The 112,023-nt window shown below is 45.8% G+C and overlaps 1 protein-coding gene across 3 annotated transcripts; it reads right to left on the bottom strand.

Annotated features, from left to right (window-relative positions):
* Window positions 1-12,358: 12,358 nt before the first annotated feature.
* LOC123285311 (cilia- and flagella-associated protein 221-like) lies at window positions 12,359-97,330 on the bottom strand. 3 transcript variants are annotated; one of them, XM_070507457.1, is made up of 24 exons: window positions 97,183-97,330; window positions 95,552-95,737; window positions 93,105-93,205; window positions 86,233-86,319; window positions 85,978-86,076; window positions 84,339-84,439; window positions 73,993-74,096; window positions 55,549-55,708; window positions 51,379-51,499; window positions 51,185-51,296; window positions 50,893-51,001; window positions 48,224-48,311; window positions 44,082-44,171; window positions 42,640-42,738; window positions 39,627-39,732; window positions 37,572-37,702; window positions 35,493-35,573; window positions 34,736-34,843; window positions 34,513-34,647; window positions 25,153-25,311; window positions 23,664-23,755; window positions 18,479-18,571; window positions 15,921-16,016; window positions 12,359-12,648 (listed from the first exon to the last, which is right to left on the bottom strand). In XM_070507457.1, exons 2-24 carry the CDS (start codon window positions 95,688-95,690, stop codon window positions 12,540-12,542), a joined length of 2,520 nt encoding a protein of 839 aa, XP_070363558.1. In that variant the 5' UTR covers window positions 95,691-95,737; window positions 97,183-97,330; the 3' UTR covers window positions 12,359-12,539. The 3 variants fall into 3 exon arrangements, with proteins under 3 accessions (XP_070363558.1, XP_070363559.1, XP_070363560.1); XM_070507458.1 differs by lacking the exon at window positions 18,479-18,571; XM_070507459.1 differs by lacking the exons at window positions 12,359-12,648; window positions 15,921-16,016; window positions 18,479-18,571 and adding an exon at window positions 21,756-21,915.
* Between the last annotated feature and the right edge of the window lie 14,693 nt (window positions 97,331-112,023).

The following is a 112,023-nucleotide window of genomic DNA, read 5'->3' as shown; positions in this document are numbered from 1 at the left end:
ATATTGTTTAGTCTCCACATCTTTGTCCCTTTCTCAGCTTTTTTCTTGTAATTAATTTCTAGCTTTATAGCATTATGATCAGAGAAGATGCTTGTTATTATTTCAATTTTTAAAAAATTTATAGAGGCTTGCCTTTTTTCCTGACATATGGTCTATCCTTGAGAATGTTCCCTGCACACTTGAGAAGAATGTGTATTCTTTTTGGATGGAGTGTTCTATATATGTCTATTAAGTCCAACTGTTTTAGCTTTTCATTTAATTCCACTGTTTCCTTGTTGATTTTCTGTCTGGATCATCTGTCCAATGATGTGAGTGGGGTGTTGAGGTCCCCTACTATTATTGTGTTAATTTTGATATTTTTTTAGGTTTGTTAATAGTTGCTTTATGAACTTCGGTGCTCCTGTGTTGGGTGCATAGATATTTATAAGTGTTATTTCTTCTTGATGTAGTGTCCCTTTGATCATTATATACTGACCATCTATGTCTTTCTTTACCTGCCTTATCTTGAAATCTACTTTGTCTGATAGAAGTATTGTGACACCTGCTTTCTTTTGTTTGCCATTAGCTTGGAGTATCGTCTTCCACTCCTTCACTCTTAGCCTGTATTTGTCATTGGAGCTGAGGTGTGTTTCCTGGAGGCAACAGATTGTTGGATCTTGTTCTTTAATCCATCTTGCCACTCTGTGTCTTTTTATTTGAGAGTTCAATCCGTTTTCATTGAGGGTGATTATTGATGCATGAGGGCTTAATGCTGTCATTCTGTCACTCCTTTTCCAGTTTTCCTGCCTTTCCATTGTTTTTCATCCTGTGTGTTTTGGCCTACCCATTGACTCCTGCAGTTTCTTATGCTGGGTTTCTTAGCTTTTTCCTTGTTTATTCTTTGTGTCTCTGTTCTGTTTTTTAGTTTAGTGGCTACCCTGAAGTTTGTATTCAGAATCTCATGCATAACATAGTCCATTTTTTGGTGGCCTCTTATTTCCTTAGCCTAAACTGATCCAGTCCCTTTCCTCCTCCCCTCCTAAGTTATTATTTTCATCTCTTATTCCAACTTGTGTTGTGAGTTTGTGGTTAAAGTGACAAGATTGTCTTTGTTTTTGGTGTTCTCCTTCCCTTTATCCTAATGCTATAGTTGAATGTTTGCTATCCTCTTCTGATTCTATCTATTTGTCTCCTTACTGTGTTTTGTGATCGCTTTCTCCCTTTTTTTTCTTTTTTCAGGTATGAGGGCCTTCTTGAGGATTTCTTGTGTGTGTGTGGAGGGGGGAGTCTTGTGGCTACGAAGTCCCTTAGCTTTTGTTTTTCTGGGAAAGATTTAATTTCTCCCTCATATCTGAAGGATGTTTTTGCTGGATAGAGTATTCTTGGCTGAAGACTTTTATCTTCTAAAGTTTTGAATATGTCATTCCAATCTCTCCTTGCTTGTAAGGTTTCTGCAGAGAAATCTGCTGAAAGTCTGATAGGGATTCCTTTGTAGGTTATTTTCTTCTGCCTTGCTGTCCTGAGTATTCTTTCTTTGTCATTCACTTTTTCCATTTTTACTACTATGTGCCTAGCAGTAGGTCTTTTTACATTGACATATCTAGGAGATCTGAAAGCTTCCTTCACACACATTTCTCTCTCATTCCCTAGATTTGGGAAGTTCTCTGCTATTATTTCTTTGAGCATGCTTTCTGCTCCATTCTCCTTTTCTTCGCCCTCGAGGATAGCTACAATTCTTATATTGCATTTCCTCATTGAGTCGGCTATTTCTCAGAGATTTTCTTCATTTATTTTTAGTCTTAGTTCTCTCTCTTCCTCTGTCAGGAGCCATTCAACCTGTCTATCTTTGATTATGCTGATTTGCTCCTCTATGGCATCCACATGGGTATTCAGGGAACCCATATTATGTTTTATTTCTTCCATTGTATTTTTCATCTCTAGTATTTCTGATTGATTCTTCTTTATAGTTTCAATCTTTTTGTGAAGTAACTCCAGAACTCCTTGACTTGTTTCTTTATATTTTCCTTTACCTCATTGAATTTTTTGACCATAGCTATTCTGAATTCATTGTCCTTTAGTTTACTTATTTCTGAGTCCTCAGGACATCATTCTGGGTGCTTGTTTTCCCTCTGGTCTGGAGCTTTTATGAATTGTTTGATGCTAGAACGGTTTTTCGGCATAGTGATATTATTCTGTTTCAGTTACAGCCTGTCGCCACTAGATGTGGGTTGAGAGCTGTGTATTCTGAGCCCTCCGCCTTCAGCCAAGATGGTGTGGCACAGCACAGGTTGGAGAGTTGGGGGGTGCTTTCTCTTTTGCGGAGATCCAGTTTCCCGGCCAGCTCTTGCTATCTGGTCTCCTGGGGTCTTGGCTTGATGAGGTCACCCCACACGAAAGCTTTCATCGCATTAGAGGGCATCTGTCTGGTCTGCAAGGACCCTAGGGAGTCCTGGGTGATCCTGCTGATGCGCGGCCCCTCCCCCACTCCTTCCCTCATGGACCTTCCCATGGCAGTGATCCCAGTCTTTAGGGGAGGGAGCGAAGTTCTCTCTTACCCCCTTCCTGCTCCTCTGAGGGGGGCTTCAGCCTCTCCGCCCTCTGTTCTTTGGCTGCTGTGTGTCTCTGAGGATTCCTGTGCTATTAGGCTATTTTTTGTTGGAATATGATTGCTCCTTTTTGTTGTATGTTGGAGGGGAGAGAGTCCCAGGCAAGGTCACTCTGCCATGATGCTGACATCACTTGTACATGCCTTTTTTTTCTTTTCTTTTTGGCATGACTCCTAGACTCTGCAGAGAACTACTGTCTTCTTTCTAATGCCAAGATTGTTACAGCTTGCTCAGTGGGAGCCCTTTTAAACCTGTTCCTTTATCTTTTAAAATTGCCCTCGATGGTTTGGAAGCATACTTTCATTCTGACAACAAATTGATGCTCCAGGCCCACCTTTATTATCCTTGCTCTGAGATGTAGAATCAGATACTTTCCAGGGCTTCCTGCTTCCTTTTGCTAGGGAATTGTATTTGAGACCAAAATCGAGGTGCTTTGGGAACACATTAGATCCATCTGTTTGATACTGGGGGAGGGCAACAGCACAGCAGCCACGCCAGAGGCAGACCCAGAAAAGACATATTTTTAAAATGTCATGGAATCATATCATTACTTTCAATATAACTCCAGCTTAACAAAATACTTACACAAATCTTGTTCTAATACAAAAGATTTTCTTTTTTCTTGTCTTTTCTGAGGTACCAGCTTCCATTACTGCCACAATATACAACATTCTCTTACTAACTTTAACATGCCACACTGTGTATTGTAATACTGACTGAGGGGACCAAATCAGATCCTGGGTCCCTCGCCTCAGCTGCACTGCACACCCCCCTTAACTTCCATGATCCTTGTTTTTCCACCAACTATCATTCTTTAATGTCTTTTTGACATCAGAAGCTGGGACTTCTGGTGATGACTATAGTGTGAATAGTTTGAGTAATATCAGCTCATAGAGGGAGAAATGAAATGACTTTCTTTTTCCAATGATTGCTACCAACTATATTTAAACTATCTGATTTCCTGCTTACTAGCAGGCTCCCTAATGATGCACAGTCCAAATCTATAATTTGTCAGTCAATATCCATTATGAGACATTATCATGTTGGTTAAGACTCAGTCTCATTGTCTGTTTTAAAACTTCAGTCCCTTAGTTCACACAGAGCTGCCTCTACCACGTCAGCACCCCACCCCCAGTGTAGACTAGACCTGTGGCTCCAACAGCTTCGAGTGGGGTATGTGGTCGCTGTCCCTCCCATAGCTCTTTCCTGGGGCTTATTCATTGGGTAGGAAGGATGGGAAAGAGAAAAAAGATGTTTCCTTACCTGACTGCTCATTGGTGGTCCTCCTACTTGTGGGTCATAACGTGAACAGCCGATGTGGGTAGTAACCAAGTTCCTGTCTCTTCTGTTAGCCTCTCTGCTAATCCAGCATGTTTTCTGGTGGTGGTGGAGGTAAACAGCACTCTGGGATGAGATGAGATTAGTCTTGGTAAGTACTCTAGACTTAGGATCTAGGGAAATGTGGGTAAATGGTTCAGTTAAAGGTCCAGAGTAATTAGCTGGAAGTTACAGGACAGGCCCCGCGCATCTGGTCAGCCTTGTAATTGGATGCGGATGCATCAGCCTGAAGCTGAAGCTAGAGCTTCTGGAAGACCATGGTGTCAGGGACAGTGGCAGAACCATTGGTGCCCCCAGGGTGGCCAGCTTGGAGCTCCAGGCAATGGGGATCTTTAGCGTAGCCTGTCCCAAGGTTCAGCCTTGACCCGGGTGAACTTCTGTCATCAGAGAGTAAGCACATAAAGAAGGGGCCCACCTTTTATGGGCCTCTAGCTGTTGAGATATTGACAGCTGGACCTGGGGCAGGGTGTGTGTGTGTGTGTGTGTGTGTGTGTGTGTGTGTGTGTGTAAGGGCTTGCACTGTTGGTTACTGGGGCAGTAAGCATCTTTTGATGACCTTCTATATACACCTCAAGGTCTTTCTTTTGCGTTGCTTCCTCTAAAGTCTTTTCACAATGGCTTTAACTAACTTCCTGCAAACAGAGGGTCTGTAAAGAAACACTTTTTGAAGACACGACTGTTGGAGAATGTGTCACCAGACGCCAGTGTCCGTGCCTGGGCTAAGTCCTGAGATCTGAGGAGGCTCTTTGGTGATAAGGAGCAGACTCCCTTCAACTTCTTCAGAAAAAAGAGGGTTGTGGTTAGCCAGGCCCTGGTACTGGGCTGGCTCGGAGTGGGCAGCTTGGGATAGGCACGCTTGGGTTCCATCCTGACCCACCTCTTGCTGTCTGTTGGTGCATCTGCTTTATCTCTTGTGTTTTCCAAATGCCACAAACCCATGTCCTCACTGCATCCTAACTTCAGTTGCTCTGGGCCCAGCGTGGCTGCCCCACTCAACCCCTCTACTTCATAACCGTCCAGCTTCTGTTCCTGTTGCTAACTTGCACAGTCTCTACTCCCTGGTCCAGCTTCCTGAGAGAGCGGCTCTGCCCATCTTTTAATGCCAGGCTTTGCCTCCTGGTCTGCCTGTTGCCCACAGCCTTTGGCTGAGGTGCTTGCTCTGACGGGCTGCACTGTGAGGAGGAAGGGGAGGGCGCTGTGGGTTCTCCATGTCCGAGGGAAGTGGCTGCCCCTTTCCTCAGTGCTCCTGGGTAAGGGAGCCTTCTGTGAGACGTCCTCAGGAGAAGCAGGGCTCCTTGCCTTTGTGACAAAACCCTCTCTGTGGTACCATTGAGTGAGAGAAGGGCAAATGGCCTGTGGTCTGACCACAAAGGGGAAGGCTGCAAGGTCTGGACAAGGAGTCCTGAGACCGAGTCCTCCACGTCTTTGGAAGGGATGTGAGAGAGCATTGAGCCTCTGCCTTCAGGGAGGCCCACACTCCAGCCATCCCTCTCTTTAAACATTCACCCTGACCCATCCCCCAAACCCTGCTCAAAGAGAGAGCCTCAGTGTTCCTAGTGCAATGTGTCATCCTCCTCACCGTCTGGAAAGCTCTCTCTCATGCCCAGAGTATTACCATCTCATTTAACCCCACAACAATCTCATAAAGTCAATACTGTTATTTCCCCCTATTAATAAAAGGCAAGGAAACTGCATGCACATGTGAAATTTGCAGGGACTACACACATATTTACCAGGACGGGGCCAGATGACATCCCATGTCCTTCCATCTCTGATGTTCTAGATTCTAAACTCATCCATTAGGTTCAGCTCCTAATTTTCCTGTAGCAAATACTCTATAAACACACACATCCATGAAAATTAAATGGGTATTAAACACATAGTCTTCACATTTCTTGCATATTCTTTGATGCAACAAACATTTACTGAGAGTCTACATTGTGCCAACACCTTGCCCTGTGCTGGGGGCACAGAATGAGAAGACGCAGCCACTGCCCCTGTGAGGCAAACGCGCCCCTGATTTCGTCACATCCAGACTGACTGCTTTAGAGCTAGGACATTTGCTAATTTATATTTTTTCCATATTATATATCTTAAGGGATAAATAAGTAAAATATAAACATTATGTAATATATTTACACTTAGAGACCCTAAATCTGAAAGCTTGAAAAAAAGTAAAGAAATATAAATTTTTATTATTTCCATTGATTACCATGTGTTAGAGAGAAGAGTGGGTTGGGAATCAGGAAACCTTGTTTCTGTCCAAACCTGGCTCTTGTGTTAATTGGGCAAGTCCATGGGCCTTAGTTTCCCCATATATATATGTGTATCTATATATCTATATATCTCATGATATTACATATATTATGTCATGATAACAACAGCTCCTCTGTGTGTCTCAGAATGCTGCGAGGATCATTGAGAAAATACATCCCAAATGGAAAGTCCTAGGAAAGGAAGCGATGATAATTACTTGTCAGATGAAGCAACTGCAGTGAATTATCCTGAGGTCCGTTGGTTTTACGTTTTTTTGGCTTTAGAGAGAGACTGATGTGATAATCTGAGTCAGTGCAAGAGAGTGGAGCTGGCAGCTCTTCAGAGACAGCCGTCTAACCCTGAGCTCCTCATTCACGCAGCCGGCCCTGGATTTCACCCAGGATCCCTAAGACCCCGGATATAATCTGGAGCCTGGCTAACTGATCCCACAGGAAACTCCTAAACTTCATGTGGTCTGTGATTTCACCGACGGAACTTTTTCATGGATTGATGACCGAAGACAATACATATATGGTTTCCTTGCCTTTTTTCTACTTAGAAGTGGTCTGAAAAGAGGAAGAAAACACGGCTGATATTCCGCATTTGAAAGTTGCTTTGGTTCCTGGCAGGAACCCAAGGCCACACCTTGGGAGGCAGAAGAGGCCTTTCTTGTGGCGTCCACCAGGTGGCACCAGGTCCCCAACACAGTCACACAACCTTTCCAAGGGGCCGCAGGTGTAAGACGGCGCTTGGAAGGCAGAGCGAGAAATAAAAGAAATCGGCTCTTGTTTATGGGTGGGGAAACCGAGGTGGACGTAAACACATGCAGTGACGTGAGAACAGGCTCAAAGCATGTAACAAGCCCTGAGCAAGAAGGTTCACACAATAACGCAAAGCTGGGAGCCCGGGAAGGAAGGCGGCGGGGCAGGTGGGGTCAGCCAGCGGCTCGGGGACTGCCGGCTGCACCTGCTCACGAAGCCAAGGGGACGAAGCGGTGTCGAGTCTGGATGCCGAGGGCAGCGGTCCCCTGACAAGCACCGACTGGGCCCCTCCCTCCTCCGCAGTGGCAGGGCCTAGGCTCCCAGAGATGAAGGACTTAGTCCCTCCTTCGGATGGAGCGCAGCCCCGAGGGCCCAGGCTGGGGAAGCTGAGCTGAGACGGCACGAAGGCCCGAAGGCGGCAGAGTCCGCGCAACAGCCGGCACGAAGGCGCAGGATGTGAACGGTGCGCCACGTCGAGGAAGCTGCTGAGACCAGCGAAGGTAGAGAAGGAATGAGAGGGGAGAGCGGGGTCTCGGCCTCTGGAGCTTTGAAAACATTACCAGTGGGAAGTACAAACTAGAAACTAAAGAGATCGGCTACCTACAGGGGACTAGTGTGAACGGGGTAATAAGATGAGGGAATAACGGGACGGGAGAGCGGGAAGGAGGCGGCAGTGACACGACTCTGGGCGTGTCCTCCTGTGCAGCTCTGGCTCTTAGACCCATAGGAACGCTCCACACACCTTCACAGAGCCCAGATCCAAACAAATAATGAAAACCAGCGAGGATGTGGGGGAGCCCAGGATGGAATGCAAACAGTAACAGTGAACTTAACTCTATCCCAAATCATTGATGTAACCACATTGATGGGAGTGGAGAAAAAAAATAAAACAACTAACCTAAGTAACTAGAACACAAATACTATAATCTAGTTAGTACATGTGTATCTCGCAGGGATGGAAGTTAGCAATTCCGACATTACTTTATGGATACACTAAGATTAACAAATCAGTAAACGTATCGTAGATACTGAGAGTGGAGTTCATCACTGTAGGAGGAAGAAGTCACAAATGAGGACGGGGAGGCTGAATGAACCTGGTGCTGAACTGCAATCAGAAGTATCATATCAATTCGTGTTTGGCTGTGTAGATAGACAGACACGGAGATACAGATGTACGTACATGTGTGGGTTAGTGTAAATACATATATTTCCGAGCTCTGTCCACTGAGAGAGCCCAGAAGCACTGAGAACCCAGCAGTGATGAGTGCCCAGGTCTTAGTTTCTAAGCATCATTCTCCAATAAAAGGAGCCAGGGCTTCTTGGAGAAATGGTTGACTCCAAGGCTGAGGCAGAGAAGATACAAGATGAACCTGGAATGTCTTATAATGCTAGAAAGTTAGGATGTGCTTTAAAAGGATGGGGGCAAGGCGAAAGGACACAGGAGCCAATCTGAAGGTGCTCCCAGTGTCCAAGTGGGAACAATTTGAGCGACAAAATAAATAACGATAGTGTTGGATTATAACCCATATAATAAAATAGATACGCATTATTCCGTCCTGATATCAATAAAAATGAATGAACGAATGAGGGAGGAAGGCAGCCCATGGAAATCATCATTAAGAAACCAGCATGGTGGTAACTGTTGTAGACAGGGTCCACTGATGGATGCTAAAATGAGTGGGAACAAAGCTGAGTACAAATAGGATGTTTGCATAATCTCAAATGATCTCCTCTAAGATATTTATTAATTACCAAGGGAAAAGTAGTAATTTTTCAGTGGAGAAACTCAGCAGACAGCACTTTAACCAAGTGATCAAGAGAAACATGACCAGTAATAAGACACATTGACATCTCGTCGTACCACTTGATAAGATGCACCAAGAATGACATGTCCTTTCTGTGGAATTCTTGCAAAAATGCATAACCTCATCCTAATCATGAGAAAACATTAGACAAACCCACACTGAAGGAGCAGCTGTAAGAAGCTGTCAGGGTCGTAGACAATAAGGAGAGACTGAAGAGGGACTGTCACAGACTAAGGAGAGTCGAGGACCAAATGCAACATGACATCCTGGAACAGTGAAGGGCATCAGTCAGCAGTGCTGTGCCGACGTTAATTTCCTGTTTATGAAAATTGCACCACAGTAGATGCTAACATTGGGGGAATCTGGTAAAATACATATGGGAGCGCTCTGTACTTGTTTTGCAAATTTTCCTTAAGTCTAAAATTATTTCAAAATAAAAAATTTTTAAAAATTATCGATGCCCAGGTCCTGCACTGTGAGTTAAGAGGAACTCATATTTTTGAGCTGCTTAATGCCAGGTATCCTTTCCATATTTTCTAATTTAATCCTCACAGCCGCCCACGAAGTAAGCACTGAAGCCAGTCTTTGAGCATTGGAAAATGGAAGCTCAGAGACGCTAAGGAAGCCACCCAGTAAGAGAAGGGCTGGGATCCAAGTGCCCCCAGTCAGGCTCCAAAGCCAGGCTCTTCCCTCTTCCCTCCAGAGACGGAAGAGGCTGCAGAAGAAAACCAGAGGCAAAGCATTGAGACGTGAGGGCCTGGGGTCCCTGGTAAGGAATTTGGACTTTATCCCAGAGGCCAGTGGTTCTCAGCCCTGGCTGCACAAAGGTCCCTGCGGGGAGCTTTAAAAGCCGTTATTCCCTGTGTCCTGCCCAGAGTCTGATTTGGCAGCTCTGAGCTGGGGCTCAGGCATCGTGTGAAGCTCTGCAAGTGATTCTGATGTGCAGCCAGGCTGAGGGCTCTCCCTCTCCGATGAGCAGCGGACTCATTCCCCAGAATGCAGCCTGGCCGCGTCCATGCCACGCCCGAGCCCTGGAGGATGACCCTGCCCTGCGGGAGCCTGGCTGGGGTGGTGGACCAGGCAGGTGCATCCCAGGGCTTCTTCTCCCCACCTGTCCCCACAGCTCCAGCCCGGGGCACCCACCTTTGGCAAAATAAAGTGTCTGACCCTGAGATGAGTCTGACTAGCCTGTCCTCAAAAATGGCCTTGGTGCCAGACAGCAGGAACTGTGACTGGAACATTCTGGCACCGATTGCTCTCACGGTCTCCTCACTAGTCTTCCTTTTTGCACCCCTGCTTCCTGTGGTTGGGTCTCCCCCAACACAGCCCATGAAGTCTGTTTAGAACAGAAGACGGCTCATGTCACTCCCCTGTTCAAAGCTCTCCAAGGACTCCCCACCTCTCTTAGCATGAAATCCCGGATCTAAAGTCCCTGTCCTGGCCACAGGACCCCACGTGACCTGACTCCTGGCCAGCCCCACGTTCATTCCCCGCCCTCCTCCCAGCTCTGTTTGGCTGCCCAGTCTGCGCACTGATCCTCCAGCGGGCCGGGCACACCGCCTTGGAGGGCCTCCACACGTGCTGGCTCCACCTGGAAAGCTCTGCCCCAAGTGACTGTCCGGCTTGCTCCATCCTTAAGCCAGGTCTCTGCTCAATGACACTCCTCTGAGGGGCCTGGGTGGCCACCCCCTCTGCCCTTGCCAAACTTTAGTCTTCCTTTCTAGCACTTCTTATGACCTCATGCCATACAACACATGTAAATTTGGTTTTTGTTGATGGTGTGTCCCCTTTGCCACGGGGCAGGCTTGGGCTGGTGTCCCTTCCTGGCCCAGGTCTGTGCCTGGCTCCTGGATGGCACTCAGCAACGCTTCTGAATTTTCTGTGTACATCGCGGTGTGCATATCTGTGTGCATCTGCACGTATGCACATGTGCCATCGCCCAGGCCTGCCTCAGCACGGAGAGGCCACCTCCCTTCTGCACTGCAGAACCACTGCCTGGCCAGCAACGGTCGTGTGAGGCTCTGTCCCCACAGCAGATGGGCACCCATCAGAGGCCAGCCTGCAGAGACACCCTGTGCTGGGGCAGCCAAAGGCCAGGGCTCCTTAGTGGTCATCAGGACCAGTCTCTCGGGCTGAGTAAGATCCCTTGGGATGCTTGGACTCATCCTAGGAAGGAAAAGGAAGCCCTGGAAGGCAAGTGTGCTTTTTGTGTTATTGGTGGGATGGGAGACATAAGTTGTGAACTTTGAGTAGAAAAAGTAACATGACCTCATTTTATCCCTTAAACTGATGAGGTGGGACCAGCTGGTAGCTTAAAAAGGGAAGAAGAGGAGGAGGAAAAAGAGAACAGGAGGAGGAGGCAGAGGCAGAGAAAGAAAACACAGTTTGTTGTGGGCAAGTCTGGCATGAAGGCTCTGGTGTCCTCAGGCAGCGGCAGGCAGTGTCCCTGTGTCCGATGGCCCCTCTTGCTAGCACAACTGATCGGCTCTGAGTTCTGGGCGCCCGAAGAATCCCTCCCTGATTCTGCCCAGGCCTGGAAGTCACCCAGGCCTCCTGGGTCTTCACCAGCTCGGGGAATCACCCGGCTCTGGGACCCTGGGGTTCCTCCCCTGGGGAGCAGGGGTAATGCGGCCTCTGCCTAGGGAGGGTGTGAGGATGGAAGGAGCCGCACCCCATTATGGGCCAGCAGAGGACCTGGAACATGGTGGACCCAGGGGACTCTGACTGTCCTTCTAGTTGGTTGGAAAGCCTGCCTCAAACCTCACACAAAACTCCCTGTTAACGACTGCCTCTGTCTCACTCAGTCATTCAATTATGCAGCATACGATGTCTCTCAAAGGACGGCTGGGGTTGAGTAGTGTTGCTAGATGCAGCAAATAAAAATATACAATGCCCAGTTAAATATGAGCTTCAGATAAACAATGAATTATTTTTTTGGCGTAATACGTTCTGAATAGGACATACACTATTGGGACAGGCAGACACTAAAACATTAATGGTTGTCTATCAGAACTCCAATTTTAACTGAGCATTGTTGTGTCTGGCAATCCTAGCTTTAAGGAGTGGCCACTGGGCTCTGCCTTCCGCTGTTGGTGTCCCCTCCCCAGGGCATTTCCCAGAGGAAGTTCGGTGCACAGCTGAGAGAGGAAAACTTCTGTTTTGTACACGGGCTGGGTTGGTTCAGAGGGACTCCTGGCCCTTGGCATTGACCTCTTGTCGCTGGCGGTTTTGAGAGTTCCCGGAGAGGTGTTTTCAGTTGCTCCCTGAACAGTCTGCAAGCTCCAGTCACCCACGATGTCCTCTCCATCTCCAGTCCCTCCTCGCTCGTGTCTGCTGTCAGCATGGTGACTTGGGAAGGCAGTGTCCTCACTGAGGTCACTTTTTCCAGGAGCGGCTGCTAAGCCCAAGTCGGCGACGCGCAGGGGGGCTGACTTCTGTGCAAAGCAGCCCCCTTGCCAACCCTTCCCACCTCTGGCCCAGGTACCGCACCTCTGAGACCCTCAGGAGCGGTGTCAGCACCCGGCTCTTAGTCTCTTCTCACCCGGTGCCCGCCCATCCCAGAAGTCCCCGGGCCAGCACTAAGTCTTCACCAGGAGGCTTCAAACATCACCATCATAGTAAGGACATTTTATTTTTAAAAACAAAAATTATCACTTAAAAATATATATATCGTCCATATTTCAATTTTCTTCTCTAGAAACTTTAATTCCAAAAATGGTGGGAACATAAACGGACACAGAGGACCGCAGTGACTTGCAGAAAGCGCAGGACAGGACCTGACCCTGTGGTGACTTTTACTCTAGAATCAGGTGTGGGTTGAGCGCCTTGGCCCGCAGACTGTTCATCTCCTCCAGCACCTTTTCTCCAGCCTTCTCCGTCGGAGGTGCTTGGTCTCTCACCTCTCTAAACACAAAACCCAACAGGGACACATCAGGGCGTGTCACGGGACACTCAGGTCACCCACCAACGCCCTGCTGCAGGGCCAGCACTGCCAGGGGCACCTCAGGGAAGGCTGGAGGAGTTGTTTACATAGATCTATATAAAGAAGGTTTTCACTGTATTTAGCGATAATTTAGTTACCAGTGGAAACACTTCGCTAGTAAGTGATTCAAACCGGCTTCCACACTCAGCCGCACCAGTGTTCTCAGTGCGGCCCAGTTACCCAGCTTTCAGTCTCCGTGTCCAGAGGTACGAATGGTGGCAATTCCCGTCTCCCAGGATTGTTGCGAAGATGAAACGAGAAGTTATTCATAGACCTCCTAGCATGATGTCCTCTCAATGCTCAGGCAGCATCAGCTGACTCTTCACATTTGTGAATAAAGCAGACACACAGTATCTCTGACTCTGACAACGGCTCCAGAAGGGTGGGAATCAAGAGGGAGGTTATGCACCTGGATCAAGCAGTGGTTGACATGGAGCCCAAACCTTTGCCTGGTGTGCAAGGGGTTGCTGGGTAGAACTTTCCAAAATTCTGGGAGGAAACAAGGAGAGCATTTGATGGAAAGGACAGATGTCTAAAGACGGGGAGCACAGCTACCTGATCTGCCTGCATGGGAGACACAATGTAAGATCCAAGGCTTCTGAACCATTCTCTGAAGAGGGTGAAATGGTAAGTTCCGGCAAGTGCCTGGCAGTTTTGAAAAAGCAGAAATATCTGAAAACAGAATTAAAATGTTCCCTAATGCATATAATTAAAAAATTAATTGGTACTAGTTTATGGAATTGATTTCAAAATATATATGGGATCATTTCTTCCTCTAAAGACATTAATGATTGAGTGATACTGTGACGTTCTGAGGAGTGAGGATGGTGTGTCAGCAGCTAACGTCGTTCTCAGTTTCTTGGACATTTGGCAGCAGGAGTCCCGAGTGGGTCTCCAGGGCGCTGAGGCCACCACCAGGGCAGCAGAGAATCTCAGGTTAATCATAGCCGAGAGAGAAGAGATAATTCTTTGTATCCATGGAAATAAATATTTTCCAAAAACCAGATGGACAGCAGCCTTCATGGGAGAAATTAAACACTGATGCATCCTTTTTGCCCTGTCCCTGTCTAGCCAAGCTCTGGTTGTGTGCGCCTCTGTGAGCGAGGACTCCGTCAGCTTCTGGCTGAGGCTGAAGGAGGTGAGGAGAAGGAACTCGTAAGGACAGAGGACAAAATCTAGCATCAGATAATGCTTGATATGAGCTGGAGAGTATTTCAGAACCAAATCACTTCTGAAAATCATCTGTGTTTGAAAATCATCAACTGGTTGGAATATTATTTAGCCAATAAAATGATAATTAGGTTGACCATTTTGACATATGAAAATGTACATAAAATAATTTAAACTGAAAAACAGGTGAATTCAACATGCCATAGATATGATTCCTGAAAATGTGTATTTTGAAACAATTGGAAACTAATTTGATGTGCAGAAAATGTTTAGAGTTCATTGTTAGTATTTTTGTAAAGTAGCTGAAATATATTAAAAAAGAAAAATGATAAACCACTTTGGGTGAAAATATGAAGTAATAACTTCTATTTCATTTAATAATAATGTGATAACCAAGTGCCATTCATTATTAGCTCTGTAGTATAAAGGGTGAAAAAGCACGTTAAAGGGCAAGGGAGCAGAGAAGTAGTGGATATTACCCCGCTCACATGCAAGCCCTTCTATGCCCAGGGGGCAGTTTTGAGATAGAAACAAAAGGCTTTTATTTAAAACTCTTAGGCAACTGTTTGAAATCTGAAATAAGATGCAAATTGCATCTGTTTGTGGAGGTGTCAGGTTCTACGTGCTGTGTCTTGTAACATGATATTTTATCAAAACAGATGCTCACTGAAATTCTGCTTAAAATTTTTATTTCCTAAATTTTCTTTCACCAGAAACTGCCAACCTATCATATTGGTAAAGAAGAAAAAACAATGATAGCATTCTGTGTTGTTCGGGGCATTTGAATGTGGGCAGCCCTGACCTCTGCTGGTGGGAGGTGTGTTGATGGACTTCCTGGATGGCAATGAAGCAGTATATTTTAAAACCTTAAAATGCACATTGATCTAGCATTTACGTTTCTAGGAATTTATTCTAAGGAAATGGTCTGATAAGTTTGCAACGAATTATGGCCCAAGGATGTTGGTTGCAGCACTTCTGGGACGAGCAAAATGCTGAAAAGGGTTTACGTGATCATCAGTAGAGGGTTGGTTAGGTAAATTACGGTCCATCTATCAGTGAATTATAATGATGTTTATCTGCATTTATAAATATATGTTTATGACGTATTGCTAAATAAAAGCGTAGAGGACAAAGCAATACATATAATATCATTGAATTTTGTTCAACTATATATAAATTGAAAAATACATATATATAAATACATACTTGGAAGACCATACATCAAAATGTACAAGTTATTGTTTCTGAGTGATAGGATTATTGTTTTTCTTTTATTCCTTATAGTTTTTCATATTTTCTGATTTTTTAATAATAAAAAAGCATTTTTTTTAAAAGAAAAGGAATTTTAAAAAGTATACTTGAATTTCAAACTTATAAACCATATGAACTATAGGTGGTTATTCACATTACAACAGTATTCTTTACAACCCGTTTTTTGAAGGAGGGGGAGGATGACGTCTGTTTAGCTGGTTGGCCCCTGATGGAGAGGCGGAGGGAAGAACGAACATTTGCTGAGCAGCTATTTCACATCAAGCAACTGGCTTGATGTCTTCACACTGGCATCTCGTTTCATCCTCACGACCACCCGTGAGAGAGATTTTATTTTCTGCCTGTTACAGTGAGAAACCGAGGCCCCGTTACCGAAGGTAAGTAACGTGGCTGGAGATCTCACGTGTAATAAATGATGGAGCTGGGATTCAGCCCCAGGTCTCATCTGGCTCCAGAGCCTGGGTTCCTGACACTGAATGAAACTCGTTCAGCTGTTAATAAGAAACAAACACATCTCCGAAATTAAATGACAAGTCGATGGGAAAATTGGATTCAGTTTTTAAATGTTTACTTGCCAACATTTGAGAGAGCATAACTGTGCGTAAAGTAAATACACATCTAAATATCTAAAGCATCAGAAATGTGTTTCTTTTGACACGTTTTTAGGTTCAGACAATACGACAGTTCTGTTTGTCACGTAGGACAGATTTTACCCAAGGTCACCTCTTACTGAGGCATAAAAGCATCCACTTACTTCTCCTTCTTGGTGTCCTTGGAGTCCAACAGGGGGAATTCTGCTTCGATCATTTCTGGAGTCAATGTAATTTCTATATTCTGTTCACAGAGCTCACTGAAAAGGAATAAGATGTTTAGCTGGAATGGTTTTTCCTTCCCAGAATAAAACAGAGAAATATTGTCACTGTTTAAGAGTTACGCAATTCTTGTGGCTTTCAAGGTCAGTTCCACCTACTCTGTTGAGTCTGTGTTAAGAGAAGCATGAGGCTGTATATTGTTTCCATCAACAAACAGTGGTAGGAATGGTTTTTTTTCTTTTCTTTTTTTTTTTCCAGGATGATTAGCCCTGAGCTAACATCTGCTGCCAATCCTCCTTTTTTCACTGAGGAAGACTGGCCCTGAGCCAACATCTGTGCCCATCTTCCTCTACTTTATATGTGGGATGCCTACCACAGCATGGCGTGCCAAGCTGTGCCACGTCCTCACCCGGGATCCGAACCAGCGAACCCCGGGCCTCCGAAGCCAGCGTGCCACCTAACCGCTGGGCCAAGGGCCCGCCCAGGAATAGTTATTTATAAGCAGAGAATAAAAAGCAATTTTTAAAATGGGGTTACAGAATTCATATTCTTTTCCAGTGCACACAGAAGATTTACCAATATTGGCTCTATCTTGGACCATAAAGAAAGCCCGAATGAATTCAAAAGACTGAAATCCTTCAGCGTATGTTCTACGGCCACAACGGAATTCAAACAAAAACCAGCAGTAAAGAAGATAACTAAAAGACCCACAACTGCTTTAAAAATTAAATGATCTATTTCTAGATAATCTATGGATGAAAGAAGAAATGAAAAGGACCCGGGCAATTTTCATCTTCCGGCGGCCTGCTGTCCCCAGAGCAGGGGCACACTTTTCCGTCAAGGGCGTGGCCGTCATCTGGTCTCTCACAACTGCTCAGCTTAGCTGTTGCAGCAGGAGAGGAGTCACAGAGGACACGTAAGCGAACAGCGACGATCGAACCCTGTTTAAGAACAGCCGGCAGGCCAGGTTCGGCCGTGGGCCGTGGTCGCCGGCCCCAGCTGCTCGGTGGCCGGGCTGCAGCGGAGCGGAGCAGGCAGGGAGGGTGCCAGGGCGCCTGCTCGCTGCATCCGGGTCCCGGCCTCAGGACGACGGCTCGGTCTGTCACCCCCTCTGACAAGGGCCTGGCCAAACGGGGACTTCACTGCAAGGGCGGCTGGGAGATCCGGCCTCCAGTCTCAACATCTGCGTCGCTTCCGAGGCGGCGGCGGCATTTCGACGGCAGCAGCTCCGCCCGCTCGCTTCAAGAGAAGCGCTTCCGAAGCAGAGGCGCCCAGCGTGGGTTCCAGCAGGAGCCCCGCACGCGGACACACAGCGAGGCGGGCGGGCGGCCTCCGGGCGGGGAAACGCCCGTGCAAACTGTGAAGAGCCGTCCCGGTGCCACACGGCGCGGCAGCCGCTGGACCATCACCGCCCGCTGCTCCGCGGACACTGTCTTCCCGCCGGCGCGTCCTCGCCCTGAGGGGGCGCGGGGTTCTTGTCCCAGAGGGGGCGCGGGGTCTTCCCCTGCGGTGGCGCGGGGGTCATGGCGCGGGCTGAGGGGAGACCGCCGAGGCCCCGCCGGTTTCCCGCGAGCGCTCCGTCCGCGTCGCCCCTCTGGTGACCGCCCGGCTCGCCGGTCCCCACGAGCTCCCCTGACTGACAGCCCCTGTGCCGGGGGCTACAGTTCCCGCCGCAGACACGAGGACCCGGAGTCACCGCGGTCCGCACCCGAGCGCCGAAGGGACGAGGGCAGCCGGGTTCCGGGCAGCCGAGCGGCTCCCCGGCGGCCCCAGCAGACAGGACTGTCCCTCGAGCCTCACGGAACCGGGCGCGTCCTCCCCCGGGGCGGCCTCGCGGGGAAGCGCCTCAGGCGGCGGCGAGAGCACAAACGCTCGGCCTCCCTCTCAGCCCGGGACTCCGAGCTCTGCCGCGCGAGGGTCACCAAGGACGGTGCCCGTGGGCGGGTCCCACAAACCCGGGTGTGCGCCTCAGATGGTGAGGATCTCACTCACGCACTGTGTGCGTGGAACGACGTGTAAGCGCGCAAGGCGACGGCAGGCCCAAGGACGCGCGTCCACCGGCTGTCCAACGTTCACCGCCAAATCAACGCAAGCGCTGCGGTCTGGGGCCGGATTCTCCACACCCCTCCAAGCCCCGCCCACCGCGCAAGCCCCGCCTCCGCCCCGACCTGGAGGCCCTTCGGCCCCTCCAGTGCCCCCTCCGCGCAGCCCCGCCCCGCCCCGCCCCTGAGACCCGGAGGCTCCTCGGCCCCTTCAGCGTCCCCTCCGCCTCGCCCCGTCCCTGAGACCAGAAGGCTCCTCGGCCCCTTCAGCGCCCCTTCCGCCCAGCCCTCGAGTTCCCGGAGCCGGCAGCCGGGTGCGCGCGAGCCCAGCGTCCCCTCGGTCGGGCGGCGGGCTCAGCGCACCGTCGGGCCGCGGGCTCAGGCGCCGGTTCTGCGAGGCCCTCAGCCCCGCGCGCTGCCGGGAAGCGGACCGCGTCCAGCCCGACGGTCGCAGGTACCGTTCGGCGGCTTCCAGTCTGTCCTCCTCGGGCAGGGCGTCCAGCGTGGCGGGCACGTGCGCGGGCAGCAGGGCCACCGCGAAGGGGTCGCAGCTGTGGGAGGACACAGGCGGCCCGGTGAGCGGCTCGTCCGCAGTCCCGGCCCTCACCCGGCCTCCCGACGCGCCGGCTCCGCCCGGGGAGGCCCAGCCCTGGCGCCCTCCGGAGCCGCTCGGCGCCCCGCGGGCGGAGGACGGGGAGCCGCTCAGCTCCGGGCCCGTCGCCGGCGAGGCCTCTCCCGGAGTCTGGGCGGGAGGTTGGGCGCGTGGTGTCTGAAGTTAGGTTACTTCCCGGGGGAGTCGTCAGATGGCCCACTTTCTGTGCCTAATCCGTTCCCCAGTGTCCTCCTCAGTTCTGTGTGACTTCAGCCTTCCTCCCTACCCCCTTATGTATTGTTTGGTGTTATAAACTCAGAGCTTTCTAGAAAAATTCCTGGCTGTTGAGGACAGTAAAAGAATTCAGATAGGGAGAAAAAATATATTGTCATTTTAACAGTTGGCGGCCGACGTCTGTTCCGAGATGGTGGAACAAGCACTCGCTCTTTGTTTTTTCTTTTGGTCTCGACTCCTTATAAACCTTTGCAATGATATTAAAGGAATAAAAACTGAACGCACAACAGCGAAGAACAGGAGAAAAGACATAAATGGATGCAAGTTTTCAACAGTCTCCTGGACGCCGGGGAGAGTCGTCTCCTGAAGAGGAAAGAAGGACGGAGCGCGGCCGCGCGGGAGGGACCGGCCTCCTCGGGCCGGCGGGGCGGCGGACGGGCGGGCGCGGCGGGAACGGACGCCGCGGGGCCCAGCGAAGCCGCCTGCGTGCGCACGTGTCTGCGGGACACGTTTCCTCTGGTTCTTTTCTTGTGCAAATATGCACCTGCTCGCCAGGTATGGAGACTGGCTGAATAAAACTCTGGCACGCGGCGTTTACAGCCGTAAAAGAGAGGGCGGGAGGAACCTATGCTCTGATATGGGGAGACTTTCAGGAGAGACTGTAAGTGGAAAAGCAGAGTGCACAAGAGCATACCTAGTGCGCCACTTTTTGTACAAGAAAAGGGAAAAGAAGAAAAATACACGTATTCTGCTTAGCATTACAAAGAGAAACACAGGGAGGATGTTAGAGGACCAAGCTGTGGCGGGACAAGGGGCGGGAGGGAGACGGGGCGGAGTGACACTTCGCTGAGCTGCCTTTCTGTGTAGCTTTGAGCTTGGAAAGCATGTTAATGTTCTACATATTCAAAAAATAAAATCAGTGAGAAAGTGAAGAAAAAATCCCAAACTGAAAGTAAACTGAAACAATATTTCACATGAATTCCATCATCACACCGGAGGGAAAGAGAGACAAAAAGAAAGAAGGAAGGAAGGATGGGTGGAAGGAAGGAAGGAAAGAAGGAAGAGAAGTAATGCAAGTAACTTATAAATACAGTATTTGACTCCATATTCAGTCTAGGACGGGATGGGGGTAGGGGAAAACTGCAAATAAATCTGAACTCTGTTTATTATGCTTGTTTATTAAAGTGGTTATAGGTGAAGGGATTCTGAAACCATTTTAGATGTACTGTAACATTCAGTAAATGTGTTAGGAGCCAGGGCCCTCCCCGTGGGAGAAGGGGCACAAATATGGAATGGGGGCGAGCAAGCAATAACTATGGACGTTGACTGGAATTATAAGCATTGATGTGAACTCATGGTTTATGAGATATGTACATGCATGTGTACATGTGTGGCCATGTGCACATGTATCTGCACATATGTGTACAGTCAGGTGTCGCTTAACGAGGGGATATGTTCTGAGAAATGCATCGTTACACGATTTCATCATTGTGCAAACGTCAGTGTGTACCTACACAAACCTGGATGGCATAGCCCACGACACACCTAGGCTATACGCTACTAATCTCATGGGACCAGTGTCATACACGCGGTCCATCGCCGACTGAAACGTTATTATGCAGCACGTGACTGTATTCATGTATGTGTGCATGTATTTTGGTATGCACACGTATATATGTGTGTGTGTGTGTGTATATTTATACATATTTCCCCACATACACCCCTGGCTTGTCTGCTGAGGAGGCCAAGGAACAAAACCCCCTGCTAGCTATGTGTACACCTGGCACCCAGATTTTGGTCTTTAACACCATTCCTCACTAAAAGGAGCCTGGGCTCCACCGCCCAGAGATTAGTCCCATTTACTGATGTCATGACGAAGAATGCAGGTTCTAACTGCCAATCCCTGAAACTTCAGAAGGCCTGCAGCTGGAGGAGAGGGGCTTCCTGCCGAGAAGAGAAGAGGGACTGAGAAGTTGAAAGGCTGGACTTCTCTCCAGAGACCAGGCTGGTCCGGGAAGACGGAATGGCAACAACCAAGAGCCTTTCAGGAGATAAAACATCCCATTTTTAAATTCTGAAACCCTATTCCTCTTGTTTTTTGTGTGTTCATATGTTCTTCTGAAATGGAAATGGTGGCGACAATAGATGGTGGTTGGGCATTCCTGGACATTTTACTAGTTGATAAAATCTGGAAGTCTGGGAACTACTGGGTTAGACAGTGTCTTCAGCTGCTGCTGCCTCTCAGATTTTATGGAAGTCCTGGAGACTCAATCGGGTCTCTGAATTTGTTAAACAGCAAAGAAACTAAGTGAGCTGTTTTGATTGTTATGAATACAAAAATGACTTGGAGTAAATAAATACTAAATAACCATATTGCATGGTTTAACGACAAACAGCTAAGTCTCAGGGACAAAAGACACGAGGGAAGTACCTCATAAGTAACAGGAAGTTTATTCAAGCAAAATGACTGCAAAGTTGAAGTATCATTGATGGACTTATAGGAACTTAGAAAAAGAATGCGATTATTATTTTGTAACTGCTTCTAGAAATAAAAACAGGATCTTGAATCTTACATCATGGAAATTCCTAAGGAAATATAGAACTCTCTCTTGATTTTATAATCTGCTATGCAATTATGGTTTATTTATAAACAAACTGGCCCACAGAGCACAGAGCACTCGGACACAGAAGCTGAAGGTAACAGCTCATGTTGGAGATTTTCTTTAGTTCATGCAGAATTTGCGGTTAATTTATGGTTAATTCAAGCCCAAGGTAACTGCATTCTGATTGCTTTTTGAAAGGACAGCCTTGGGAGATTTTTTCCAAGGACATTGCTTTGGAAAAAAGGTAATTTTTTTTTTCTTAATTCTTGAGACCTGTGTGTGCTGATGGTTGGGGAACTCAGGTAGTCTCTGCTTTTCACCATTTCTCATTTTGCTTAGTCACATGCCTGATGGTACCCTACAGCCAGCTATGTTTGATTCACCAATGATGTGAGTCAATTTTGAAGTGTCCTCAGCCCACAGCAAAATGAGGCAGTGTGTCAAGGTGGTGACGGACCATTGCCATCTGGTGGCAACAGAGAGATTGCAAGGTTTAGTGGGTGGGGGTAGAGGGTAGAGGAGCAGAAGAGTTATTAAAGATGGCGCTAGATGATTCACGTCATCATTTTACTTTAACCTCACAACAGCGGTGAGGATGCCATCACCACTCCCATTTCACAGACGAGCAAACTATTGCTCACAGGGCTTCAGTAAGAAGTAACTTGCCCAAGAACATGGAGCGGGTGGCACAGCTAGTGAGGAATGGAGGCAGGTCTCTGGACACCCAAGTGTTTGTTCTCTCTACAGAATCCCCTCCGACTCTGGAGATTTCAGATTTTAGAAATGTGCTAAAATGAAGAACAAAGATGCTCAGTTTATTTTGAGATGGCAGCGGGCTGGATGAGGTATGAATGAACTCATGGAAAAGGAACTAATATTTTTGAGCTGCCACCATATCCCCAATCCTGTGCCTGGTCTCATGTTAATCTCCAGGCAAAGGAGGTCATAGACAAGCACTAAGGAAATAATCCAACGGGCAAGCGTCTGGAAGTGAGACTGGAATTTGCTTAATTCAGGAAGAGCTTCTCTGCTGGCAATGAAGGAAGAAGTCAAATTAAGTGTTCTGGAGTCACACACTGGATTTCAACTGTCTCCTCAAATACTTGGGGAGAGGCGGGTGGATGGTAGTCTAAATGGAGTCGCTGCACATTGGGTGAGCTTTCCTGCTCCAACTAAAATTAAAATGTTAAGGCTGAGAAGGGTCTTCGCAACAAGTCCAATCCCCTTGTCTTCTGGACAAGAGGACTGGGCCCAGACAGGTGGCCGAGGAGTGTGGCCAACATCACACAGCTCGTGGAGGCCATGTGGCATTCTGGTGAGGGAGAGGAACTTGAGTTTCTGTGTCAGAGGATCCAGGACATGCTGGTGGGAATCGGGGGTATAAAGGTCACCTGCTGATCTTGGTTGGTGGTAGAGCTCAGGTTTCCTGACCATTCCTGGGGCCATGATAGGGCTCTGTCCTCTTGGGGTGGGCCTCATTCTGGATCAAAGGATTTGAACAACAGGTGACTGCTGATGATAATCATTTTGGGGTACTAGTCACATTTTCTCACCAGTAACCCATTTAACTATGTTTATAAGGACAACAGACTAAAGAAGCAGATTCAAGGGCTTAGCAATGGCTTATGGACCAGGCAGAGTCCTAAAGAAAAGGCAGCAGTCTCCTTGTTTGATATCATAGGGCTTTGAAGAGGTTTTAAGCAAATTAGCAAAAATGTGGTTACTCTAAATTTCTTCTTTCCTTCGCCCAACAATATTCTCATCTACCCACTCTGTTTCTGGAGCTGAGTTCTAATGTCTCTGTATGATGACAGCCATGGGACCCAACAGTGAATGCCAGGCTGTGGCATGAGAGAGAAGTGGATCCTCTGGAATTGGATATGGAGGGTGTAGAAGGTTGATCTTGGCAATTTATAAATGTTAAAAATTGACCATGAATATTTCAGCTGAATTGTATGGATTCATTGTCTATTTTTATTAAGTAAGGCCAACTAGTCACCTGTGACATTAATTTTTTAAAAAGTGTATCTCAAGATACATTCAAAATATGAAAATCAGTTATACATCATCATATTTCTCTGACTAGCAAACTTCCCTCATGCACTAAAAGTATAATTTGACCTATTGTTGGCATTTTAACTTGTTGGGATCACAGCCTCTTTAATCCGTGGGGCAAACGTACTCCTGGGAGATAAACAATGAGCAGTGGCTTACCTTTGTGTGGTCTCTACCTTAGAGGTTTCAGGCAGGGATGAGAAAACCAGGGGCTGGAACCTCTTCCAGTGCATTATTCCAGGAATTATGTCCTGTAATGAAAGCCGGCACAGGGTGCTACATGTAAAGGAGCCGTCTGGTGAGGTGAAGTCCAAGAAGGACTTCCATTTCATTCAGCTGTGACTGTTCTGTCCTAAAATTTTAGCTCCAAAATGTATCATTTCAGTAAGTTTGATTCAACTTTTCTGAAGCTAAAGACAACCGCACCAGCAAAGGGCACTAAACAATGCAACCTGGAGTTAAAGTGGGGACAAAGGAGAGTTTTTCTTCCCCCTGTTCATTAGGCACATAAGCGACATGTCCTGGGGATGGAGGGCAGGTTTGGCCGTACAGTCTGTTTTGATTATTGTGAATGGGATGCCAATGCAACATTCAAAGAGGATGGGACCTTCATCAAATGGCATTCCAGGCAGGGGAAGCACGTGCGAATGCATGGAGATGCAAGGAGGGTGCTATCATGAGATGCCACTCCCAAAGCTGAGTGCAGGGGGTGTAATGGGGGCTGACAGGAAATGAGGCTGGAGAGGCAGCTTCGTCACGAAAGGCCTTAGTGGCCAAGCTAATGAGCTTGCAGCTGCTCCTACGGAAAGCAGGGACCGCTGAGGGCTTTCAACCTAGAAAACAACACGATCAGATTTATGTTGAAGGAAGATTTCTAGGGAGGGCTGACTGCATGGTGGGGCGCCATGGAGTGGAGTAGAGGGAGCGTCACAGGCTGTTCGAGGCAGACTGGGGGAATCCAGTGATGGTCAAATATGGGAATGAGGGAGAGGAAGGGCTCAAGGATCACGTAGGTCATGGTCATTGCACAAGTCACAGAACAAAAAGGCAAGGAGGTAATACAGGAAGAGGAGGCAGTTTGAGGTGTGGTTGGCAGAAGTGGGTGGAGATAATGATCTGAGTTAGGGACTTATTGAATTTGAAGGGCCTGAGGGCAACTGCCAAGAAATGGCGCTGGCTATTCAGGTCAGTTTGGTGATGTAGGGGGAGAAGGAATTCTTTGGAGCCTCCTCCTTCCTGTGCATTTGTCATATCGCCACCTTGTCCATTCTGCTATGTCTATAAAAGTTGGGGCCAAAGAAAGAGGAAGTGAGACCATGGGGTTATGCCTGCCATGTGACTGTTTTTACATGGTTGAAATACAGATAAAATGAATATTAGGCGTAGCCTTCAAGGGAAAAAGAGTGAGAATGTTGAGGAAAGGGCAACGTGCAGCCTGGGAGGTGGGTATGGGCAGGACAAGAGTGATGCTGCGTCTCCCACCCGGACCCCTGTAGAGTGTACACAGCCGCCATAGTTACCATTCCTGTTCTGCAGCTGTGGCTGCAAACCGTCTTTCTCAATTCCAACTGTGACCCTCCATCCTTGTCCCCTGACCTTCCCTGCAGCCCAGGGCCAGCCCTGCCAGTGAGCCTGGTGATGGCATTACCGTGTGATGGAGAAACTGCTTTTGGGTGAGAGGAGTGCTGGACCCATCGTGGGACTCCTTGGTGACCTTGTACTTGGGGTGAGAACACAGGTGGTAATCTATCAAGGTTTCTGCGTAGGTCAGAGGCTGCTTCACAGCAAATACTCCTGGACTGGGATTCTGTAGAAGACAGAGAGGAAAAAAGATTCTCTTCTGTTGACCAGTTTCTAAGCCAGGCATAGGACAGGCGTCAGCTACAGCTCTCGGCACTAGCACCAACACTCTGATTCCATGTCGGCTCGTCTGGGAAAGAGAAGCAGGGGAGCAGAGGGGTCTTCAATTGGCAGCAGTCACAGCCATTCATAAATGTCCCTTTTCTGGTTTGAGCTTCATGACATACTACATGGGTTTACTAAACTCACGTGGAAACAAGGACAACTGAAATCACAGCTTAAAACGGCCTAAAGAATTTGTTTCTAAATATGATGAATTAAGGAGATTTATTAAATAAGCAAACTGGTTTTAAAAATCAAATAAGCTTCTGGTTTTGAAAACAAAAATAGCTTCTTAAAAACTAAATGGAGGACAAGAGGGTGACGTTGTATATCTCAGGAAACGTCAACATTTCACATTGTTTTGATCATGTTTTTCCTTCAGGAAGGCTCCATTTGGATGTCGGATCTGATGTTAAGGGAGAGCCTGTTTTTCACTAATTTTCCAGCAGAGGTGATGGAGGCACAGGGCAATTATATGAAAATACGAAAATATAGGACCTTTTAATGTTCCTTCCTGGGCTTGTCCGACAAAAACCCTATTCTTGTTCCAAACGACAACATAGCTTTTGCCCTCAGTTGTTTAATTTCAGATGCTTAAGAACCATTAAGTAGAAATTTTGTTCTTTTTGTTTGTATGTTTTTAAAAAACTTTTTTAAAAAACAATAAAACTCCACACGGCTTATGGAAACCCAGTCTCACTGCCAAGAAACAAATGTTCCCTGCAATTTAAAGGAAATGCAGCTTGACCAAGGAGCATTACAGCACCCAGGCGCAAGAGCTGGGAGAGCCCAGGTGTGGTGTAGGTATTCCGTGTGCTCCAGTCAGGAAGGCTGGGGAGACCGTGAGCTCTGAGAGCAGAGAGGCTGACTGAGTTAGGGCCTGGGAGAAAGACAGGGGAGGGCTCTTGCCTGAACTCATGGATATAGAGCAAGGAGAAGGGCAGAGAGGCAACGATGGCCACTGAGGGGGTCTGCAGTGCCCACAGTCATGCAGAAAGAAACAGACACCTTGATGAGCACCTGCAGGTGAGGGAAGGTAAGGGTACATATATGTGTGTATATATGTATATATATATATATATATATTTTTTTTTTTTACAACAGCAGATTCTTTGCTGCTCCTCAAGCGCTGCATGGGGTGGGAACAGAGACGGAGAGAATGTAAACATTGGGTTCCACCCCCTGAAGCTCGACAGAAGACCCTTTACCCAGACAGGGGCTAGAGGGTTGGAAGGGAGCAAGGTGAAAGGTGGGCCCCAGGTGAGCCAAAGCAGGGGAGGCCTGAGGATACCGAGGCAGGTGGGTGGAGAGGAAGGACAGCAAGGAGGGTGGTGGGGGGGAAGTGGGGACAGCTCCTGTTCCCGTGCGTGTCCCCTTAAGTAAGCTCTTATGGAAGGAGAACCAAAGGACAGAAGCAGAGCGAGCACCACCTCTGCCCCACCAGGCCCACCAGATCCTCTGTCGTAGTCACAACACATCCAGAAGTAGAGCGAGGAGAGCCTAGGCCCCCAGCCAGGAAGTGGGAAGACAGGCAGGACTGAAGAAGGGAAAAAGGAACCTGGCTCCACTTCCTGGGTAAAGGGAGCAACTGGAGTGTAGGAATCTGAAAACTGCTGACCGCCATCACCAAGAGTCATCCTTGTGGTGACAAAAGGCCAATCAGCACAGCATCTGGGAAGGGATCCCAGAGGGAACTGGGGCAGGAGTGACAGAGACCCCAGCTGGGCCTAGTCATGGTGTGACTGGGAGGCAGCGTGAGGGGAGGGGGCTGGCCATGCCCTATGGGGGTGGTGATGGGGCAAGGTGCACCACACCAAGGAAGGGAACGAGCCTGTGGCCTCCAGGAGTGCCTCCTACACTGCTTGATGGAGGCTGGGTGACATTGCTCTGTGGCCAACTGTCTTGATCTGCCTTGGGCCAAGTGTAATGAGTGACATCTTTTTGGAAATGGTAATATCAGTGTCTCAAAGAGTTGTCATACTTCAGAACCCCCTGGGTGGCCATCGCTACCAGAGTAAGTGGTCTGAGTGGTCACCCCATGATTATTTTTATTTGAATTTTCCTCAAACTAATGCATGCATACAGTAGCAACTCACCCGCTGGAAGGATTAGTGACGAAAAGCAACAAGGCTCCTGCAGGCCCTTCCTATCCCCAGGCCCACCCAGAGGCTGTTTTTTCCCATTATTTCTGGGTTTTGTGTCTGTGATGGTGACTATTCTAACTCTAAACATTATGCTTATTTTTCCATCTCTCAATTGTCAACCTCAGATAATGCCAGTTGACGCTTTACTAAGCAAGATAAGGATTTTGCTCCTGTAAACAACTGCTCCTTCCAAACGTCTTCCTCCCAATTTTGAAAATTACATCATAATTTTTAGTCCTGCTTTTGGTTATCTTTGTCCTGAAATGATGCATTTATACTCCTATTTCTTGTTTCCTCGTCTTTAGTTGAGTATTTCAACTCCTCCTCAGGTAAAATGAAAGCATTAGCATTCCTACACTTTCTAGTACCTTTCCTCCTCTCTTCTACAATTTACTTTTATATTATTGAGATGGTTAACACTTACATTCTGGAACCACACCAAGACCTTCATGCTTTGTTCATAAGCTGTCTCTAAAAGCTGAGAACTAGTAAATGGCATTTATTTTGTCTTAATGGTATAGATATGTTTCTCTGCCAGGCAAAGAAAAGGCTCGTACTGTAGTTTTTTTGTGAAGATTCAATATCATGGTCTGTGGGTCACTGAGAGAGGAGAGTTCTAGTATCAAGAACCCCAAAATGGGTTCTATATTTAAAAATTTTCCAACTCTTAAAAAGCATGCCAAATTTTAATTTGTTTTTCTATTTGGAACACAGACTGATTTTTAGTTGATTTTTCCTCGTGGAATTTATAATGGCCTTTTTTTGCTTGAATGGCGTGCCTTTATAAGATCCTCGGGTGTCTCCATCCTTCCCACTGCACTGTTCATGCGTGGAGCACACCCTTCCCTTGACACCTCTTTCCCAGAGCCCTTCACCCTCTCTCCTCTGAGCTTAATGTGCAGATATCATCCAAGACTTCACTATAACACTTTACCAGTTGTAACGGGGATATCTTTCCTTTTACTTTTGTTTCTTTTCTTAGGGTTTCAAATTCTTTCTTTTATAGCTATATTGAGATATAATTGATATACAATAAATTGGACATATTAAAAGTATATAATTTGGTATGTTTGACATATGTTACATCTGCAAAACCATTACTGCCATAAAAATAATGAACATCTTCATCACTCCCCAAAGTTTCCTCTTGCCCCTTGGTAATCCCGCCAGCTCTTCATACCATCCACCCACCCAAGCCCCAGGTGGACATAATCTGCTTTCCGTCTGTACAGGTTACTTTAGATGTTCTAGACTTTTAAATAAATGGAATCACATAGTATGTATATTTTTTGGTCTGATTTCTTTACCCAGCATAACTATTCTGAGAATCATCCATGTTATTATATGTATCAAGAGTTCACTCCTTTCTGTTACTGAAGAATATTCCATTGTATGGTAATACCACAGTTTGTCTGTCAACCTCTTGATGGACACTTCTTTCCAGTTTGGGGAACATATGAAGCTGCTGTGAATATTCCTGCACAAGTCTTACGCTTCCATTTATCTTGGGTAAATACCTAGGGGCAGAATGGCTGGATCATATGGTAGGTCTATGTTTACTACTAACTTTTTAGTTTGTAAGAAACTGTCAAACTTTTTTCTAAAGTAATTGTACCACTTTACATTCTCACCAGCAGTCTTTTTAATTTTAGATATTCTGACAGAGGTATCCTATTATGGTTTTAATTTACATTTTGCTACTGATGCATTATTTTGAGCATCTTTTCATGTTGTATTTGTCATCCTTTGATGAGATGTCTGTTCAAATCTTTTGCCCATTTTAAAATTGGGTTGTTTGTTTTCTTACTATTGAGTTTTGAGTGTTCTTTATACATTTTAGGTACAAGTCTTTTATCAGATACATGATTTTCAAATATTTTATCCAAGTCTGTGATTTATCTTTTCATTTTCTTAACAATGTCTTTAGAAAAGCAGAAATTCTTAATTTGGACAAAGTCCAATTAATCCATTTTTTTTCACTTATGGATTGTGGCTTTGATGTTGTATCTAAGAAATCTTTGTCTTACCCAACGTCACAAAGACATTCTCCTATGTGTTTTCCAGTTTAGGTTTTATATTTAGGTCTATGATCCATTTTGTGTTAATTTTTGTAAATGGCATGAGGTACAGATTGAAGTTCTTTTATTTCTAGTTATTTTTATTTTTGGTAAATGGATATCCAAATGTTCCAGCACTATTTGTTGAAAAGACTGTCTTTTCCCCAATGAATTGTCTTTGACCTTTGTCAAATATCAGTTGACCATATATGTATGAATGCATATATTTCTGGATTCCTTATTCTGTTTCACTGATCTGTTTGTCTCTTTTTATGCCAATACCATACTGTCTGGAGCACTATAGCTTTCAAATAAGCTTTGAAGTTAGGTAGTGTAAGTCCTTTGACTTTATTCTTCAAAGTTGTTTTGGATATATTTGCATTCCATATAACTTTTTGAATAAGTCTGTCCATTTCTACCAGAAAAGCCTGCTAGTGTTTGATTGGGATTGTGTTGAATTTTTAGATTAGTTTGGAGAGAACTGGCATCTTAACAATGTTAAATCTCCCGATCCACCCACATGGTATATTTCTCCATTTATTTAGGTCTTTGATTTCTCTCAGCAATGTTTTATAATTTTCTGTGTATCAGTCATATATTTTTGTCAGATTTATCCCTGTTTCATATTTTTTGATGCAATTGTTAAGTGAGATGGCTTTTTAAAATTTCAATTTTTGATTGTTGCTAGTATTTAGAAATATGACTGATTTTTGTATATTGATCCTGTTTCCTGCAATCTTGGTAAATTCACTTATTAGTTTTAGTAGATTTTTGGGTAGATTCATTGTATCTTCTACATAGATAACAATTTTGATTGTGAATAAAGACAGGTTTACTTTTTCCTTTCAAATGTGATGCCTTTTCTTTCTTTTTCTTGCCTTGTTGCAATGGCGATAGTTACAATCTTGAATAGAATTTGTAAGAGTAGACATCTTTGTTTTATTCCTGACCTTACAGGAGAAGCATTCAGTCATTTACCATTCAGTATGATGTCAGCTCCAGGTTTGTAACAGATGCCCTTTATCAGGTTGAGAAAGTTCCCTTCTGTCCCTTACTTGCTGAGAGTACTTATCAGGAATGCTGTCAGATAATTTTTCTGCATTTGTCGAGATGATCATATTGTTTTTTTTAAAGATTTACTTTTTTTTTTTTTTAATTTAAAGATTGGCACCTGAGCTAACAACGTGCCAATCTTTTTTTTTTCTTTTTTGCTTTTTCTCCCCAAATCCCCCCAGTAGATAGTTGTATAATTTTAGTTGTGGGTCCTTCTAGTTGTGGCATGTGGAACGCCGCCTCAACGTGGCCTGATGAGTGGTGCCATGTCTGCGCCCAGGATCCGAACTGGTGAAACCTTGGGCTGCCGAAGCAGAGCGCGCAAACTTAACCACTCAGCCAGGGGCCGGCCCCTGTTTTTCATTTTTAGTCTGTTAATATGGTGAATTACCTTGAGTTTGGAATGTTAAATCAATCTTGTATTCCTGGCATAAGCCCCTATTTGCTCATGATACATTACCCCTTTTATATTATGATGAATTTGATTTGTTAAAATTTTGATTTTTTTTTTTTTTTTTTTGCATCTATGTTCATGAAGGATATTGGTCTATCCTTTTCTTTTCCTGTAATGTCTCTGTCTGGCTTTGGTTTCGGAGTAAGACTGGCTTCTAGAATGAGTTGGAAAGTAATCCCTCCTCTTCCATTTTATGGAAGATTTCTTATGGATTTGATATTATTATTTTCATGGATTTTGTACTACATGTTTGAGAGAATTCTTCAGTGAAGGCATCTGGGTCTGGAGTTCTCTTTGTGGGAAGGTTTTTAACCACCAATTCAAATTCTTTAATAGAGATAGAACTAGTAGAGTTATCTATCTCTTTTTGACTAAGATTTAATAGTTTGTACCTTTTAAGGAATTTGGCCATTTAACTTAAGTTGTTGAACTTATTGGCATAAAATTTTTCATAGTACCAATTTATTACCTTTTTAATATCTGTAGAATATGTAAGGATGTCACCTCTCTCATTCCTGATATTGGTAATTTATGTCTTTCACCTTTTTTTCCTGATCATTTAGGTTTATCCCTTTTATCGATATTCAAAGAACCAGTTTTTCTCTATTGTTTTTCTGTTTTCAACTTTATTGATTTTCAGTATGATTGTTACTATTTCTCTTCTCTGCTTAATTTGGGTTTCATCTGCTCCTTTTTCTGAGTTTCTTAAAGGGTTAGTGAGGGCGCTAATGTGAGACCTATCCTCTAATGTCTTAATTCCCCCCAAAATTTTTGTGTTGTGCTTTCATTTTCGCTCAGTTAAAAATACCTTCTAATTTCTGTTTTGATTTCTTCTGTGGACTATGGGCTTTTTTTCACTTGAGGAAGATTAGCCCTGAGCTGACATTTGGGCCAGTCTTCCTCTATTTTGTATGTGGTTCGCCACCAAAGGATGGCTGATGAGTGATACAGGTCCGTGCCCTGGATCCAAACCCATGAAACTGGGCTACTGAAGCAGAGCACACTGAACTCAACCACTAGGCTGCGGGGCTTGCCCCTGTAGGCTATCTTAAAGTATATAATTTAGCTTCCAAATTTTGGGGGGATTTTCTAGATAGTTTTATGCTATCCATTTCTGATTTAATTCCATCAAAGTCAGAAAAAATACTTTATATGATTTGAATCTTTTCAATTTTATTGAGCCTTGTTTTAGGAACCAAAATTTGGTCTATCTTGGCAAACCTTCTGCACACATCTGCAGAGAATCTGTAGTCTGCTGTTTGAGGGTAGTGCATTCTTGCAGCGTCAGTCTTGCAGGTCAAGTCGATCCAGAGTGGTATTTGTCCGTTATGTCCTTACTGATTTTCTGTTTACTTCTACCAATTATTGAGAGAGGGGTGTTGAAATCACCAACTATAACTGTGGAGTTGTCTATTTTTCCTTTGAAGTTCGATCCGTTTTTGTTTCAGGTACTTTGAGGCTCCAGTGTTAGGTGGGTAAGCGTTTAGGATTGTTGTGTCCCTTCGATGAACTGCCCCTGATCTTAGGTTCCTGTCCTATACAGAGCAGGTGCGCCCTGAGTATTTGTGGAATTAATGAATTAATAACTACTGATATTTTCCAAGGAAGTATGAGCGTGACTATGGAACATTCCCTTAACTTCTCCACACCAGTTTTCTCACGTTTAAAATGGTGAGGGAGTGAGAGTGGGTGGGTCTGGGGGACAGGAGACTGGAGAGTGGTTCTCAAATCTTGCTGTGGGGAACCTTGGGTTTGGCAGGGTCGTCCTCCTCAGGGGACACCCTGAGGGAAGTGGAGGGGTGGAGAGAGCAACTAGGACTTTATTTTATGTATTGACTATGTAAAATTTCGGCTGATGAGAGGGTTCTGGTGCTAAATGAAATTTGAAAATCACTGAGTTAAATGTCCTGTGAGGTGGTCCTGGCTCTAAAATTCTCTGTCTCTGGGAACACTCCTCTCAACCAATGAGCCTATGAGAAAATGCCATGAGACTAAGAGAAAATGCCCCCTCGCGGCCAAGATGCACACAGCACAGCTGTCTGTAGGAAAGCAGCAGAGGGCAGAGGAAGAGCCCCAGGCCAACAGCCAGGAAACAGGCAGGTGTCTGTCCCAGCTCTTCGCGAACTGGCTGAGCCCCCCTGGGTGTGACTAGCAGCATCTCTGCCCGCCTTAGAGATCCAGATTCTCATCTGGAGAGCCTCACAATGGAGACTTTCTCCAGTAGCATCTAAGGTCCTTAATTCTGTGTGCATGCGTGTGTTTGCCCTTAGAAAAGCAGACCAGGGGCCGGCCTGGTGGTGCAGCAGTTAAGTTCGCATGCTCTGCTTCGGAGGCCTGGGGTTCACTGGTTCGGATCCTGGGTGTGGGCCTATGCACTGCTTGTCAAGCCATGCTGTGGCAGGGGTCCCACATATAAAATAGAGGAAGATGGGCATGGATGTTAGCTCAGGGCCCACCTTCCTCAGCAAAAAGAGGAGTACTGGCAGTGGATGTTAGCTCAGGGCTAATCTTCCTCAAAAAAAAAAAAAAAAGGAAACAAAACAAAACAAAAACAGACCATTACTTGGGCAACTACTGTGGCATTTCACCGATGACTCCATTATTAATAGAACCTCATCAGAGGTCCAGTCTGGCTTGCAGTCATTTAGGATTTGAGTAGGTGGAAATAGAAGGGTAGACAAGGGGATCCATGAGGGCAGGTCAGCGTAAGGGAAGGCAGGGTGCCGGGAGGGGAGCGCACAGAGTGTGGCCGGGGCGCAGGGAGAACGTGGTGCTTATTGCTGGCCTCGCAGTCAGGAGCTGGGACTTAATCTGTAGGAAATGGAGAGTCAGTGAGGAGCGCTGAGCAGGACGGGGGCCTGGCCAGGGTGTGCTTCAGCGAGGCTAGCCAAGCGCAGGAGCAGGAACGAACCAGAACAGAGGAAAGTGGGCGGCAGAGGGGCAAACGTGGAAGGGACATGCCACCCAGGGATGGACTGAGGAATCGGCAAAGCTGCGGGGAACGGAGTTCGGGTGATTTTAGTTTCTTTTTCTGTTGTGTTTTCTTTTCCCTATCTACTTTTTTTAAAACTTTCTGTGTGTGTGTGTGTGTGTGTGTGTGTACACACATATATTCATAGATATTCATATTCATTACATATACTTAAATATTATACATAATTAGAAAGATCATAAAGCTACTGTAATAAAAATAAATGCTGGCATTTTTAAAAGATAGAAACACTGATATTCTCCAAATAATAAGTGCTGGCAAGTAATTTCAAAGGGGTGACATATTGTTTAACATTTGAAATTCCAAAGAGAGAAAAGTATTCCCAATTAATGCTTCTGTTTTCTTACAAAGTAACTGCTGAAGTCAAGAAACGTGGAACACAAGCCCTCTGCCGATTGTCACTTACAAAAATATAAAGCGGGTCGTAGTCTGGAGAGCTGGCTAAGGCCTCTGGGGGTTTCATGCTCAGGACCGAGGTCTTGCCGGCCAGCTGAGGTGCGGCCTCCTGGTTCGGCAGGGCTATGATGGTGGTGGCTTCATCCTGCGCAGGGACCGAGAGCGGCGTGTTAGTTTTGATGCCAGGACAAGAGGGGAAAGGTGAGCATGAGTCTAGAAGGCGGGGCTGTTACCTCAGCTCCTTGCTTCAGGGCTCGAGCAAGCTTTTGAGGTCTGTAACTTGTGGAAGACTTCTGGACACAGAATGGCTGATACCCCTTGATTTTGTACAGCTCAGGAACCTGAGGGCGAAAGGAGACGGCTGACTGCATGTCCTTAAAAGCCCGTCACCGTTTAGGGGGATCTACTTCTTAACAGCGTTTCTGAGCTGCCTGACAGTAAAAGGAAATAAGCGCCATGTTGTAACCATCACATCGTGGCAGTTACCACTTTGGACCAGCACTGGAGGGACTTTAGTGCAAGTCCTGAGCCCTGTTCTGGGTCCCAGCACACACGAGCCTTCACAATTACCCTCCCACAGCATATGGTTTAACTGCAGACATACACCAAACACTAGTTTGTCCATTTAAAGTGTTTATATTCTCAAGAGCAAAAGTGGTCACATACCTCAAGATAGGCTGACTAACTTTTGTTCACTATCTTGTGTTTTTCTTAAAGTTTCTAGGATGTGAAGTTCAGATAGCTTCATGTATGCATAATAGAGGGTATAATCACAGAATAAAGACCCTGGTTTCCATAAGCCACGTTGGGAAAAAAGAATCTGTTATACCTCACACATACCATAAAATAACGGCAGAAAAATACACACAATATTCCACACAGTATAATCTGTAATGGAACAAAACTAATCAAATAATGCAGTTCAGATCAAGAATATTTTGTTCACTTTATAAGAAACCCAATTAACTAATACCATATGACAGTTCTGACCTGCAGCTTGAGGAAGGAATAACTCTGCTTGATTGGAATTTCTGAAGATTTGATTGGGACCGGGCCAAGGCCGTCGGGAGCCTAAAATGTGAGAATTCCAAAAATTGACACATAATCAACACTGAGCAAAAGTGCCCATGCTTCTATTTTCATACATTTCCAATATTAAATGAACAGCTCTGCTCTCAAAGTGCCCCTTCCCACGACCACAGGTGCTGCTTGATGTGTGGCGCCTGGAGGCAGCGTGGCCACCCCTCCTCCTCGTCTCTTAGTGAACGTGATTCTTCTTTTTTATTTTCTATAGTTATGGACACTGCAACATGCTGCCCAGAGTCCCCTTCGGGCTTCAAGGATTTAGTGCCCCAGCTGCTAGGAGTCCCGTTGGTAGAACAGCTCCCAGGGGTCAGCCCTCCCCAGGAGTTGCCTTGGCTGAAAGGAGCCGCCTCACTCATCACGTGCCCGTCCTGGGCAGCCCGCCTCCAGTGACAGGTTGAAGCGAAGATGTAAAGGCCAGGTCCTCTCACTGTCCCAGCTTTGGAGCCCCTCAGGAGTTCAGCGAGGCCTTTGTCAGGATTGCCGCCCTGCGTCGCTCTGTGTACTCCTGCCCCCGCCACGTCCCCTCCACAGGTCCCATCCCAAAGCACTACCTAATGACCCTCCTGCATGCTAATCTGCTTGGACACCGGAGCACCTGGACCAGCGCCTGACATTTTATGGGCACTCAATAAATACGGTATTTCACCTAATCTAAGACACCATCATTAAATTAATAGGATACAGTGCTAACATGCCATCAATTATAAGACATCTCTCAATTTCAAAGATGCTAAATATGAAAAAAGTGATCTTAGAATCGATGAAATATAGTATTTATGGAACTAAAAAATTCTTTATAGACAAGAATGCTGAGAATTCTGTTTTTCATCAACCCTGAGCAACACAGAGGTCTTTACAGAACTAACTAAAATATCAAGTGAAATGTGTAAGCTTTGAACTATACCAAAACAAGGAGCTGGGCCCCCAGCACAGTGATGCTCTCTCTTCATCCCTCCATCCTGTCCACTCCGCTAATTATTGACTGCCAGATATTTATTATTGCTTAAAAATCACAGATTTATTTTTTCCTAGGAGCTAAATATTCTGATCCTTTAAGTTGTTTAATTATCTAATGCAAAAAACACATGGAATTTCTAAAGTCAGTTCTGTAACCCTTGAGAGGATTAACCTGCAATGCTTAACACACCCGATAGGATGCGAATGGCAAGTTTATTCTTTGAAACTAAAAGAATAATGTTGTATATGCACTTTCAGTATCAATTTAAACACAATTTTTATTGCTAACTACTGAACTTGGGCAACATTTTATTACTGGCTATGTGACCTTATGTCTCAGGTTCCTCCTCATCTGTAGATGATAATCTTACCACGTAGATTTACTGAAGAGGAAGTCAACTGATACAACTGAAGCATTAAGACACTGCCCGACTCCTGGAAAATGCAGTGTAAGGATAGCTACTGCTTTTCTTATAATGCATTAGTGCCCCCATAGGGCAAGAGGGATGAACTGTCACGCCTCTTGCCACTGAGAGACACAGAGAGAGAGAGAGGGAGAGAGAGAGAGGAGGAATTCTGAGTCTGATGGGTTAGATTGTGAGATTCTGGGGCCATGTTCCCTCATTCCTAGGTCAGGTCATGGACCTGGGGGCTGCCCTTCTCTGGCCTCTCCGTCAGCTGAGCAGGGCCTGTCTCCCGGGGCCAGGCCAGGCCGTCTTGTTTCTCTGTCTGCCCGTCTGCTCTCAGGCCCGGTTCCCAGGCAGTCAGGTGGGGCTCAGGGCTCTTGCTGGGTTCCAGGCCAGGAAGGACCCAGCCCAGTTTACCCAGGAGCTCTGCACAGGTGTATCAGGTGCCAGGCAGGTGGCAGTAGCTGATCTCTGGTTTCCCATTGGTCACAATTCCCTGGGCACAGGTCTCCCTTGGGAGCCTCTGAGGACGAGGTGAAGGGACTGAGCCCAACAACTATCTCTGCCTCACAACCATCCGATCATGCCCGGGCCCCACCCCCAGCCTCGCAGCACCCACCAACTCGTTGGAGTCCTGAGGAGCACTGTGGGACGGGAAGGCGAAGGGCAGGACTTCCCTGGGCGACACCGAAAACTGCCTGGAATAATCGTCATGACCGATCAGCGGCAGAAATCTGGAGGGACTCTTGTCTACGGGTGAAACAAACAGCACTTTTGGGGTGTTCTTAAGGCATTTCTCTGTGAAACCACCGTCTGTGGTTGCTTATTGAATTAGTGGGTACTTGCCACACAGCATTTCCAAAAGAATATCGATGGATGTATGTATTAGACCCATTTTTAGTTTCTCTTTTGTTCTTTACCTCAACAGCCTCTCCAATTTTTTAAAATTTTATTTTACTTTTGCTTCTAAAAAACAATAATTCCAAATGAAAGTATCTCTGATGAATATTCCCTGTCCCCGTTAGCAAAGAAAAAGATTAAATTAAAGAATCATATTGAAGACATTTTCCAGGTATCCATACATACTTCACAGGTAAATGTTACAGCATTTTTTTAAAAGAGTTTCTTTATTAGAAACTTGAATACCAGAGACAGAAATAATAAAGGAGGGAAAAAAGAATAATTAAAATGCAATAAAACGTTATGAAAAACAAAATACCCACTGGATCTTAAAGGAGAGGAAGCAGAGGGGAGGGGCTGCTGCTGGGGACCGAGGGCCTGAGCCTGAGGCCCCCGGGCCCCTCCTTCCCTTGGGGCTGTCTGGTCTCGCTCCCCGGCCCTGGTTTGAGGCACTACCCGTGGAGGAGGGATGGGGTCCTGCTGGTGTGTCCGGACTGAAGGGCCGGCCCACTGCCTGTGCTCTGCTGGGCTCCCAGCACCCCCGCCAGCCCCCACCCCACATGGTGGAGCTCAGCCCACCCCCTTGGCATGAATGGAAGTCTTTTCTTGCCTCTGATGATGGACTTAATAAACAGCATGGACTAAGTGAAAAAAAAAAATTAAAATAAACACAGTGCTATGAAAAACAAAGTACCCCTCTGGGTCCTGAAGGAGAGGAAGAGGAGGAGAGGGGCTGCTCCTGGGGGCAGGGAAGCGGAGCCAGGCTCAGGGGCTCAGGCTCGGGAGGGGAGGAAGAGTGCCAGAGGATCAGGGCCTGCCTGTGCATCTGCACATGAGCCACCGATGGAGAATACGGGACATGGCTTTTGGGCTCCCAGAATCTACTGAGAGTGGGTGTCTAACAGCCCTGGTCACCCTGGGGATCAGAGGATGGGAAGTTCTTTAAGTAGCAAAGATCATACAATATAAAAAACTTTATGTGCAAATGCTAGATTGAGACAAGATGCAGCCAATCGACAGTATAAATGATGACTATCTTATTCTCTTGGGTGACAAGAAAGAACAGAGGGCACAAAACAGGAGGTTGAACCACCGCCACCCTTCAATGAGATTACAACTTGGTCAGGTCGGGTGACCCTGCCTACTACCAGTTGGGCAGGTATTTCAGCCAAAGCTGCCATGGAGGTCTGATTTGTCACTGGTGGGTTGAATAATGGCCCCTCCAAGGTGTCCCCATTCTGTTCCCCAGAACCTGTAACTACGTCACCTCACATGGTAAAAGGGACTTTGCAGATGCGATTAAGTTAACGGTCTTGAGATGGGGAGAGTGTCCCAGGGAATCCAGGTGGGCCCAGGGTAATCACAGGGTCCACAGAAGAGGGAGACAGGAGGGTCAGCGTCAGAGAAGGAGACGTGACGACTGAAGCAAGAGGTCAGAGTGATGCGAGGAAGGGGCCACAAGCCAAGGAAGGCAGGCAGCCTCCAGAAGCTGGAAAAGGCCAGGAACAGACTCTCCCCTGGAGCCTCCAGAAGGAACCACCCCTGCTGACACCTTGACTTGAGACTTCCGACCTCCAGAACTGTAAGATAGTAAATCCGTGTTGTTTTAAGCCATTATGTTTGGGGTGATCTGTTACAGTACCCATAAAAAAAACTAATGCATTTGATTCATGAAAATATTTTATTTCTACACAGCTAACTTCGTTATAAAGAAACCTCGTGCTCAGAGGACTTACTGGTCAAGGCGTTGCGATTCTTCACAGCTGTACTTTACCTGGTGCTATTGACTGTCGTCCTTTAGTGAGCCTTCTGAGGATGGTCCCTTTGTCCATGTCATGAAAAGCACTCAGCATACCGAGTAATCGTTGATGAACCATGATCTGGAATTAGAAAGAATAATGATCTCAAATTATTAATTGGTACATGCTCATTTTGGCATTCAATTTAACTCACTTTCCCCAACCACAACTAAGGGCTGAGGCCACCACTCTAAGTCAGAATTCACAGGGAGAGTGGCACGCTGTCCTAGGCTGAGGCCATGGGGACGTCAAGGTCTGGGTAACACTGACCTGCCTGAATACAAAAAAAGACCAGGTTGCCATTTGGCCTTGTCCCACCCGATTTATGAGCTCTGGTTTTCTCTATTTCCAGGGTGGAAAGAATGACTAGTTCTACATTCTTTCTTTTCGGTACATCTGAATAGTAACGCTCCCGCTGTGTTAGCTGCAGAATTGAGGGACAAACTGAAGGGGCGATTCTGTAGAAACAGGGCTCTGGACTTTGGGCAGTGCTCAGCGTACACCACTGTGCTCTGCATTCCGAGCAGATGCTACTGAAGGTGAGCGCTCCCTGTGCGCAGAGCTGTGGCTGAGGGGACCCTTCATGCCATGATTAACACTCCTTTCCATCCTGTAAAGGTCTCTCTTGTTCAACAAATATTATCAAGTGGCTACTGTGTGGCCAGTTCTGTGCAAGATCCTGGAGATACAGGAGGCAGACCAACGTGCTGCCCGAGGGAGCCAATGTTCCCGTGTGTGTGTGTATGGGTGGGGGTGGGATGGCAACAGACACTTGACCAAATAAACATGGTGAACGCCATGAAGAAAATAAAAGACAGTAAATGCATGAGGGCATGACTGAGGGGCTGAAGGGGGTCGGACTGGCAGGGATGATGAGGGAAGGCTGCTCGGAGGAGGTGAGCTTTGATCTGAGACTTGAAGGATGATCAACGACGATGATCTTGAGAAGAGAGTTCTGGCCAGAGGAACCAGCAAAATACAAAGATCCTGATTCAGAAACCAAGGAGATGGGTTTAAGGGACAGAAAGAAATCCATATGGTCGTGTAGGCTTGATAAAAATTGTGCGTCTGATTCTAACTGCAATGTGAAGCCTTTGGAGGGTTTCGCCAGGGGAGAGGTATTACCATCTTCAAGCTTTGGGGGTACTGCTCTGGCTGCTGTGTGAGGACGGGAAGCAGGAAGATCTGTTGCAGTGGTCCAGGTGAGAGATGAGGGGGTGGCTGAGCTGAGGAGATGGCTGGAAGTCATCAGGCTGGGACTATATTTGCACACTGAACTGACAGTACTTGCTGGGGAGTGTGAGCACAAGACTGAGCCATCACTCAGAGCGAAGCATGTAGCTGCGGACGGTACTTTTTTCAAGCTGGAGGGTTTGCTCCAGAATGTCCAGGGTGGTCCCATTAGTGGGAAGCCAGCCCGGCCAGTCTCTTGCTGCTGTTTGCCCGTTGTTGGCAGCTGTGCTCTCTTCCCTCAGAGCACAGCTTCGTGCTGCCTCTTTGCACCACTTTTCTCCCCACGGTCAGCATCTTGTGGCACCTCTGTTCTGCATATACACAGAGCCCACCAAGACTTCAGCAGGGATGCGGGTTCCATGGGGCCTTGGAGGTTGGTGAGCAGGTCATTGATGCAGCAAGCTCTGCCTCTGCCTGGACCGTCAGCAGTCCCGGCTGAAAGCGCTGCTGGAAAGATCATTGATACCATAAACTTTGGAGTCCCCTGTACGTATTCACACATTTAATCCTCATGGACAACCCTGTGAGACAGGTCTTACTGTCATCCTCAGTTACAGATGGGGAAACAGAGGCCCAAGGTTATGTAACTTGTCCAAGATCAGAAAGCTCCTAAGAAGTAGCACCAAGAATTAAGTGCGGGCAGTCTGGCTCCAGAGTCCAAGTCTTTACCACTGCTCTCCCCTGCTTGAGGGGCGGCTCTGCCCACTGATCTACAGGCAGCATACGATGCAAGAGGCACCACAGAGATCGCTAAGTGCTGAAGCTTACAAGGACTGTTTCTTGGAGGAAAGGTAGACTGCACTGGCTCAAAGGACAGTCACTGACAGATGGAGATGGAATGGCGTTTCAGCTGATGGGCAAGGGGCAGAAACACAGGTTTGTAGCAGGGAATGAGCTGGTGTGTTTGGAAGAAGACAAGGACTGAGACAACCTAGAGAACAGGAGGCAGCTGGAGGGGGTGTGGGTGCAGCCAGACCAGCGGCTCACCTTCCACCCTTTATTGGCATTCAAGGCTAAGAGGTCATTTTATTTTGATCACAGGAAGCCACTGGAGGCTCGCAATGTGCTGGGTGGAAGACCAGCGTGAGGGTGAAGAAGGCACAGCAGTGAGATGACACCGTGAAGGGGAAGCCATAAGCCTGGATGTTAGAGACAGGATTCCACAGGAATTCTCAATTGTCCTTTCTAGAAATAACTGATCAACATCCAATTGTTCTAGAGTTACCATATGACCTGGCAATTCTACTCCTAGATATATACACAAGAGAATTGAAAACGCATGTGCACAAATTGTACACAAATGTTCACAGTATCATTATTCATAACAGCCAAAAAGTGACAACAACCCAAATGTTTCCAAGGATGGATAAACAAAATGTGGGACATCCATACCTCGAAAACACATTAAGAGAAAGAAGCCAGCTACGAAAGGCCGTGTGTGTGTGATCCCATTTCTGCCAAATGTGCAGAAGAGGCAAATCCACGGAGGCAGGAAGCAGACGCGCGGTGCAGCGACTGCGGGAGCGAGAGGCTGCTCGCGGGAACGCGGGTTCTTTGTGCAGCGATAAAAATGGTCTAAGGTTAGACAGTGCTGCTGTGAATACACTGAAAACTACTGAATCGTCCAGTTTCCAAGAGTGAATTTTATGGCATGTGAATTATATCTCAATAAAGCTGTCATAACAAACTCACCGTTCAATTTCCCTGTGCTGATGACTAAACACATTGCGGTTTCAGTCTGGTCCTGAGACTTACCTTGCGTGCTGCTTGTTGAAACCGTCTTTGCGCCCTGAACCTGTTGACCCAAGTATTATTCGTGAGTGGATCAAAACTGGGATGAAATTCCTGGATTTTCTGTGAACACAAAATATAGACACATCTTCGATTTAAATTTTAACTCCTGGCATAAACATTTAATAAAAATGTTTTAGAGTTTGATCCCAAATCAAGTTATTATTTATTTGTCCTGCCATTTGATGAGCATTTATTAAGCACGTTTAGTGTACATAGCATTATAGGGAATACTTCTTGGGTTGGGGGTCAAAAGTGGAAGACAAGACTTGGGTTTTAAGAGATTTACAGTCTGGTTAGGGAAGCTCAAGGAAACACATGTGACCCTGAGGAAGAAGAATAAAGACACACAGAAACCAATGCCATGTTGGGGGTGCTGGCACGGCATCCAGAATCGAGAGCAGCGGGCTGTGGGATCCTCGCGGAGAAGGAGGACTGTTTTGCTCAGCCCTGCACCGAGCACCAGCACAGGCCTGCGTATGGAGTGCAGTGTGCATAGGTCAGTAAATGAATGTGGAGGAAAGGACGCCTGCCACAGCCTCAGGCACTGGAGCTTCTCGAACAGGGAAACGATATGAAGGAAAAGGCATCAGAAGTGAACTCATCTCATGCTGGCCCACGCAGTGGGCTGGAGAGGAGAGGGAGGAGGGGCGGATACAGGAACAAACAAGCTGTTGGATTAGCTGAGGGTGAGCCACGAAGGCCGGGCTTGGGTGTGGCCTTGTGGAAGAGCTATGGCAAGACTTCGTGGCCAAACTAAATGTGGGGAGAAGAAAAGAGGTAGAAATAATTCAGATGTGGCAAACCCAGAAAAGAAAAGCGGGAATGATGGAGGTGGGGGAGATTAGGAAGAATTGCTTCATTGTTGAAATTAAAAATTGGGGTTTTAACCAGAAACTATCATATGAGAGAGATACTCAGATGGAGGGGCTACTGTCCCCATTCTAGGTTTGAGGACACTGAGGCTTCAAGGCTAAGAGGGCTTCTCCTAGGTCCCAAATCGGTGGTAGAGCTGGGACCAGAACTCTGGCTTCTGACCTCCTGTCTTGTACCCTTCCCACAAGGGGACCGGGCAAGGAACAGAGGCCCAGGGACCCACCAGGAGCACCCGCAGACGGGCTTGCAGAGCAAAGGGAAACAAAAAAAGAGATCAAGAAGGAGAAAGTAGAGGGGTGGAAAGGAGGAGCCAAAGTATATAATGCCGTTCATTTCAAGGGAAGCATTAATTACGAGTTTTGATGCTTTACTCGCAATACGTAAGAAAAAATACTCTGCAAGTGTAAGCACATTAAAAATTATTAAATGTCCCTTGGTAAAAGGATTTCTATAAAACTGTTTAGCGTTTTAAAAATAAGCATATAAAGAGCTGCTAATAATTAGATTTCAAGGAAAGGAAAGTTACCCACTTCTTTCAGATTGCGAACAACCCGTGTGTGGTTAACTTCTGTCTTGAGTTGCTGAAATTCCTCATCCAAAACAGGATCTCTTCTATCCAGCTGGGTTTTTAATCATCAAAAACATTAAAATTGAATACAAGTGTACCAACTTTATTTCTCTTTAAAACTGGCAGAAACCCATTAAGCAATTGGACAAACCCACCCATGGAGTTCCTGTTGGGAGTGGTGGTGACGGAAGTAGGTTATAGTGATCGTTATAATCACACTTACTGTTTAAACACAGGGATATTCTATAGAGGCACAAACCCAATACCTTCTTTTTGTAATTAGAGGACAGTGTCTCTGGAAATGATTTCTGAGGCATTTAAAACTCACAGAAAGGATTTCAGGAAACCATGTAACCATGGGAGTATAGAGCTTTCATTTAAAAGAAACTTAATGTCCCAGTGAAGTTTTAAGCCCCTCTGAGCTGATTATCCAGATTGTAACAAAGGCACGTGGTTCCTCCCCTTTCCCGGTGGTGGACGGGGTCTGTCTCTTCCCTGGAGTGAGCGTCCCCCAGGCTGCTCCCTTCCCCGATGCCCCCTGAGCTCTTTCCTCTTCCCCAGGGGTCACGGGTCACTCCCAGGAAGGCAGGCTGGGCTTGGGTCAGTGGCGACACCCACATGCCTCCATGGAAAAGGGGGCCGTGCACACTGCAAAAACTTGTTAGCTTTTGTCTTCCTGCGGTTTTTCATATTTGTTTGTTAGGTGACTACTAAAACTAGCTTGGCTCTTAGGTACATTGTTCACAATCATTTTTAGAGACTTCACTGGAAGACATCTATTCTGATCACCACATTAACACCCTATTCAGAAGTAAGAGAGTTCTATTGTTGTCGCCGAGGTGGGGAGCTGTCTAGCTCTGATTTGCACATATCAGGAAGTTGAGTTTGAGACCGTGGACCTCAGATTCAAATACAGATTTCATGGGGAGAGACTCAGACCACACCCCACACCTCCCCACTAAAAGTAAAATAAAACAGGCAATTTAAAGAGGGATTGGCAAAGAGGTTGTTAGGTAGAAGAAAGAGGAGGGAGATTTCTGATATCTTTATCAAGACTCTACTCATTTATAACGAACATCTCAGAATTTAGGATTATTGACCGTCTCCTCTGAGTAAAAGCTTGTCATCCTTGACGGTTCGTGCTGTCCAGCTACAACGCTGACTCCCCCACATCCTCCATCCAGCTCTCTTTTTCTGGCTTTCTACCATATGCCTTGGGCCTCCAGGTTTTTCTTGCCACTGGGCCGCCTGCCGGGATTCAGCAGCCAGTAAAATCTCCTGGACACACAGTCAAGTCCCTGCAACACTTGCTTTCCTACTACGCTGGGGCCTCGGGGTCCTGGTGAGTGATCCTAAGGATGTGATGGCTCGTTTCCAGCTCCCCTCACTCACCTGTGCAAATGCTCACCACTACCCCCGGCCCCTCTCCAGTCCCTGTTCAGCACAGTCTCTGCAGCTGGCCTTGCTTCCTGGATCAGCCGGAAGACAAGGCCACGCGCAGCCTTCTACAGACCCCTCTCTGCATGCAAACCTGAGTGTACCCCGAGTCCGTCCTTCCTCGGCTTCTCCAGTCCTTCCTCCTGTTCAGACACCATCTTTCCTCTGACCATGGCCTCTTCCCAAGCTTCTTCAACCTTTTCCTCCGTGATTGCTCTTTGCCCTCAGCCTATAATGTGCTCAAGTTCTTGCACCTCAAAAACCCCTGCCTTGACCCGTCGCCCCACAATGGTCCACGTCATTACTCATCTCAACTTCTCAACTATCGACTCACATCTACACATTCCTCAAGCCACTACAATTTGGCATTTTACCTCCACGGATCTACTGGAATCGCTGTCCCTGAGGCACACAAGGACCTCCAATCCACCCAATCCAAGGTGTACTTTTCAGGCTTTATTGTCCGGGAGCCCTTGCATTTGACTGATCCCTCCCGGGCTGCTTCCTCTGTGTTCTCTGGACCTCTGACCCCTGACCTCCCTGACCATTCCTCTCCTGTCTCCTTAGTGGTCCTGCTGCCCTCCCCTTAAGTAAGAAGTTCTGCAGATTTCCTGCCGTGAGCTACTGCCTTTCTCACACTATTCATGTTCCCCAGGTCACCACGCTTGTTCCGTGCTCTCAATCTCTACCTCAATGCTGCACACTCCCAAGTCTCTGTCTCCAGCTCTGTTCCTTCAGCCGCCACCTGGATGTCCCCAGTCACCCCAGATGTAACATGTCCCAAATTAAACTTTTCATCTTCCCCTTAAGCCAGCTTTTCTTCGGTCTCTGAGATTTCACGTAAAACCACCACCATGCACCCAAGCTGCAAACCTGGGCATCACTCTACCTTCTCGCCCTCCTTACCCCTCACCTCCCATTTATCTACAAGTTCAACTCTATCCGTGCCCTTAGCACTTTAAATCCTCTCTTAATGTTGCAGCCCCTTCTGGACTGTGACCTTCTCGAGCGCAGAGACCATGGCTTATTCACTAGCACAGAATCTTCCATACAACGGGCGTTCGCTAAACGAATCAACGGCTGGGTCTGCCTGTCAACCAAACGCTGGCAGTTACAGCCTTAACTCGCACACTGACCTGCTCTGCCACGTCTGTATCACCTTCATCTTGAAAACAGAAAAAATCATTCCCTCGTGGGGCTGAGGAAAATACTTGATATTTTGTTTTTAAAATCCCATGCAAAGAATCTGAACACATCACACTACATTTAAATGCCAATCTAATGTGTGCTTTTCCTGAATGCTACAATTTACCAATGTAATGATTGTATATTCTTTTGCTTGTCTTATGAAAAATAAAGAAAATAAGACATATTTATTCAAATATCTTATTTGGACTCCAAATAGGAAGAAAAATGTATTCCATATGAGAAATGCATTCATATCTGACAACAGAGTGTTGTTCCCCAGCCCCTCCTACCCCTGCCCGCTTGTGCAGCGCCGAGTGTGGGAAGCTCACACCCCCAGCTTAAATCTACGTGTTATGGCTGAATTGTGTCCCTCCAAGCTCCATATGTTGAAATCCTAACCCTGGTACCTCAGGAGGTGACTGTATTTGGAGATACAGTCTTTAAAAAGGTAATTGAGTTAAAATGAGGTCATTTGGGTGGGCCCTAATCCGATGTGACTAGTGTCCTACAAGAAGAGAAAGGAGACAATGTGGAGGCACTCGGTCATCTACAAGCTAAGAAGAGAACGGATCCTTCCCTCACGTCCCTCAGAAGGAAGCCACTGTGCCAACACCTCCATCTAGGACTTCCGGCCTCCAGAACTGTGAGGAAATAAATCTCTGTTGCCTATGGCACCCAGCCTGTGGTGCTTTGTTACTGCAGCCCCTGCAAACTAAGAAATATGTGATGGTTCCACAAATCCTACCAATTAAGTCCAAGCCCCTGTGACACGAAGCCCAAGCTGGATCCTCTCTCCTCTGCCCCATGTGTGTCGTGTGCTTCAGTCCTTATGGACCTGTCCCCGGGGTTCTCTGCACCCGTCCTGCATGTAACAATGTCTCTCACGCCACGGTGTGCCCAGGGGTTTCGCCCAGTCCCCCAGTTCCCACGTCCACCCTCCCTCTCCCTGAACTTACAGGTGCTGCCTTGGCGACCCAGGTACGGCCCCTCCCTCAGTTTTCCCCTTTCTGCTCAGCCCCTTTGAGCGTCTCTGACTTGGAACTTGTGTGTGTATCTGGTGTTGGGGTGGCTCCTGGTCACTGTCTGTGGGTCTCTCTGACCTTCACGCTCTGCAGATCATGGGACGGGTGCACCTCGTGCTCAGAATTCCAGCCAGAATTTGAGCCTTTCCCTCCCTCTGAACTGAATTCCTCTCTGTCCTCTTTACTACTTTTCAAAATTATACCATGTCCTCCAGGAAGCTTTCCAATTAGATGACCTCTCTCTCCTCTTTGGATCTGAATCCCCACAATGCTTAGTAGAGGGCTCTCGTGACACTTACAGCAGCCTTGATTTATGTTAACAACTAACTTGTCATCAGCCTTCTCCCCTCCCAACTAAACTAGAAGTTTTCTTCCTCTTGACATGGCATCTTGCACGTAACAGGAATTCAAAATATTCAGTGAAATAAATGATTATCAAATTAGCAGTAATTCTGACCTTATATTTGGTGTTTACTCTTTGCCGCTCTTCAGTAAGGTCTGTTTTAAATTTAAAAGACATTTGATCTTTACCAAGGTGCACTTGCCTAGGGAGAAAAAAACCAACTTTCAGAACCCATCAGAATACCATTGTCAACTTGAGGATGGAGTGTCTTAGCGATACTCCACCACTGAAAAGGGAGGCTGAGATATCAGAGGAGACACCACGGGGGAGAGACATCGTAGACACTTCAACAATATAACCAAGATGAACAAAGTGCTCTGCAAAAGGAAGCTTATCTTCTAGTGACATGCGCTAAAATATTTGTGAACAGAAAATCTTGATGCTCAACATCATCAGACATTGGGAAATGCATATCAAAACCACAGTGATGCAGCACTTCACGCCTACTAAGATGGCTATAATGAGGAGGATGATGATGATACTAATAACAAAGGAAAGTAACAGGTATTGCCAAGGATGTAGACAAATTGGAACCCTTGCACACTGATGATGGGAGTGTAAAATGGTGCAGCCACCATGGAAAACAGTTTGGCTGCTCCTCAAAAAGTCAAACATAGAGTTACCACGTGACCCAGCAATTCCACTCCTGGGTATACAGCCAAAAGAACCGAAAAGATATGATCACACAAAAACTTGTAATTAAATGTTCATAGCAGAATTAGTTATAATAGCCAAAAGGTGGAAACCACCCAAATGTCTGTCAACTGATGAATGAATAAACAAAACGTACTATGTCCACCCAATGGAATGTTATTCCGCCGTAAAAAGGAATGAAGTACTGACAGATGCTACGATGTGGAACAAACTTAAAAGCCTGTTAAATGAAAGAAGTCAGTTACAAAAGGCCCTATATTGTGCAATTCCATTTATATGAAATGTGTATAGTAGGCAAATCTATAGAGATAGACAGTAGATCAGCGGTTGCCAGAGGCTGGGGGGAAAGGGGACTGAGGAGTGACTGCTTAATGGGCATGGGGTTTCTTTTTGGAGTCATGCAAATGTTCTAGAACTAAGTAGTGATGATGGTTACACAACATTGTGAAAATACTAAAACCTCTGCATTGTACACTTTAAAATGGTTAAAATGATGAATTTTATGTTATGTGAATTTTGTCACAGTTTTAAAAACTCTGGTACGTAATGTGTCTATCATGGAGCCTGGTGCCTGTTCAAAATAAATAGGTAGCTAGGATTTAGAAAGGGGAGGGGGTGTCTGGAGAGCTGGTTTAGATTAAAGGAGACTAAAGACACATGAAAACCAAACACAAATTGTATAATCCTCGATTGGACCCTGGATCCCTCCTCTCCACAGACAAAAAGCCCAGGTAAAAAGGGCAGTATTGGGACGCCTGGGTAAATTTGAACGTGGCTGATTATTTCATATTGTATCAATGTTAAATTTCTTAGAAGTAGTTACGGTAACGCTGGAGCACGTGCTGTTCTTAGGCTACATGCGACAGTCTTTAGGCCTCAAGGTATCGTCAACTTACTTCAAATGGTTCAGGAAAATAAAGGACGTGTGTGCATCTGTGCACGCGTGCACAAATGTGTGTACACATAGAGAGTGAGGGGAAGTGCATGTGGCACAAAGTTAACAACTGAGGAAACTACGTCAAGCGTATATGGGTGTTACTTGCAGATTTAAAATCTTTCAACAAAAAGGGAGAAAATATTAAGTGAACAATCCAGCATTCGAAATTGAATTTAGGATGTGATTTCAAGTATGTTACAAAAAAGCATAGAAGGAAGGAAATATACCAGTGTTGACAGTGATCATTGCACTATAGAGGTTTTTTTCCCCTCGCTATACTTCAAAAAAAAATTACAATATTTAAATAATTAAAATACTTATTTAAAAAATAAAAAAATATTTTTCGGGTTTTCTACAATGACAATGTGTCCATTTTTTATAACAGGGAAAGAGTATTTTTTAAATGACCTTGAGTTACTTGGCATACTTGAGGCCAGACCCTGAGTAGAGACCCACACTGTCGCAGAGGGAAATAAAGGGCACGCCCTCGTGCCAGCAGGGTGACAGGGTGGAAGACACCTGGGAAGGTCCTCAGCTCAGGGCGAGTTCTGTCTGTCTGGGAAGCATGGAGGCAGGGGCATGGATGAGGCAGCCTCTCAAAGGCCTTTCCCAGGAGTCTCTTTTTTAGCTCAATTCAAGAGTGTTTCAAGTTTACTTTCGCTGAAACTGTATACACCGATACGCCTGGTATGATCTGGTAAAAAAACTGTGAAAAGGGCTCTACTTTGAGTGTAGGAGCCAGGCTCCCCATAAGGCCCTTGGGGCACACAGCACAGGGCACAGGGGGCTCACGGTGGGGCGAGATTTGGGGCGCCTGCGTCACCCAGCTCTGTCCTGGAGCAAGAGGGGTACTGGCAGCAGTGGCCAGCAAGGAGCAGTGTCCCAGCTCCTCCCACAGTTCACTCTGATTCTGCCACTGTCTGGTCACACTGAGGAAAGAGCATGGTTGGTCACATTGATTTATTCCTAACAGAAACTTCATTCTGAAATACAAGGCCACGCGGAGGGGAGAGAATAATCAAATTTTCGAAGGGCATTAAAACTCATTACATTTCATTGTGCCTTAGGTATAAAACGCCATTACTAAAAACGTTGGACTGTCACTTGATACAAATCATTGCTCAACACTTACCACTTAAGGTGATTTTTGATCTCTTCATAAGTGTCCCGTCTGACTTTCTGTTCAAAGAGTGCTTCCTTCATCTGTCTTGCCCTTGAAATCTCATTGCCTTGGTCCAAAACTGAGGGAAGGAGCAAACAATGATTATACCAGTAATCGTTGGCCGAGAGAAAAACAATTTCTAACAGCAAAACCTCAGAGCGCCCTGACAAGGTTGTGTCTCGCCCATAAACAGCACACGTGACGAGCAGTAATCCTCCCCTATTCTGCCCAGGGGCTGACTGACGGTGGGCCAGCTGGGTACCTTCTCTCAATTCTTTAATCTTCAATTTTCCTGGTTCTTGGTTTAAAACGGTTGCCACAGCAAATGGATTTGATAAGTCTACTGGAAATCTCAAGTTCTGATATTCAATTTCCTGGGAGCAAATCAGGAGGGAAACTCGTTATTCTGCCTCTCCGTCCCTCCCTCCATCCTGCTCAGCACGGAGCCCACCTCACCTTAAGCTTTGGAGGCTTCGTCCGGGCTGGCCGTCGGTGAAAGTTTATACGTGTCATTGCCTTTTCTGGAGGGATGTCTACTTTCTTAGAAAGAGCATTCAGCTTTTTGAATTCTTCTAATCTATAGTTTGAGACAGATATTCAATTAGTATAGAATCCAACGACTCAAGGCTCCTATTTTTGTGTTCCGTCTGATAATGCCATGACTTACAGTCCATTAATTACTACAGCTAAGCTGAGAATCAAGCTGTGTGCTAAAACCGGGTCAATTAAAAGAAACACAATCTCAGTCCACCAGAGTGTAATCATGTACATCAAAATAGCCCACCAGCGGCTCCTTTTCCTTAGATTCTCAAAGAAGAGAACAAGTGGAAAACATGACAGGCTGAAAAATGCTCTCATGGGCTAGCATAATTTACTTCTAGGCTGTCGGTTTTCAATAGCTAAATTTAAGAAAATCGTGAATGTAAGACCTGAAACCATAAAACTTTGAGAGGAAAACATTGGCAATAAGCTCTTTGACATCGGTCTTAGCAGCATCTTTTTGCATACCATGTTTACTCAGGCAACAGGAACAAAAGAAAAAATAAACAAATGGGACTACATCAGACTAAAGCGCTTCTGCATTTTAGCAAAGGAAACCATCAACAAAACGAAACAACAACCCACCACCTGGGAGAAAACATTTGCAAATCATATATCTGATGAGGGGTTAATTTCCAAAACATATAAAGAATTCACACAACTCAACAACAACAAAAAAGAACGACCCAATCAAAAAATGGCAGAGGAAATGAACAGACATTTTTCCAAAGAAGATATACAGATGGCCAACAGGCACAGGAAACGATGTTCAACATCACTAATTATTAGGGAAATGTAAATCAAAACTACAGTGAGATATTATGTCACACCTGTCAGAATGGCCATAATTATCAAGATGAGAAGTAATAGGTGTTGTAGAGAATTTGGAGAAAAGGGAACCCTCATACACTGCTGGTGGGAATGCAAACTGGTGCAGCCATTATGGAAAACAGAAAAAAAAGAGATTTTTCAAAAAGTTAAAAATACAACTACCATATGATCCAGCTATTGCACCACTGAGTATTTATCCAAAGAACATGAAATCAATAATTGAAAAAGCTATATGCACCCCTACATTCATTGTAGCACTATTCACAACAGCCAAGACATGTAAGCACCCCAAGTGCCCATCAACTGATGAATGGATAAAGAAAATGTGGTATGTATATACAATGGAATACTACTCAGCCATAAAAAAGTCAAAATCGTGCCATTTGCAACAATATGGATGGACCTTGAGGGTATTATGTTAAGTGAAATAAACCGCACAGAGTAAGACAAACACTGCATGATTTCACTCATATGTGGAAGATAAACAAACACAAGGACAAGGAGAACAGATTAGTGGTTACCAGAGGGGAAGGGGATGGGAGGGTGGACGAAAGGGGTAAAAGGGCACATACATGTGGTGAAGGATGAAAACTAGACTATTGGTGGTGAACACAATGCAGTCTACAAGAAACTGAAATGTAATAATGGACACCTGAAATTACAGTGTTATAAGCTGACATGACTTCAATAAAATAATTGAAAAAATCTTACATTGATTTATCTTCCTAGTAAAAGAATGATTATGCCCACTGTTTGTAGCAAGATCTTGCAAGAGTGATTCAGACTAATGTTTGAGACTTTTTCTGTAACTGAAAACTGCCTTTGGACAAATGTAGGTACAGACAGTGCTGCTGACATCCCTATAGAAGCTGCTGGAGTTGCTTATCACGAGATGCAGTAGAACCAAGTTATGTTCCTTAGCGTTACCCACGAAGCATTTCTTTAAGCAGGAATATGTGAAGACTTGTGTTATAGGATTACCTAAGTCCAGGACGTTACAGAAATAAGACAAGGACATGCTTCCATGCATTCGTTCTGACGGCATCAATATGGTCAATATGCGTTTGCTGAGCACCTACTGAACAGGCCCCACTGCCCGACGTGGGTGCTGTGCCAGCAATCCCACATTTAACATGGCCCGTGTAAGAGCGTCCTGAGAGGCCCACGGCCTTTGGGGAGACACACACTGACTGACAGGCTGTGCTGCGCAGGGAGGAGGCGCTTGGTTGGGGAGTGAGCTGCAGCTCAGCATCCGCATCTCAGCAGAGTTCCCACATCCCCTCTGCTGTAAACAGTAGGAAAAGAAAAAGTTTCTGAGAGTGTTAAAAACCAGCTTCCTTAAGAAATCTAACTGCTAGTGCGGACGATGGAAATGAAGGGGTCTGAGACAGTGATAAACTAAAGAGTCACAGGTGGAATTTGGCGGTGCCGAATTTAGGACGTGAGAAAGTCCAGCACACACGCTCTTCTGAAATGAGAAAGCAACCTAGGAAACTTTCAGAGAATACTGCAGCCAGGGTAATTTTCTCCTTCTGGTGGAATTTATATGTTCTAGTACTATCCGTAGTCTGGGGAGACACGCCCTTGAGACATAGCCCTTGCAAATGACAAGAGGGCACTAAATAAGATGCCAAACTCTAGCTGGAAAACCAAAATACAATAGCTTAGAAATAGCATACGCCTGTGTTTGCGTGGTGCTCCTGCCACACAAAGCTCTCCTGTATTTGAGAACACGTCCATGGAAGGACATATAAGCAATAACCCAACTCGAGTGATGTCTCTAAGAAAGCCATTTGCGTATTGCAGCCCATGACGTGAGATGGCAAACAGCATTTTGCTCAGCCAGTTATCTGACACCAGAAAAATTAGAGCTGTTTTGTATTTATATCCAATGCTCCCTGTTTACTGCCTGAGTGACTTTATTTCTACTATGGTTACTTGCAGGATGTGGGTTCACCGGGCCACGCTAATATCCTATAGTTGACTTAGGCTGCTGTGAATTTTGAGGAAGAAATCACGATATAAACATATAATAACTCATGGAGTTAGTTCATATTTAAGGTTGTTACTTCACTTTTAATATGCCTAATGATGCTGATATGTGATTTGTATGTGTGTATGAAGGGAAGAGGAGGAAAATCAAAATATTTCTTTACCATTTTCAAAATGTTTGTGAGGGTTTTCTAAGATTAGTATTTCTACAGTGATAAATTCTCCTTTTAATTTTTATAAAAATAATGTATATTAAACAAACATTAACTTGATCCATTAGTATATAAAAATACAAGCTCACATTCAAATGGAAATAGAAGTTCAGAAAAAATTTATTACAAAGTAAAACTTAGTCCCATTTCACATCTTTACTCTGACTTGAAAGCTAATGATGCTTTAAAAAACACTCCCATGGGGCACATTTCCATTTTCGCCTTATGTCCAGGTCACTTGTTACACATGACTTCCTTTGGCCCCTCTGTTGTGAGTATCTTCAGGGTGTGGACCATTTCTCATGGGGCTTTGCAATGGTCACTGCAAACAGCAGGCACTCAATTATAATGTTCTATTGGAACTTTGAAAACAGTTATGTTGTTCTGGCCTCATGATTTAAATTTTTGAACGAACGGTAATGTATACATATGGTCAAACATTCCAACAGCGCGCTGAGAGTAATCAGAGAAAGAAAGTAGCCCTCAAAACCCCTTTTTCTCTGTCATCTCCTCCCCTCTCGGCAGAAGCAACTACTGCTACAAGCATAGAGAGAGTCTATGCATCGCTATTATATATATTTTTTAAATTTTTTATTGAGTTAATGATAGGTTACTATATTGTGAAATTTCAGTTGTACATTATTGTCTGTCAGTCGTGTTGTAGGTGCACCCCTTCACCCTTTGTGCCCACCCCCCAGCCCCCCTTTCCCCTGGTAGCCACTAATCTGTTCTCTTTGTCCACATTTTTAAATTCCTCATATGAGAGGAGTCATACAGAGATTGTCCTTCTCTATCTGGCTTATTTCACTTAACATAATTCCCTCAAGGTCCATCCATGTTGTTGCAAATGGGATGATTTTGTTCTTTTTTATGGCTGAGTAGTATTCCACATCACTATTATATTTTAAGGTGTATTTTATAAAAGTTCATCATCTTAAGTAAGTTGCTGATGGCACTCTGTTACAAGGAAGAAAGACAGGATGGAAGAAAGGAAGACTTGGATTTTTAAAAACGTTTTAAGAATAAACCAAACATCCCAGAGCAGCCATACTTCAGAGCCATGTTGGGACAGCACGTCCCCGTGAAGACACATTCGTAGGGTTGAGAGTTGAACTGTGAAATCCATAAGCGCATTCTCATTTGTGCAGTGCCATACTGAAAGGGTGTAAACTTCACAGTCACGTTCATCCTCCCATTAGCTGGAATTACTCCTGGAAGGAAAGAAATGAGAAAACATGATACTTTCTCTCCTTGCGAAGTCCGGTCAACGAGGCTGACACACACACAAACACACATTCTCCCCATGACAAGCACAAGCATTTCTATTATCTTTGTATAGTCTTTTCATTAGATACACATGAATCAACTTCTGCATGTTTACACTGATCTCATTTACCAGTTACTCCATTAGTGCTCTACAACAATCATCTGATTGTGTCAGTTACACAAACACACATATCAATCAGCATTAATGAGTCAGCAACGACTTCCCAGAACCACAGTCTTTAAGCTAATTGCCGGATGTCAATGTTAGTGCTGTAAGCAGCAAGGAAAACCTAGGAGCACACATAAAAGTTTCTGTGCAAATAATCGAGTTTCCTATATTTTTCTGTAATTTGATTCTCTCCTTTCAAATCTTCAGGATGGACTACCGTTCTCTCCAGTCAAATATCCTACCATGCCGTGTCCTTCCTTCGAATCTCTGGTGCCAACAGAGCTTGGAACACAGTTAGTGCTCGAAACTGTGGAAAGGAACAGCAAAGGGAGGAAGGGAGAAAGGGAGGCACAACGTAGGAGACGCGAGAAGGACTGACGTTCTCTCTGACCTCCACCGAAGGCTCTTTGGTTTGCCTTCTAGATGGTTCCTTCTGCCCCCGTGCATCTGGTCTTTCCACTGTCCCTGCAGAGACCTTGCTCATTCCCTCATAAATGCCGAGCGTCCACTCCCTCCCATCTACACGCTCCTCTGAATTTTGTACCACTCTCTCCCTGGCTCTCCGTGCTCAGCCACACGGACCCTCCATTCTGCCATCCAATATTCACTGAGCACTTACGAGGTGCCAGGCACTGTTCCAGGCACTCAAGATACAGCAAGAAACAAAACAAAGTCTCATGGCGTTTACATTCTAGTTGAGGACAGCAAAGAAAAACAACCAAACACAGAATATAAAACATAAATGTGTTTTGAATACATGTGTCATGTGTCATGAATACCAACAAGAAAAGTAAAGCAGGTGGGGGGGAGATGAGCGCAGTGGTAAGTGCTAATTAAGACAGGACGAAGGGACCTGAAGAAGGAGAGGGGCCTTTGTGCTAATCCTCAGACTTTGGGCTCCTGCTGCCTCAGGGCACTTGCTGTTCAGCCTACAGAGCCCTTTCTCCAGATCTTTTCGTTTTTTCATCCTGCTCTCTGAAGTTACCTCTTTACCGTCTGCCTTCCCCTGGATTCGAATGTGAGTTTTACAAAAGTAGGTGCCTGCTCATTACTATGTTCCCAGCTCAAGAGACACTTGTTGAATAGTGAATGAACCCAAACGTCAAAGCCTACGTCACCTGCGCGTTGCAGGAACTCCTCCTGACTCTCGTTCACAGAAGCCCGTCCTCCCTAAACTCCTGGCAGCCCCCCAGTACCCTGTGCTACCCGAATCGCTGCCTCTCAAAGTTTCCGAGTCTCCCAAACGGATTACAAGCCCCTAAGGCAGACAGAGCAGACAGGCCAGGCCCCAAAGCTCTTTCATCTGCCCGGATCCCTAGCACAGAGCCTCAGAAATAGGTATTTGTCCATTTCTGAGTGCAGACGTCAAAATCTTTAGAGGACACTCAGGAGCGACCTGAGAGCCTGCTGCAGAGAGAGCGCATGCGCAGAAGAGCTCATTCCATCTGTCAACCCACCCTCAGCCGCGTGGAACTCCAGGATGCACTGAGTTCAATACCTTGAACACCCACCTGGTCAGAAAATTCACCCCTCTGACCGGCAATTCACTGGGGGCTTTAGGCTGAGAACATTCTATTGTTTCTGCTCCAGCTCGTTAACTTAAAAAAAATAAGAACAAACTCCGGAGCAGAGATTAATGTTTGCCTTGACCTGGTTGATTTATTTTAAGTGCTCCCAGCCCAGACCTAATACGTAAAGTGCACTGGAGTGCACCCCAGGCAACCGGAGCACGCTGCTTTTTCCATTAACAGCGATCAGGTTAACACGACTCTGCTAACGAACATGGTCGCAGCTGATTGTCCAATGTTAACAGCTATAAAAGCTGTGCCAAGCACTCACCGCTTACTGCCCAGCAAAAACTGATGGTGGGAGGAAGGAGAATACGTTTCATGTCTCAAGAGCGAGAAGGGCACCTCCAGAATTACTACTTTATTTTAAAAATCTCAAACCACGATTTTATGGCTTCAGTGCAATTTCGCCTGGGATCAATTTCGGATCACTACCCTTAACACACCAGGGATAATGTGAAATCACAGGGTAGGGAGGGTGGTGAGGCAGAGAGAGGGGAGAACAAAACTTAGAAATAAACTGGAAGCTAAGAAAACCCTGGTTTATCCATAAAATGAGTATTATGAAGAAAATGTGACAACACAAAAATGCTATAATGATAAATGAAGTCACCAGAAAATACCACTGTATCTTTGCCTTATCACAGTTATGCAAACCGTGCATAAATATGGGCAGTTACTAAGAGGAGAAGGAAAAATAAATGCGTTATTTGTTAGAGCAGTAAAGCCCAGGATGGGGATAATTTTTAAAAATTTCTTCTTTTGGGGCTGGCCTGGTGGCGCAGCGGTTAAGTTCACACGTTCTGCTTCATGGCAGACCGGGGTTCACCAGTTCCGATCCCGGGTATGGACATGGCACCTCTTGGCAAAAGCCATGCTGTGGTAGGCGTCCCATATATAAAGTAGAGGAAGATGGGCATGGATGTTACCTTAGGGCCAGTCTTCCTCAGCAAAAAGAGGAGGATTGGCAGTAGTTAGCACAGGGCTAATCTTCCTCAAAAAAAAAAAAATTCTTCTTTCTTACATGCCCCTACATTGTTATTACAATATTGATATAATTTTTAAATAATGTTTTCTTCAGAAATCTCAGAAAGCACAGATCATTCTCCCTAAATTGTCACAGAGCCATTTAACCTACGTGCTTGAAGTGTTAGTAAGGATGGGTCTTCATCTCCCAAGATGTAGGGTTGCACCAGCTGGGTGAATTGGGGTAAACTTCTTAATCGCTCTAAGCCTCAGTTGGGAATTTGATAGCTACATGGTTTAAAAATTGTCCACGAACAAGCTGTTGACAAACTAACAGTGTTTTTGATTCACTGGATGACAGAAGGGAGGGCTTCAGGGCTTTCCATTCTGACTCACTACCGAGAGTCACATGTCACCCACCAGGACAATCGCAGGCCACCGCTGCTGCCCAGGGTCTGTGGGCAAGGAAAGGCCTCAAAGACCACACAGACCCTGCCTCACACACTTGTTTGTCCTCGCATGAGCTTGGTGACTTGGTTTGGTCACTTTACCTGAGGCTCAGTTTTCTCATCTGTAAGATGGGACAAGGCTTAAAGGAGAAAATGTACAGGGTCTGGGATAATTCTTGGCACACAGTATGTGTCCTATAAATGTGTCCTTCCCAACGATTCTGCCAAATAAAACAAGTAATAAGTTATTGTGTACTAAGCTATCATTAGAAACGTCAGGAAGAGGAGGCTGGGCCGGTGGTGTAGTGGTTAAGTCCCTGCGCTCAGCTTCAGTGGCTCAAGGGTCCCGGGTTCTGGTCCTGGGTGTGGACCTAGCACCGCCTGACAAACTGTGCTATGGCGGCATCCCACATAGAACAGAGGAAGATTAGCACAGATGTTAGCTCAGCGACAATCTTCCTCAAGTAAGCAAAAGGAGGAAGATTGGCAACAGATATAGCTCAGGGCCAATCTTCCTCACACACGTGCACACACACACACACACACACGTCAAGAAAAGGAAATACTTGTTGGAAAAACTTTATACTTGAGACATTTGAGTTCTTAATACATTTCTGGGGCCAGCCCCACTGCCCAGTGGTTAAGTTTGCATGTTCTGCTTCGGCGGCCTGGAGTTCACCGGTTCAGATCCTGGTTGCGGACCCACACACCTCTTGTCAAGCCATGCTGTGGCAGGCATCCCACATATAAAGTAGAGGAAGATGGGCACGGATGTTAGCTCAGGGCCAGTCTTCCTCAGCAAAAAGAGGAGGATTGGCGGCAGATGTTAGCTCAGGGCTAATGTTCCTCAAAAAAAAAAATTAATACATTTTGAAAGAGGAAAGGAACATAAGACAAATCAAGTGAAGAACACACATCACAAGAGGATGACCTCAGAATGCAGGTGGTCACCAGAGTCCTAAAGAGATTACAGACAGCATGATTTGTCACAAGAGGAGTCACCAGAATTCAAGGAAGCACTATTAGAACACACTAGAAGGAGATGAAAAGAACGTCGGTGGAGCTCAGGAAACAAATGAAAAAAAGCAAAGGAACTGTCAGTGAGGTAGAAACTGCATCGGAAGGCACACACACACAAACACACACATGCACACAGGCAGGTGCTGAACACAGAGACGTGGCAGCTAGGAATGAGGAATCCAGACAACATGAAATTATTTTAAAGAAGATAATAGATACTGAGGGCAAAGGATAACCAACATACACACATAACAGATATTCCTGAGGAAGAGAAAAGAGCAAACAGAAGATTAAAATATTCAAAGTTTTAACAGTTGAAAGATTTCCTAAACTAACGAACGTCGTTTTTCTCCAGATTGAAAGGACATGGCGTGTTCCGGGGGAAAAAAACGACACAGAGCAACACCAATATATATCCTGGTAAATTACTTAACCTCAAGACTGGGGGGAAAAAAAGAATTCTAAGGGCATCCAGAATTTACTAGGATGGGGAAAGATTCAGACCAGCCTCTGGATTCCTAGCAAATTCAAAGCAGAGGGGAAGCAAGCAATGTCTACAAAGTTCTGAGGTGAACAAAGTTGCAAAGCAAGACTTTTATATCCAGTCAAGTTGTCCTTGACGATCACAGGCAGCAGAGAGACGATCTCAAACACACACTCTAGGTGTGCAGCCCCCGGGAACCCGTGGTTAACAAGCCACCAGATGACAAAATCCAGACGACCAGAAAAAGAGCTGAGATAAAGAGCCTGGGCATGGAGAAAACATGAAACCAAGAACGAAGGGGAAGACCTTCCACTTCCACTTGGTTCCACTTAAACAGAAACTAAGTAACTGCGGCATTTATGGCCACGAAACAGAACGTCAATGCTATAGATCCAGATAAGATACTATAATGCAACTGGGAGTTGTAAGGAGAGAAAGCGCACACGTGGCTGCTCCTTCTTTCTTCCACAGCCAACGTTCCAGCTGAAGTGGAAGCACGCAGTTGAAGAAGGCAGGGGCTCTGACCTCTTAAATGTTTTCAGAATCTCTTTTCTTAATTTTAGTAGTAAATTTTAGAAATGAATATTAATATCAAGGAAGGCCGTCAATTCCTTCAGCTTCACCTTCAGTCAGCTTTTCTTCAATCAATATCAAGTAACAAACCCAGTACTTTTACATAGAATACAGCCCCATTTTTCTAATATTTTTGTCTGTCTCTGTAGCATTGTATGCATCTCGCGTCCCTTCCCTTCTTCTCTTTGTACATAAGCACAGAGCAGTGTCTGCAACAGAGTTCAACAAATGTTAATGACGGTTATTTCAGGGCTGGTGAGATTCTGGGAAATACTTTTCAACTAGATTTTGTACTTTTTTGCAGTGCTTGAGTTTTTCAAAACAAATAAATTTCATTTTTATAAAGCCACTTCTTAAGGAAACATATTTATGTTATTTAACCCAATATCTCCCACACTTATTTACACGGAGAGCTATTCTTTTTGCCCTCCGTTGTTGCTGTTGCCTGTTTGGTGGCATAGCACCCTTCCCAGACCAGCCCTGTGGGACCCACAGCCAGGGCTGCTCTCCTGTGATCAGAGCTGGCGTTTTCTCCCAGGCTGCAGGAAGACAGACTTTCCCCGTGGGATAAAGGGCTGGGCCAAGCCATCCTGGCCTCTCTCGGGGCCTCACCGGGACCGGCGCTTCTGGATGGGCAGTAGAGGTACAGAGTTTGGCCAAGGTACAGACACTGTGCTTAGTGAAGTTCACTGGACACTGCCGTGGTCAGCTGAGCTCAGGAAGCCCAGACTGACACGCCACCAAATGGTCATCTTTAACAGGAGATACCAGGACCCCTGAGGACAAAAAGAATCTTCATGACCTGGTTGAGAGCTATTATTAGTTTCTCTAACTTTTCACTCACAAAATAGAATTTTCCTTACTCTTAGTCTGTGACACAATACTATCTCCCCCTCTTATTTCAAGGCATCCTGGGATCGCTACTCTTCCAGCTTAGGGCAGTGGTTGAGAGCTTGAGTCTAAAGTCAGACAGACCCTGTTGCCTCGGGCAAGTCATCTGGCCTCTCTGAGCCCCACAGCCCTCAGCTGTAAAGGGTGATGATGATAATAGCTCCCTCCTCATAGAGTTATAGGATGTGACGAGGCAGTGCATGCGATGTGCTTGGTGCAGCGCCCAGCATGTGGTTAACAATTAGCAGGTGGGAGCGATTATTAACACTATGCCAGCCACACTATGTACGACAACTGCCCCCATCGAGGATATACGGAGTGCCGAGTAAAATGCGGCATTGCTGCCAATGTGACACTGTGCATAAAGAATCGCACCTGCCTGTCTAGCTCTCCTGCTCACTTCAGTAGGCCACTATAAATTAATTACCTACGTCCGTAAATCAGGGACATAGGGAACCCATCTGCATTTGATATGTAAACGGTCTCACTTCCTCGCCATTAGGTTTGGTGCTTTAGAAAGTCATAAAAATGTTTGATCTCCTGATTTTGCTTCTTCTGAGCATTCTTTCCCACCCCCATGTGTGGCCCCTGCTACTTTCCCAGTTGCTGAACTGGGAGGTTAGCAGAGGCACTTTGCTGGTGTATCTCCCTCATTCCTATCACTCAGCAGCGGTGTCTCTGCATGTCTCCACTTCTCTATGAACCATAGACTCAGCATGTATTTTCTGCACCGAGCTATTCATGACGGTCCTAAGCACCAGTAAGAAACATCTCATGGGGGCCTGCTTCGCGTGCTGAGGTCCAAAGGTCTGGCCATCCCCTTGACGATCCTGACCTGTCCCCTGCACAGTTTGTGCTGGGGTTTGGGGTCTTCTCTCTCAGGGTCCACAGGTGTACAGTGACACGAGGAGGAGAAGCAGGGCGTACTTCTGCCTGGAAGGAATGGCTTTGCCCATGGACCACAAAGGTTACATGCTAAAATACCTCAGCCAGGGGTCAAGGGGCCTTTGGAGGAGAAAGAGGCAAAAAGGGGTTAACACTCTCTTCGTTCTAAAACCTAAGTAGGAAAATGCTGGGGTGTGAGCAGCACCGTGGCAGCTTTCGCAGGAGGATGACTGAGTCCAAAGGAGATGACGTGATGCGACTAGGGGTCGAGTCCAGTCAAGCCACCCAGAGTAGGCGGTGCACAGAGGCGCCTCGGACTTTGACAGGTAGGGTGCCGTGTTCACGGCGTCCTAGTGCTCACTCTGGGGAAGCAGAATTTGCTCTTTGCTGGGATGCGCTGCCTGCTGGGTTAGTGGCCCTGGGCCAATGGATGACCTCTACAACCAAACAGTGGTCTGAGGCCAAAGCACGGGGCTGGGATTACTCCCAAATCAATATAAAGCTGTAAGAAACTTGCATTTCAGAAGAAAATGCAAAATATAAAATTATTTGCAAATGGCTGATATATCCCTCATAATAGAAAAAAAAAAAGAATGAAAGGATTGAAACTTTATATAGGAACTGAGCAATAGGCCCCAGGAACTCTTGCTTAACTATCCACTTTACGCTACCATTTACCATTTATATGAATTGCATGCATTCTTCCTGAGCATATGCGACACCAAGCAAATGTCCAGGATCTCAAAGTGGTCAAAAGTAAACAAATTCAACAATTTTTTTTGTGGCATTTGGCTGGTCTCCAATGCTAATAAGATCTTGGCCAAAGTGATGTATGGCTGGCTCTTTCAAAATGATCAACAGAGTGTTCTGGATGTTTTAGTTGGACATGATTTCTTGTCAGCAGTATAAGGAAGCTCTCAAAACCCTTCACTCCTTTTCCCCAGTCTCAGGAACATCTTGGCACCAACAGCAGATCCGGCTTCTGACAGCTATAGTGCACACATGCATCTTAGGGATGCCCAGTGGGCAAATAGCCAGTTGAGTTAAAGTTGAGGGCACTATGTCAGATTCATATCTTGTAAATGGAATTAGCTTTATTCAAATTTCTTCATTTGGCAAGCAGAGCACAAAATGCCTGGCAGGCCTGGACGGACAATGCTTCTAGTTCCTAGAGAAGATGCTGCTTTACGACCTCACAGACTATGGGTGTCTCCACAGCCTTTAGACAGTCGGTTACCAAAGATGTGCCCGAAACAGTGTCTACAGATATACATGCTGATGCATAAGCTTAGCCCGTGGTTCTCAGCCTATTTGGGCCCAGTTTGTAAAATGGAGGCAATAATGACTTCCTCGCCAAAAAGTGATCCATGACTGTCCAACCATAAGGCCTATTTGTCCAGCTAGATGCCTGGCACGTCAGGAAAGCCCAGAGCTGCCGGGGCTCCACACACCTGAACCACAGCATCCACTGTCCACGCAGCCAAGGCTTTTTACTGCAGGTGACGAAAAGTCACCACTGAATTCTATAGCCTCAAAAGTAGGACAGATGCACTGACACATCAACAAAATGGAAAAGATGCATTGGTACCTCAACAAAACCGGAAACCAAAGGAAGGAAATGCCTGAGAGACGAAGGGATGCACTCGCCTCATAAAATAGCTACTGCGGAGTCTGAAGGGTCCGGCCTGGGAGGCCAGTTCATAAAGCCACATTAGCAAGACCGTCTACATAATGCAGGCCATTTAAAATCACAAAGGCAGGATCCCCAAAGTCCAAGCGCCCCGGCTTGCCCTCGAGTCTTCATCCATTCACTCACGCTCTCGTGTCTCCTCTTGCGCCACACTCCCCTGATTCTCCTCCTTGGTCTCCGTCCTGGCCCACTTCCCCTTACTGTCCTCTGAGTGCTGTGTGCTCAGGGCCTGGTCCTCAGCCGCTTCTCTTCTCCAGCCACACTCACTCCCTGGGTGACTCATTCTCAGTCCCACGGCTGTGCGTTCCATCAATACCCGGGCGATGCCTAAATTCACGTCCCTAGCTCTCACCTCTCTCTCTTTGACTCCAAAGTGGTATGTTCGATTTAATTTCAGTTAAAGGAGGACTTTAAAAGACATGCCACAAACAAAGCACCAGAACAACCAGAAAAGCCTATCAGATGGATCGGACAAAGCAGCTCGCGAATTATGTGGCTGTGCGATTTATAATCTGTGCACTGGGGAAACGTCCTGCATAGTTTTTTTAAAGTGCTTCACGAAAAGTTGTTACTCATCTACGCTCAATCTGTATTTGCTCATGTGCACAGTCCCCATGTTTTGGACAGGTTGTGTTTCAAAACCCTTCTGGTAAATTAATATTCTGTGTCTTAGGATGCAGTTTTTCAGAGAAGTATGGCTTCGTCTAAGAATCTCTAACTGTCCCCCAAATTCCCCTTTCCGTTTCCTTGCCTTCGACACCAGCTTAGCTCAGGCTTCAAGGCCTACAGTACTTCACTCCCAGCACAGCGACTGCCTGGGCTCCCGCCTGTACCCCCTCAGTCCCAGCTGCACACAGCAGCTGCACTGACCTTCCTGAAATCAGCTCCAATCCAACTGCTCTGAATTCTTCATGGCTCCCTTCTCTCTGGGGACTGAACAGACTACAGACCATCAGGGGGCAGGACGTAACGAGTGAGACTCGTCCAGCGACTCCCAAACTCCACTCTGAGGAATGTCCGTCTCAGAATCACCTGGTGCTTGTCACAAGGACAGACAACCAGGCCCTTTGCTGAGCTACTAAACCCCAGTCATCAGGGATGGGTCCCTGGGCATTGTCATTTCACAAGTGTTTAAAATGTGGGGGCACTGATCTCCTTTAAGCCTCCACCCAATGTCTGACTCCCCTTTGCACATTCCCACTAGTCTTTGGTGATGGTGGACCAGCTACTTGACGAGCCGTGAATCCACCTTCGGGCGTGTCTGACGATGCCCTGGCTCTAGGTGTACCCTATGGGCCACACGGCACAAGCCTATTCCTTCCCACACCACAGAGGTTCCCATTATCCACACAGCTAGCCTGCCTCCAATGCCTTGTTCTCTCTGAGGCCCTCCATCCCCACTCCCTCACTGGCCCCGACATCCTTTCACCAGGATTTATTTGGATCTGTCTTAGAGTGTGGCTCTCAGGGACAATCCCCGAGGTCCAGGGTGGTCTGATGGTCCAGGGGGGGCACAATTACCTCCTCTTTCTTGCTACGATCTCTACTTCTCCAAGCAGAGTCTAGCGAAGATCACGGGAGCTAGCTCACTCTACTGACCCAGCTTATAGGTCACATTTTTACAACCTCCCTGAGTTAAGGTGAAAATTCAATTTGTACCTTATAAGGCAGTGTGTAGACTTTGGACTGAATGGGTTCAAATCTCACCTCTGCCTTTTACTACTAAGTGTCCTTGGATGAGTTATTTAACCTCTCTGTGCCTTATTTCTCTTCCTACAAAATAGAAATAATAATTGTGCCAACCTTATATGGTTGTGGTGCAGATTAAATGTATATGTGTGTATACATACATATATAAATATAGACACACACATACACACATATATATAATGCATACATGTATCTATATCTAGCATTAGAGTAGTGCCTGACACAGAGTCACTGAGTATTACTATTATTATTCTACCAAAAGGTCTATTGTAAGAACATCAATTGTACTGAAACTCAGAAATATTATCTTGTTTATTATATTTTCCCTTCTTTTTAAAGCCCAAACATTTGAAAACAATAAACCTCTCCTCTCTGGAAAGAGAATCAAGTCTTTTTTTGCAATATAAATAGTAGCTACCTTATATTTTAAAATCTCAGAATGGCTTCTGGTTCTCTAGAAAATAATCTAAACACATTTCATAATTTATAAATAATTCAAAGTTTCTACTTTGAACACTCATTGGTTGGACAAAATATGCATTTGCGATGATGAAAGATGTGTAAACAAATGGGTAACTACCCAGACGTTTAAATACAAAAACAGGGAGGCGACCCAGATGGTGACCTAGGAGGCTTCTGACCGTCTTCCCACCGTGAACACACTGAATGCAAAGCTACACACAGAGCAATTCCCTCTAAAAGAGATCCAGAAACTAGCCGAATGACTGCTGCACATTGTTGAAGGAGAAAACACCCACATCAACATGGGTAGGAAAGGCTGAGACACACTCCTCATAAACCCCGCCTCCAGCAGGCGCCACACAATAGGGAGGGAATCGCCACCTCTCAGCTTCTCCCTGAGGGGCAACAGGTTTGGACTCCACTTTTAGACCTCCAACTTTTTCTTTTTTTTTGCTGAGGAAGATTCACCCCGTGCTAACATCTGCTGCCAACCTTCCTTTTTTTGTCTGTGAGCCACTACCACAGCATGGCCACTGACAGACGAGCAATGTAGGTCTGTGCCCAGGAACTGAACCTGGGCTGCTGAAGCAGAGCATGCTGAACTTAACCACTAGGCAACTGGGGCTGGCCTGCTCCCTAACTTTTAAGATTCACACCTGAGGGATGGGTCCCCAAAACACCTAGCTCTAAAACCCAACAGGGTGTGTGTCCACGAGACCCACACACAGACTGCAGCAAACAAAGAAGCAGTTCTGAATGGACACACAAGCACTTGCTGTGGCTGTTTCCCCAGGGCTGAGCTCAGGGGCAGTAGGCACAAATGCCCATCTCTCAGTCTCCCTGAAAGAGGCTGATCTGCGTACTCTAAGAGCTGCTGCCTGAGGACCAGGCTTCAAATGGAGCTGCATCTAGGGGCTGGCTGCAATCTTCTCAGAGAGAGGAGAAGCCAGCAGACACCTCCCCTGCCTTCTCCCTCCAGCCCACTCCAAGTTGCCAGTATCTCCCTGAAAGGACCTTTATACACACGTCTACACTGCAGCTTTTGTGACTGCTGCCTGAGGGATGGGTCCCTGGATTGCCTGGCTCTGACAGCCAACAGGGATTTCATTCATGAGACCTTTAGGACTGTAGAAAACAAAAAGCAGTGTTTTTCTGTGCATGTGAGGAAGATTTGCCCTGAGCTAACATCTGTTGCCAATCTTCCTTTTTGCTTGAGGAAGATTATTGCTGAGTTAACATCTGTGCCAAGCTTCCTCTATTTTATGTGGGACGCCACCACAGCACGGCTTGATGAGCGGTGCTAGGTCTGTGCCCGGGATCCAAACCTATGAACCCTGGGCCACCAAAGCGGAATACATGAACTTAACCACTACACCACTGGGCTGGCCCCAAGAAGCAGTTTTTAATGGGAGAAAGAGCACCACCTCCAAGGTTATACACCCAAACCCAGCACTGAAGGAGTAGACAAAGACGCCTGTCACCCAGTTTCTCACTGGAAGGGGCTTGACTACACACTTTCCCAGCTGCTACCTGAGGGCCCAGCTTTTAATCATCCTGCATCTGGGTGCTGAGTGTGATCCTTCTCTTTGGGACACCAACAAGTCTTGGGACTCCCTCAGCTACTCGGAGCCACTAAGAACAAAAAAGACGGCTTGGACAATCATAAAGGTTTGAGACAACTAGGAGCTTGGGCCAGGCTGACTGGCAAGGTTCATCTCCTGCACAAGACCACTCTGTCAAGATGGGGAGAGGTGGCTGTTTTATCTAGTGTGCAGAAACCAACATAGAAAGTAAGTACCACGAAGAAACAAAGAAATACGTTCCTAACAAAAGAACAAGATGAATCTCCAGAAACAGATCTTAATGAAATGGAGATAAGTGATTTACCTGATAGAGAATTCAAAATAAAGGTCATAAAGATGCTCACAAAGGTTAAGAGAGCCATGCACGAACAAAGGGAGAATTTCAACAGAGAGATACAAAATATAAAAAAGCACCAAACAGAAGTGACAGTGCTGGAGAATATAATACCTGAACTGAAAAATTCAACAGAAGGGTTCAACGCTATGCTAGGTCAGGCATAAAAAGCGATCAGTGACCCTGAAGGCAAGGCAGTGGGATTCATCCGACCAGAGGAGTAAAAGACAAAAAGAAGGAAAAAGAGTAAAGATAGTTTAAGGGACTCATGGGACACTATAATTGGACCGATATATGCATTATAGGGGGCTTGGAAGGAGAAGAGAAGGGGCAGGAAGTTTATTTAAAGAAATAATGGCTGAAAACTTCCCCAATCAGGGAAGGAAAGATACATGCAGATTCAGGAAGCCCAGAGAGCATCAAAAAGGACAAATTCTTTGGATTCTCTCTTTGGACCCAGACCAAGCCACGTTATAATTAAACTGTCAAAAATTAAAGACAAAGAGAGAATCTTAAAAGCAGTAAGAGAAAAGCAACTTGTTCTTATGCAAGCCCCCATAAGAATATAAGTGGATTTTTCCACAAAAACTTTGTAGGCCTGGAGGGAGTGGGATGATATATTCAAAGTGCTGAAAGAAAAAAACTGCCAACTAAGAATGCTCTACCCAGCAAAGCTGTCCTTCAGAGTCAAAGGAGAAATCAAGAGTTTTCCGGGCAACAAAAGCTGAAGAAGCTCATCAGCACTATATTAACCTTATAAGAAATGTTCAAGGGAGTTCTTCAAGCTGAAATGAAAGGACACTAATTGGCAACAGGAAAACATGAACGTAGGAAACTCATTGGTGAAGGTAAATATATAAATTGAGAATACTCTAATCTTGTAATAATGGTGGATAAATCATAACTCTAGTAAGAAGGTTAAAAGATAAAATATTAAAAATAACTATAACTACAAAATTTGTTAATGGATACACAATGTAAAAAGATGTAAACTGTGACATCAGAAACATAAAATGTGACAGGGGTAGTGTAAAAATGTAGAGCCTTTGATGTATTCAAAGTAAAAATGTGTTATCAGCTTAAAATAGACTGTTATATAAATATGATGTTGTATGTAAGCCCCATGGTAACCACCAAACAGAAACCTATAGTTGATACACAAAAGATACAGGAATGAAGCATACAACTACGAAATCATCAAATCACAAACAAAGAAGGCAAGAGGGAAGAAAGGAACAAAGGAATTACAAAACAACCAGAAAACAATTAACAAAATGGCAATACTAACTCCATATCTATCAATAATTATTTTAAAAGTAAATGCAGTAAATTCTTCAAACAACAGAGTGGCTGAATGTATAAAAAACAAGACCCAACTATATGCTGCTTACCAGAGACACACTTCAGCTTTAAGGACACACATAGTGTAGCGAAAGTGAAGGAATGGAAGAAAATACTTCATGCAAATGGAAACCAAAAGAAAGCAGGGGTAGCTATACTTACATCAGACAAAATAGACTTTAAGCCAAAGACTGTAAGAAGAGACCTGAAGGTCATTATATAATGATAAAGGGGTCAATGCATCAAGAGGATACAACATTTGTATATTTTACACAACAACATAGGAGAACCTGAATTTATAAAGCAAATATCAACAGATCTGAAGGGAGAAAGAGACAACAATACAACAGCAGGGGACTTCAGTACCCCACTTTCAACAATGATAGTTCATCCAGACAGAAAATCAATAAGGGAAATTGGACTTAAACCACATGTTAGATGAGGTGGACCTGACAGACATCTACAGAACATTCTATCCAAAAGCAACAGAATTTACATTCTTCTCAAGCACACATGAAACATTCTCCAGGGTAGATCATATATTAGTCACCGAACAAGTCTTAATAAATTTAAGAAAACTGAAATCACATCAAGCAGTTTTCCAACCACAATGGTATGAAATTAAAAATCAATTACAAGAAGAAAACTGGAAAATTCACAAATATGTGGAGATTAGACAACACGTTGCTGAACAACCAATGGGTGAAACATGAAATCAAAAAATATCTTGAGAAATGGAATTAAAAACGGAAACACAACATACCAAAACTTATGGGATGCAGCAAAAGCAGTTCTAAGAGGGAAGTCTATAGTGGTGAACACCTACATTAAGAAAAGAGAAAGATCTCAAATAATCTAACTTTATACCTCAAGGAGCCAGAAAGAGAAGAATAAACTACACCTAAAGTCAGTAGAAGGAAAGAAATAAGAAAGATCAAAGTGGAAATAAATGAAATAGAGACTAAAAAGACAACAGGAAAGATCAATGAAATTAAGAGCTGTTTTTTTAAAAAGATAAACAAAATAGAAAAATCTTTAACTAGATTTACCATGAGAAAAAGAGAGAGAATTCAAATAAATAAAATTATAAATGAAAGAGGAGACATTACAACTGATACCCACAGAGATGCAAAGGATCAGAAGAGACTACTATGAACAATTACATGCCAACAAATTGGATGACCTAGAAGAAATGGATAAATTCCTAGAAACATACAACATACCAAAACTGAATCATGAAGAAATAGTAAATGTGAACAGACTGATTATTAGTAAGGAGATTGAATCAGTAATCAAAAACCTCCCAAAGAACAGAAGTCCAAGACCAGATGGTTTCACTGGTAAATTCTACCAAACATTTAAAAACGAATACTAATCTTTATCCAATTCTTCCAAAAAATAGCAGAGGATGGAACACTTCCAAACTCATCTATGAGGCCAACACTACAGTGATCCTGAAGCCAGACAACGATACTACAAAAAAATAAAATTGCAGGCCAATATCCCTGATGAACATAGTTGCAAATATCCTCAACAAAATATTAGCAAACTAAGTTCAACAATACATTGAAAGGATCATACACCACGATCTAGTGGGATTTATTCCAGGCACACAAGAATGGTTCAACATCCATAAATGAATCAATATGATACACCACATTAATAAATTGAAGGATAAAAGTCACACAAATACCTCAATAGATGGAGAAAAAGCATTTGACAAAATTCAACATCCTTTTGTGTGAAAAACTCTCAACAAACTGGGTGTAGAGGGAATGAACCTCAACATAATAAATACCATGTATGACAAGTCCACAGTTAACATCATACTCAATGGTGAAGAGCTCACAGTTTTTCCTCTAAGATCATAAACAAGACAAGGATGCCTACTCTCCCCACTTCTATTCAACACAATACTGGAATTCCTAGCCAAAGCAATCAGGCAAGAAAAAGAAATAAACGGCATTCAAATCAGAAAGAAAGAAGTAAAATTGTCTCTATTTGCAGATGACATGATATTATATATAGAAAACCCTAAAGACTTCACCAAAAAAACCTGCTAGAATTAATAAACCAATTCAGTAAAGTTGCAGGATACAAAATCAATATAGAAAAATCAGCGGCATTTCTATACACCAATGCACTATCAGAAAGTGAAATTAAGAAGACAATCTCATTTACAATAGCATCAAAAAGAATAAAAAACCAGGAATAATTTTTTTCCAGTATTATTGAAAAATAATTGACACACATCACTGTATAAGTTTAAGGTGTACAGCATGATGGTTTGTTATACATATATTGTGAAATGATTACAGCAATAGTTTAGTTAACATCCATCATCTCATATAGATCCAATAAAAAGGAAAGAAAATAATTTCTCCTTGTGATGAGGAATAAATTTAACCAAGGAGGTGAAAGAATTGTACACTAAAAACTACAAGATATTGATGAAAGAAACTGAAGAAGACACAAATAAATGGAAAGATACTTCATGTTCATGGTTTGGAAGAATTTATATTGTTAAATGTCCATACTACCCAAAGCAATATACAGATTTAATGCAATCCCTATCAAAATTCTAATGGGCTTTTTCACAGAAATAGAACAAAATCTTCAGATTTGCATGGAGCCACGAAAGACTCAGAATACCTATAGCAATCTTGAGATGGAAGAACAAAGTTGGAGGCATCACACTTCTTGATTTCAAACGATATTACAGAGCTATAGTAATAAAAACAGTATGGTAGTGGCATAAAAACAGACACTTAGATCCATGGAACAGAATAGAGAGCCCAGAAATAAACTCATGCACATATGGTTAATTAATTTACAACAAAGCAGCCAAGAATATACAATGGGAAAAGGGTAGTCTCTTTAATAAACGGTGTTGTGAAAACTGGACAGCCACATGCAAAAGAAGGAAATTAAACCACTATCTTACACCACACACAAAAATCAACAATTGTGTGTGTATATATATATATACACAATGGAATAGTATTCAGCCTTAAAAAGAAGGAAATCCTGCCGTTTGCAACAACGTGTCTGATCCTGGAAGGCATTATGCTAAGTGAAATAATCTAGCCAGAGAAAGGCAAATACTGCATGGTGTCAGTTATATGTGGAATCTAGAAGGAAAAAAAGCTGAACTCATAGAAACAGAGAGTAGAAAAGTGGTTGCCAGGGTTTTAGGGGGTTTGGAAAAGGGAGAGGTTGGGAAAAGGGTACAAGCTTTCAGTTATAAGATGAATAAGGTCTGAGGATCTAACGTATAACATGGTGACTATAGTTGATAACACTGTACTGTATAACTGAAATTTGCTAAGAGAGTAGAACTTAAATGTTCTTACCAAAAAAAGACAACCATGTCAGGTGATGGATGTGTTAACTTGATGAGGGAATCCTTTCACAATGTACACATATGTCAAATCATCAGATTGTACACTTAAAATATCTTATAATCTTGTATGTCAATGATACCACAATAAATATGAAAACATAAATAAAAACAAAATTACTTTAGCATTCACTGCAGACCACTGTGGACAGATATTTAAATCCCAAACCCAGAATCAAGAGACAGAAACTGGGAAGCAGCAATTACTCGAGGCGGAGATTCCACTTTCAAAGGTCCTGAGCATCATTGGGCTCTCTATCCTTCGGGGCACGCACAGACCGACTGTCCTCCCCACGTGCGGGACAAATTCATTACACCCTTCACTAAGACTCTGAAGGCTGGGGAAGAAATAACACTCCCATTTTACCTGAAATTGAATTAAAAGGTGAATACAAAACCAAAGATGTACCAAAAGCCAAAACTAGAATTAGAACAGATTAACTTCTGATTCTAAATTTTGACATTGGAAGAAATGGACCTGGACATTATAAATTATCAGCATGATACAAATTATCCCAAAGTGTCCTTATCACCAAGTGTCTAATTACAACTTACATTATATTAGATACATAAAATTTGTTACTGTTGTACATTGGAAAATAACATATTCAAATGTGGCTTATTCTTTTTTATAATCTGAGACCTATCTTCCAAATCCTCTTTGATCTGAGAGATTGGAAACTTGAAATATTGACTCTCCTTACCTGATGTTGGCTCGATAGTAAAGGCTTGATGAGACTGAACCAAAGTGATATGAAACTCGAAATCTACAGGGCTACTGCACTGCAAAGGAATAACATAATTTTTGCTGCAAAAAAAAGAGGAAGAAAATATTGTTTTTCTTTATAACTAGCTCTTTTGGTATCAAGGAATACAGATTCATGTTACGTGATGAAAACCACAACAATGATGACAGTCAACACCAAAGCAATAATTCCTGGGTGTCAGCCATCCTACACACCTCCCAGATACTAACTCCTCTGCTCCTGTGAGGGGTGCTATGACTTCCTCACCTGCAGAAGAGGAAGCTGAGGCACAAGAGAGGGTCCGTGTCCTGCCCAAGGTGCAGAGCCAGATTTAATGCACCGCAACTGTCCCGAGGAACAACACTCCAATACCCCTGTCCTTGCTGCCACTCGAGGACTGTCAGGTTTGTCCTGTTGGACACTCACAGCCACAGGGAAAAGGCATCTCTGCCGCACAGCAGGACCCAGAGGACCCAGGACACGCTGAACAAACAGGTGCTACGCAAAGCCTGGGGAGCCCTGGCCTTTACAGAACTGGAACTAGGCTGCTTCGAAGAAACCACACTTTGGGTTGTGTTTGAAATATGCGAGAGATTCTTTATTTGGTTAGAAGTCCAACAACCAGTACAGGACCCGGAGAGGGTCTGTGTATCCAGAAATGCGCTCCCACCCAAGACAAGGCTGACTTCTGAGTAAGTCTGAGGTTGTTGCCTACGGCACCACAGGAGCTGCCGCAGCAGTGGCATCTCTCAGAGAGCCCTGAGCTTCTCCTAATGTCCCTCCTTCCATCAGACCAAGCCCAGGTCAGCCAGAGTTTGCAGGATGAGCGAGGCCTGGAGAAGCAGAGTTCTCCAGCTGTCACTTGGCATCCTGTGCAGAGCTGGGGCAGGTTATCTGGGCTCCTTTCATCAGCTGGACCTTGAGCTCCTCTTTGAAGTGACTCAGCCACACTCTCTGTCCCTGCTTTTCCTTGCGCTTCCTCCCTTCTCCTTGGGGCTGTGCGTCTCCTCTCCACCTCATAACTCCCGCGCTCTCACGGCCAATCATGCCCTCCTAGCCAGAGGTTGGTTCCTAACTCTTAACACTTCAGGTGAGGCCCTCCCTGACATCTGCTCTCCTCCCTCACATTTCCCAGTTCATACTCCTGGGAGAACGTAATCGTAATCACTTGTGTAACTGCTAGCCCTCCAGGACCAGTTCCACTGACCCCATCTTATCAAGAGAGTAATTTAGAGTTGTCTTTCAGCAAGGACAACACAAAGAAGCAAAGTTACAGGCCAACATCACTGACGAACATAGATGCAAGAATCCTCAACAAAATATTGGCAAAGTGAATACAGCAATACAGTAAAAGGATCATACACCATGATCAAGTGGAATTTATACCAGGGACACAGAGATGGTTCAACACTCACAAATTAATCCATGTGATACACCACATTAACAAAATGAGGAATAAAAATCACATGATCAACACAATAGATGCAGAGAAAGCATTTGACAAGATCCAACATCATTTGTGATAAAAACTCTCAAGAAAATGAGAGTTGAGAAAACTCTCAAGAAAAGGAAAGTACCTCAACATAATAAAGGCCATATATGACAAACCCACAGCCAACATCATACTTAATGGTGAAAAATTGAAAGCCATTCCTCTGAGAACAGGAACAAGACAAGGGTGTCTGCTTTTGCCACTCCTTTTCAACATAATACTGGAGGTTTTGGACAAAGCAATTAGGCAAGAAATAGAAATAAAAGGTATCCAAATTGGAAAGGAAGAAGTCAAACTCTTGGTGTTTGTTGATGACATGATTCTACATCTGGAAAACCCTAAAGAATCCATCAGAAAACTAGTAGAAATAATCAACAACTACAGCAAAATTGCAGGGTACAAAATCAACTTATGAAAATCAGTTGCATTTCCATACACTAATAACAAACTAGCAGAAAGAGAAGTCGAGAATACAATCCCATTTATAATCATAACAAAAAGAATAAAATATCTGGGAATAAGTTTAACAAAGGAGGTGAAAGACCTATACACTGAAAACTATAAGACATTATTGAAAGAAATCAATGATGACATAAAGAAATGGAAAGACATTCCATGCACATGGATTGGAAGAATAAATATAGTTAAAATGTCCATATTACCTAGAGCAATCTACAGATTCAATGCAATCCCAGTCAGAATCCCAAAGACATCCTTCACAGAAATAGAACAAAGAATTCTAAAATTTATATGGAACAACAAAAGAAACCCAATAGCCAAAGCAAGGCTGAGAAAAAAGAACAAAGCTGGAGGCATCACAATCTGCGACTTCAAAACATACTACAAAGCTACAGCATACTACAGTAATCAAAACAGCATAGTACTGGCACAAAAACAGACACACAGATAATGGAACAGAATTGAAAGCCCAGAAGTAAAACCATACATCTATGGACCACTAATCTTTGACACAGGAGCCAAGAGCATAAAATGGAGAAAGTCTCTCCAACAAATGGTGCTGGGAAAACTGGGCAGCCATGTGCAAAAGAATGAAAGTAGGCCATTATCTTACACCACACACAAAAATAAACTCAAAAGGGACCAAAGACTTGAAGGTAAGACCTGAAACCATAAAACTCCTGGAAGAAAATAGAGACAGTACACTCTTTGACATCAGGCTTAGCAGCATCTTTTCAAATACCATGTCTACTCAGGCAAGGGAAACAGAAGAAAAAATTTAAAAATGGGACTACATCAGACTAAAAATCTTCTGCAAGGCAAAGAAAATCATGAACAAAATAAAAAGACAACCCACCAACTGGGAGAAAATGTTTGCAAATCATATATCTGACAAGGGGTTAATTTCCAAAATATATAACGAACTCATACAACTCAACAACAAAAAAACAAACAACCCGATCAAAAAATGGATAGTATATGAACAGACATTTTTCCAAAGAAGATCTACAGATGGCCAACAGGCACATGAAAAGATGCTCAGCATCACTAATTATTAGGGAAACACAAATCAAAACTACAATGAGATACCACCTCACACCCCTCAGAATGACTATAATTAACAAGACAAGAAATAACAGGTGTTGGAGAGGATGAGGAGAAAAGGGAACCCTCATACACTGCCGGTGGGATGCAAAGTGGAGCAGTCACTATGGAAAACAGTATGGAGATTTCTCAAAAAAATTAAAAATTGAAATACCACACAATCCAGCTATCCTACTACGGGGTATTTATCCAAAGAGCATGAAATCAACAATACAAAGAGATTTATGCAGCCCTATGTTCGTTGCAGCATTATTCACAACAGCTAAGACATAGAAGCAACTCGAGTGCCCATTGTCGGATGAAGGGATCAAGAAGATGTGGGGTGTATATATATATATATATATATATATATATACACACACACACACACACACACACACACACACACTGGAATACTACTCAGCCATAAAAAATGACAAAAATCATGCCATTTGTGACAATATGGATGGATCTTGAGGGTATGACGCTAAGTGAAATAAGAGAAACAGAGAAAGACAAACACTGTATGATTTCACTCATATGTGGAAGATAAACAAACACATGGATAAAGAGAACAGATTAATGATTACCAGAGAGGAATGGGGTGGGGGAGGTAGACAAAAGGGGTAAAGGGGCACATATGTATGGTGAAAGATAAAAAGTAGACTATTGGTGGGGCCAGCCCTGTGGCTGAGTGGTTAAGTTCATGTGCTCTGCTGCAGTGGCCTGGGGTTTCCCTGGTTCGAATCCTGGGCATGGACATGGCACTGCTCATCAGGCCATGCTGAGGTGGCATGCCATATGCCACAACTAGAAGGACCCAAAACTAAGAATATACATCTATGTATCGGGGGTCTTCGGGGAGAAAAAGGAAAAAAATAAAATCTTAAAAAAAAAAAGTAGACTATTGGTGGTGGGCACTATGCAGTCTATACAGAAACTGACAGATGGTAATGTCCTCTTGAAACTACACAATGTTATAAACCAACATGACTTCAATAAAATAATCTTTTAAAAAAATTAAGAGTTGTCTTTCAGGAATTGAGACCCCTTGTCCACTTGAGGCCAGTTGAGATCACCAACTCATCGACTGAGACTTTGCAAATGCTCAATAAGTGATCTTTTTGGTGTCAAGGAGCTAAAAACTCCACCCTCGGATCACGGTCAGGCCTCCATTTTGTGAACACGCATCCTGTGAAGAGCCGTGAAGCTTGACTACGCCTGCGCAGATCATCAATTCCCTCACTTCTCCCTGCCTCCAATCGTCTATTCCCGCACTTCAGACTGCCCTGCCCCTCATCCCGTAAGTAGCACCCAAGCCCTGGATCAGGGAGACAGATCTGAGGGCACATGCCTCCTGTCTCCTTGCAGATCTCGCAAAATAAAGCTACATTTCTTTTCCCAAAAGCTGATGCTATAATAATTGGCTTTTTTTATGAGCACTGGGCAAGAGAACCCCAATTTCGTGAGGTAACACTTAGAGCAGAGTTGCCAGGTCAGCTCGTCTGCTGCCTTCTGGGCATCGGACCCAGTGTGTCTGTTTCCCATGATGCCCCACTCCTTACAGCCCAGCACCTGTCTACGTGGGAGACTCTGAGCCCCACGAAGGCAGCGCTGAGTCTACTTGCTTCTCCGGGGTGACCTCAGCAAAACCCCAGCGTCCCACAAAGACTAAACACTCAGTAAATATTTGTTGGAGCAAAGTGAAATAAGTCTTTCAGTAGCAATTTTGGGGATGTAGTGTGGTTCAAATGTGGCTTTAAAAATTATGCCAAGAGCATTTTTATTTGGCTTTCAATTCATTACCTTTTTAAAATTTCTGAAATATTCCAAATGTAAAGAAAAATACAGAGAATGATAAAATAAGGATCCCTTTGCCCACTACCAAGCTCAAGCAAATCTTTTTGCTTTGAGTATTCAGTGTTTTATTTTTAAAGAAATAAAACATTGCAGAACAGTTCAAACTCCCTGTACTCCTCTGCCTCGTCCTCTGCTCCTTCCTGTCTCCCCAGGGGGGACCCCATCCTGTCACTGTCTGTCATTCACCTGCATTTTTATATCACCACATAGACATGTACCCATAAAATATATAATATTGTATTATTTGTTTTCAACAATATTGTTCTAAAACTTGCTAGCTTTGCTCACCACTATGCTTTTGAGATTGATGCATGAGGATACATTGATAAATGACTATAAACAAAAATGATTCATTCATTTTAACCAGTGATGAGTATTCCACTATATGACTATATCTTCCTTATTTATGACTCTCTTGCTGAAGGGCATTTAGGCTGTTCGCACTTCTTCACCATTGCAAAGTGGTGACGACAATCTTTGTATGTGACTCCTTATGCATCTGCACCAGAGCTACTCCAGGTATAACCAAGAAATGGAATTGCTAGTTAGCAGGAGAGTAAAAATATCAGCTTTACTAGATATGGCCAAAATGCTCTGCAAAGCCGTTTGACCTCTTTATACTTGCACCAGCAGCGTGTGCGAGTCACTGTTGCTTGCCAACACGGGATTTTCAGGCATTTTAACTGCTTCCAACCTGACAGAGGTGGAATGGTATCTCATTTTATTTTCATTTTCATTTCTTCGAGGTTGAGCTTCTATCCATATATAACCATCTGGGTTTCCTCTTCTATGCCTGTGCGTATCCTTTGCCTAATTTTCTATGAGGTTGTTCTATTCTCTTATTAATTTGTAAGTTCTAGATATTAATTTTGTCCTTTGTCAACTGCTCATTGATATAGAAATCATTTACAGATCAAAAGATATGAACAGCAATGATGTATCTGTGTGACATTCTTTGTCTTCCAAACGTACAGCAGACTCCTGAAAGAACTGAGGCTGAGCCAGCTTTGGGACACACGTTATGACAGTTTTAAAACAAGCCGATAAACTCTTCTTTGTTGAGTGGCTGTAGTCGTTTTGTCTGAATATCAGTTTTGAAGCAGTTTTAAAACACAAGTTCACTACCGCTCCACATACCCACGTAAGGGCTGAGGTAAAGAACAAGCGGGTCAGCATGCTCCAGTCACCCTTGTCAGAAAGTTTCCATAAAATGCTGCTGCTCCTTCAAATCAACCTTGAGTTTGGGACGCACAGAGTGAGACCTTAGTGAGAGTAAGGAGCCTGCTTCCCTTGCTGAGCTGGAAAACGTGAATTTATTCTCTTTGAAGGCTGCACAGAATCCTTCTGAAGATCAGTTTTCTAATTTTATCCTGACACCCTCATTCTCAGCCAGTGACAGCTGGTTCTCGGGCCCCTCTCCACCAGTAAGGACTTTCTTTATCGGTACAATGCCAGGCAGGACCTGGATGTTGTCTCTGCTGGGGCCAGTTCTCACCATCAGTCTTTCCCTCTCAGCACTGGTTCAAGAATGCACATTCTCCTGTGGCCCAGATGCTTTCAACTCCAGGGGCAGCGAGAGAATTTGGTTTTATTCGGACATCCTATTCTGACCTTGGTTATTCCCCCACTTTCTGAAATGAGCCATGAGGTTCCCCACTTAAGGAAAAGTATCCTTTAGTAAATTCCTGAACTTGTGACGTAAAAGTTCCGGAGACTGAAATATCCTGGCTTTGGAATGGAGTAGCCGGGGACCTTTTCTCATAGGGTTGTGCATGTAGCCCCGTGGTCTACGAATGCCCTGTAGCCCTGAGATGAACACACGGTTCCACTCACCACAGTGGCCCTGGCCACGCCCCCCTCCGATTCTCTGCACAGGCCCCAGAGCTGGATCTGACTGCGCCATTTCTCTGCTTAAATCTTTCAGTCATGGTCTCAGGGTAAAATCTACCTTTCCAGCAATGCCTTTGAGGCCTTCTGGCTCAGTCTTCTCCCTATTTCCTCTGCCACAGCTCCTGCGACCCTCGTCCAGTCACAGGAATGTTCTAGACGGGCCCAGACGTGCTATGCCATTTCACATCTCTGCCCATGTTACTGCACCGCCTCAAGCACCTCTCCTCTCTCCTACTCTGCTCCCTCCTTCCACTGGCTGATTTCTAGTCAATCTTGAAAACTCACTTCAGACCTGTTCTCCTCTGGGAAGTCTCGTCTTGTCTGAATTCCCCCACCCCACCTGTCCCCAACTCACCTGACACAGGCTGAGTTAGGTGTCCTCCCATTGAATACTCTGAACTGGAAGTTAGAATTGTCCATTTAATCCTGATTATCAGGTCTTAATCATCTCTGCATCCTCAGTACCTAACACTGTGCCTGGCACACAGGGAGCATTCAACAAAGGTTTGTTGAGTGAATGAATGCTGAATAAAGAACCTACCCAAATGCTACCTTCCACCCCAACGGCAGCCTGGGATGAACAGGGAGCATTTCAGGTGAAACCCCTTGAAATACTCACTGCCTGTCCTGCTACCAGACATTTTGGACTGAAAGCAGCATAGGACGGTTCTTGAAGTTAAAAGTCCGTAAAAGCCATTAGGTAAAGTGCATGAAGTCTCGGAAAGGCACTGCCTGCTGCCAGAACATTTGGAGGGAAAAAGTAGCATGCTTATCTCTTGAAAGATTTTTTTAAATATTGCATCATTATACACAACTCAGTTTAATAAACTGTTTAGCTGAAATGTTCATTCTTATATCAATTGAAGGGCCTTATGTACAAATGGCTGGGAAAAGCCTGCGGGGAAGTTGGTAGATTTGTGTATTAAGAACCAAGGCTCATGTCTGCATTAGGACTACCATTTCCACCAGTTTTTGAAATGTTGTTCTCCACTCATAAGCCTGACTTATGGTCCAGGCAAAAAGTAATTTGTAAAGGGAAAAAAGAAAGACAGAAGGAATTAATGAACTAGGAAGTTAGCAGTTTCTTACCACTTTGATTTTGGTAGAAGTTGCTACATTCGCCATTTAAATTCCTTTAAATAGCTATGTTTGCCTTCAAATTGCGTAGAGTGCCTCTCACCTGTGTTAGACTCTTGGGGACCCTGTGCAGAGCGCCCAGTGTTGAGAAGGACTGGGGGAAGGCAGGAAGGGTTGACGGGGGAGGGAGGAAACGCTGGGACAGAGTCCTGGCAGAACGCTTTGGGGAAAGTAGAGATGGAAGAGCAAGGGGCCGAGAACACACACCACCTAAAATGTAAAAGTCTGACGACACCCGCTGTCGGCAATGACGTAGGAAACCAGCGGTTCTCACGCACTGCTGGTGGGCGAATGGGCGACCGTTCTGAAACAGAACTCCGTGTTACACAGCAACGCTGGACCTGGGCTAGACCTGCAAGTCCACTTCTAGGCGCACACCCTGGAGAAACTCTAGAACACGAGCCCCAGCCCAGGCACAAGGATACACAACAGTAGTATTGGTCACAGCAAAAAAAATACTGGAAACAACCCATAGGTCCATTAGCAGTAAAGCAGATAAAAATTGTGGCAAATCCATCCAGTGGACTCTACAGCAGTAAACTCTATGTGTTAGCACAGCTGGACCACAAAAACCTGATGGTGAATGAAAAAGGCAAGTTCCAAAAGAACTTCCACACAGAATGATTCCATTTACATAAAGATCAAACACTGGCAAAGCTAAACAATGTCTTATTTAGGGGTGTATGTGTATGTGTTAAAAATACTACAATAAATGAAATAAATGATTATTATATGTTCTTTTGTATGTATTATTTATTTACAATTCTTAAGGAGCTGGTTTTAAAAAATGTAAAGAGACACGGTGAGTCAGAAGCTCGTGGGAAGGTGTGAGGGCTGGGGGAAGAGGGGCACACATCAGCTGAACCAAGGCAATTGTTCCAGATCTAAATCTGGAGGTTTCACTCAAGGACAACACATGATGCCAAAAAGGAAGGGCCCTGAAGCTCATACACATTGGTCCATAAGCCCCCCCCGAAAAGGGTTCAGTTGCCCTTCTCTCTAGTTCCATCTGTTCATTAGCAACCCCTACCCCTGCGCAGCGCTGCCTGCAGGCACCCGAACTTGCTCTCACCCTCACGGCACGCTGATGCCCACAGGCTTTCCTCACCGTCTGGACCTGGATCAAGAGGCGTCCAGGATTTGCCAGCTCCTGGGTGGATGCAAATCCTTCAGGGGCCCTTCATCACCTGCAAGATGTAGGCCATGTTCTGGGCTGCCCCCATGACTTTGTACATGCTCCATGCCTGGAATGCCACTGTCACCTTCCATCCCATGGTGTCCCTTAGGATAACCAGATGTCACCCCCAAATGGGTGAGGACTTTCCCCATCTCTCCAGGCAGTTTCGTGCTCCCTCTTCGGGGCCTACATGGGACCCTGTGCGCCTCTATTACAGCACTTAGCAATTGGTGTAATTAATTGATGACGTGGTTCCATCACAATTACACTCGAAGACCTTCAGAATCAGAATCTTTGTCTATTCGTGTCTATTCTTTTTACCATGGGTGATATTCAAAATATCCATCCACTGGGACTTCCCAAGCACTGCTCAATTAGAATGGATGGAAGGCTGGAGCCAGGTCCTGCAGGGGCAAACTGCTAGGTATTAACAACTTAGTTACTGAGTCACCGGGAGACGAGGGGAAGGCGGAGAGGGGCCAGGCAGCTGGGATGCAGGGATGAAGGACTCAGGATGGGATATATTTCCCAACAAGCACAAAAGCATTTTAGGATTTTAATGATTGGCATGGCCATTATATATCAACTTCTAGCAGCTCAATACCCATCTTCTTTGTAACCCTAGGGGCAACAGCACTATTCCTGGCAGTAGGTATTTAACAACTATTTACTGAAAAAACAAGACATATCTTAAATTACAATTGGAATTATTAACTATTTTCCAGACAAGAAGGAAGAGGGAAGCTGAGATTTGGTTTCCACAGTGACTTTCTCCTGTCTTCGCCTTCCCCGTATCCACTTCCCCTGTTGCCAGGAGTATCCGGGGCTTCTGGCAGCTGTCTCGCCCCCATGACGGGGAGCCTGTTGAGGAGGAACTGTCTGTTGCACAGGCCAGCAAAACCAAGACACGGGGAGAGGCAGATTCTGCAACCTGACTTAAACCCTTAGACCCGGCCACGCCTGAAGACCCATCTTGCACCTTTCCAATTAAAGGGCCTAATAAACTCCCTTTCTTGCTTATAATATTTTGACTTGGTTTTTTGTCCCTTTGCAACCACAGTCTTGCAAGTCCACCTTGCAAGGCCAGGCTAATTCAGCTAGAAGGATAGCTTTCTATTAGGAAAAATACAAACCTAAGTTTTTTCATATGTATCTCTTAACTTTTCACATCCTGTGACATTTTGATAGTTCATTTTGGTAACTCACCTTTCACCAAGGAGAACATTTGACAGATTTATAAATGAGGGAAAGTCCAGTGTGTTCATGACAGGATAGGCATGGATGGGAACAAGCAAAGTCTCGTCTCCCTAAAATTAATGGGAGAAAAGTCAAGTTTACCAGATTGAAGACTATAATGTTCAAAGATGAACTTGTAGATGCTTTATTTCTTGTTTTCTACCATTAAAAACACTTCCTTAAGAAACCTGAGTGCTTAAGTACAACATTAGAAATACTGAGTTTTCTTAGCTATAAACAAAGTGTAGGAAACACACTTAAGCACATTTCATTCATTTTTATCCAGGAAAGCTAAAGATAACAATGCTCTGACATAAATATGAAGACAGAAATCTATCTGCTCCTATTTCAGGAAATTATATGGAAGCACAGTCTTCAGTGGCCCAAGAGAGAGAAACCAGCACAGAGTCAGCTGAGCCCGACAGCGTCGCACAGTAAGCAATGAACTGGGCAGAGGGCGCGGGCCCTGCTCCTGGTCCCGCGTAATGTGTGACCTGGCTCAAGATCTTTAACCTCCCCAGGCCTCATTTCTTCCTTTGCAAAATGGGGATAATTCTGCCTTTCCTGACAGGTGCTTTTAAGAACCAAGCAGATGACGGCCTTGGAAAGTGAAAAGTCCTTCATGAAGGCCGGGAATCACCAGCATCCTCTTCAGTGGGGGGAGCCGGGCCCTGGCCCTCTGTGCCATCCTGTCCCAGGATCATCAGCATCCTCTTCAGTGGCGGGAGCCGGGCCCCGGCCCTCTGTGCCGTCCTGTCCCAGGATCATCAGCATCCTCTTCAGTGGTGGGAGCCGGGCCCCGGCCCTCTGTGCCGTCCTGTCCCAGGATCTTCCTTCTTGGTACAGAATGTTCCTCCTGAAAGCAGTACTCCAGTTTCATTTTTAGTTTTTGTGTTTGTTTGTTTTTTGAATTGTGTTTGCTACTAAAACATACTCTTCCATTTTAGTTTTGAAAAATTAAATTTACTTAACCTTAAGGCTTCTCAACTTGCAAGAGTTGGGCCTGGAATACAGAGCAAAGGGAAGGGTGGAGGCGACAGTGTTAAGAGAAGGACTGACAGCACGTGCAGCTGGCTCTGGCTGGAGGCCCAGGGGTGGACTAGGTGACCCAGGAAAGGCTCACAGGAACTCGCACAGCACAGCCGTCTGGGGGCAGGCCCCACAGGCTGCCACCTCCCTGCAGACCCCCGGGCTGCCCCTGGGGAATCCCCGCACAAGACACCGTCCAGTCTCCGAGGTTTATAATCACAACTCGAGGCTGTTGCTAATTTCCTAACCTCGCACTTAAAGGAGTGTGTTTAATTTATTTGAAAAAGCCTTTGTTGTCTCCCGGCACCATACGATAAATGAGGTCTCAGGCCAGGGCTGGCGGAAAACCCGCAGCAAGCAGGGTCTCGTGGCTCTGCCCTGTCCTCGGTGGCCTAATGCTTTCCCAACTGGGACCCACGCCGCTGGACAAGGACCCTCCATGCCACTCAGACGGCTGCCCGAGGCATCCCAGTCCCTGGGCTGAGGATTCATGCTCGTCACTCTCTCTCTGTCTTCCTCCCTGGAGGATGTAAGATTTGACCCCATCCCCTCCCTCCAAAAGCAATTTGAAGAAGCTTACCTTACAGTGAACACGGATGCAATCATAATAGTATCGCCACTCGTCTGGAGAAAACGTAACGGTGACCGTGAGGGACAAGCCAGGGACAAGGCGGTGTTCCTAGAAGACAAGCGGGCTGTTGTCCGGACAAGCCCCAGAGCACACAGAGCGTGGGACTGTGGTGACAACACACCACACAGCTGCCCAAGCAGACCAGGGACAGAGAGCCTCGACCCAACAGGGAACACAGGGCAGGAACTGGCACCCGCTGCCTACCTTTTTCACATACTTGATCTGAAAGTATTTGGTTTGTGGGGGTAAGATATGAACATCTATGTCTTCATTCGAGACGTTGACCAGATGCTGGGAGAGAAAAAGAAGCATTCAGAAAAATACACGCTGTCTCACCCATTTGCATATTCATCTCCTCATTTATTTACAGCTCATCTTGTTCCAAAAGGGATTTGAGGGGATAGAATGTACTTTTTAACTTGTTAAAAGATTCAAAATCCATCCTACACCATTCAAAGAATAATAAACACAACAATCACCATCTAAAGAATAATACGCCATGTACCCTGTGCCCGGCTTAGGGGCTTCAGCAGAGCCTGCACCCCAGGGTCGCCCCTGCACTCACTGTCCCCTCACACCCCCTCCTCCCAGTCCTGACCAGCTACCCCGTGAGCCTCTCGGTTGAACTCACTTAGTCCTGTGATTCGACTGAGCTAGGAAGCCAGCCACCCACCAACTCCCACAGTTTCTCTGATTAATGCCACTGGTCCTGGGGACCGGTGACACTTAGGCAGTCAAACTATCAGGAAAAGTGTGGCCGGGACAGCCTCCAATTCATCCAGGGACAGACTAAAAGGACTGGAGGCCAGGAGTTCTCTGACGGTGGCAGCGAGGGCTGTCCCCGTGAGGCAGGACAACCTGCTGGATGAACCCAGGTCTCTGAGGAGAGGGGTTTCCTCCCTCTGCTGGGAGTGGAGCAAGGACTTTGGGTTCTGGGGATCTGGGTTTCACCTGGGCCAGGGGACCGTTAAGAGGCCTTTGGTTTCCAAAGTCTAGGCCAGAGCCTGGGCCTGTCGCGGGGCCCACTGCCCGAGGCCTCATGATCATCAAAGCCCTAAATTAGACTTCAGACATTATTGTCTGGTGAGGTCTCACTGGTGTTGGCATTTGTTGATAGTTCTCATTTGTCACCTGTGAACCTTCTTAAAGCACCACAGTGTTTGTGACCCTGTTTTGGCATGTCTTCTCTTTTTCTTGTGTTTTGGCTGAGGAAGATTCGCACTGAGCTAACATCTGTGCCAGTCTTCCTCTATTTTGTATGTGGGCTGCCGCCACAGCATGGCCACTGACAGGTGGTGTAGGTCTGTGCCCGGGAACCAAAGCTGGGCTGCCGAAGCAGGGCATTGAACTTAACCACTAGGCCATGGCACCAGCCCCTCGTCTCTTTTTTTAATATGCTAAAAAAAAACCCAAACGTTGCCCAGGCCTCTCTCAACCTCCAAGGGCCCTGCACAGGGGCCGTCCTGGTGAAGGTGTGGACTCCTGCGGCCCCATCCACAAGAGCCGCCCTTCCAGGAGAGACTGGGAGGGCAGGGATGCTGGGACCCAGGACGCCTGCAGCCTGTGCCCATCACTGTCTGAGCTCTGGGGTGGTGGGACCTGCCTGCAGAGGGCGAGGTGACCACTCGGCCTGGGGCCTGGAACCCTGACACAGAGCTCTCTCCCTATGCTTGTCGTGGAGGGAGGACCTTGACGGCCTCGAGCTGGAGTGCAGGAAGACCTGGGAGCAGAAGCGGTTATACTGTCTGTCATTTACTGTGAAATAATTCAGTAAGGACAGTGCAACCAACAGGGTGCATGGATTGGTTTTAACGTACATCCAGGGGGCAGTTACCCTAGAAGGAATCAGTAATCTGCACCCCAGGAGGGCCCAGGGCACTGAAAGCCCCATCCAGACTCCACGCTCCAGAGGCGGCCACTAAGAGCACTCCAGTAACGCTCCCCTGGATCACACCAGGGCTCTTCCACATGAGCGTCGAGGACACTTGGGAGATGTGGACTAACTGGAATATCATGCAGGCATCTCCGCTCTTGAACAAAAGGGCTATGGGAATCTGGGGAGCCCGGAGGCCATTATCCTTTAGAATGACATTCAAAGGCCCAGGACTCCCTTAGGTCCCGGGTTTTGCACTTCACGAAAAATCCTGTCTGCCTGTCGGAAGGTCGCCAGTCCCACCGAGGGAAAGCTGTGGCATCTGCTGCCAGCAGAGCGTCCTCGCAAGGAGCTCTGGCTGGGGCTTCTCGGGGATTATAAGTTCGATGAGTCTTTTTTGCCTGCTTGCTAATAAGTGTTTATATGCACGGCCGAATCTCTTCTCAGACCTGTTTTCCTTGCAGCGGACCACCTAGCAGCAAGGCTGTCGGGGAGGGGACCTATGGCTCCCAGCTCCCAGTACCGTCAGATTTTCAATTATCTATCTGACAGAAAGAACTTCACGGGCCTAGATTAGTTTGCAACAAGCAGCTTCACAGGCTAGAGACAAAAGGCTCTCTTCACAGCTGCTGGGCTGGCTCAGTTGCTCCAGTATTCCAGAATGGTCCAACAGGAGCTGGAACCTCTGACACTGGAGATCCAGCCAGCGCCTGTCAGGGAGGGGCTGAGCCAGATTTTGATTTAAAAAAATAATGAAACCCAGTGCTTCCTCCCCCCTCAGAGTGGCAGAGCAAATGCAAACCTGCGCACGACCCTCCCATGTGAAGGCCGGGTTTCAGATGACGGCTACATTGTCAAGGGAGTGGAAAATTAGCAATGAGAAAATATGGAATGATTTTCTTAGAGAATAAAACAGTAAAGATCCCATTCATGATAATCAAAGATATATTAGAGGCCAGCCCTGTGGCTGAGTGGTTATGTTCACACTCTTTGCTGTGGCGGCCCAGGGTTTTGCTGGTTTGGATCCTGGGCGCAGACATGGCACTGCTTATCCAGCCATGCTGAGGTGGCGTCCCACTAGCTAATATCTGTGCCAATCTTCCTTATTTTGTATGTGGGACACCACCACAGCATGGCTTGAAGAGCAGTGTGTAGGTCTGTGCCTGGGATCCAAACCTGTGATCCCCCAGCTGCCAAAGCAGAGCGTGCAAACTTAACCATTATACTACTGGGCTGGCCCTGAGTTTTATTTCCTAAATTGTTAAAAATGATATCCTTTCAGGGCCAAAATGGCATTCCTGCCTTTCCATTTATAATTAAAACTGGGGGAAAACAATCATTCAAAGAAAAACAGTCTTGAGAAGGTGAAGGAAGTGTTCAGAAAGTATATTTTAAATTAATATTAAAAGTTTATTTGAAAATGTAAGAAAACATGAGTAATCCAACATGGCCCTTGAGTGAGGCAAGATAAAATTGCCTAAAATCCTACCCTGCCTTCCCGTTTGGGGTCAGTAGATAGCCCCAGGCCCTCCAAGCTCTCTGTTCGCCTGAGAGCTGATCGCGGCCCGGCTATGTGGGTCCTTGTGACCTTGACGTGACCTCCACAGGGCACCATATTGACTGTAACATGAAATTCAGCCCCTGCTTCGGTTTTTCAGAACTGCTCCCCACAATAAACAAACAGCAAAACCACCAACCACATGTGAGGCAGTCATGGGTTAACAGCTTTTCCTCAAGATCTGCAGGGCTTTCCCAAGGACTGCTCACAGCTCTCTCCACCCCCTCCCATATCTCCTCAGGCCTCCCTTCTGCACCCCTCAGGAGATACTAGTCTTCTCCTTCCACAGGGCAGAGCGAAACCCACCCTCTAGTGAAGGCTTGGCTTGAGGTGGGGAGGGGCTAACCTTCAACCCCAAGCACTTATTACAGTATTTGCCTAACACAACATTTCAGCCTCCAGGTTGGAATCTTTTAATGCCTCCCTTAGCGGCGTAGCTCCTCACCTAATAGTATGGTTTCCCAAACAAAATCTTTCTGCAGAGGGAAGAAGAATTTAAGAGGTCTTGGTTTTGAGAAACCTGGGAACTATTATTTCAAGTTTCAAAGTAAATCGAAACATTGATTGCAATATGAATTCAAGTAAAATCCTTTAACCTTAAATCCTTTAACCAGGTCTGCATCAATCTCCAACGTTAATGAACAAGTTATTGTGGTTTTAAACCCACATTCAATCATTCCATTCTTGGGCGATTTGCTTACTTTCCTGTAGCAAAACCAAGATAAAAGCAGAGATTTTCCCCTTGTTTGGCAAGAATCTCAAGGTAATGACCTTAGGCTTCCGCTAAGTGTGCTGATGGAAACAGGAGGCTGGCTCGCCCAAGATCTCTCAGGATGTTATTAAGATGAAATCATTTTGTACTTTTATCTATCCGTCTGTTTTAATGTCTGAGAGCAACAGCATGATTATCTAGACTTTACCCTGCATTTCCTTGGAATTAGTGAGTCTGCCAATTTATTCTCTTCCTATAAAGTGAGTTCAGTATCAGTCACAAATGTTTATAGAGTGCCCTCTGTGTGTCAGGCATTGTGCTACACAGAAAACAGGGATGGCCTCCCGTCTTCAGCAGAATGAAGCTTTATCTCCCTCCCAAACCCTACAACAGGTAAACCAGGCTGCACGCTGGTCTCCAAATACGCCACGTGCTTGCTCCCCCTGCACCTCTCTCCATGTCTTTCTCTACGCCTTGAATGCCTTCTCCCCAAATGCCTTCTCTTCCACAGGGCTTTTTTACATCATGACCAGTAAGCTCATGAAAAGACGCTCAACATCATTAGCCTTTAGGGAAATGCAAACAAAACAACAGTGAGTTGAATGGTGGGCTCAAAAAGATATCTCTGCATCCTAAGAACTGAAATGTGTGAATGTGACCTTATTTGGGAAAAGGGTCATTGCAGATGTTACTAGTTAAGGACCTTGAGATGAGATCATCCTGGATTACCCAGATGAGCCCTATTTCCAATGACAGGTGTCCTTTTAAGGGACAGAAGAGGAAAAGATACAGGGGGTCAGAGGAGAAGGCCATGTGAAGATGGAGGCAGAGATTGGAGTTATGCAGCCATAAAGCCGAAGAACACCTGGAGCCACCAGCAGCTGGAAGAGGCAAGGAAAGCTTCTTCCCAAGAGCCTTCGGAGGTGGCATGGCCCTGCCAACACCTTGAGTTTGGTCTCTGGCCTCCAGAATAAATTTCTGTCTTTTTAAGCCCCTAAATTCGTGGTAATTTGTTATGGCAGCCACAGAAAACTAATACACCATACAACCCAACGATTCCACTCCTTGATATATATCCAAGAGAACTGAAAATATGTCCACACAACAACATGCACAGAAATGTTCAGAGCAGCATTATTTGTGATAGCCACAAAGTGGAAACCCAAATGTCCATCAACCGCTGAACAGATAAACAGAATGCAGTACACCCAGACAACGGAAGACTATTCAGCCGTAAAAAGGAATGAAGTACCGATAGATGCTGCAAATTGAATGAGCCTGGAAAACATCATGCCAAATGAAAGAAGCTAGTACAAAAGACCACGTATTACATGATTCCATTCACATGAAATGTCCAGAATAGGCAAATCTACACCAATGGAAAGTGGATTAGTGGTTGCTGAGGGTGGGGGTGGGGTGAGTGGGGGCATGAGGAGAATGAGGGGGCTGGGGAGTGAATTGTTTATTCATTATGAACAATGAATATTATGAATGGTAATTATTTAGATCTTTCCTACCGTAATGTAGACAGCATACCTCATACCCAGGAAAAGTAAGCTCCCAAGTGAATTACTAACCTTGGTCTTTGACACCAACGCTCTAAGAAATGCCTCCTTGTCAGTTGACAGGGGAAAGTTCCTAATCAGTTTTAGATCCTGACCCTTTTCCTGAGAGCAAACACTTGGCACCTGACAGCTTCCTCTCTTCATCTACTCTCTTTCCGCCCACTTGAGTGTGTCAGGACTCACGGAAATGTCATTCTCTGCTGTTGGGGACGCTTGATAAGACCCAACTCCACTTCCTGACGGCTCTATCATTTGTCAGTTTCCTCCAGTGGTTCTTCTCACCCTGAGCAGTCTAACACAATAGACGGAATCCTACCTTAAAATGATCCACTTTGAGCCATGGCTTCTAAGAATGCACTACATCTAAAAGTCGAGACTTTATGTGGGCACAGGGCCAGAGGGGGACCTCACATAAAGCCAGAGTCTCAGGGCCCATGTGAAGAGAATCCAGTCCACACTCAGAGGCCAGTTTGGCTCTCAGATCTAGCGCCCTGTTGGAGTAACTCTGGTGCCCTGCTCAGTGTGACTTTAGGGGATCATGGTGAGGTCACTGGGGTTGTAGAGCTGATTTAAATGTTCAGGTCCCCTTTAGCATGGGAGTCAGGAATGCTGTAGCCACCCAGAGCCCACCACGGTCTGAACATCCAGGTCACTGAAGGGGACCCAGGAAGGACTGGACCTCCGTGTGGCTCAGGGGTGGACTGCGGTCACTATAGGATTCGGCTGCTTTGCGGTCCATCCCTTCATCTGTCCCTTCTGGAGCCTGTTCAGCGGCGCTGACTCCTGCCGCCCCAGATCTGGCCAGAATCTCTCTGGCCAGGATGACTGATATAACCATGGGCATCTGACCCAAGCAGGTGAAATGGAACCCTTGCTCGAGCCTCCTAGGAAACGGACACCCTCTCCCTGGTGATGTAGGCACGGAGAAGGGTACACTGGTCTGGAGGAAGGCAACCCAGGGGTCGGTCTGTCTCCGTCACTTAGGAGTTCTGTGTTCTTGAGCCAACTATTCAACCTTTTGGAATCTCGGTTTCCTCATCTATATAATGCGAGTAATAATACAACCTCCACAGAGCTAGTAGAAGCCCAAATGAATCATAGGAGACAAAAGCACGGTTCCTGGCCCCTAAGAGTCACTCAGCAACAGTAGCCGTTTGGAAAGAGGAGGAGCCCTTGGCAGGGGAAGTAATTTGCCCAAGGACACTGGTGCAACTTCAAAATTTCTCATTCTAGAACTGCCTTTCTGGCTCAATTTATACCTGCCTTTCCGCTGAGTACGCTGCTCTTTAGATGAACAAGTAACATAAACGCAGAGCAGTCATGTCATTTCATTACGATGATTAATTATCCCACTTAAAAAGTGCTTACCAGAGCCTGGTGGTGTTGTTTTCCTACTTGATAGCCTCCAAAGTGCAGGATGCCAGGTTTTGCCTGGATGACCTTATTATTCAGAAGCTTTGCATAAATCTCTAAAAAAACAATGTAGATAAGTATGAGATGAGACATAAAAAAATATTAAATGAAAGGGATATTTAATTTAGGATATTTTAAGCATATGAAGTTTTCAGACAGAGGATACAGCTGTCAACAAGATTAACGGTCAGTTCCAAACGCATGTTCTGCTTCTCGCTCTCGAGTTGTCCCATCAGCTGGAGATATTATCATCACAATACAAACTCACATCGACTGTTTATTACCTATTAAAATAATTGGCTCTTCACACATTTTGTACGAGTCTTCGTATAGAACACGAGCCCGAGAAGAGCGCAAGCCCTGCCTTTGCTCCAGTACCGCCATCACTTACTACCAAATGAGGACCCAGTTCAAAGACTCCAAACACCAGAGTTTAATTTTATTGCCGTCAAGTGCCGCATAAGGACGTTTTGGTCAACAACGGACCACATATATGATGGTGGTCCCACAAGATTAGTACCACACAGCCTAACACACAGGTGTGTAGTAGGCTATACCATCCAGCCTTGTGTAAGTATGTTCTGTGATGTTCACACAAAGACAACATGGCCTACCAACGCATTTCTCAGAACGTATCCCCAGCGTTAAGCGATGCACAACTGTACTCTTTATTTAACTGTCATTATCTGATTTCCTCTGAATAGAATTACAGTGTGATATAGAGTAGTCTGACAGCTCTGAATAATTATTGCTCTGGACAGGAAAGTCTCCAACTGCTATTGTTGTAACATGAACGTCTTTTTTTTCCCCCAGTTTTGAGAACACGGTTAACACAGCTGAGCTCACAAGTGTCTGGGTCTACAAACCCCCCCGCTCTTCACTCAGCAGGTGCTGAGCCGTGTGGAGCAGGCACTGAGAACCCGCTACACGCTCGTTTCTGCACCATCAGTGCTTTACACCAGGCATTTGTTTGTCATCCCCAGTCCTATGCTACGGGGTAGGTATCACTTCCACTCTGCAGATGAGGATGCTGAGACTCAACAATACTAAGCAATTCCCCACAGCTGGCGGTTAAAAACCAAGCCCAGGTCTGTCTGACTCCCCCCTAAGCAGCCTCCCTCAATATGAAAGCACTGCCCAATTTCTAACGAACGATACCCTTTCAGCCTTGGCTATACCCAAATCCTGTGAGGCATGGACAGCCTTACACCACCCCTTAGCTGTGATCCCAGCATACATCTGAAGTGGGTGTGAAGTGGTTGGGGTTTCTGCTCCTCACCAGGTGAGCTGTCACTGTCATCAGCTTTGGGCCCAACTGAAGGGCTGGAACAGGGTAAGGATGGTGTTTCAGGGGGACTGACAATCTCTGTAGGTTATTTGGTAATTTTTTAAGTATTCAAATTGACATTATTTGGTAATTTTTTTAATGCTGAGGGTTTTGTTTTTAGGGCCACAAAATAGACATGAAACAGGCATTTTTCTGTTAACGCCCAGAAATGGTCAAGCATACTAACTTGCACTCAAGTTCTACAGAGATGAAAGAACGACACCGAAACACTACATTTCCAGCATTTGCGGTGGGCCTTGAAGACGGGCTGGACATCGCGCCGCATCAGCTGAACACCAACTCGCCACCTAGCTGCACCACCTTGGGGAAATCATCTGACCTGAGTCTCAGCTTCCCCAACAGTAAAATGGAAGGAGAGCGTATCTCATGAGGTTATGTGGCTTAAGTGAGAATAATGAGGCAAAATGATTTGCTTTTTACATAATAGCTACAGGATTTACCAGGCTTTTCACACTAGGGAACGTGCTTGGAAAAAGGCAAGAAGGTCTGAAATGCATGTGGTCTCGAAGGAGCAGGAGTAACATGGCGTGGCTGGAGCTGAGGATAGAGGGGACGGCACGGGGATGGCACTGGGCGGGCAGGTTCAGATCAACAGCAAAGGGGACCAAATGCCCAGACAAGGAATTGCAACTTTATTCTGTGTGCAAGGGGAACCGCTGAGTGCATCTGAGCAGGACAGGGACAGGAGCGAGCCAGGACTCTGCAAAGGAAACTGACTGGGTGTGAAAGGGGGTCACGAGGAGAGTGTGGCCAGGGAGGAGGGCACTACAATAGTCTGGTGACCTGCTGAGGATGAGGAACAGGCACTGGGGACAGATGGAAAGATATCTGAGGAAGTGGAAGGAACAGAACCTGGTGAATAATTTGCACCACAAAAATCTATCAGTGAAGTGGATGGACCTAAATAGAACCACTGCTCTTAATAAGAAAAACTATTATGAGCCTATGAAACAACACAGATAAATCAGCACCAAAAATTCCATTATGCTTTCTGGACTTTGGATCCTCTGGGAAGACGTGAGCTGTAAAGCAAATCTGTTTTCTAACCACTCACTTGATTCTAGGAGGTGATTAGGTACTTCTGTTCTTCCCTTGGGCTTCTCCACTAGACTCTTCAAAAGGACGGGCGAGACATTATTAAACGGTTCCTCAGCATTCTTTGGTTTTCTGCTGGGGGTTTTCACTGGTGCCATTTTATCACGAAAAATGGGGTCCTCTTTTTAGAGCCAAGGGTCATTTCCTGGAAAGGAAACAGTAGCAGTCTAATCATCCGTGGGAACCACACACGTTCTTTTTCTCAATCCTGGACAAATGCACCTCTTGTCACTGCCTGGTTTACTGTGGCTCAGGCCTGCCCTGCCTCTGGCCTCTCTCCTGGCCATTCCATTCCCAGACACGGCTGTCCCATTCAACTCCTTGCATCACACATCACGACCCAATATTGTGCCATTGCTCAAAACCCTTCCATGGTCCTTAATTCTTCACAACAGCTTTTCCCAAAATGTCGTCCTGGTGCTTCTTAGCTGTTAATAGGGGCACGTGGAGGGAAAAAAAAAGACTCTCGCAGTCGAGTAAGTTTGGAAAGTGTTGAAGTAAACAGTGAAACAGGTCTCTTCTTTCTGAGATTTCTCCAAATCAGTTTCTTAGATGCCTGTGAGCATGACACCCCTTAACATGTGGAAACACTTTACAGGACATGGCATTTATGTGTCACCTTCCTGGGCCCCTCTCCTAACAGGGTGAGAGGTGGAAAGCCACAGAGCTCCTTCACCCCCTGGAGGCTCTCCTAGGACCTAGGGTCCTGGGTCATGTGGGACCCTTGTCACACTTGCCTCCCCCTAACACACTCATTTTAAGTTCCACCCACTTCATAAAGTTCACACTGATCACAACGTCCTTTAAGGTTCTTTAGCAGTTACTGCCTCTACTGCTCATCTGGTGTTAATAATTTAGTGCCCTGTAAGGGCGCTTTACAGGTCCCACACTCTTTATATCTTCCACAGCTGAGTCTCTTAACTTGGGGCCCTGGTACAGGCTGGGGGGCTGCTCTGTGAAGCCCCAGATTGAATGTAAAATCATGTGTGGATCTTTATGTGCTTGCTTTTTGTTCGTTTGAGAAGGCTCATAGCTTTAGATTCCCAGAACAGTCTATAGCAACAAGCAAAATAGAGTGACTGGACTGAAGGAAGTGCTTAATAAGCACTTTCTGAAAGAAGTTTCTGTGTCGTCCCCACCCCTCGCCATTGCTCTCACTGGCATGGCTGAGGATTCCCCCTTCCCAGCTCAGCCTCCACCTGCCTGCTCCATTCCCCTCCAGCCCCTCCACACCTGCGCCAAGCTCACTCTCAGGCCCCTTCTCTGGGTCCCTCAAAATCCCTGCCCTCTTCAGGCAGGTACAACAGCTGAACGTTCTCACACACACTCCTATTCCACTTCTCTCACCCCCAGGGTGAACTTTTCTCCCTTTTCACACCCCCACATCCTCGGTCCCCTCGCCGAATCCACCACGGGGCAGGCCCTCTCACCCTTGCCAAACGCCTGCTCCCCTCGGCGTTCCTTTTTCCATCCCCTGCTAGGGGCCAGGGTCGACCCCAGACCCACGCACCGCCCGCAGCCCCATTTGACCCTTTAGGCCCGACCTCTCCTCCGACCCGGGCCAGGCTGACTTGGCGGCTGGACACCCACCTGGAGCTCAGGCGGCCTCAGCAGCTCGACGGCTGCCAAGAGAGCCACCCCGCTCCCCAGGTCCCAGGCGGCTCACACTGGAGCTGGTTCCCGGGCTGGATTCGCCGGAGCCAGCGCCCGCTCTGCCCGTCGCCATGACGACGCGGACGCGCTCCCAGGGTCTGCGCCAGGACGAGACCAAACTCCCTGGGGACGAGGGGAAGTCGGGACCGCGGCTCGAGGTCCGGAGGCCATAGGTGACTTCTGGGGACTCGGAGCAGTCTGCGGGGCCTGCAGGAGAAGACAGAGCGCGACTTAGGAGGTGGGAGGCGAAGGGATTCCCGAGGGGAGATGAGAAAGCCGGACGACACCGGGAACTGGAAACCTGCGCGCACCCAGAGGGGCGGGGCCAGCCAAGAGCAGGGGGTGGAGCTTCCCGACAGAGCTGCCTTCTGGGACGCCCGACTTCAATATAAATAATTTGTTTTACATTGTCTGTTATGGTAAATTTCAAACAGGTACAAAGCTGGACAGAATAGTATAATGAACCTTCAACACCCACTTGCAACAGTTACCAAATCATGGCCCATTTCTTTCATCTGTACCCTTCTCCTACTTCCTGTGTTATTTTAAAGAAAATCCCAGACATCATTTCATCCGTATTTCAGAATATACCTCCAAAAGATAAAGCCTCTTTTAAAAAACATAACCACAATACCAGTACCTAAAAAAATCACAATAATTTCTTAACATCTTCAAATACCCAATACTCAATTGTCTCATAAATGTCATAAAATATTTCTCTTAGAGTTGGCCAGTTTGACTCAAACCACATATTGTGATAGATTGATATGTCTTTTAGGTCACTTTTAATCAATAGATTCTTCCTTCATATTTTTTTGTTGTTTTTGCAATTTATTCATTGAAGAAACCGTTTCTGTCCTCGATGCTGGTAGTTAGGGTTATAAACTGTGAAACTGGGCCTGCTCCCCTGACCCCCTGCCCTGGCTACACGCTGCTCCTCCGTGGACATTATCCTTACATAGAGGGCTCAGCCCTCTCTCTTCCCAGGAGCCGTCCTTGTCTCCCTCCCTCCTTGTATGACTTGACACTTACTTGATGTTATTCATGGTTTCCTATTGATAAGAGATTGCAGTAGGAATCCAATGAGGGTGCTTGCCTTTCTCATACCCACATCACTTGTGCTGAATGTGGTTTTGTTTTTCCCCCTCCACTGGGAATGTTCATTTTTTCCATCTTTCCATTCTCCAATCCTTCCCGCTCCTGTACCATCACCACTGATTAAAGATCTCCCCATCTTTCAAGGCTAACACTAGAAATGGTATATCCTCTGCCCTCCTCATGACCCTTCAAGCCGGGAGGACTGTGTCCTTTTCTGGGTTTCCATACACTTTGTTCCACCATCTCTCTGGGCACTTATTTTTTATGTGCTTCACTCATCATTATTTGTATATGTGTCTTAAACTGCGGAGTTCTTAGGGGGATGGGACTGTGCCTTATCTTCTGATCTCCCACAGCCCTTGACACAGTTCTCTGCTCATAGTGATTGCCCAGGAACTCTGGCCACATGAGCAAAAAGTTTCCTTTGTTTATATAGTCGGTTGCTTTAGCTCCTTCTGTCTTGTTGCCCCACAAGGTGGTAGGGTTCAGAACAGGTGCCCTGTTCCCCGTAGTCCCAGGCCTTTCCACCCCAGCTCAAATCATCAAATGCTTGTTTCCATACACTTTTTAATGGGTATTGAGTAAGACTTTTTAATTTGTACTTAAATTTTTTCTTAGAAAAATTGACAAACTCCCTATTTTATACATAAAGATAGATATAGATACGGATCTAGATATAATACGTAGGTCTCTGTACAATCAAGTAAGCAGACTGCATACTACAGTGTAGCGGACGCTGCTGGTTGCCTGCTTCCACTTTCTTACAAACAGAACCCCAGCTTTGCTCTGTTTTCTCCTCAACCCCCAGTCCCCCAGATTCCCAGTTCCAGCAGGAGATCCTGATGAGTCTTGGCCAGTCATGGAGTTCCCGATGCTCTTGCTCACGATTGATTACGGTTGAATACATAACCCTATTCTGGCCACAGAGACATTAGGGGAAGGCTTCTGGGGTCCCCTGGAAATGGCTTCCTCTCTCCTAAGAAAGAGATGTCCGGAGATAGAGTGTGTTTCTCTTTCTGAACATTGTAGTGTCCAAAGTGATTCCTTGGAACTGCAGTGGCCAGCAGAGGCCACGACGGGCCCTAGCATGAGGGTGAAGCTGGTGACGAGGACAGCAGAGACAGGAAGCAGAAGCTGGCCCTGGATGACATCATTCCACCTCTGACTGTTTGGTACCGCATCCCGTTATCTCTTTCAGCTGAAAACATTCTGACATACAATGATCTCTAAACACTCACTATTCAAGTGTGAACTGTCACACAGGAACTTGTTAGAAAGGCATAATTTCAGGTCACCTGAGACCTGCTGAATCAGAATCTGCGTTTTTTACTTCTAATGAAATCCCCCTGGAGATTCATAGACACATTAAAGTTTGGAAATCACTGCACGGATGCCCTACAATTACAGCGGTTTTAGATAATCACTTATTAATCAGTTCATTTATGTATTTCACATTTATTTCACTTAGCACTTACAATGAGCGGAATACGAAGGTGTCCCAGCCTCCGCCGGACTAACGCGGTGACATGAGCGTGACAGCGGCGGGGAAGCAGCACAGGGGAGCGGCTAATTTCCTTGCTCCAGACTCCTTGGTGGCTCCACGTTGTGCAGAAACTAAAATTCAAAACCCTTAACACACCTCTCAAGGCTCTGCAGGACCTGACTGCCGGCCCCTCTCTCCGCTCTCTCCTCACCCCGCTCCCCTGTGCTCCCGCACCCCCTCTGCTTGGCGTGGGGTGAAAGCTGGCCGAAAACCCTCTGACGCTCCTCGTGCGGAGAGTGGGGCCTTGTGCCCGCCCCTGGAATCTGGGCGGTTCTGTGACTGCTTTAACTGCCCCATCCAGTCCTGCCCGAATTTGTGAACCCAGAATTCGTGAGATATAATAACATGGTGGTCGTTTCAAGCCGGCGGGTTTGGGGATAGATATAGCTGTGGCACTAAGTAAGCAGAAACTGGGCTAATTCCTCCTCGGCCTGAGGATCCCTTCCTCCGAGGGGCTTCCCCTGCTTCCCCTTCTAAATCGGGCCCCACCCCATCGTCCTCTCTCCCAGCACGGGGTTCTCTCCGCTCCGTGCGTGATTCTGGCTGGTGGGTTTACCTCTGTGATGCCCGTCTCGCTAGACTGTGAATTCAGTGAAGGCTGACTTGGTCGCCACTGTGTCCTCACCACCTGGCACCCTGCCTGGCACATGGGGGACCTCCAAAGTGTTTGTACAATTGTCATCCATGAGTTATGCCGAGTTCCAAATTTATACATATCTATACGTATATTATAGATTATATATTTATATTCATAGTTTATATATAATACATATTATGAACAATATATTCATAGGGTTCAAAATTCAAGAAGTAAAAAATCTTCATCCTCTCTCTGTCCTTTAGCTACCAGGTTCCCTTTCCCAGAGGTAACTCACATTACCAGATTCTTATTTATCTTTCCAGGAATATGTTATACATATATAAGCAATTATATGTATGTTTGTATGTGTAAGAAGTTCATCCCCTGTTTAAAAGCCCAAATAGCTTACTCTTCTGACTCTTCTTTTTTCACTTAAAAATATATCTAGGTGATCTCTCAGTATCTGTACGTGAAGTACCTGCTCATTGTTTGTTTGTTTGTTTGACTTTGGGAAGGAAGCTTGGCCCTGAGCTAATATATATTGCCAATCTTCCTCTTTTTGTGTGAGGAAGATTATTGCCGAGCTAACATCTGTGCCAATCTTCCTCTACTTTGTATGTGGGACGCCACCACAGCGTGGCTTCACAAGTGGTATGTAGGTCCACACTTAGGATCTGAACCCACAAACCCCAGGCCACTGAAATGGAGCATGTGAAATTAACCACTGTGCCACCAGGCCAGCTCCTCCTCATTCTTTTTATGGCTGCAAATATTCCATAATTTATGTAACCAGTTTCCTATTGTTGGATACGTAGATTGTTCCTGATCTTTTGCTACTGTAAACTGTGATGTAATGATTTATACAAATGCACAGGTAATTTGTACAAACTTGTACATCCATCCATTCATTTACATGCAAGTATATTTGTAGGAAAAGTTCCCAAATTAGAAGTGCTGGGTCACAGGGTCTGTGCGTTTGTACTACTGCTAACTATTGACAAGTTGTCTCCCATGGGCTTTGCATTAATCTTCACTCCTACTTGTAATGCATGAGAGTGCTTGTTTCCTTACATCCTCACTAACAGAATTTATTATAAAACTTTTATATTTTTGCCAATCTCATGTGTAGAAAATAGTATTTTGCTATGGTTTTATGTTGTATTTCTCTAACGATAAGTGAAGGTGAGCGTGTTTTCATATGTTTAGGAGACATTTGTGTTTCCTTTTCTGTAAATCCATGTCCTTTACCCATTTGTCCATTGGGTTCTTGATCTTTTTCTTATTGAGTTTTTGGGGCTCTTTATATTTTTAGGGACATTAGTCTTTTGTTCTATGATCGGTGTTGAAAAAATTTTCCTCCAGTTTGTCGTTTGACTTTACTGTTAATGGTTTTTGCTTTGCAGAATTTTAAAAAATTTTATGTTGTATTCATCATGTATTTCTCCACACCAAATTACCCCAACACTCAGAGGCTTAAAACAACTATAATCCTTTACGACCTCTCACGGTTTTTGTGGGACAGGAATTCAGACAGGGCACAGCAGAGATGGCTTGCTTCTGCTCCATAATGTCTGGGCCTTCAGTTGGAAGACCTGAAAACCGGGAGGTGGAATGGTCTGAAGGCATCATCTGGTGGTTGATGCTAAGCTGTCAGCTGGGAACCTAGAGGAGACTCTTGGCCAAAATACCTACCCATGACCTGGACCTCCCAACAGTGTGGTCACTGGGTTCTGAGGGCAAGTGTCCCAGGAGAGGACCAGGCTTAAAGCTGTGTTTCCTTTTATGACCCAGACTTGAAAGTTGTGCAGCATCACTTCCACTTCATTCTATCAGTTGAGGCCGTTATAAAGGTCTGCCCAGTATAAGAAGAGGAAACATCAACTCCACTTTTTGATGCAGAAGAGTCAACATCTCAAGAGAGTACCACATTCTCTGTTCCTCTGGCACCGATTGTGGAAAGGAGGCTACAGAACTGCTGTAGCCATCTTGCTGCCAGCCTGAGGTTATCCAACTCAGAGGAGGGCAGAGCCAAGAGAACCCAGGCAAACAGAGCCTGCGCCATGCATTAGGCCACCCTGATACATGCTTTCTCTCTGGACTCCCTGTCATGTGAGCCAATTCTCATCATTATTATTGTTTCAGCCAGTTTGAGTTGGTTTGTCTATTATCTGCAGCCAAATGCATCTTAATTTGAATATCCAGACAATTTAATTGCATTGAATTATTTTCAACCTCATAGCATTGCTGAAAGATGGGTGTTATTTTCTCCATTATACAAATGAAGAAATTGAGGCTTAGAGGGCTAAAGTAACGTGCCCAAGGTCACATGGATAATTGGAGACTAAGTCAGGATTTGAACCCAGGTTTGTCTGTTGCCAACACGCTTTTCTGTATGCCGAGCCAAACTGCCTTGTCAGCCAGAAATGTAGGGAGCCTCTGGGAGGTTGGGGTGCCCCTGACCTTTATTTGCTGCATCCAGTGAAGACAAGGCCTTGGGAGCACTAGCAACATTGTCTTTCAAATACAGTTGTATTTGCACTCTTTTATATGACCTGTTTTAACTATAATATTTCATAGAAATATCCAAAAGGATGCTGACAAATGGAGGAGGAAAATAAGAAAAGTAAAGGAAAAACTGCTTTCCTAAGAAAGCCAGCCCACATTTCCAGAGTGTAAACAGTAGCCTGGACCATAAAAACCTCATTAAAATGTCAATGTTATACTTTTGTACTTCAACACTAACTGGGAAATCATGCTTACCCCATTATTTATGGCTCATCAATAATACATTAACTCTCTTTCTGGTAAAGCTCATGCTCAGAAGAAGACAGACCTCTTTGGTTTATTGAGCACCTGAAGGGGCGGAGCAAGTCCACGTCATTGATGCAGTCATTTGGTGAGGGCCTTAGACCCAGGGACAGGCCACCCCTCACTCCTTCCCCAACGTTCTCCTCACCCCCCACTGCCAAACCAGCCCCTCAGCTCAAATGCCACCTTCTTGGGAAGCCTTCCCAAGTGTATATCAGGACCCTTTTTGTTATCATAGGGGAGGAAGATATTTCCTCTACCCACTCTAGGTCCTTCTGGCTGGGCTATGAATTAAATTCACATGACACAGAATAACAGGAGAAAACTAAACAAAGCTTTATGACATGTCTACATGGGAGAGACCAAGAAAAACCGAGCAACTTGACAAATTGGCGGAGGTTCTCATCTTAAATACCATCTTCAGCTACAAAGGAGGGTTGGGGTGGGGGTAGTCAGTTATGGGAGATTACCAGAAAAGCACAGTAAACAAGAGTAAGGCTAATGTGAAGGTTTAAGTCCTTGCCTTCCATATTGATAAGAGTTTCTAGAGATAAGCTCATTCCCCCTTCTTCCTGGTACAGAGAGGGAGCAACCTTTACAGATGGAGATTTCCCTTACAAATCTAAATGTCTCTTACAAAGGGCAACTTCTGCTTTTCAGAGTTTCTCTCATGTCTGCAGTTTTTAAAAGTAACCAGCGCAAAATAATCCTCATGCCAAAGAGACATATTTTGGGGTGGCCAATTCCAGTCCCCCACATTATAAGTAACAGAAATGGATTTGATGCGGGCTCGGTGAGCTGAGGAGTCAAAAGAAAGGTTTCTTGGACTCTGAAGGTCTGGTAGTAGTGCTCCTTTATTCAGAGAACAGCATGGGGACAGGACCCATGGGCAGTGAAGAGCTGCAGCATAGAGACAGGACCCATGGGCAGTGAAGAGCTGCAGCGTGGGGACAAGACTCATGGGCAGTGAAGCGCTGTGATGGGTTGAGGGTTAGAGCTAAACTTATAAGCATAGGTATGTGAGTTATTTCTTTACAAGACAAAGGAAAGATTATGTAAAGAAAAGTTGTTAAAATGATATCAGTGCAGGTGGGGTCTGGTTATTGGGTGGTCTTATAACTTTGGATACGAATCAGGTCAGATCAGGTCAGGATGTCCTATACTTCTTGGAGGATGATATAGGTTGGTATGTAGGGCAGGACGCCTTGCCCTTCTCTCCCTGGGACAGTCTTGATCTACATCAGATTCAAAAGTTTAAAAACTTATCTATCTATCAATCTATCATCTATTTATCTAATCTATCTATCAAGGGAGGCCTCAGTTACAGCTGCATCTAGGTGCCAGATGATGGTGTTAGAATTTTGTCTCTCTTTGTCTCTAGGTTCTCTCTACTCTGTGTTGGCTTCATTCTCAGCCAGGATCTCTCCATCCTGTGCAAAGGGCTGCCATCTTGCTACTAGCTTGAGCATAGTGCCAACATGTAGGTTTTGTTGGTGCGACTCCTATTGTCCCAGCTTGAGTCACGCGCCCACCCCTGAACCAATCACTGTGGTTAGTTAGTGGGAGGGGTGACTCTCCTTATCCAGGTCTGGGCCATGTGCTCACCCTTGAGTTGCTATTGTTGGAAGCCCCACCCCAGCTACATGGTCTGAGAGTTGGGGAGGAGAAGGGAGGTACCAAAAGAAGGAATGGAAACTGGACAGACAAAACCCACAGATGTCTATTTGGTTGAACCTTATAAAATTCTTGATATTCCAGTGTATTTTACCTACAAAAATGGTGACTGCTATGACTCAGTCTGATACATTAACCCACCAGGCTTGGTCTGGTCCCTTAGTATGTGCTCCCATAGAATTTATCAGTTTGCAACATCACCCACCATACATTCTGCAGTTGCTTACTCCACCCAACCAATGGGTTTGTCAAACGCGTGGTTGTGCAAGCCTCTGACATCTTGACCACCAGCCTCAGTCATCCTTCTGGGCCTCCTTGGACGGGGTGCAGTCATAGTCCCACAGGCTTTGTCCACCCGGCTGAGGAGGCCAAGGGCAATTTCCCCAGGCTTCTATCATTCTGGCACAGCACCTGGAACAGAGTAGGTGCTCAATAAATGTTATTGAATGAGTGTGCTTAATTAGTTCTCCAACAAGGGTTTACTGCTGTTGGAAAAATGGGGGAAAAAATATATAACATGATTCCCTGTTGGAGAAGTCATTAAAAATAAAATCTCCTGCCAACCAGGTGAATCCTCTCCACCAAATGAAGAAGAGAATGAATCAGTTTTATCATCGAGTGAACCTTATACCAGACTGTGATGCTCATTGATGAGGACTTTTAGGCTGCTTAATTTTAAAATGGCTTATGATGAGGATTTTTAGGCTGGTTAGTTTTAAAACTACAGATGAGATTCAGGCTCCAAGGAGTGGAATTTGTTTGCCCCTTTGTTGGGAAACGTTTACATTTCTAAGGGAAACCTCTATCTGTGAAGATGCCTCCCTCTCTGTGCCAGGAAGAAGGGGGGATGGTCTTATCTCTAGAGGCTCTTGGTCAATGCCAGAGGCAAGAACTTAAGTTGGTTGCTGTCTGGCAATCTCATGTAACTGGTTTAGGGTGGTGGTGTCTAACCTTTCTAACCTTTACTTAATCCGATTTGATTCTTGTCTAAAAGTCATGGGATCACCCAATGACCAGACCCCACCCGCACTGATACCATTTTAACTTTTTTTCATGTTCTTTCCTTTGTCTTGTAAAGAGATGAATCATATACCTATGCCTTATAAAATTAGCCCTAACCCTCAACTCGGGGCAGCAGCAGGAGCTCTGACTGCCCGTGGGTCCTGTCCCCACGCACCAGCTCTGCCTGCCCATGGGTCCTGTCCCCATGCCAGCGGGGGCAGCAGCAGCGGCTCTGCCTGCCCATGGGCTCTGTCCCCATGCCAGTGGGGGCAGCAGAAGCTCTGACTACCCATGGGTCCTGTCCCCATGCTATTCCACACTATTCTCTAAATAAAAGAGCACTACTGCCAGATCTTGAGAGTCTAAGAAATCTTTCTTTCGACTCCTAGGCTCACCGACCCCGCATCACTCATGACCGGCCATCCACAAAAGAGATTGCAAAGACAAACAGAAACCTTACCCTTTGACACAGCCAGGCAGACACAATCCGCCACACACACGCTGATTGTCTGTATCCAAAGGAGAAATAAAACTTCTCATATCTTTTCCAAAGCAAGAGATTACAACTTGGAGCCAAGCACCTGGGCGAAACTCCCACAGTGACAGAGAGACGGGACCCTCTTCCCTGATGCTCACATTCCAGTAAGATGGCTGCGAGGCCTTCAGGAAGGACACTCCTGGGATGCAAAAGTGGCAAGAGGCTTATTTCGCTTTTGTGACAGGTTTCCACGCACCTCAAAGAGAAGGAGGAAGGATTCACAGTTAGCAGTTTTCTAAAGGAGTGCTAAAAGAAACGGGAGAGGGAGAAAAGATCTTTTTCCCTTTTGGCACCAGGGAAATTTTTTAATTGAATTTTTGGGGGGATTTTCATTGTAGGGAAGGAAAAATCTTTTCCCCTCTACCCTCTTAGGTTCAGTGGTGAAGCCTGAGAATCAGTCTGATAGAGGATGACTCACAAGAGATGAAACAGCTTTAATGACCTCATACGCATGGGAGTTTCACAAGGAAATGAGACTCCAGGAGGTGACAAACGCTTGAGGCCTGCACACCATCTTAGACTACATGAAGGGAAAGGGGTTTGGACTTCTGGGTGAGGAGGCAAGTTATGGGAAGGGGCAGGAAGGTCTTGTCCATAAGGTTTGTCTTGTCTTATCTTGAGATGAGAGTCTCTCAGGGGATAAGAGCTGCCTCCAGGGGTAGCTTTCCTCCTGGTACGGACTTTTTTACGAATGGAAATTTCCTTTACCAAAGGGCACATTTCTACTTCATTTCTAGTCGGTTAGGGGAGGTAAGGAGCTTTTCCTGTGTCCGCTGGTTCTGTCTCCTTTAGCTCAAAATAATCCTTACGCCAAAGTGGCATATTCTGGAGTGACGCATTCTGGTTCCTTCGGTGTCCACCTTCACATTCTGCCTCACTGGCTGTGAGAATATCCGTGTGAGACCCTCAGAGAACAAGTCACCCTAGAGACAAACACAGGCTCGCCATCCTCAGGGGGACTTTTAAATCCTGTTACGAGAACACGAACTTGTGGCGCTCGGGGTGGTCATCACTCAGGCTTGTGTGCCCCGCTCCGTCTCTGCAGAGGGACGAAGAGAAAGGGATGACTTTCAAGAACTGGAAAGTCATCCAGAGCAAAGAGATGGCCCCTCTGTGTCACTCATGGGGTTGTAATGAAGTTTAGAGGGCGTACAGTACGGTGTTTCCCCATAATCGTCACAACAGTATCTGTAGTTTCACATGCTCTTCCAGAATCTTCTCACTCTCTCATGGAGAGAGAGTCTGTGTTGCCTCCCCTTGAACCGAGGCAGGCTTTTGTGATTGCTCTTACCAGCTGTCTCTCCTTGCCCTTTGTTAAGGAAAAAGTTATTCGGACACTTGTTAAAATGGTAAGGAAGACTTTATTCAGGACTGTGGCAACAGGGAGACTAGTCAGGACCATTGCAATAGGGGAGCGAGATGGAGCTCAACTTGGAACACAACAAGGACAAAGCGGATTTACAGCCAAGGAGCAGAGCAAGGGGGTCAGTGGAGGGAAGATTACTAAGAGGAGACATCAAGGATCCCGGGATTCTTGCTGAAGGCAGGAAAGGACTTAGACGTCAAAGGTGAGGGAGGAGGAACTTGATCAGATATCAAGGGTCATCAGATAGCGAGAGTGGGGCGATTCTCACTAAACTGACAGCAAGATTCTCGCTGAGACCGGGCCAGGTAGGCCAAAGGCAGATGGGGCCAAAGTCAAGGCCTAGTCGAGAAGAGGGCTTAGAGGAGCCTAGGTAAAATTTGGTCAGGAGAGTCTTCATCATCCCTGGCACCTCACCGTCTCTTGTTGGTTCCCTCAGCCCCACCCACACCTCTGCACATAGTCCTTTCATTAAACCCTCTTCAATGAAACATCTGAGCAATGGGTCGTCCTCTCCCGCCAGGCCCTGACTGTGGATCCTTCCCACCTCACAGACCCGTTTTGAGGATCAAATGAGACAACGGGTGCAAGAGGGCTTCCTGAGCCCTGAGGATAAGGAAGTTTTCTTCATGATTGAGAGGAATCTGGTACAGTGCAAAGGGCACAGGGCACGGGGTTTAGGCTTAGTCCCGGGTTCAAATCCTGGCCGTGCCCCTTGGTAGCTGTGCTGAGGGGCAGGTGCTTATCTTCCCTAGGCCTCAAGTTCCCACCCTATTCATCAAGGAAAGTACTTCTCCCTCATGGAGTCCTGGGGGATGACAGAGGAAACAAGAGGGTTTCTCACATGAGCATCCTTGGCTGTTTGTCTCCACGGGGGAAGGTGGACTCTGACGTCAGGGAGCCGAGGAGCTGGGCCTGGGAAGCCTCGGTTTCTTGATATTGTCTGGGCACTAGTTTCTCTGTAAAAGGACTTCAAGGTCCTGGGATCGCCCACAACTTTAGTGGGAGCCCAGAGTGAGGCCATCTGGACTTGAACAATTTGTAACTTCTATTTGGCCGTAAAGCTCAGGGGGTCAAAGCTTAAAGAAACAAGCATTTTTCAATGAGTGTAACTAAGGATCCAGGGTCCTGGAGATGTGTGCCTTTAGTTTTAGCCCATCTCTGCTGGGTTCACTGAAGGGGAACTGATAGCAGGGCTGATAGCGACTAATAGCCGGTCACACATTGGCCCAGCCCGCCCAGCCACCACCCCATCTCCCACCTGGGAAACCGGGAGCAGTTAGGGCTGGAATCCTGGGGAAGAGAAGTTCTTTTTCTGTTGGGCTGCTGAGGGGCGATGAGGCCAGCCTGGGAGTGGTGGTGGAGAGCCCCCCTGAGCAGGACAGCAGCACAGAGGGCAGGAAGCCAAGCCAAGAGGCTGGGAGGGACGATCCCTGCTGATGGCGTCAAGCACCCAGGTACAGCCTCGCCTGAAGCTCTCTGACTTTAGACTGCCTAGTTACAGAAATCATTCTCCTGCTTTGTTTGCTTGGTTGTTTAACCCACTTTGAGTTTTCTGTCACTGGCTATCCAAAAAACTCTCGGGGCCGGCTCAGTGGGATAGTCTTTAAGTCATGCACTCCTCTTCAGTGGCCCGGGGTTTGCAGGTTCGGATCCCAGGTGCAGACCCTCACATCACTCATCAGGCCATGCTGTGACAGGCCTCCCACATAAAAAATAGAGGAAGATTGGCACAGATGATAGCTCAGGGCCAGCCTTCCTCACAAAAAAAAACAAAGAAAAGAAATTCTGACTGTTCCTTGCAGCTATCTAAGGAGCACTCTGGAACAGCTATAATATTGAGGATTCAGGCGAGCTTCAAGGGAGAACTTCCAGATGACACTGCAAGGCTCCAGTCTAACCTGGAGATCCAAATGGGCTCAAGCCACATCTTTTGGGGGCCTGCTGTTGGGGGCACTCGTGTTACCCAAATTAATCCTTATTTTGGAGGACAAGACTGAGGCTCAGAGAAGGGAGGTCACTGGCTATAGTGAGGACGTGTGGACCAGGCAGCAAGCCCAGATTCTGCCACTTGCTTTCTGGGAAGCTGCCCACTGTGGCTTGTCCACTTGCCGGGGGCTCCGGCGCCAGCGCCACACACATGTGCTGTGAGCGCCTGAGCCATGGTGGCTGCAGGTGCCTCCCAGAGGTGCCCAGAGGCCATCTGCTCAGAGGGGAGGGGCCATGCTCCTGGCCCTGGCCCTGCCTGGTCCCCGCCTAGCAGCCCTTTCTCTTGCTTTCCTTGGCAGAGTCATGCTCATGCGACCACAAGGGCCAGTGTCTGGAGCCGCTACAGGGGAGGCCAGGAGCCTTCGCCACTCACCGTCCCTGGGGACACCCCCTTCCTTTGGGTCTTGCAGGACCCTATTCCCCACTTGCACAGCAGAGGTCTTTCCAGAATACGTGGAGTGCCTCGCTCATTCTGGAACGGGATGGGTCCCTCGCTGCCCTTTCCACGTCTCCTTGGATCGCAGCTCAGATCCTGCTATCTCTGCCTCGTGGCCTCTCGGGGCTGCTGCAGGAGAGCCCAGGGACAGTCCACCACAGCACAGCACTTAGGGCCCTGTGAGGCGAGAGCTTCCCACCAGAAAGCACTGCCCACCAGGACCTCACACCAGCTGAGGAGGCTGTCGAGGCCCTGAGGCCCGGACACAGGGCTCAGACCAAAGGGACCCCAAAGGCTTCATGATGGCTGGGGGCTTCTGGCCGTGCTGGGGGTGAGGTCCCTGCGGTGTCTGAGGGTCTGCTGTGTGCAGGCTCAGGGTGCACAGGGAGGAAAGGGTGCAGGCCGGCCCCAGAGCTGTTCACAACCCAAGTGCAGACAAGCCAGCCAGGCAGACTGAGAACCGCGGCTCACAGGCTGTTTCCATGGGTAAAGGGTGGGGGTCGGGGCAGAGGCCCATGTCTGCTGGGGCACTAGTTAAGGACAGAGAAGTTTTAACTGAGACTTGAAGGCTTCCAGTGAGATGTGTGTTTGGCTGAAGTACCAGAAATCTCTACTAAGAGTGGCTTAAACTTCAAAGGCTTCTAATGTTTAATGTTTAAAAATGATGTGAGAGACTGGAAGTCTAGAGGTGTTCTGGTGGCCCAGCAATGTCATCAGTGACGCAGAAGCCACACCCTCTCCACCCCGCCATGAACAAAATGGTGGTAACACTCCCTCATGACTGCAGTGTGCCTGCCTCCACTCCAGCCATCACATCTGCACAGTCAATGTTCAAGCCAGAAGCAAGGGCGCATCTTCCTCCCCTCCCTGCTCTTTCTTTTCAGGAAGGAAAATCTCTCACAGAAGGCCCCATAGACTTCCCCTAACGTCTCATTGGCCAGAATGAGTCCTTGCCAGGATCAATCACCAGAGGTGGGGGAGAGGAGGGTTGAGCAGTTGCCCTGACTGGCTTGGACCTACCGTGATTCCTCCAAAATGAGCATCCACGGGAAGAAGGCAGGGTGGAGTGGGCAGAGGCAGCTGTGTGAGCAACCAACTCGATCCTGCCATGAAGGAGAAATGGACAAGGGAGCTGAGGTTTCAAAGACAAGGGGACAGAAGAGCAGGAGGAGCAGCACATGCAGATCCTCAGAGATGCAGAGATGCAGAGAGCAGAGCCGCAGAGATGCAGAGATGCAGAGATGCAGAGAGCAGAAAGCAGAGACGTAGAGGAGAGATGCAGAGAGCAGAGATGCAAAGGCGCAGAGCAGAGAGCAAAGATGCAGAGGCGCAGAGATGCAGAGAGCAGAGATGCTGAGATGCTGAGATGCAGAGATGCAGAGGTGCAGAGAGCAGAGGCGCAGAGGCGGGAGGCGAGCCAGCGCGGGATGACTGTGGTTCATTCCCGCATGAGCACAGCACAGGTCGGGAGCAGTGGGCAGGGTCTCCTATTACTTTTGATGCCTGGAGGGAGGCGGGTCCTGGGCAATAGGGAGCTACTGAGAGACACTGAGCAGAGAGTGAAGGCAGGCGCAGAAGGAAGTCACAGGTGTGCAGAGGCCCCTGGACTTTGGGAGCTGAGCAGAGCCTTTCTGTGACTGGCAATAATGTTGCTAACAAATCCAGAGGCATCTGTCCCCACAGATGATTGTAACTGACAAGAGAGAGTAAACAGGACCTTTTGACTCCGCAAACCACAGCAACCTGG

Source organism: Equus asinus, chromosome 4 (genome assembly GCF_041296235.1).
Source record: "Equus asinus isolate D_3611 breed Donkey chromosome 4, EquAss-T2T_v2, whole genome shotgun sequence".
Lineage (NCBI taxonomy): Eukaryota > Metazoa > Chordata > Mammalia > Perissodactyla > Equidae > Equus > Equus asinus.
This window is presented reverse-complemented; position numbering and strand designations above follow the sequence as displayed.

Excerpts from the sequence above, each read along its gene's own strand:
- LOC123285311 (XM_070507457.1), bottom strand. The coding sequence starts at position 95,690 with ATGGCACCAGTGAAAACCCCCAGCAGAAAACCAAAGAATGCTGAGGAA. Across the intron at positions 86,077-86,232 it reads AGATCAAGTATGTGAAAAAG|GAACACCGCCTTGTCCCTGG; the intron begins GTAGGCAGCGGG and ends CTTGTCTTCTAG. Across the intron at positions 48,312-50,892 it reads ATCAAAAATCACCTTAAGTG|GCAAGTGCACCTTGGTAAAG; the intron begins GTAAGTGTTGAG and ends TTTTCTCCCTAG.